The sequence below is a fragment of the Cajanus cajan genome, chromosome 11 (genome assembly GCF_000230855.2).
Source record: "Cajanus cajan strain Asha chromosome 11, NIPB_CcT2T_4, whole genome shotgun sequence".
Classification (NCBI taxonomy): domain Eukaryota; kingdom Viridiplantae; phylum Streptophyta; class Magnoliopsida; order Fabales; family Fabaceae; genus Cajanus; species Cajanus cajan.
Window position 1 is genome coordinate 1218618 of NC_138527.1, and position 128191 is coordinate 1346808.

Consider the following 128191-nt stretch of genomic DNA (forward strand, 5'->3'; position numbering starts at 1 on the left):
TTATGTTGGTAGTTTAGATTACATTTATATAATTTAAAATTGAGTTGGTCATCTTTGTAGTCTTATTAGTTAGTTTAAAATTTGAATTGTTTAAAATTTTAGGAATGTATCTTTATAGTGATGTTTGGTATATGAAATATTTTAACTTTTTTAACAATCTTAAATAATAAATTTTTGTTTCTCATATTTGATACTTATTATGTTTTTATAAAATAAAATTAGGAATATAGTTTCTCTAAAATTATTTTTATTTTTTATTTTTTATTTTTTCATAAAAATATTTTTATGGGTAGGAATCTAACTTTTTTGAATTCAGAGAAAAGTTTTTTATATATAAAAAATTACAATATCCATTTTTTAAAACAAAAAATATCTTTTTTTTTTTCTCTTTCTCCCTCTCTTTTTTTTCTTTCCTCTCTTCTCTTTCTCCTTCTCCTCCTATTTCTCCCCTTTTACTTCTCCTATTCCTCCCGTCTCTCTCACTCTCACTCCTTCTCTCTTTCTCTCTCCCTAAGAGCATCTCCAATGGGGTTGCTTATAGGCAATCTCTTGTACCACATCACTGTCAAATCAGTTCTGGCCCACTTTATAGGTTGCTTAAATTTTAGCAAAATTGCTTCTACAAGCAACTTTGCTAAAATTTAAGCAATCCATAAAGTGAAGCAGAGTTGATGTGGCAGTGATGTGGCACAAGGGATTGCTTATACGCAACCTCCATTGCAGATGCTCTAATTCTCCCCCCTCCCTCTCATATCTCTATTTCTCTTTCTCTTTCTTTCTCTTTTATATCTCACTATTTATTAACCTTATCAATTTCAATAATATTATTACAATCTATTTTGTTTATACATTTTTATGATATTTGTTAATATTTTTTATTTTTTATTTTTTATTTACATGAAATAAAATAATATATTTTTATTCTTCCTAATTATAATATAATATTTTTTAAATTTTTTGTTGAATTTTATATTTAAATAATTTTAATAAGTTTTCAATTTTTTAAAATAAGTTAATGTCATATTTATAATAAAATTTGAGCAAACAAAAATATTTAATGAGTTTTATTTTAATAAATGATATTTTTATAAGTAAATAGTTCTTCTTCTCATTCTTAGAACATCTGCAATGGGGTTTGCTTATAAGCAACCCTCTGTGGCACATCATGCCACATCAGCTCTTTTCTACTTTATGGGTTGCTTAAATTTTAGCAAAGTTGCTTGTAGAAGCTTGCTAAAATTTAAGCAACCCATAAAATGAAAAATAGCTGATGTAACATGATGTGACACAGGAAGTTGCTTATAAGTAACCCCCATTGAAAATGCTCTTAGCATCTAAATCTTTTGCTATTTCAATTCAATGTTGTTGAATTACTGATTGTGATTTGTTTGACTTAATTTGTGGTTGATTTGTTTCATTGCTAAATTGAAAATTAATTAGGCTATAGTAAATTAATTAGTAACTTAGCTTTTGCATATTAGTATATATATATATATATATATATATATATATATATATATTAGTAATTAATTTTATTATATTTAATTTAGTTAATTAGGTACCGTGTATAGAAAAACTAGGCACCTTTGTATTAAAACTTAGCCTTATTGCACATGATGTCATATAAGAAAATTGTAATATTCAGTTATATAGTTTCATAAGTAACATAGAAAATATGAGTGTAGTTATTATATCATGAAACACATATTTTTCATTTATTAATGGCAGACGGCATATACATTGCTATTATTAGAAGTTAATGTGGATTTATTTCTTGTACTTTTCTGAATGATAAAAAAAAAAAAACATGTTTACCATTGTTGAAACTATCATAATTGGTTCATGAGATAACAATATCAATTTTAATTTTACAAAAACATGATGTAATTAATATTATTTATTAATAATTTACACAAATCACCACTAGTTCAATAGGATATTGATTAAATAATATGATTATGGACAAGATTTTTCTTTGAGATTACTCAAAGTTAAATTTTTTAGCTAGTGTACGTAGCTTAGATTACATTTATATAGTTTAAAATTGACTTAAGCATCTTTGTAGTTTAGGATATTATTAGTTAGTTTAGAACTTGAGTCGTTTTAAAATTTTAGAAATGTATCTTTGTTATTTTTAGGAGATGTTTGGTACGCAGGATATTTTTACTTTTTTTGAAATTTTAAATTAAGAATTTGAGTTTTCCATGTTCAGTAGTTATTTTAAAAAAGTTAGGAATATAATTTCTCTAAAATCATTTTTATTTCATATTTCTACAAAAAATTCTCAATGAAAAGTAAGAATTTAACTTTTTTAAGTTAGAAGAAAAGTTTTATATATATAAAAGGATTACAATATCTTTTTTTGTAAATTATTTTTTTTTCTCTCCTTCTATTTCTCTCTCTCCTTTTATTTTTCTTGTTCCCTCTATCTCTCTCACTCTTATACCTCCTCTCCTCTTTTCTCCCTTTCTCTGCCCCTCGTTATTCGCCCTTCTCTCTCTCCCTCCCATATATCTATTTCTCTCTCTCTCTAGCTTTATCTTTTTTACATCTTATTATTTTTTGACATTGACGATCTTATTAATTTTAATAATATTATTACAATCTATTTTGTTTCTACATTTTAATGGTATATGTTAACATTTTTTTATTTGAATGAAATAAAATAATATATTTTTATTCTTCTTAATTATAATGTAGAATTTTTTTTTATTTTTTTGTCGAATTTTATATTTAAATAATTTTTTAGATTTTAAAAATAGTTTAATATCATATTTGTAATAAGATTTGAGTAAATAAATATATCTAATGAGTTTTATTTTAATAAATGGTATTTTTATAAAAAAAAATATTTACATATTCATGAATATACTATTGCAATTAAATATAAAAATCTTCAATTTCAAAAAATCTTGTATAAATATTCTTAAAAACTTTTATAAATAATTAAATATATTTTAATTATTTTGAAGAATCATATTTCCTAATTTGTATTTCCTAAAAATCATTCTTACCTACGAAAAATTTCTTTAACGTAAATGATATTATGGAGTTAATATTTTGGTGATTTTGCATCATTGAAATGAAGGGTTATTGTCTATGTTTGCCTGGAATCTAGTGTTAGATTTAGGATAATACAAAAATAAACCAATTTTTTTTATAAATAAAATCAAACATTTTACAATAGTTATGCCATAATTGATGTCTCTACAAAAATTAAATTATATATATACAGAGGGGGTTATAATTACACCGGTGATATGAACTTTTAATCTAACGGTTGAATTTACAAAATTCATATTTAATATAAAGTTATTGAAAGATGTAACACTTAGTAAAAGTTACACCGGTGTAATTATAACCCCCCTCTGTATATATATAATTTAATTTTTGTAGAGACATCAATTATGGCATAACTATTGTAGAATGTTTGATTTTATTTATAAAAAAAATTGGTTTATTTTTGTATTATCCTAAAATTGTTTTGAACAACAACTTGAAGGTAATCAAAGTATTCATATTTTAGTATATATTTTGAAATGTATATATTACGTCAATTTTGTTTTATGAGAATGAAGTATCAAATCATCTTAGATTAATATAAAATTTGATATATATGATCTAAGAGATATGAAATTTCAATCTAACGGTTGAATTTTCAAAATTCACATTTAATATAAAGTTATTGAGCGGTGTAACACTTAGTAAAAGTTACACTAGTGTCGTTGGAATCCTCCTCTCTCTCTCTCTCTTTCTATATATATATATATATATAGGAGGAATCCGTTTACTTTAGGAGTAAGTTTATCTAAACTTATTCCATTAAATAACTCATACTATATATTAAATCTTAACGATCCAACTGTTGAATTTAAAGTTCTTAATGCACATATCAAATCTATATAATTTAAAGTTCTATATTATGTTGGTAGTTTAGATTATATTTATATAATTTAAAATTGAGTCAACCATCTTTGTAGTCTAGGATGTTATTAGTTAGTTTAAAACTTGAATTGTTTAAAATTTTAGGAATGTATCTTTATAATGATGTTTGGTATATGAAATATTTTAACTTTTCTGATAATTTTAAATCAGAAATTTTGGTTTTCCATATTTGATACCTATTCTTTTTAAAAGAAAAATTAGGAATGTAGTTTCTCTAAAATTATTTTTATTTTATTTTTTCATAAAAACATTCTTATGGGGTAGGAATCCAACTTTTTTGAGTTAGTGGGAAAATTTTTTTTATATATAAAATGATTACAATATCCTTTTTATAAAACAAAAAAAAAATATATTTTTCTCTCTCCTTTTATTTCTATTTCTCTTTCTCCCTTTCTCTTTTCCTCTTTCCTCTCCTTCTCCCATATCTCTCCCCTTTTATATCTCTTTCTCCTCCTATCTCTCTCTCTCACTCTCACTCTCACTCCCCCTCTCTTCCTCTCTCCCTTCTTTTCCCCTCTGCTCTCCCTCCCTCCCTCCCATATATATCTATTTCTCTCTCTCTCTCTCTCTCTCTTTCTCTCTCTCTCTCTTATATTTCATTATTTATTGACCTAGTCAATTTCAATAATATTATTACAGTCTATTTTGTTTCTACATTTTTATGATATTTGTTAGCACTTTATTTTTATTTTTATTTGAATGAAATAATATATTTTTATTATTCTTAATTATAATGTTGTATTTTTTTATTTTTTGTTGAATTTTATATTTAAATAATTATAATAAGTTTTCAAGTTTTTAAAATAAATTAATATTATATTTGTAATAAAATTTGAATAAATAAATATATCTAATGAATTTTATCTTAATAAATGATATTTTTATAAGTAAATAGTTCTTCCTCTCATTCTTAGGATCTAAATCTTTTGCCATTTCAATTCAATGTTGTTGAATTGCTTATTGTGAATTGTCAGACTTAATTTGTGGTTGATTTGTTTCATTGCTAAATTAAAAATTAATTAGGTTATAGTAAATTAATTAGTAACTTAGCTTATGCATATTAATATATATATATATATATATATATATCAGTAATTAATTTTATTATGTTTAATTTAGTTAATTAGGTACCTTGTATAGAAAAACTTGGCACCTTTGTATTAAAACTTAGCCTTATTGCGCATGATGTCATATAAGAAAATTGGAATATTTAATTATAATGTTTCATAAGTAACATAGAAAATATGAGTGTAGTTATTATATCTTGAAACACATATTTTTTATTTATTAATGGCAGACGGCATTCAAATTGCTTATTAGAAGTTAGTGTGGATTTATTTCTTGTTGTACTTTTCTGAATGATAAAAAAAGGAACAAGTTGACGATTGTTGAAACTATCATCATTGATTCATGAGATAACAATATCAATTTTAATTTTACAAAAATGATATAATACTATTTGTTAATATTTACGCAATTCACCGCTGGTCCAATAGGGCATTAATTAAATAAGATAATTATGGACAAGATTTTTCTTTGAAATTACTCAAAGTTAAATTTTTTAGTTAATGTACGTAGTTTAGATTACATTTATATAGTTTAAAATTGATTTAAGCATCTTTGTAATTTAGGATGTTATTAGTTAGTTTAAAACTTGAATCGTTTTAAAATTTTAATAATGTATCTTTATAACTTTTAGGAAGTATTTGATATGTAGAATATTTTTACTTTCTTAGAAATTTTAAATTAGGAACTTGAGTTTTTATGTTTAATAGCTATTTAAAGAAAATTCTCTGAAATATAATTTTTCCAAAATTATTTTTATTTTATTTTTTCACAAAACCATTTTTATGAGGAAGTAAAAATCCAACTTTTCTGAGTTAGGAAAAAAGTTGTATGTATATAAAAAAAATCTCTTTCTCCGTTCTTCTATTTCTCTTTCACACTCTCTCTCACTCTCCCTCTCTTTTCCTCTCTCCCTCTCCCTCGCTCTCGCTCCTTTTATTTCTCTTTTCCCATCTATCTCTTTCACTCTCATTCTCCCTTTCTCTCCCTCTCATTCTCCACTCTCTTCTCTCTCTCGCTCCCATATCTCTATTTCTCTCTCTCTTTCTCTTTTTTGTATCTTATTATTTCTTGACCTTGTCGATCTTATCAATTTTAATAATATTATTACAGCTGGAGCATGATAATATAGATTTTTTTTTAATTTTTTGTTAAATTTTATATTTAAATAATTTTAATAAGTTTTCAACTTTTTAAAATAGTTTAATAGCATATTTGCAATAAGATTTGAGTAAATAAATATATCTAATGCTTTTTTTTTAATAAATGGTATTTTTATATAAAAAAATATTTATATATTCATGAATATACTATTGCAATCAAATATAAAAATCTTTAATTCTAAAAAATCTTGTATAAATATTCTCAAAAACTTTTATGAGTAATCAAATATATTTTAATTATTTTTAAGAATCATGTTTCCTAATTTCTTAGGTACGAAAAATTTCTTAACGTAAATTGTAACGACTTGCCATAGGCCGTCACATCAATAACTAATATGACAACTAAAATAAAATAATATATAATTAAGAAAAGAGAGCAAAGGTCAGCTACACTAGAGTGTAAATATACAATAACATATAAATTATTTCCATAATATAAAACATAATTTTATAAAAGGGTCATCATCAGCAAGGTTATACAGTAGAAAATCTTTACACATCTCTTCACTAATGATTCATGAGATAAATTTGATAGAAAAGTTTAGAGATATGAATTTATCAACTACAGTAAGTAAGGACAGAATACAATTGCATGTAGTTCAGATTACTAGTGACTTACATGGACAAATTGGTGAGGCTCAGGTAGTTGATAAATTCATTCAAAAGAAAAAGAGATTGTTGGGTCAAAAGGATGGTGAAAAGTTTGATATAGATCAAAAGGGAGTTTTGAGATTTAGTGATAGGATATGTGTGCCTAATGATTCTGAAATTAAGAAAATAATTTTAGGTGAGACACATAAGAGCAAGTTGAGTATACATCCTGGGGCAACAAAAATGTATCAGGATCTCAAGAGAATGTTTTGGTGGCCTAAAATGAAAAAGGAAATAGCACAATATGCGGCTACATGCTTGATTTGTCAAAAGGCCAAGATAGAACACCAAAAGCCAGGAGGAATGTTACAACCCTTAGATATACCTGAATGGAAATGGGACAGTATATCAATGGATTTTGTAGATGGTTTACCACAAACAATTCATAAGTGTGATTCCATATGGGTTATCGTGGATAGGCTGACAAAATCTGCTCATTTCTTACCCATTAACATTAGGTATTCACTAGAGAAATTGACTGAACTGTACATAAGGGAAATTGTTCGATTGCATGGTGTACCATCTAGTATCATATCTGACAGAGATCCTAAGTTTACTTCTAAATTTTGGGGAAGTTTAAATCAAGCATTAGGAACTAAGCTTCGCCTTAGCTCTGCATATCATCCCCAAACAGATGGACAATCAGAGAAAACCATATAATCCTTAGAAGATTTATTGAGAGCTTGTGTGCTAGAAGATTCGGGTAGTTGGGATCAATATCTGCCTCTGATTGAATTCACATATAACAACAGTTTTCACTCTAGCATAGGTATCACACCCTATGAAGCTCTATATGGGAGAAGGTGTAGAACTCGTTTGTGTTGGTTTGAGACAGGAGAAAATTTAATCTTGGTCCCTGAATTGGTGCAACAAACCATGGAAAAGATCAAAATGATTCAGGAAAAATTGAGACGACTCAAAGCAGGCAGAAAAGTTATGCTGATAAAAGAAGACAACCTCTTGAATTTCAGGAAGGTGATCATGTATTTTTGAAAGTTACACCAACAACTGGTATTGGTAGGGTAATGAAATCAAAGAAACTCACACATCGATTTATTGGTCCTTATCAAATCCTCAGAAAAATAGGTCCTGTTGCTTACCAAATTTCTCTACCTCCTTTTCTTTCTAATCTTCACAATGTTTTTCATGTGTCTCAATTGAGAAAATATATTTCTGATCCATCTCATGTAATAATGCCTGATACAGTACAGTTAAAGGATAACCTTACATTTGAAACAATGCCTGTACAGATCATAGACAGGAGGATCAAGCAGTTGAGAAGCAAACAGATTTCACTGGTAAAGGTCATCTGGAATGATGTTACTAGAGATGCTACATGGGAATTGGAAGAAAGAATCAGGGAAAACTACCCTTATTTATTCTTAGGCAATAAAAATTTCGAGGACGAAATTTCTGTAAGTAGGGGAGAATTGTAATATTCTAAATTTATAATACAATGTTATATTATATATATATATATAAAGATATATATTTAAAAATAATATTTCTTTTAAATTTTAGTTACCTTACTTAAAATAAAAATTGGTTGTATTAATTTTTTTAGATAATTATAATTCACATTTTTAGAATAATATTTTAAACATCATGTATATATAAATGTATATATATATATATAAATCATTTTTAAATACACATATATAAATATATATATATATATATATATATATATATATATATATATATAGATGACATCCAATAATATTATAAATGTTTATAATATTAGGATTATATATTTTTATATAAAAAAAATGCTACGATTGGAAATGTGCATATATATATATATATGCAGGGAATGTGCAACGTGACTACCAAAAATGTGCTGTGCAAAATTCAATACCGTGAGCATTACGTGGCAAAAAGAGAAACGTAATGTGCAACGTGACTACCAATAACGTGATGTGCAAGTTCAATACCGTGAGCATTACGTGGCATAGTACCGTGAACATTTACGTGGCACAAGGACAAGGAATTAAAGAATTTACTCTAAACAGCTCAAAGATAAGAATTACCTTATCTGCACATGCTAGCAATACACCTGGGTCAGTGAATTCTTTCGTGCATCAGAGAATAACAATGTTCATAAATGCTTAAGATTATTTTTAGGGTAAATATTCCCCGTACAGCAGTAGATAAGTAGATAAGAAAAAATTACGCAAGCACTTATGAAACGGAAAAGGAAACCGCGCCTATAAATAGTGCTTTCACCTCAACGGAAAGTTGAAAAAACAAGAAAACATTGTAACAGTGGTGAGAAAAGAGAGAAAGAAGAGAAGAAAGAAAGAGAGCGAAGTAAGAAAATTCCTTTTACACAACTCCTTCTTGATAAGTCTACGTTTCAAGGTCAGGGGGAGGAAAACTTTATCTCTTTAATTTTATATACTCCTCTGTTTATTTATTTATGCTATTTTCTTTGTACATTTATCTAGTGAGGTGTCCCTAACCTCATTTATTTTCTTAATCTATGATTATTTTTATCTATAATAATTGTTAAGGTGCTTATATTTTATGTTGTTTAATTATTCTATAATAATTATCATTGTCATTTAATTAATTGATGCTCTTAATATTTAATTAAAGCTTAAATAATGATAAACTCTCAAATTTATTTAGCGTGATTATTTTTATGATTGATTATAATATAATTTTGTTAAATTGTCTTTGATTCGTTTTAAAAATAAATATTGTTCTATGGCCATAGAAGATAAAATTTGAATTATTTGTAGCTGGAGGTTTGACCTTGGGGATTTAAATGAGTAAGAAATGAAGGTGAAATATTCTATTGTTGATTAAGGTGAAATATCCTTTTATTGGTTGATATGATAATGCTCATTTATCCTGACTAGTCACTACAAGTTTTATTCAAATTTTAATGTTAATCATTATTAATATATATATATATATATATATATACATATATTTTATTATTATTAATTATTGCTACACATGTTATGTGATTATAAATATTTATTTGAAAATCGTTTTCACTCCTTATGTTTCTTGTGTAATAAAATCATAAAAATCATTAAATAAATATAGATGGATGTTCCAGCGATTCTTGCTCCTTTTCCTTCAGTAATTTCTGCAGTCTTCTCTGGCACAACATGGAGTGTTGATGCTCTAGCCAACTCAGTAACTTTCAATGGAGTAGCTGTGTCTTCGTTCACTTTTTCTCCCTATCAAGAAATTCCCACGGTGATAGATGGACCCATCGTTGTTACTTTTTACTTACCCCCAACAAATCATGTGAACCCTATCGTAAATTTGTTCCAACCACCGATGTAATTATTATAGAAGTAGAAAAAGAAAAACTATGATATGTAGATAGGCATGTAACAATCTGTACTATATATATATGTAAGGAAAGCAACTACGCGCGTAGTGGAAAATATTTATGGTATGGTATAATGTATAATATTATTATACATGTGTTTTCTAGCTACAAATATTATATATAAAATATTACTGAGATTAATATTAATACGATTAGGCGTTACATTTTAATGGTATCAGAGCAACGTTCCATGTGTAACTTGGGAAAATGTGCTAACCATGTTTCTAGTATAATAAACTAATCTATAAATTTAAGATGGCAGGAAGGAGAAATACAGAACTGACTGAGGCTGTGCAAGCTATTAGGGACATGGCTTCCGCCTTGTTAAGGAATCAACGACCGGAAAGAATGGGGGAATCACAGGGACTGGTAGAATTTAGAAGCAATAAACCTTCCCAATTTGACGGAGGATATAATCTTGAAAAAGCTGAATTATGGAATAAAGAAATAGAAAAAATATTTCGAGCTATGAACTGTCCTGATAACCAAAAAGTGAACTATGCAGTATTTATGTTAGTAGGAGAAGCAAAATATTGGTGGGATAGTACCAGGAGATTATTAGAAGGAGGGGGAATAATCATTATATGGGAAGTATTTAGAGCCAAATTTTTTGAAAAATATTTTTCTAATGATGTTAGGAGGGCTAAAGAAATAGAATTTATGCAGTTAAAACAAGGGAACATGACAGTGGGAGAATATGCTTCTAAGTCTGAGGAATTGGGAAAATACTCTACTTTCTTTTATCACCCTGATGAGAGAATGAAGTGTATTAAATTTGAAGATGGACTTAGACCAGAATTAAGAAAGGCAGTAGGAATATTAGAAATCTCTGATTTTCCCACATTAATACACAAGTGTCAATTTTTGGAAGGTTTTGATTATAATAAGGATAATAGACCAAAATCTTTTGGCCCTCAATTTAATAAGAAAAGGAATAATGAAGGAAAACCTTATGATCGACCACAATGGAAACCCCAATCTTCTCAATTTGCATGAAATTCCAGTAGACCCATGAATAATCAAGCTTAAGTGTGGACAAGGTCATTATACTAAAGACTGTCATCTCAAAGGACCTGTTTGTTTCAAGTGTGGAAAGCCTGGTCATGTGTTTTCTGAGTGTGGACAACCAAAGGCGCACGCGAATACTTCTGGACCCAAAACGAGACCTCCTACAACTAGGAGAATTTATACCATGACTGGAACTGAAGCTACTCAAAACAACGATCTAATACAAGGTAAATGTTTCATTAAAGGCAAAACTTTAAATGTACTGTATGATTCAGGCACAACTCATTCTTTTATCTCCAATGATTGTGTTCAACACCTCCAATTACCAATTTCTTCTTTAGAGAATAATCTAATTGTTTCAACCCCTACAAACAAATCTGTAATTGCCAATAAAATTTGTTCAGACTGTCCTATTTTTATTGGCGATAAAAAATTTCTTGTAAATTTGATCTGCTTACCTTTATCACAATTAGATGTGATTTTAGGTATGGACTGGTTATCTTCCAACCATGTTCTTCTCAATTGTGCAGAAAAGTCTATAATATTTTCTGATTCTAAGGACCTATTGATTTCATTATCCAAACCAATAAGCAAGTTTTCTTGGGGTAAAGTTCAAGGATATTTAATCTTATCCTCTATGGAAGCTAAAGAGGAAGTCAACTTGAAAAACATAGCTGTTGTTCAAAATTTTCCTAAAGTTTTTCCCAATGATATTCCTGGTTTACCACCTGACAGAGAGATTGAATTTTTTATTGATTTAATACCTGGAACTGGACCAATTTCAATGGCACCTTATAGGATGTCACCTTCTAAATTAGCGGAATTGAAGAAACAATTAGAAGAGTTTCTTGAAAAATAATTTATACGCCCTAGTGTATCACCTTGGGGGGCTCCTGTTTTATTAGTTAAAAAGAAAGATGGAAGTTTTAGGCTGTGTGTAGACTATCGACAATTAAATAAGTTTACCATAAAGAATAAATACCCTCTTCCTAGGATAGATGATTTGATGGATCAATTGAGAGGAGCCACTGTGTTTTCTAAGATAGATTTAAGATCAGGATACCATCAAATCAAAGTGAAAGCTGAAGACATACAGAAAACTGCATTTAGAACAAGGTATGGTCATTATGAATATCAAGTAATGCCTTTTGGAGTAACAAATGCACCTGCAGTGTTTATGGATTATATGAATAGGATTTTTCGTCCATATTTAGACCATTTTGTGGTAGTTTTTATAGACGATATCCTAATATATTCTCGAACTCATGAAGAGCATGAAGAACACCTTCAAACTGTTCTCCAAATTCTAAAAGATAAACAATTGTATGCCAAACTTTCTAAGTGTGAATTTTGGTTAGAGGAGGTTAAATTTTTAGGACATGTAATTTCTAAAGATGGAGTGTCTGTGGATCCGTCTAAAGTAGAAGCAGTTCTACTATGGGAACCTCCAAAGACGGTAACAGAAATCCGTAGTTTTTTGGGTTTTGCAGGATATTACAGGAGATTCATTGAGGGATTTTATAAAATAGCTATGCCTTTAACTCAACTCACCAAGAAAGGAAAACCCTTTGAGTGGACAGAAAAATGTGAGCATAGTTTTCAAGAGCTTAAGAAAAGATTAACCACTGCACCAGTCTTAGCCTTACCCAATCCTAATGGACAATTTGTCATATTTTGCGATGCCTCAAAAGTGGGATTAGGGTGTGTTCTTATGCAAGATAGAAGGGTAGTAGCATATGCTTCTAGACAATTGAGAGCTCATGAAAAGAATTACCCAACCCATGATCTAGAACTAGCTGCCATTGTTTTTGCACTCAAGATATGGAGACATTATGGGTATGGTGGTAAGTTTGATGTTTTTAGCGATCATAAGAGTTTAAAATATTTGTTTGATCAAAAGGAATTGAATATGAGACAAAGAAGGTGGATGAAATTTTTGAAAGATTATGATTTTGAATTACATTACCATCCAGGAAAAGCTAATATTATGGCTGATGCACTGAGTAGAAAATCTTTACACATCTCTTCACTAATGATTCATGAGATAAATTTGATAGAAAAGTTTAGAGATATGAATTTATCAACTACAGTAAGTAAGGAAAGAATACAATTGCATGCAGTTCAGATTACTAGTGACTTACATGGACAAATTGGTGAGGCTCAAGTAGTTGATAAATTCATTCAAAAGAAAAAGAGATTGTTGGGTCAAAAGGATGGTGAAAATTTTGATATTGATCAAAAGGGAGTTTTGAGATTTAGTGATAGGATATGTGTGCCTAATGATTATGAAATTAAGAAAATAATTTTAGGTGAGGCACATAAGAGCAAGTTGAGTATACATCGTGGGGCAACAAAAATGTATCAGGATCTCAAGAGAATGTTTTGGTGGCCTAAAATGAAAAAGGAAATAGCACAATATGTGGCTACATACTTGATTTGTCAAAAGGCCAAGATAGAACACCAAAAGCCAGCAGGAATGTTACAACCCTTAGATATACCTGAATGGAAATGGGACAGTATAGCAATGGATTTTGTAGTTGGTTTACCATGAACAATTCATAAGTGTGATTCCATATGGGTTATCGTGGATAGGCTGACAAAATTTGCTCATTTCTTACCCATTAACATTAGGTATTCACTAGAGAAATTGACTGAACTGTACATAAGGGAAATTGTTCGATTGCATGGTTAGGATTATATATTTTTATATAAAAAAAATGCTACGATTGGAAATGTGCATATATATATATGCAGGGAATGTGCAACGTGACTACCAAAAATGTGCTGTGCAAAATTCAATACCGTGAGCATTACGTGGCAAAAAGAGAAACGTAATGTGCAATGTGACTACCAATAATGTGATGTGCAAGTTCAATACCGTGAGCATTACGTGGCATAGTACCGTGAACATTTACGTGGCACAAGGGCAAGGAATTAAAGAATTTACTCTAAACAGATCAAAGATAAGAATTACCTTATTTGCACATGCTAGCAATACACCTGGGTCAGTGAATTCTTTCGTCCATCAGAGAATAACAATGTTCATAAATGCTTAAGATTATTTTTAGGGTAAATATTCCCCGTACAGCAGTAGATAAGTAGATAAGAAAAAATTACGCAAGCGCTTACGAAACGGAAAAGGAAACCGCGCCTATAAATAGTGCTTTCACCTCAACGGAAAGTTGAAAAAACAAGAAAACATTGTAACAACGGTGAGAAAAGAGAGAAAGAAGAGAAGAGAGAAAGAGAGCGAAGTAAGAAAATTCCTTTTACACAACTCCTTCTTGATAAGTCTACGTTTCAAGGTAAGGGGGAGGAGAACTTTATCTCTTTAATTTTATATACTCCTCTGTTTATTTATTTATGTTGTTTTCTTTGTACATTTATCTAGTGAGATGTCCCTAACCTCATTTATTTGCTTAATCTATGATTATTTTTATCTATAATAATTGTTAAGGTGCTTATATTTTATATTGTTTAATTATTCTATAATAATTATCATTGTCATTTAATTAATTGATGCTCTTAATATTCAATTAAAGCTTAAATAATGATAAACTCTCAAATTTATTTAGCGTGATTATTTTTATGATTGATTATAATATAATTTTGTTAAATTGTCTTTGATTCGTTTTAAAAATAAATATTGTTCTATGACAATAGAAGATAAAATTTGAATTATTTGTAGATGGAGGTTTGACCTTGGGGGATTTAAATGAGTAAGAAATGAAGGTGAAATATTCTATTGTTGATTAAGGTGAAATATCCTTTTATTGGTTGATATGATAATGCTCATTTATCCTGACTAGTCACTACAAGTTTTATTCAAATTTTAATGTTAATCATTATTAATATATATATACATATATTTTTTATTATTAATTATTGCTACACATGTTATGTGATTATAAATATTTATTTGAAAATCGTTCTCACTCCTTATGTTTCTTGTGTAATAAAATCATAAAAATCATTAAATAAATATAGATGGATGTTCCAGCGATTCCCGCTCCTTTTCCTTCAGTAATTTCTGCAGTCTTCTCTGGCACAACATGGAGTGTTGATGCTCTAGCCAACTCAGTAACTTTCAATGGAGTAGCTGTGTCTTCGTTCACTTTTTCTCCCTATCAAGAAATTCCCACGGTGATAGATGGACCCATCGTTGTTACTTTTTACTTACTCCCAGCAAATCATGTGAACCCTATTGTAAATTTGTTCCAATCACCTATGTAATTATTATAGAAGTAGAAAAAGAAAAACTATGATATGTAGATAGGCATGTAATAATCTGTACTATATATATATGTAAGGAAAGCAACTACGCGCGTAGTGGAAAATATTTATGGTATGGTATAATGTATAATATTATTATACATGTGTTTTCTAGCTACAAATATTATATATAAAATATTACTGAGATTAATATTAATACGATTAGGCGTTACAACACCACTGTATAATCCCATGAAGTAGCCAACACATCCAAACCAAATGTTGACCTCAACACATCCAAACCAACTGTTGAATTTGTGAACATGTCACCTGTCCATGTCACACACCTAACCTCTCATGGAAAATATACAGTTGGGTTATGTCGTCACGTAACCTTGGTGATCGTGGCCACTTCATCCATCGGTATGACTTGGCCTTGCCCCCATACCGGTAGCAAATAGAATACTTAGAGGAGTACTTCAGAATCCACCTAACATCTGAAGTGGTTTATTATATAATCTTTGGAAAAGTTCCATATTGGAATCCTCACCATGGGACTCCCAAATTCCATATTTTTCCAAAGATTATATCCAAATCTCACTAATAGATATTCCAATCCATACCATAACCTTACTCCTCTAAGTCCTATTAGCTTTCCAAACCAAACACAAATAAGCACATTCCATAATTACATGCAATCTTTTCCAAAACCATGCCACATTCCATACCAAATATATAACATCAAAGATGATATGATTCAACATTTAAAAGTTTCATAAAAACCCAATTTAAAAAGGTTTTCCTGAAAGAAACCATGCGCCCAACGCAGTGGTATTTGCGCCCAGCGCAACTAAAACTGGGAGCCTATCAGGCTTTGCCCGCTCAGCGCGTCACCACGTGCGGTCAGCCCATGACTATATGCGCTCAACCCATGACTATATGCGCTCAGCGCGTAGACTCGTGCGCCCAGCGCGCTTGAGACAGAGAGCCACTGGAAATAGCCCGCTCAACAGGTAGACCCATGCACTCAGCCCATTTCGAAATGTGCTCAGCCCATGGCTAAATGCGCTCAGTGCGCTCTAGACAGAAAGTTCTGTTCTTTAATGCGCTTAGCGCGTTGTCGCATGCGCTCAGCGCGCATCCTGACATAAAGTTCTGTTCTTTAGTGCGCTCAGCGCGTCGTCGTGTGCGCTCAGCGCGCATGCATCAGACAGCGCGTCGAAAGTTCGAAAACTCTGATTTTCAACCCCAAAATCCATCCCAAATGAATCCCAAACCAAATTTATACAATTCCGAACCATTATAGAGTATAAACACCATCCAAAAACAACATATTAAGTGATAAAAACAAGTATTAACCATTAATCCATGAAAATCGTAGGAAATCATGAAGAAACCTAACCAAACCCTCTCCAGCTCAATCCAGCCTCAATCATGCGTAAAACATGGAATCAATGTGATATTTCAAACCCATACATACTAGATTAAGTCTTATAAGTACTACCCTTACCTTAGAAACTTCAGAAATGCAAGATTTGGACAAAATCCTCAAATCCCAACTTAAACTTTAATCCCCCTTTTCAAGGCTTTAAAGGTTGAATCTCTTGAAACTCTAGTTGTGAAGATTGATCCTGGCTTGATAAGCTTCCCAAATGTGTCCTCAGCTTCCCTCCGGACCAGAGCCCCTCTCTCTACTTTCTCTCTCTAGAACTGTCCCTGTCTGACAAATGAAATCCTCCGGTCCTAAGTCCCTATATATACCCATTTTCCAAAATTTCCAAATTTCACCCGTAGCACCTATTCACCTCAAATATCCTATTCCTTGAAGTATTTCAACTCCCTAAGCTCTAAAACAACCTCAAATTCCCTCAAAAGACCAGATTTATCTTATGTTCCTATCCTTCAATCTCCTACCCATCCTATTCCTTTCCATGAATACTCACAACTCACCACCATATGAAATGCAACATGTATCAACACACAAACAAACATCACTTTCAGATATATATGCTTGGAATAATGAGTTGCATGCCATAATACTTCACTTAACCAAGATGAGAAGGAAGGTGATCAATCTTCTTCCCTCTTAGTACCAATTCAGTATAATGGTGTACAATGCATCATTCACCAAATTCATGCACACACATGCCTATATAAACCTCTCAAAACATCAACCTCTCATCTCATACTATAAAATCACTACCATGCTTAAACAACTAATCAAAACCACATCAACATACAACATGCACAGAGGTAAGTACATTTCAAACCTACATCTCCAAAATCCAATCCAAATCCATATAAACAACATATACATACATGCATACATACATACATATATATAGAGAGAGTATATCTACCAAATAGCTCGGTATTTCTATGGCGTTACATAAACAATATTATAGACTTACTATTTTGGTGATTTTTCATCATTGAAATGAAGGGTTATGTCTATGTTTGCCTGGACTCTATTACTTATGTTACAGATTTGGGATAATACAAAAATAAACCAATTTTTTATATAAATAAAATCAAATATTCTACGTTATGCCATAATTGATGTCTCTACTATACTTGTCTGAGGGCACACTAGTGATCTTTTCGTATCTTGAGGGCTGAACGAGAGCTCTGAGTCATAATACAAGGGGGAGGTACTTGCAAAAGATACTCCGACACTCAACTCAAGACAAGCACGAATATCGATAGTAACAATAAATGAACATTTGGGAAACATCACAATGCATGCTTCATTTGTCCATATCAGTTGCCGATATGGTCGAGACCGCGTGATCAAGGAGTTACAACATTAAGATATGCACTCGTTCTACTGTCTCGACTGTCGGTATGGACGAGACAACATAACCGAGTACTTAACATCGAAATGAGGTGAGTTAGCCTATGACGCATGGCGTGCCATGTGTCGTGACATGTTGTCGTCTTATTCCTTCCGGTGCACAAGCCCCCCAGTCTTGAGGAGCAATGCGATGCAAAGGGTATCAGGTGCGCGGGCTCGGCTGTAACGGTTGTGACGCTTCAATGGTTAGACATTAAAGTTGAGGAATTCGAACGGTTGTATCCTTTGAAACGTTGGTTCAAACAGATCCAACGGTTCTTAGGGGTTGCGTCGTTTGAAATTCACGTCTTTGGGGATAGTATAAATAGGTGGGTGGGGTGGGGACCAATTCGCGCACACTTAAGATATCCAATTGATCCAAGAGCCGAGGTACGTGTATTTCGCTTCCAATGGAAAATGCCAAAGAGATTGTACACACCAAGGTTGTAGAGGTTAGTTCTTCCTGGGAACAAGTGGGTCTTCTTCATCCGAGACCGAGTCGGATTCATCTTCTTGCCCTACGCGATCCAGCAGTTCTACCTTAGTGTCCAATAGTCCAGGGAGTGTTGAAGTTATCCAGTGGGTTGAACAAGCTGAGAGCGACGATGGAGAATCTTTGGTGTTTGTGTTAGAAGGTCATCCTCAGACAACTATAGTTGCCTCATCAATCTGAAGATTTCGTCCCATTAGCATTCTGAGTTACAAATGGGTGCACACGGAGGTTGCTAGCGTATACTCATATTACACGAATAGGAACTCGATAAGCTTGTTGGTGATGGTTGAGAAGTTCATAAAGTTTCGGCCAAATGAGGAGCCCTTCCCTGTCTTCTTGTAGTCGTGTTGAAACGATGGGGGACCGAATCCCGACTTCGTGTTTTTGAGCCAAAGGACTTGTAAATATCAATTTTTCTATGTATATGACTATCTGTTCCAAGACTTAAGTGTTACTCTCCTATTTGGTGAGTTTTTCATGGGTGTGCTTTGGACCTTGAACGTGGTGCCGACGCAACTTCATCCAAACAACTAGGCCGTTATGCAGGCTTTTCGGCTATTGTGCCAATTTCTCAATATGAGGTCGACGCCTCTTCTCTTTCTATTATTTTATTCATCTGGACCGACCGATAAGGCAAAGTGGGTTTCCCTGTTTTGAAAGGTCATTTGTTTATTAGAACTATACACCTCTTTGTACAAGAGGTTCAAAGTAGGATTTTTTAAAGTGATGATCCGGTCGAGCACCGACAATATGTACTTTTTTGACACTAAGGGAAAATCTCTTTTTCTATTATATTGGACTCGGGTGCCATGGAAGTATGATATCGTGCCGCAATCCAGACTTTCCCCTGAGGAGAAAACTAACCTTAGCTTCCTCCAAAGTCTGCCTCAACGTTTGCCATGTTGTTCCTTAGTCAGGCTACCCAAATCGTCTGAGATAACTAGCGACCTGATTGGTATAATGTCTTCCCTTTATTCGTTCTAAGTTATGTGTTATCATTGATTTTGACTCATTGTATGCAGGAATCATGACGAGTTGTGGGAGCAACAACCTAGATATAAGAAATCTTATTGGCAATCGAGTTGCTAAGGCCATCACTGACGGGGTATCGATCGAGGGCAGGCCGAGTGGGGCCCTTGTCCCACCTTCGATCGATGCTAAAATCCCCTAATATGATAAGAGGGATAAGGGAAAGGGAAAACTAGCATCACTTAGGAAGCTACATGTAATATTCATTTTTTTAAAGGGGTATTTTTGTAATTTTTATTAATGGCATTTTCGCAATTTTATTAAAGTTTGAGGGGTAAATGGGTAACTTGGAACGGGCTGTTCCAAAATTGGAACGGGTCGTTCCAAACAATAAAAAGACATTAAATTTTAAGTTGGGAACGGGCCCAGAACGGGCCGTTCCAACTAAGAGAACGGGCCATTCTGATTTTAGAACGGGCCGTTCCGGAAAGAGGACGGGCCGTTCTGGATGAGTCCCGGAACGGGTTATTCTGGTTTTGGAACGAGCCGTTCCAATTCAAAAATTTGCGTAGATTTGAAGGGCCCAGAATGGGCGTTCCACTTTTGGAACGGGCCATTCCGGGAAGATGAGGCAGACTTCTATAAATAGGGGCCTTGGGGTGTTGGAAATGCATGCCTTCAGAGAGAAGAATTCCTAGAGAGAGAAAGGGAGAGGAGGGGAAAGAAAAGAGGAAAGAGAGGAATAGGAATCCAGTAGAGGAGGTTCTGCCAGGAGAGAGAAAAGAGGAGAGAGAGGAGGAGGTTCTGCCCGAGTTTCGGTTCTTGTTTAAGGAAGAGAGAGAAGGAGGTTCTGCCCGAGTTTCAGTTCAGGTTTATCCAAGTAAGGGTAGTACTTATAAGACTTAATCTAGTATGTATGAGTATGATAGGAGTAGTATAACTTTTAATATGCTATTTTGTTTATATGAAGATTGTCATTTGTTTAAATTGATGGTTGTTTTAGGTGTTTAATTATTTATGTTATTATATTGAATGATTTGGCATGGTTATGGAAAAGTTTGTATGAAATTATGGAATATGCTATGTGTGTTTGGTTTGGAAAAGTAAATAGGACTTAGAGGGGTAAGGTTATGGTATGGATTAGATCTGGTGAGATCAGGATATAATCTTTGGGAAAAATATGGAATTTGGGAATCCCATGGTGAAGATTCCAATATGGAACTTTTCCAAAGGTTATATAATAAACCACTTCAGATGTTAGGTGGATTCTGAAGTACTCCTCTAAGTATTCTATTTGCTACCGGTATGGGTCCAGGCCAAGTCATACCGATGGATGAGGTGGCCACGATCACCAGGGTTACGTGACGACATAATCCAACTGTATATTTTCCATGAGAAGTTAGGCGTGAGACATGGGTTGATGACATGTTTCACCGTATCAACACTTGGTTTGGATGTGTTGAGGCCAACATTTGGTTTGGATGTGTTGGTTACATCATGGATTATACAGTGGTGTGACTTTGTTTTGGATGTGGAATATGTATACATATGGTATGGATTGTATACATTGATTATGGATTATTTATTATGATAAAACATGTATGCATTATATTTTGGATTGGTCTATATTTAGCTTGGAAATGACTTGTTAGTCTGGATAAATACTGTGGATAAATATCTGTTTAATGATATTTTATTATGATGTACTATGATTGGTTTTATATGTGCTAACCCTTATATTTCCATGATGGACTGTGATGATCTCACTATGTGGGAGAGCAGATCAGGTGTGAGGCCTTGGGATAGCAAGGAGTCTTTTGGATAGCTGCTTTGAGAAGTGGCTAGGTTTAGAGCTTGACCAGCACCTAGGGTGTTTTATTTTGATGTCTTCATGACGTTGTAATTATACTACCTTTTTGGATTACTGTATAATCTTACTGAGGATAACTTTGCTATAAAATTATGTTATATATTTTAGAAACAATTTTATGTTATTGTATATTTACACTCTAGCGTAGCTGGCCCTTATTCTATTTTCTTTAATATCTATTATTTATCTTTGGTTGGTTCTGGATGTGACGGCCTAAGGTGGGTCGTTACACTACATGGAAGATACGGTTGTCGACTCTGGCTGTTCCCCAAGCTTTAGTGGGCCCGACCTTCTTAGCGGCCAATATCAACGCTCAAGATTACCTTAGTCATGATTTGACTTTGGAGGAGGGGAAGAGGTTCCTCGATCAACTAAACTCTGTTCAAAAATGGAATTTTTTCTATAAGCTGCAAACTCGGGCACTGGCTGATGGAAGCACTTGAAGAAGTGGTTGATGTTCCTCTTCAAGCTCCACCTTCAATGACCTCTTCTTCTCTTGAGGTTCTTCAACTGAACAATGGCAGAAGCAATGACAAGCCTTCAAGGCTTGATGGAAGCAAAAAGGAGGTTCAGTTTTTCCTTGAAGAGAAAGAAACTTGAGGAACCAAGTACAAAGGAGGAATTCCTTTGTAGAAGTTCTTAAGGAGAAAATTATTCTCCACGGTTTTGAGGACTCTTGGAAGAGAGAATTTGAGAAAATTCTAATTTCATTAACTCCAAAAGTGAATACAATGGTTAGAAAAAGACTTATATAGAAGGAGGTAGCTTGTGGAGCAAGCTAAGCTTAACCATGGTTCAAGAGAACCATGGTTGGCTTAGCTTGACCGTCCACCATGGTTTGGGAGGCTTGTGGAGCAAGCTTCTAACTTAGTATCTTGGGAAGCAAGCTAAGTTAGAAGCTTGTAGCACAAGCTTCCCAAAGGTGTTAAGAGGAACAAATGAATTTGACCAGGGTTGGGAGTGGGCGGCCAAAGCTTAATTGCCATACTAAGTCCAATCCAAAAATCTTGGAATTGGTTTAATTATGTTCACCAAATGATGGTGAGGCCTAGCTAAATCAATTTCTTGGAAAATATGGAGTAAAATAAGCCTAATATATAAAATTTGGCCTAGGCCCAACTCTGGCCCATTTACTAGTTGCACCCTTAGACCTTGCTAATTGTCACCCTACTTCTATTATTAAAAAATGTAAAATGAGTGACCCTTAATACAAGGTCAAATGGAGCAAAAGTCTCCAAAGAACCTACCCTAAATACACAATAGAATAGTCTATAAAAAGGAAATAAAGTGCCTCACAAATACAAAGGCAAAAAGAAACCTATACAAGGAAAACTATGTACAAATGAACTAGGCCTTCTCTTCAAGATATGGTGGTCCACATGAAGATTACCTTGGGCTTAGAAAGCCCATTAACATTCAAGCTATCCAATCCCTCCTGTATGCTCCTGGTTATAGCTCTAGTAATTGTGCCCTTGGCCCATGGTCCATCACTAGCGTTGGCTTAAAGCATCGTCATGGAGCCCAACACTAAGGTCGATGAGCTTCGAAGGAAGTTGGTCGAATCAGAGAAGGCCATGCAACAAGCCTTGGTCGCCTTGACGGATGCACAAACTAGTAGCATGAAGTGCGAGATCGAGATGAATCGACTACATTGAGTGAATGATGATCTTATGTTGTCGGTTCAGAAACTCGAGACTGCCACTAGGGGTGATGCTGGGGAAATTGGGCAGTTGAAAGGGGAGCTGGAGGTTGAGAAGAAGGCTTATGGGTCCTACCGAGAAAAGGCCCAAAAGAAAGTATTGTCACAACACGAAGCGAGTTTCACCCAAGCGTCTCGGTAAACCCGCTACTTCGACAACTTTCCTTGTGACTTCCAGTTTGACATGTCAAGGGATTTTTATCGTGGGGCCTTCGTTAACTTGACCCAGATTCCCCCAATGATCAACTAGATGCTGAGGCGCCTACTCCACTCCGAGAGTTGAGTCCAGTAGGTGACGACGAGACGATTTTCGAAGAGGAGGAGCCTGCCGAGGATGGGGACGAGTAAGTCTAAGGGGAAGAGGTAGATGTAGAATCATAGATTGTTTTGAGGCCATTGTGGCCGATTTGCTTTGTAGTTGTGGGCTGGTAGTGCCCTCGTTGTGTTTTTTTTAATCATTAACTTTGTATGTCAGGCTGATAGTGCCTATGAACGAAGTATCTTTTTCCCTTCTAAAATTATCTAGGCTATAACGACTTTGGTGCCTTGAAAATTTTACCAAGTTATTATCCAATTTAACGCAAGTTATGTCCTAGGCCGAGAAGTTACTCTCGGGAGGGAAAACTTGAATTTTCTTGCAAGTTACATCCTTGGTCGAAAGGGTACTCTCAAGGGAAAACTTGAATTTTTTCGCTAGTTACGTCCTTGGCCGAGAGGATACTCTCGGGAGGGAAAACTTGATTTTTTTTTCGCATTTACATCCTTAGCCGAGAAGATACTCTCGAGAGGGAAAATTTAAGTTTTTTTTTCGCATTTACATCCTTGGACGAGAGGGTACTCTCGGGAGGGAAAATTTAAGTTTTTTCGCATTTACATCCTTGGCCGAAAGGGTACTATCACACTACTAGAATTTCTCTTATTACATGCGACTTTTCCTGTGAATTTTTCATAAAAATTCGCAGGACATGTTGTCCCTACAAATTTTTCTGCGAAATTTTATCTGCAAGTAATACCTTCGTGGATAATATATTTTTACAAATTTTAAAATTCGCAAGAAATTTTCCTGCGAAAAAAATTTGCATGAAAGTTTCCTGTAAAAAAAAATTCGTAGAAAAGTTTCTTGGAAAAAACAAAATTCGCAGGAAAGTTTCCTGCAAATTTTTTCGCAAAAAATTCTGCAAGAATATTTTTTATGAAAAAAATTAAAGAAATTACTATAAATTCTATCAATGATTTTTCAACTTTCAAATGCTCACAATGAATTCATCCGAAGCATTTGTTTCTATGCCTCCAACATGTGATACATAATCTTTTAAATTCTAAGATTGTAGATTATAAGTCTAATACTCAATCATACAAATCAACTTATAAGGTAAGTGTTGCCCTAACTTATATACTCTTTAATTGTTTTATTTTCAATTAATGTGGGACTTGAAGTTTTTTTAAAATATTAAACTTATAAATTTAAATATTTTTTTATTTTTCCTGTGGATTAAAATTGGCAGGAAAATCTGTTAGAAAAGTTACCTGCAAATTTTTTCTACTATTTAGTAAACATTACTTGTGAATTTATTTTTGCAAGAAAATTTGCAAGAAGCAAAATAAAATTCTTACAATATTTTCTGCAAATTTTTACCATGAAAAAATTTTCTATGATCATTAAAATTGTAGCAAATTTTGCAAAAATTTCTTGTAGATTATTTTTCATAAAAAAATTTGTAAGAAATATCTGTAAATTATTTTTCGTAAATAAATTCGTAAATTTTTTTGTGAAATTATTATTGCAAGAAAATTCGCAAAAAAATTCTGCAAATATTTTTTTGTAGGAAAATTCGCTGGAAAATGACACTTTTCTAGTAGTGTCAGGAGGGAAATTTTAAGTTTTTTCGCAAGATACTTGAATGGCCCATAATGTATGTGTATTGTATTGATAGGTCCCTTGTTAAAAACCTTGCCGACCAAAAACTCTTTTCACAATTTTATAAGGGAAAAAAGACTGGTCAAGGAAAAGAGTATACCGTTACACAATAGAGAGGGACATACAACTTGTTGACAAGACTAGCTCTAACTATAATACATTTTCAAGTGAGTTGAGTTCTATATTCTCAGGATGACCTTGTCGGATAGTTCTTCAAGTTTGTATGCCCGGTTGCTTAAAGTGTGTTGGACACGAAATGGACCGTCCTAGTTTGCAGATAATTTTCCTTTTTCAGGGTCTCGCTGAGCCTATCCTTTTGCTTTCCAGACCAGGTCACCTTTATGAAAGATTCTCAATTTTAAGTTAGAATTAAAGCGTCGAGTCGTTGGATACTTCTTGGAAGTGTTCGCGCTAGAATGATGGTTCTCCGACTTCTACTGGTATCATGGAATCAATTCCATAAGCTAGGCAAAAGGGTGTTTCCCTAGTGGTTGATTGAGACGTGCATTGTAAGCCTACAAGACCTTCGACAAAGATTCAACCCGGGCTCCTTTTACATTGCCCAGTCGTTTCTTCAGTTCTATTAAGATTACCTTGTTAGCAGCTTCTACCTGTCCATTGGATTAAGGGTGCTCAACAAACGTGAATCGGTGTCAGATTTCGAGGTTGGTAAGGAATGTGTTGAACTGTTGATCAGTAAATTGTAATCCTTGTCCGAGATGACGACATGGGGAATGCCAAATTGGGTGAGAATGTTCTTCCACATGAATTTTTGAACATTGGTCGCCAAAAAGGAGGCAAGCAGTTCGACTTCTATGCATTTGGTAAAGTAACTAACTACCACTAATAGAAACTTGCATTGGCCCTTGGAAAGTGGGAATGGTCCGAGTATATCTAATCCCCACAAGGCGTTAGCCAAGGAGAATTGATACTATGCGATTCTTCTACAAAAGCGTGGATAATATTGTCGTGTTTTTGGCATTGCAAGCACTTCTTTACAAACTGGGCGTAATTAGTTTTCAGAGTCGGCTAGTAGTAGCCGGCCCTTAGCACTTTCATTGCCAAGGTTCTACCCCCGGATTGAGATCCACATATGCCTTCATAAATTTCTCGCATCACATAGTCGACCTGTTGGTGGTCGACACACATCAAAAAAGGAGTAGAGAACCCTCTCCTGTATAAATCTCCAGCTATAATAGAGTATTGCGTCGCTTGCTTTTGAACTTTCTTGGCTTCATTTGGGTGCATTGATTCTTTTTCGTTAATAATGTAGTCCACGATGTCAGTGATCCATGTTTTTGGAGGTTCTGTTATTGGCATGCACTCCCTTGGGACACTCGGGGTGGGTAGGTCTAAATGAATGGTGGTTCGAAGTTGTCTTGGCTTGCGGGTGCTTGCCAATCATGCAAGCGGGTTGGCTCATTTGTTGTTGTCACGTGGTGTATATCGAATCTGCATTTTGTTGAATTGACCACACATTCCTTGAAAGAGGTGGTAATACCTTAGTAAGTGGGAGTCTTTGACTTGGAAGTTATCATTTACCTGTTCGACAACCACTTTGGAATCTGTCCAACATACTAGCTTCTTGACCCCTATCTCAGGTGCCAGTCTCATTCCTACCAATAAAGCTTTGTATTTGGCCTGGTTGTTTGATGTACCAATAAAGCTTTGTATTTGGCCTAGTTGTTTGATGCTTGAAATTTGAAGCGTAAGGATTGTTCTAAGGTTATGCCAGACGGGCTTTTCGAGGATTATGCTGGCACCGCTACCTTATTTGGCTATCTCATGGTGTGGCCCACGTGAAGAACAAATTGGGCCTCCCAGGCCCATCGGGCCCATTGGGCCTTGACTGGCCCAAATCTTCATGTCTAGTCCATTCCTTTTGGTTCCTTCAAAATGTCTCCTCTTGGCCTCCTTGACATGATTCCATCAATTTCTCATAAACATATTTCTTTTGAGCCCCTTCTGATAAAGATTTGGTCATGAATGTTAATGGTTTGCCTTACTATAATAACATTGCCCCTATTCCCTTGCTGGAAGCATCAAATTCTACCACAAATTGCTTGGAGAAATCTAGTACTACTAGTGTTGCTAATGTTGCCATGGCCTTTTAAAATGCATCAAAAGCTTTGGTAGCTTCCTCATTCCATAAAAATGCTTCCTTTTTTAACAATTCAGTCAAGGATCTAGACATTACCCCATATCCTTGCACGTACCCCCTATAGTATCTAGTCAATCCTGAAAAATCCCCTTAGACCTTTGTGATTTGTAGAGTAGAGGAAATTAAGCATGGCTTCCACCTTAGTAAAGTCTACTACTACCCTATTGGCAAAAAAGACATGGCCCAAATATTCCATGTGTGACTTAGCAAATTCACACTTCTTCTTGTTGGCCACTAATGAATTTTCCTACAACAAAGTTATCACCTATCTTACGTGGTGTTAATGATCATCCAAACTCCTATTGTACACCAAAATATCATCAAAAAATCACCAAGACAAACTTCCTCAAACATAGCCTCAATACTTCATTCATTAAGCCTTAGAATGTTAAAAGAGCATTGGTAAGGCCAAATGGCATTACCAAATATTCATAGTGACCCTCATGAGTTCTAAAAGTTATCTTTTGAACATCTTTCTCCTTCATTCAAATCTGGTGGTAACTTGATTTCAAGTACAACTTAGAAAAAATGGTGGTCCCAACTAATTCATCCAAGAGCTCATCGATGACTAGGATTAGGAATTTATCCAAAATAATTACCTTATTCAAAACCCTATAATCCACACAAAACCTCTAGCTCACATCCTTCTTTCAACTAAAATAATAGGACTAGCACAGGAACTAACACTAGGCCTAATTATTCCAACTCTCAACATATCATGCACAAATTTCTCAATCTCATTTTTTTTTATAGTAAGGATACCTGTAAGGCCTCAGATTAGGAATCTCTACTTCCTCATTTAAGATGATAGCATGGTCTTTCCCTCTTGATAGAGGAAACCCCTGGGATTCTTAAAAAGTAGACTCAAACTCTTCCAAAATTTGTCTTATGCAATCTGGAGTTGTTCTTATGTCTTCTTCTGAATCTACTACATCCAAACAACACTCCACCCAATAAATCTCTTATTTCACCCTTAAGTGTTTGAGTGTACCTTTTAATGGGGCTTATAATTCACTCAAAGAAGAATCTCCCTCCCATGATCTGATAAACCTCTCCACTTGATTTGATTTTCGAGGTTAGTTTATCAAAATTAGCCTTGATTTACCCCAATCCTTTTAGCCATTCCATTCCCAATATCATGTCAACCTCATCCAAAGCAAACAAATAAAAATTGTGTCAAGGGAACTTTTTGCACAACCAATTTCAAATTTGCACACATCCCTTAAGCCTTCACACTATGGCCATCACCTACTACTTTACCCAATAATGTTCTATTATTTCTATTGGTAGCCATAGTCTCTTCACAATAGATTCAATGATGAAATTGAGGGAAGCTCCACAATCAATCAAAATTAAAATCAGGTTACCTTGTAACTCTTCCCATAATTTGAAAGAGTGTTCGGAAGTCATACCCATTATACTTTAAAGATCCAAAGTAGTAGTGAAAGGCTTACCATTCCATTGAATTTCCTCTTCTTCCTCATACTCTTCCACTCCTTCCTTAAGCAACATTATTCTAATTTACTTGTTCTTGCACAAATGTCTAGGTGATAATTACTCTTCACATCTGAAACAAATTCCTTTTATCCTCCTTTCTTGGTATTTTGCATCAATCATATTTCTCCAATTTAGCTTCCCTTCTTTTATCTTCCTACTATTCTCCATTTTTATTTAAACATTTTCATCATTCACCCTTTGACCTTCATCTCTCCAACTATTATAGATGTTCCTGGTCCTCCCTCTTTTGTTTGAGACATTTGATGGTCCTCCCGCCTCCTTATTCAAAGTGGAGTTTCTGGATTCAATCAAGAGAGCTAAATCCACAATTTACTCTAAATAACTAAGCTATTGCAACCTTAACTTTAGCTTTAACCTCCTCTTTAAGGTCATTCAAGAAAATTCCTTTAAGATAATTTGCATCTCCAATCTTGGGAGGACTTGAACTCATCTCAAATTTTTCCCTATATTCAGCAACACTTCCTTCCTACTTCAGACCCAACAACACCTCAAAAGGGTTTTGTGCCACAACTAGCTGAAATCTTCTTAATAGGGAATTATTGAAACCCAGCTAATGAAAAACCATTCTTGAAGGCTGTGAGACCTTTGACAAGAGCAATTTCAAGAAGAATGTAAGAGGAGTGGGCTCAAGGTGAAGGTTGTTAGAAAAGAATGACTCAATCCAAGAGGGGGGGTGAATTGGATTTTATGACACTTTAAAAATTTTCAGAGTATTTAGGATCTTTATTTCAATAAAACTTTTCTAAAAATGAATTTTCAATGAAGTTTCTTAAAGACTTGTTATTGAAGAATGAATCTTATATGCTTTCTTGATTAACCAATAGAACAATATGTAATACTCAGTTGAAACCAATGTTACTCATGCAAACATGTTAATCAAGAACAATCTTTTCGATATACAATCAAGATGTTACACAAAATAAAAGATAAGGATAAGAGAAGATTGTACAAGTCTTTTATCCTGGTTCAGCCACTCCACATGTGACCTACATCCAGTCCTCAATCATAACTTGATCAAGATTTGTTCCACTATCTTAATGAAGAAGGTTTACAAGCATACCACACATGCATACACTTCTACATTCAAGATAACCATTTTCTTGACCTCAAGAAAGCACCCCTTGTAGAAACCCACTACAAGAATTCCTTACCACTTGAGAAACCTACTCAAGATTTACAAGTACTCACAAAGAATTAAGGAACGAATTCACCTGGAATTCAGAAGCAAATCTTAATCTCTTTCTTTTCAAGAATGTGATGATGACGATCTTTTCTCAAAGCTTTTCAAAAACATTTTTCCTTCTTGGTTTCACAAAGAAAACTCCCAAGAATGTCACAAAGACTTCACAAACACGTTTTTCTAATTTTGATTCTCAATTCTAACTCTGTTATGAATTTTCAAAATGGTCAAACTATTTATAAGATTTTCAGAACCAGATAATCGATTATTCTAAAGAATAATTGATTATTTTGTTCTTCAGATTTTCTGGAAATCAACCAAGAACAATTTAATCGATTATTTTGCTGGATAATCGATTATTCCAGAGAGTCATTTTTGGGATAATCGATTATTTCACAAATAATCGATTATTGCAGCAAGGCATCCTTTTTTGTCTGTTGCTGGAATAATCGATTATATTTAATGATAATCGATTATTTTGAGTTAGTTTACAAAACTCTTATTTTAATTCTCAAAATAACTTCTTAACCTTTTAAACTCATCATCATACACTCCTAATCAGATTAGACACAGATTAGCTTATGCACAAAGCACACACAAGAGATAAACTCAATCAAAGCAATCTAAAAGCTATTCCTATTACATAACATTTTCCTTTGACTTTGTTTTTGACTTCTAAGTTGTTGATGTCCTTGGTCAGCATGTTCCACACATTTGTTATCATCAAAACTTTTAATCTTCAGAGGTGATCTCATCAATCTCAGGTTCCTCCAATCTCAACAATCTCCCCCTTTTTGATGATGACAAATCAAGCTAAGCTTAAGCCATTTTGTTCATTTTGCTTTTGCCTTTTCTTTCACATTCAAAACCTGCAAAACAACCAAAACAAAACCTTTCTCCCCTTTTGGACATCATCAAAAACAAATCAAGCTATGTATGTCCACAACACACAGTATAAGCTTTATGCATACTCCTTATATGCTTAGAACAATACCAAAAACTGATTTAACACAACATAGGTATTGGTCAACAAAAAAAACTTTGTGAACTTGAACCATAATATTCAAGTCATAATCATCAGATCAGCAACATGAATTGTTCAACCAAAATCACAAGATATAATCCACAATTCAGAATTCAGAATCAAAAACATTATCAAATATGCGAACCAAACATCAAAGAACCATATAGTAATGTTCAAAACAGAACATCACACCATCAATCAATGTTCAACACAGAACATCATACCACCAATCTGCCAAATCACAATATATCAGAATTTAACCTTCAAATTTCACCTGAAATCAAACTGTTCAACAACATAAAGCAATAAAATTGTTCCGAAATTAAAATGATTACAACCCAATCAAAATTGAAATTTTAAAAACCAGAAATTAAACTAAAAAAAATATAATAGAACAGAGCACTAATCAATCTGAGTCTTCAGGCATCCCAAGGTGAGTCTTAAGTCGGCTAATTTCATGATCAAAGGTATCAAATCGATCAAGAATACCCGAATATATTGACTCATGCCTTTTAGACATCTCCATAACAGCATCAAGCTTATTAATCATAATTTGCTCGAAAGGAGAGAATGGCTTAGGCTCCGCCTCTTGCTCTCTGTCAGGTTCAGCTTCGACCTGTGGTGGCTGGTCCTCATCATGAGATGGAACGCCATCCTCATCTATTTCCGGTTCAGGGGTTGGAGGTACATCTCCCTTGAATACCCACTTATCTTCCTGTTTGAGCATCCCCATGTGATGCAAGGAAGATTTCTCAATTTTGTTAGAAGCATGGAGAATAATTTTCTTCTCCCCTGTCAATTCTACCCCTGCATTCTCAAAAATTTTAGACAACAACAAGGCATAAGAAATTGGACCATCCTCTTTCCTTCTCGCCTTCCATATGCAGTCATTCACCACTGACACCCAATCAATCTTGATTTTCTTTTTAATCACATGCATTAGCAAAATGTCATCCCTTGAAATTTGAGCATGGTTGTGCAAACGCGGTTTAATCATCCAGGCAATAATAAAAGAAATCAAACGAGAATTTTTCTTCATACCTCCCGCCAATAACTTGTTGTAGTTGGTGTTCTCAAGATTCCTCTGACAATCTCTGAAGGTCATCAGCTCCTCAAAATCACCAAAGTTGAAAGGTTGGGGTTTGGAACTCCCATTGCCGCTCAGCCCGGCAGCCGCCTTCAAGGTTGGTCCATCAAGCTTTATCAGCTTGCCCTTCACAACAGATTGCATTATCCCTTCATTGCTGGTAGCAAAGCAGAGAAATAGCCTGATCAGCTCAGGGTAGTAGGGTCCTTCAAGTTCCAAGAATTTCCCAAGCTCTTGGTGCTCCAGCAGAGTTGGAAAGCTAAACCCTTCATTTTTGAACCACTCCAACTTCAGGGTTTTGGGAGGGATGATTCTCCGACCCGCATACCACTCGAAGTAATACTCCTGGGTTTTCTCATCCGCAAACCACTTTGAAATTAGTTTCCCTGAGGGCAGAGGACGCTTGCTCCCCTTCACTTCCAGCTTCTTGGGTCTTTTGGAGGAAGAAGCCATGGATGGGTTTTGGTGGAGAAGAAGAGAATAAGAGAAATGAAGAGGTTAGGGTTTGAGAGTTTGAGAGAATGTGAGAATGTGGAGAAATGAGAGGGTTTGGAGGTTCTTATGCTCTAGCATGTTTCTGAGTGGGGAGAGGTTTCTTAACTGAAGAGTAATGGGAAGTTAAGGGTTTGGCGCGCATATAAACCGTTCAAAATGCTTCATAAAAACCAAACGTCGCGCAGATAATCGATTATTTATACAAATAATCAATTATTTGTATCAGTAAAAACCTTCAAAAACCCTGTCTACACTAAATAATCGATTATTTTTAGAATAATCGATTATTCCAGAGGGTTATTTTTCTCAACTTTGCCCAGATAATCGATTATTTCCAAGATAATTGATTATTCCAGAGGCTTTTCATATTCTTCTTCCCAGATAATCGATTATTGCCCCAAATAATCGATTATTACAGAGGCTCTTGGAATTCTTCATCTCCCAGATAATCGATTATTACCCAAATAATCGATTATTATTATGGGCTTACTTGAAATAATCGATTAAATTTTAAGATAATCGATTATTCTAGAGAAGTTTTGTTTCTCAGAAATTTATCTTTTCAAATTACTCCAAGTCTAATTCACTTCTTGAACACTCTCTTTTATGCATCAATGTTTCATACTTATTCCAAACAATCACACAATCACTCTCAAATCACAATCAATTCAAACAAGATTCATTTACTATCCCTAGTTCAATTCTTAATTGATTAAATCTTTCCCTTGGTAGAGGTTTTGTAAATATGTTAGCTAATTGCTTACTAGTCTCAACAAACTCTACAACACAATCATTTCTTTGAACATGATCTCTCAAAAAGTGATGTCTTATCTCTATATGTTTTGTCCTAGAGTGCAAAATTGGGTTTTTGGTCAAATTTATTGCACTTGTATTGTCACATCTCAGAGGTAATTTATTTAACTCAGTTCCATAGTCTCTTAGTTGTTGTTTCATCCAAAAAATTTGAGCACAACAACTCCCAGCTGCTATATACTCAGCCTCAGCTATACTTAAAGCAACACAAGCTTGCTTTTTGTTATGCCATGAGACAAGTGCACTACCTAATAGGTGACAAGTACCACTTGTGCTTTTTCTATCTAGTCTACACCCAGCATAGTCTGAATCTGAGTAGCCTATTAGACTTAGTGAGACTCCCTTTGGATACCACAAACCTACATTAGTTGTACCTTTCAGATATTTAAGAATTCTCTTTACACATTTCATGTGAGATTCTTTTGGATTTGCCTGAAATCTTGCACACAAGCACACAACAAACATTATATCAGACCTACTAGCTGACAAGTATAAGAGTGATCCAATGATACCTCTATACTTTGAGTTATCAACAACTATGCCTTTCTCATCCAAGTCAAGATTGCAAGTGTTTGATATTGGTGTGGCAGCCTCCTTACACCCTTCCATACCAAACTTTTTCAATAGTTCTTTGCAATACTTGCTTTGACTTATGAAAATTCCATTACTCATTTGTTTGATTTGCAACCCCAAAAAGAATGTAAGCTCCCCCATCATTGACATTTCAAATTCTCCTTGCATGGTCTTAGCAAATTCTTTGTATAGAGAGGCATTGGTAGATCCAAATACAATATCATCCACATAGATTTGAACATACATTGTATCATTTTTAAACTTTTTCACAAACAATGTATTATCTACTTTCCCTCTTACATAGTCATTTTCAATAAAAAATTTTCTCAACCTGTCATACCATGATCTTGGAGCTTGGTTCAAGCCATAGAGGGCCTTTTTAAGTTTGTACACATGATTAGGATTTTTAAATCCACAAAACCTGGTGGTTGCTCCATATACACTTCCTCTTGTATCAATCCATTGAGAAAAGCACTTTTCACATCCATTTGATAAAGCTTGAAATTCATTATAGAGGAATAAGCAAGAAGTAATCTAATGGCTTCTATCCTTGCTACAGGGGCAAAGGTTTCATCATAGTCAATTCCCTCTTCTTGATTATATCCCTTAGCCACTAGTCTTGCCTTATTTCTTATAATAATTCCCGATTCATCAAGCTTATTTCTAAAAACCCACTTGGTTCCTATAATTGGATAATCAGTTGGTAATGGCACTAAATCCCATACTTCATTTCTTTCAAACTGATTTAGTTCCTCTTGCATGGCCATTAACGAATGTTCATTTTTTAGTGCTTCATCAATACTCTTAGGTTCAACTTGTGACACAAAAGCCATAGTATTACAAATATTCTTAATGACACTTCTAGTTGAAACTCCCTTACCAATATTTCCAATTATATTATCCATTGATAAGTCCCTAGAAGTTTTCCATTCCTTAGGCAATTGTTCACTTGTATCCTTAGTGGTTTCATGTGATTTACTCTCTTTAGGCTTTTCATTAGGTTCACTCTCCAATAGAGGTTGATCAAGCAAATCAGTCAAGTCCTCTATTTCAATTTGCTTTGTCTCTTGTTTGTTTGTCTCATCAAATACAACATGGACTGATTCTTCAACAACTAGAGTTCTCTTGTTATAGATTCTATAGGCTTTTCTATTTGTAGAATATCCTAAAAAGATTGCCTCATCAGCCTTTGTATCAAATTTTCCAAGTTGCTCTTTCCCATTATTCAGCACAAAACACTTACACCCAAACACTCTAAAGTATGAAATATTGGGTTTCCTTCCGTTGTAAATTTCATAGGGTGTTTTCTTTAATATGGGTCGGATCAGAACTTTGTTTAACACATGACAAGCTGTGTTAATAACATCAGCCCAAAAACATTTTGGCAATTTTTTCTCATTCAACATAGTCCTAGCTAGTTCTTCAAGAGACCTATTTTTCCTCTCAACAACTCTATTTTGTTGAGGTGTCCTAGGTGCTGAGAAATTATGGTTTATACCATACTCCTCACAAAATTTTTGGAACAAAGTATTTTGGAATTCATCTCCATGGTCACTTCTTATAGAGGCAATGTTTGAATTCTTTTCATTTTGAACAAGCTTGGCAAATTTTCTAAAGGCATTAAAAACATCATTTTTATTTGCAAGAAACATAACCCATGTGAATCTTGAGTAGTCATCTACAATAACTAACCCATAGTAGTTCCCACCTAGACTCATGGTTCTTGAAGGACCAAACAAATCCATGTGAATCAATTGCAAAGGTCTAGTTGTTGAAATCTGATTTTTTTCTTTTAAAGCTAGCCTTCACTTGCTTGCCCTTTTGACAAGCATCACATAGTTTGTCCTTACTAAACTTGAGTTTAGGTAATCCTACCACTAATTCCTTCCTACTCAATTTATTTAAATGATCCATGTGAATATGTGCAACTCTCCTATGCCAAATCCAAATATTGTCTTCTTTGGTTATTAAGCACTTAGTATTAGAAATTGCTATTGAGTGTTCTAAGTCAAGCATGTATATGTTGTCAATTCTCTTCCAACGAATTTGATTTCCTTTGTCTTTTTATCACATATCAAGCAACATGTATTATCAAATTCAATTTTGAAACCTTTGTCACTTAGTTGACTTATACTCATCAAATTATGTTCCAGCCCATCAACAAGCAATACATTCCCAATCAATGTTTGAGAGGAGGAGTTACCAATATTACCATGACCAAGAATTCTCCCTTTGTTGTTGTCACCATAGGTAACATACCCTTCATTCTTCAATTTCAGACTTGAGAATTTTGAAGGATCTCCAGTCATATGCCTTGAGCAGCCACTATCAAGATACCATAGTAAGTTCTTGGCCCTCAAGCATTCAATTGTGTCTTGGTCAGCTCCAGCCATCAAACACAAGTTGTTTTCTTCAAATTCAGATTCATCACTTGTTGTGCTTGAGTCATTATCTTCCCAAGCAATGTAGGCTCTCTTCCCTTTGCCATTTTTCTTCATTTTCTTCTCCTCTTGTTGCTTCTTCAAGAGGTTTGGACACTCAGCTTTTATATGTCCCGGTTTTCCACACTCAAAGCAATTATAGGAGGATGTACTTGCTTCCTCTTTCTTATTAGTCTTTTTATTGAACTTGTAGGGGGAATTCCTCTTTTTCCTTAAGAATTTTCTAAACTTCTTCACCAGCAAGTTGAAGTTCTCAGTTTCAGAATCATCGGAGCTTGATTCTTCACACACCTCTTTGCCTTTGGCAGATTTCAAGGCCTTTAGTGATACTCCTTTGCCCTTCTTGTCCTGCTGTTCATTTTCCTCAAATATGTGCAGCTTTTGCTCATGCTCTCTTAGCTTCCCAAAGAGAGTAATAAGGGTCAAAGAGGTCAAGTCTTTTGATTCTTCTATGGCTGTCACCTTTGCTTGCCATGATCTGTCCAAGCATTGCAGTACTTTCAGATTAAACTCTTCTTTTTCAAATTTCCTGCCAAGGTCAACAAGGTGATTTATCAAGTGTGTAAATCTCTTTTGAAAGTCATAAATAGATTCACCATTGTTCATTCTAAACAATTCATATTCTCTTATGAGAGTATGCTTTCTAGATCTCTTTACATCACTTGTTCCTTCATGAGTGACTTGCAAAGTACCCCACATTTCTTTAGCAGATTTGCATTGTGATATTCTAAAGAATTCATCAATAGACAATGCAGATGTAATAATATTTTTGGCTCTATAGTCATATTGGGCTCTCTTTCTTTCATCATCACTCCACTCACTCCATTGTTTTTCTCTCTTCTCATCAACATCTTTTGTCATTGGGATATAGGGTCCATTTTCAATTGCATCCCATACAGCAATATCAATTGCTTCAATGAAAATTCTCATCCTAATTTTCCAGTAGACATAGTTTTCACCATTGAAAACAGGAGGTCTATGAATAGACACACCCTCACCATAGGGTAGGTTGCTATTGTCCATTTTTGAAATCTTGAATAACTCTCAAGAACCTTGCTCTAGATACCAATTGTTAGAAAAGAATGACTCAATCTAAGAAAAGGGGGTGAATTGGATTCTATGACACTTTAAAAATTTTCAGAGTATTTAGGATCTTTATTTCAATTAAACTTTTCTAAAAATGAATTTTCAATGAAGTTTCTTAAAGACTTGTTATTGAAGAATGAATCCTATATGCTTTCTTGATTAACCAATAGAACAATATGTAATACTCAGTTCAAACCAATGTTACTCATGCAAACATGTTAATCAAGAACAATCTTTTCGATATACAATCAAGATGTTACACAAAATAAAAGATAAGGATAAGAGAAGATTGCACAAGTCTTTTATCCTGGTTCAGCCACTCCACATGTGACCTACATCCAGTTCTCAATCATAACCTGATCAAGATTTGTTCCACTATCTTAATGAAGAAGGTTTACAAGCATACCACACATGCATACACTCCTACATTCAAGATAACCACTTTCTTGACCTCAAGAAAGCACCCCTTGTAGAAACCCACTACAAGAATTCCTTACCACTTGAGAAACCTACTCAAGATTTACAAGTATTCACAAAGAATTAAGGAACGAATTCACCTGGAATTCAGAAGCAAATCTTAATCTCTTTCCTTTCAAGAATGTGATGATGATGATCTTTTCTCAAAGCTTTTCAAAAACGTTTTTCCTTCTTGGTTTCACAAAGAAAATCGATTATTTATAAGATTTTTAGAACCAGATAATCGATTATTTTAAAGAATAATCGATTATTTTGTTCTTCAGATTTTCTGGAAATCAACTAAGAACAATTTAATCGATTATTTTGCTGGATAATCGATTATTCCAGAGAGTCATTTCTGGGATAATCGATTATTTCACAAATAATCGATTATTGCAGCAAGGCATCCTTTTTTGCCTGTTGCTGGAATAATCGATTATATTTAATGATAATAAATTATTTTGAGTTAGTTTACAAAACTCTTATTTTAATTCTCAAAATAACTTCTTAACCTTTTAAACTCATCATCATAAACTCCTAATCAGATTAGACACAGATTAGCTTATGCACAAAGCACACACAAGAGATAAACTCAATCAAAGCAATCTAAAAGTTATTCCTATTACATAACATTTTCCTTTGACTTTGTTTTTGACTTCTAAGTTGTTGATGTCCTTGGTCAGCATGTTCCACACATTTGTTATCATCAAAACTTTTAATCTTCAAAGGTGATCTCATCAATCTCAGGCTCCCCCAATCTCAACAAAGGTAGAAGGCTTAAGCTTCTATTGAGCTATAGGCTTGTTTCATAGTTCATTCTTCTTTTTTGTATATTTTTCTTGTAAATATTTTCCTTTATTTTGACCTTGTATTTTGGGTCAAGTAGTGTAAGTAATTTTGTCCTTGTATTATTTTTACTTAAGGATGTAATTAGTAGATTAGGGGAGGTGTAACTAGCTAAGTGTTGTTAGACTTATTTGGGCTTAGATGACCCAAATCTTTTTATGGCCCATAGGTTTGGATGTCATGCAAGTAGTTTGGATGTCCAAACCATGCAAAGCTTGCCATCCAGGCTACAAATTAAGTTACATGACTTTGATAGTAACATCTCAACAACTTGTTAAAAGTACTTATTAGTCTAGTAGTTGTAATAATTAGGTTAGGTAGTTGGTGTTAACTTAAGCTAACCTAGGTTATTCTTAAACTAGGATTAGCTTAGCTTGCTCCATAAGCTTCTAGACAACTAATTAGACTTGTAGGCGCTTAATTAGAGTTAGTTAGCTTAAGTACAAGATAGCTAACCATGGTAAATCTAGCTTGCTTCATAAACCAACTAAACTCTATATATTGTATCTTTGTACCCATTTTATGATAGTTTTGAGTATTATACATGATTTGGACGAAATTTCTCTCCAAATTCACTCTCATAGCTTGTTTCTCTCCCTAAAATTCTTCCTTTTCTCTTATTCTTTCTTGTGTGTGGTGAAAATTTGAAGAGACTTATCACTCTTCAAGTGTGTGGCGTCACCTAAGGGAGATTACCTTTTCCTTGAATGTTAGACATGGCTAGCTTCTAACATCATTGGAAGCCATTGAAGGAGCTTGAAGGTGTTCAAGAAGTTAAAGATTCGTTTAAAAAGTTTGAAGGAGAAACTAAATCAATCAAGTTTCTCCTAAGGTTTCCATCACTAGCCAAGAAGGATTTTCGTTTCTACCTTCCCACCATTGGAACCATGTCAAAGCTTTCCCTTGCAAAGCCAACATTGCAACCTCTACCTTACCCTCTTCAAACACTCCCCTCAATTTGAAATACTTCTTAATTTTTCCTGCCATTCCAACACTTCGTCACCTTGAAATAGAGAAAGTTTCAGGTTTCGCCATTTCCAACCATTTTTCTCAATTCTTGACCTAGAAAACGTTTTGTCTTCCTCCCACACATCTTTCCTTGTTTTCCCTATTGTCGAGCGCAACTCTTTTAACTAGTCCAACATCTTGCACATCGCCTTTTCCATGTTGCAACGCCACTCTGTTTCCTTAGTGGCACGTCTCTGGATGTCTTGCAAGCCCCTTTCCACATGTTCCATTCAAGTCTCCATTTTCTTCTCCATTCTTGATTGCCTCAGATTTGTAACCAACTCTAATACCAATTGATAGATTTGACTAGTGATTGAAGAAGATTTAGAAAGAAAAGAAAGAATGATGTATTATTTCGATATTAAACCTCTATTGGTGAACATAACAAGAAGGAAAAAAATAGTGATACAAGGTAATTCGAGAGTGTTTATCTCTCCCAAGATTATTCCACTTTCTTTTTCTACCCCTAATTCTATAATTTTCTCCTATTTATACAAAGTAACTACTTCTAATAGAACAACTAACCGTTAGCTAATATAATATCTAATTGCCCCCTCTTTCTCTCCTAACATAGACCCTCTTATCTATGGGTCCTCTATCAATATACTTTAAGACCTTCTTTGCTTGTATTAACTCTATCATACATCTACTTTGTAATTTAAAGGATATGAAATTTTTTTTTATCAATAAATAACAATATCACTTGCACATTTATAGTTAATTGACATGAAAAAATTGAAAATTTTGGTAATATCATGGATGTTCAAAATTATTCATCAAATTAACAAATACAACATACAACTATTCATCAAATTAACAAAAATAACATACAATTATATCAATAAATTCGTTAATAAAAAATATATATAGGACAAGATCATTCAAATGCATAAAAATACATTACACATCTTATTTTACAACAACTATCAACTAACACCATCTCACAAATATTCAAAGAGAACATTAATGGGTCTAGTTCAATTGGTTAAACATAGTATATGAGTATCGTAAATTTTTTAATATCAAGTTTGATTATTATAGAGAGAGAAAAATAGTTGAAGGAATATTAACTACCCACCATCTCACTCAAATCACATTCCATTGCCTCCCAATCCTAATTAATTATAAATAAACCATAATTAACATCGATGACTAGATCCGCAATTCAGCATTGGTGGAACAGGGAGAAGGAGAAAAAAGAAATGGTGCAGAAGAATGACTGTGCAGGTGAGAGGAATCTATTGGTGATTAAGAGTGATGTATCATATACCACGTATTAAGTGGTTATAATGAAATGTAGCATTATTCTTATTTATAAAAGTGTTCATGAACTTTTACGCCTCTGTTTTTGGCCTTTTTGGGTGTTTTTACGTTTTCAAGTTTACGATAGCAGGAGATTATTTGTTTGCAGATTGGGCCATTTAACCTGGAAGGCCGCACAGGCTAGATTTTGGGTTTATAAATTTGAGCAAGTAAATTCACCCAACTCAATTGATCCCAGAAAGGAGAAAGGGGAGAAAAACAGAACTTGTCCAACTCAATAAGTAATGTTACACCGAGCATGACAAAGAAGACAATATAATAACTAAATCAACTGGAGAGTGAAAGACATTAGAAAACTATGATGTCAATGTTTGTTGGTAGAGGATGGACCAGTGTGATTTTTCATTAATCATTATTTAGTTTAATTGAACATGAATTTTCGGTATATCACCTTGAGTTGGATTTGGACCTCTAAAATCAATCCCGCAAAATTTCATCATCCTTGTCATGTAAAGAAAAATAAACTCCAAATAAAGTTTACAAATACAACTTTCTAGGACAAAAACAAGGGAATTCTGGATTGGCTAGCTCCATCTTCTCCTGTCCTCTTCTTCATCCACCGGAGTATACCATTCCGGTCTCCGCTTACTGTTGCTCAGCCTGTAGTTCAAGAGGAGTTCCTCATCTTGGAGAGGTCTAGTAGCTACCAAAACAAGAGTTTTCAGCATTGGAACATTTGATCCACTATGTCTTGACCCTCCACCAGACTTGAACCAAAAGCTGCCAAATCTCCTCATATTTACCTCTGCATTTCCAAACAACACATTTGGAATGTAAACTCTCTCGTTGCTTTCAGTCAATAGAAAGTCATAAGGACAAATCATGACATTTGGTTGCACCCCTTTTGGAGGATGATTGGCAAAGTGAGCTAAGGCTAATGGGTTTCTACGCTCAATGACTTCATTGCTATCGCCTTGGTACCCTTCCAAAGGCTTACTCAGCAATTTCCAGAACCTTTCTGAACCTTTCTCAGGCTCAGCTGCTTTTACATCAGGCTTGATTTCTCTGGTTTTTCTACCATTCCACAGTTCTCGGTTGTCACCTCCAGAACCCCAAGGTTGAGCATTGATGACATTCCCATCATATCTTGTAATCAAATAGGGGTTCAGTGCATCAACCTTCGGGTACCCCGGAATGTATCGATAATAAGCTGGAGAGTAGACTACGCCAGGATAGAAGGCCACAACAGCACCAACATCTACCGTGCCATCTAGAAAAAGACCCTGGCCAGCATTCTTGTGAGGTATTTGAGAAGGTTTAACATTAAGTGTGTAGCCAAGTTGATCTTTCAAATTTTGAGAAACTTCAGCTTGGCTTAATGGCCTTGTCCTGGGGGCAGCTGCTCCAAAAGCAAGTGGCTACAGTGAACAGGCAAAAAGGAGAAAATTTCCCAAGAATATGAAATTATAAAGGAATAACTAAAGGTAAAATGTTGCTAATATAGGATATTTTCTGTACCCTTGTGTATCTAAAGGAAGACAACAGCATAAAAAGACTATGTAACACGTAAAAATATGAAGTGTTGAAACTTGAAATAAATTGACATATCAATTCCATGAAATTTTGTAACAAATATAGGCATTCCTTATACAGACCCATAATATTTGCACACATTTATTTATGAAGGGGAAACTAATGTCAGCTGTGAACCATGGCCTTTTTGATCCTAGAGCCTACAAGAAATTTTGTGACCCGAAGCAAAGAGAGTAATCGATTTGGCTCTGTCATGATTCATGGTTATGTATAGTGGTTAAAACACTAATCACATCAAGGATGTGGGGTGTTCTGATTAGGAAAAGACATTGGAATTCAATGATATATTGAGTCTTGAAGTGTCAAATATATCAGTTATAAACATGTGCGTTATACCTGGCTGCTAATTATTGTTCCTCTCAAATTCAAATTCAAATTGAAACTAAATGATGGTCTTTATTGATGACAAAATAAGTTGAATAAAAGATGAAAAGATTGCATAATGCAACAGAAAGAGAGAGGAGGGCGGGATGTTTACCAAGATTATTATGGGTTGGATCACTCCTACCCACAGCAAAACTAAGCCCACTTCGGCGAGGCACAGTGCTTGCTAGTTGATGATCATTTGCCATATTTTCATTTGGAAGTAGAATTTCATCCATGTATTTGCAAAATGTTTTAATTTGTGAATGAACATTTTCTTGTACTTGGATTTGTTGATCAGTAAATGAGGCTTTACTAGCCATTTCAATAATCTCTTCGGCTTGTGCTTCATCAGCGTTCTTCCCTAGATGATTATAGCTGGATATTTAAGTCTTTGCATGAGCAAAATATTTTGGGATGTTAAGAAGGAAAAGCATCACATACACAACAAAATTGAAATCACTGGCATTAAAATAATATGAACCCACAAAAGCATAAGTGCATAACAACAATTTATGTCTTAACATCAAAGATCAAATATCTTAAAGTTCAAATTTACTTAAAATCTTAAAGAATTGTGCACTGACCTTAAATAAAGGAACAAGCGGTTAATGTCAGCTTCAAATTGTAGTTGTCTAGGATCCCTAGCCAAAGCAGGGCGCTTTATCAGGGTTTTTGCAGCCTGAAAACAGATTCAGATTTCAGATCAAGATTTGTTATTCATTATGGTGATAAATTTCACATGATTCACAACAGGTAAGTACTAACTACAGCTTGGCATAGCACACAACTCTGAACAATTCATATAAGACAAATCCCCACAAGAAATAGCATATCACAGTCACACTTCCATCAAGTATAGAGCCCCTCCTTTTTAACATTGATTTTATCAAATCCATATGGAACAGTGGAACATTATGCTAATTTATAACAGTTATACCACCTTAACATAAAAGTTCTGGTAATTTAGTAAATGGTTATCAAACAATACAAATACGGAGGATAATTACAGAAGATGAAAAATAAAATGAATTGAACTTTCCTACTACTACATACTTTCTATGGCTAGGGGCATGAATATATTCATCATAAGCTGGAAAGTCTTCTAGTCAAATGGATTATGCCCTTCTGGCCATCAAACAAAGAATATTACGCTCTATATGGGTTTTGGTCACTTGTTCTAGACTGTGTAGTCCTTCATGAGGTCACTGATACCAAGCTTTCTTGTTTATTTATTTGTCTTTTCTCCATTTTTTTCTTTATTCATAAGAATAAATTAAACACTAATTAATACATATTTTGTGGATAATCTCGATAAAAAGGTAAGAAAACAATTCCTTAGAATAAAAAATAAATCAAATAAATGAAATACCTTTTGAAATTTCTGGAACAAAAGGGCCATCAGTAACTGGATGAAAGAGACGGAATATTCACAACAAAATGTGCTTTCAATGCAACATGAGAGTTTTTTAGGCCAGAAATGAACTGCCAAAGAAAATTGAGGTTGTAACACGAGAAGCAAGTTGAATAAGCCATACAAATCACACAGTTAAAAGGAAAATAACAACCAAAGATTCAAGGAAGAGATTGAGAAAACTTATCCATTCATCACTACAAATTGGATAATAATTCTAGAGAGAGAAAGCAATCATTATCATCAAGACTTTGAAATAGTAAACAAAGCAGCTTACTGTACTTGCAACTTGGTATTTCTATAAGCATCTTCTTAGTCTTAGGCTATGCTTGAATAAACTTCTTCATAAGAACTTACAGGAGAAGAAGAAAAAAAAAAGGTAAAATAAATTAAACTTGTCCCATAAGTTAAAATCAACTTATGCACTTAACTTTGTTAAAAACTTTTCATTTATCATCTCCGGAAACTAGGATGAATAAGTTGATTTTGGCTTTACAAGAGAAGCGTAATTCATTTTAGCTTTTTATTTTCTTCTACTCTACTCCCCCCAAATTTATTCAAACATGGTCTTAGCCTATGAACATTTCATTCATTCATTCATCCCTTTGAAATTTACCAAAACAACCCCAAACCCTTGTCTAGTCACTGTAAGCAGAGTGCAAACTACATCCAACATAAGCAGAAATAAAGAACACATGAGATGCGAGCATATATTATAAACATTTCCACTACGAAAACAAGAAATTTCAATTCAATGGCACCGCTAATCATGTATGAATTACAATATTAGAAATGTTTACAATTATTCTTAGCAACAAACCAATAATCCAGCTTATGATGTGATAACCCAACAACCCCAAAAAAAAAAAAATAATAATAATAATAAGAGAGAGAGAGAGAGAGCATGAAATTGAAATAATAGAATTGGACATAAATAAGAGTGAATTGTGATAAGAAAATGTAGAAATGGAACCTTGGAACGGTAGAGCTCAGAGTCACGCCGCAACTGGAACTTGATGCCAAGGCAGCGAGATCATAGAGGGAGCAATGCTGGGGTCAGTTGGGATTTGATACTTGGGCTTCTGGGTTTGGGCTTCGACCCATCTTCTTCGGAATGATTTAATTAAAATGAGGTTAATGATATATACATTTTTTTTTAATTACACCTCCTTTTAAAAGAAATAATTAAAATTTTAAAATATTTTTAATTTTTTAATTTTACACTCACAATAATTAATTTAGTATTTTTTTTACACATCTTTTTTTTTTTATAAAATTTTTACATGCACTCCCTTACCTTTCATTCATCCCACCTATTTTAGTAGATAGTTTTAATTCTTTTAGTTTTACATTACTTTCTTTTCCCTCCTCATTCAGTTTTCTTACTATTATCTCTTCTCTCCCTGCTTTTAGTTTTCACACACATGCAAAACGTATAACTAGTTTTCAACAATATTATATGTGACTTTCTTAACAATGTTGATTATGTTTTTTTTATATATTGTTCTGGAAAGTACTTTCCGAAAGTATGTAAAAAATATAATAGGAAAATCTTTCTAGCACAGTAATTTCATTATCCCGCATAGTACTCTAGAATAGTAAAAATATTTTTTTTCATAACATTAAACTTAATATTAAGGTTTTTGGATGGTTGAAATGAGAGGAAGTGTTGAAAAAAAAATGTGTCTAGTTCGATAGAAACTGTCGAGGAAGTCGCATATACCTACAACGTTGTCGCATACCAGTTCTACGGTCTAGATACAGATGAAAAAGTGAAAAAAGTGAGGGAAGAAGAGAATAATGTTAAAATCAAATGAGTTAAAACTACTTACTAAAATATGTGAGAAATTGGAAGAAAACGAAATAGTGCATGTAAAAACTGAAAAAGAAAAAAAAAGTGTGTGAAAAAGAAGAAGAAAAAAATAGCAAATTAAAAGTTGGAGGTATAAAATTAGAAAATTTTTTAAAAAAAACTACAAATATTTTATATTTTAAAAAAAAAATAAAGGAGGTGTACTTAAAAAAAAAAAAAAAAAAAAAAAAAAAAAAAAAAAAAGAGATGCATATATCGTGAGCCTTAAAATGATTCGCTTTGAAATGATTTACTTGGACTTCGAAAACACAAACACATATTATTATTATTATATATAATTAAAATTATTTAATTGCATATTTTGTCCCCCATATTTTATAATTTCACAAATTTTGTCAATCAAATTTTAAAATTGTATTTGTATTTAATTTTTAAAATTTGACACATATTTGTCACTCACTTAATTGATTAAAAGCAATATCATGAGCAATTATGTCTAAAGTGAACAATATTATACCAATATGAAAAATGTGTGCGTATGAACCTCTAATGCCCATTAGTGCTTTATAAACCTTTATTAGAATTGTGTGCTTTATAAATCTTTATCTAAGCTAAAACAAATTTACATTAATTGATCCATACACTCGCGGGTAACTAACTTTACCATGTGTTATTAATAATTTATTAACAATTTTTTTCTCAATATGAATTTAAATAGGAAACATGAAGTGGTTTAAAACAAGAAATAAGTTATGTGAATTATATGATTGTGTTTAGTTTCTAGTAGAGAAAAAAATTGCAAGATATGTTTGTTGTTAGAAATTTTATTTCTAATAATTATTGTGGGCTATATATATTATTTGTAGTATTTATATTAGTTATTTACATTTGGTTGGGCTCAATAAAAGTGATCTAATTTTAGTGAGCCTTTAGACTGCCAACAGGAAAAACTGATATGGGCCCAAATAAGTGGAAACCAGATTTGGCCCGTTAGGGGTTAATGGGAACCCTAATAGGTTTAAAATCATAAAGATGGTCATGGTCCCCAATATCCAGTGATTTGGCTGAGGAAGATCATTGCACCAAAAGACTATTCCGCTGCAACCTTTTAATCAACGTTAATGGATACAGGTACGTGTTATTATCATTAACTCTGTAATCTGAGACAACGATTCATATTTTTTTATTAATGGAAAATTTCTATTTGGCTTAAGAAATTTATCCCAACAAGTGGTATTAGAGCCGCCGTTGTTATTAGGTTATGGGGTTCTAAAGCGTATTGTTACAAAAAAAATTTTCTCTTCATTGATAATACGTGTATTTGAATGCGTTGGTCATTTTTTTCTTCTTCAATTTGGTTTAATTGATTATACGGATAAAGAGATCGATTAAAAAATTGAATTTTTATTAAAGATAATTTTTGTGAAATTGTATAATTTTCTGTGAATGTTATAAATTTGTATACGTAACAATTTTGCAATGATCCTGAAGACATTGTCAAATGTAGAATTTTTTTGAATTTTTAATTTTCTCACCAGAAGTGAGTTAATTGTGCAACAATGCAATAAAGAAACATTTTCTCACCAGAAGTGAGTTAATTGTGCAACAATGAAATAAAAGAATATTTTTCTCACCGGAAGTGGAAAAATAATATTGTGTTTGATCCTTTGAGTACCACCAGAAGTGGGAATTTTTTGTTTTTTTTGTCAAAATCATTGTTGTTATATTAAATGATATTTGGGAAAATTATATAATTAATATATATTGAATTCCACATTATCGTTTTTTTTAATGGCATTCGCGTAAGAATTATTTTCTTGAAATTTAAATTGATATTTTATATATATCAAATTTGAGTGCGAATGTTGGCAGATTATAGACCCTTTTTATTAATTAATTTTTCTGGTAATTTTTAATTAAATAAATTGATGTAATATATTTCCAAAGCAATCCCTATTATAGAAATTAATTTGATTAAAAATTACAATAGATGTTAGTATGAGATTATTTATGCGATTTGTGCTCATCCCAAAGGAAGACACAATTTGGCCAAATAATAACATGCTTGTGATGATAAATATGTGACAATTATAAAGTTACAATCATGTGAATAATAGTCGGTCCAAAGAAAGGCTATTATTTGACAGAATTAATTGTCAATATTTGATCGTTGCATTGAGAGTACCACTAACAAGTTAATTTGTATTTCCAAAGACAAAGAATTAATGTTGTGCTCGGTATCTTGTAATAGGTCTATTATGTAAATAATCTGCATGTTTTATTTATTTTATTTTACTTTATGAGCATGTAATTAAATTAATTTTTTTTCTATGTTCTATTACAGTTGCTGTTGCTAGGCTGTTAACTTATCTGCTCAAATTAATTGTATACCTATGCTTAATGGGACAAACTTTAAGGCCTGGAAGGAAGCAGTTGAGATAATTCTTGGTTGCATGGATCTTGATCTTGCACTTCGGGCTGAGAAACCCACTCCAAATCCGGAAAACCCGGATGAGGATAAGGTTGAAAAGTGGGAACGCTCAAACCGAATGTGTTTGATGATCATGAAGCGATCTGTTCCAGAAGTTTTTCGGGGCCCTATTTCTGAAAGCCAAAATGCTAAAGGTTTCCTTGATGCTGTTGAGCAGTATTTCACCAGTAATGAGAAAGCTGATGCAAGCAATTTGCTTGCTAAACTTATCTCTATGAGATACAAAGGTAAAGGAAACATAAGGGAGTACATTATGGAAATGTCTAATCTCGTGTCAAAACTAAAAGCATTAAAGTTAGAGCTGTCTGATGACTTGCTTGTGCATCTAGTTTTGATTTCCCTTCCTACACACTTTGGACAATTTCAAGGTGAGTTATAATACTCAGAAAGATAAATGGACCTTGCATGAATTGATTTCTCACTGTGTGCAAGAGGAGGAAAGGCAGCAAAGAGAAAAGACTGAAAGTGCTCATTTAGCGTCAAGCTCTCAGAGTAGGAAGAGAAAGAATAATAAGGATGTTGTAGAAAGGACTTCTCAACTAAAGAAAGTCAAAAAGGATGAGAACACACCTACTTGCTTCTTCTGCAAGAAGCCTGGGCACATGAAGAAAGAGTGTCCCAAGTACGCCTCTTGGCATGTAAAGAAAGGTAATTTTCTCTCTTTTGTTTGTTCTGAAGTTAATTTAGCTTTTGTACCACGTGATACTTGGTGGGTAGATTCTGGTGCTACTACTCACATTAGTGTATCCATGCAGGGTTGCCTTTGGAGCCGACCGCCAAGTGATAATGAAAGATTTATATATGTGGGTGATGGCAACAAGGTCACAGTGGAGGCTATTGGAACATTTAGATTACAGTTAAAAACTGGATTTCATTTGGATTTATTTGAGACTTTTGTTGTACCGTCTTTTAGGCGGAATTTAATTTCTGTTTCTAGTTTGGACAAATTTGGTTTTTCTTGTTCATTTGGAAATAATAAATTTAGCCTCTATCAAAATTCAAATGTTGTTGGTTCTGGTTCTTTAATTGATAATTTATACTTACTAGATGTAGTTAGTTCCAATAAAGAAAATTTTAACATTGATTCTCGTGGTACGAAGCGTAAAATAAATGAGAACTCAACCACCTTATGGCATAAGCGTTTAGGCCATATCTCTAAATAGAGAATTCAAAGGCTTGTGTCGTATGAGATTCTTGAACCCTTTAACTTGTCAGACTTTGAGGTTTGTGTTGAATGTATTAAGGGTAAACAAACAAATTCTAGAAAATTAGGTGCCGAAAGGGCTAAGGACGTTTTGGAATTAATTCACACAGATATTTGTGGACCATTCCCTACGGCATCTTGGAATGGGCAACAATATTTCATTACGTTCATAGATGATTATTCAAGGTACGACTACCTATTTTTAATTCATGAGAAGTCTCAATCCCTAGATGTTTTCAAATCTTTTAAAGCTGAAGTTGAGCTTCAACTTGGAAAGAAAATTAAGGCCGTCAAATCTGATCATGGTGGTGAATATTACGGTAAATATGACGGATCAGGTGAACAACGTCCAGGGCCTTTTGCGCTTTTCCTAAGGGAATGTGGCATCGTTCCTCAGTATACTATGCCTGGGAAACCAAACATGAACGGTGTTGCAGAACGTAGAAACATGACTCTTAAGGATATGGTGAGAAGTATGATTAGTCATTCTTCCTTACCAGAGTCATTGTGGGGAGAAGCGCTTAAGACTGCAGTCTACATCCTAAATAGGGTACCAAGTAAAGTAGTTAACAAAACTCCTTATGAGCTATGGACGGGTAAAAGGCCAAGTCTAAAACATTTACACATTTGGGGTTGTCCAGCTGAAGCGCGTCCTTATAGGCCGCATGAAAGTAAGCTGGAGTCAAGGACTGTTAGCTGTTATTTTGTTGGTTATCCTGAACGCTCTCGGGGCTATAAATTTTACAATCCCACTACTAGATCATTCTTTGAGACGGGGAATGCAAGTTTCCTCGAGGATATTGAGTTTGGGAAGGAAGAGAACATAAGAAATGTTGTCTTTGACGAAAAACCTGTCATTGACAGTGATCAAGTCCTCGTGCCTATTACTATTCCAGTACCTACCCTAGTAATAGGTGACAATCATGGAGTTATTCCTAACATTGTCCCTACACAAGACAATATTGAGGTTCTCCCTCAAATACCTATAGAGCAAGCTCAACAATCTCAAGAAGTGTCATTAAGGAGATCCACTAGAGAAAGGAAAAATGCAATTCCAGATGATTACATTGTGTTTCTTCAAGAACATGAGGATCGCATTGGTTTAACAGAGGATGATCCAATCAACTTCTATCAAGCTATGCAAAGTTCTAGCTCTCAAAAGTGGATTGATGCCATGAAGGATGAGATGAAATCTATGCAAGACAACGATGTTTGGGATCTCGTTGAATTACCTGAAGGTGTGAAACCTATTGGTTGTAAATGGATATTTAAAACTAAGAGGGATTCAAAAGGTAATATTGAGAGATATAAGGCTCGTTTAGTTGCTAAAGGTTTCAGTCAAAAGGAAGACATTGATTACAAAGAAACCTTTTCTCCGGTTTCTTCAAAGGATTCTTTTAGAATAATAATGGCACTCGTAGCTCATTATGATTTAGAGCTCCATCAGATGGATGTTAAAACTGCGTTTCTAAATGGTGACATTGAAGAAACGATTTATATGATGCAACCAGAAAATTTTGTGTCTGGTGACTCAAAGTCCATGGTATGCAAACTAAAGAAATCCATCTATGGTCTCAAACAAGCTTCCCGTCAATTGTATCACAAGTTCCATCAAGTTATTACCTCATATGGTTTTGAGGCAAATATAGTTGATGATTGTGTTTATCATAAGTTTAGTGGGAGTAAATATATATTCTTGGTGTTATATGTCGATGATATACTGCTTGCCAGCAGCGATATAGGTTTATTGCACGAAACCAAGAGATTTTTAACAAAGAATTTTGAAATGAAAGATCTTGGTGAAGCCTCTTTTGTATTAGGTATTAAGATACTAAGAGATCGTTCTCATGGTATCATAAGGTTATCACAAGAGAACTATATCGATAAAGTTTTAGATAGATTCGGCATGAAAGATAGTAAACCAGGAGATACCCCTATAGCCAAGGGAGACAAATTTAGCCTCAAACAATGCCCTAGTAATGACCTTGAAAGAAATGAGATGCAAAAGACTCCTTATGCTTCAGCTGTGGGAAGTCTAATGTATGCTCAAGTTTGTACTCGTCCTGATATTGCATTTATAGTGGGAGTTTTGGGCAGATACTTAAGTAATCCTGGGATGCAGCATTGGAAAGCAGTAAAGCGTGTAATGCGCTATTTGAAGAGAACAAAAGGATATATGCTCACTTATCAGAAGTCTGACAGTTTAGAGATCATTGGATACTCAGACTCTGATTTTGCCGGATGTCAAGACAGTAAACGCTCCACATCTGGATACATCTTTATGTTGGATGGAGGAGCTATCTCTTGGAATTCTGTTAAACAGACTATTATAGCTTCATCAACCATGGCTGCGGAGTTCATTGCTTGTTTTGAGGCATCCAACCATGGGATATGGCTGCGAAATTTTATCACTAATTTACGTGTGGTTAATGGCATTGAAAGGCCATTGAAAATCTATTGTGATAATAACTCTGCAGTTCTTTATTCCAATAACAATAGGAGTACAACCAAGTCAAAATTCATTGATATAAAGTTTCTGGTTGTTAAGGAAAGAGTTCAGAATAAGCAAATTTCTATAGAACATATATGGACTAATTTTATGCTAGCTGATCCACTTACTAAGGGTTTGGTGCCTAAAGTCTTTCATGAGCACACTGCTCATATGGGTGTAATTCCTTATAGTACCTTAGTTTAGTGGGAGTCTCATTTATGTTTTGTGTCTTCTTTATTTTTATTTTTTCCAGATATTTGTATTATTTGGATTTTCTACAGAAATAAAGTTGATGTTCATAATTCTATTCTGAGCTTATTTTGTGCAATATATATATGTTGCGTTTTGAATGGATCTCTATAAAGAATAAAGTTTGGACCAGTTGGAAATAGACATGATTAAGATCACGTTGCATGTAATTTCCATGCCACTTATCCATATTTGATCTATGTCATTGAGTGCATACAATTGTGGTGATCATTATGGTTTAGTCACATTAGATAGTGATGAAAGCTGTAGTGATTCCCTGTTGTTGTATGAGATGGATCAGATTGTTTAAGGGGAGTCTAAAAGTAAATAGCATACGGTTGCGCGCCTAAAGAATTTTGTGATATAAATACTTAAATAAATATGAAGCCCAAGTGGGAGATTGTTAGAAATTTTATTTCTAATAATTATTGTGGGCTATATATATTATTTGTAGTATTTATATTAGTTATTTACATTTGGTTGGGCTCAACAAAAGTGATCTAATTTTAGTGAGCCTTTAGACTGCCAACAGGAAAAACTGATATGAGCCCAAATAAGTGGAAACCAGATTTGGCCCGTTAGGGGTTAATGGGAACCCTAATAGGTTTAAAATCATAAAGATGGTCATGGTCCCCAATATGCCAAATCAGAAACACACGTCTCTCTATCTCCGCATCAGAAGAGTAACATCAAGTCCCATCAAGGAATCCAGTGATTTGACTGAGGAAGATCATTGTACCAAAAGACTATTCCGTTGCAACCTTTTGATCAACGTTAATGGATACAGGTACGTGTTATTATCATTAACTCTGTAATCTGAGACAACGGTTCATATTTTTTTATTAATGAAAAATTTCTATTTGGCTTAAGAAATTTATCCCAACATTTGTAAGATAGAGAAATTTGTTGAAAAAAACAATGATCGTGAGAAACATGATAGTCAAACGTGTTTTTGGCAATTATGCTTAGCATGTTTTATTGGCATAATTTTTTTTTAATGTGAATAAAAGTAGGAAATTTGAAGTATAAAACAAGAATAAGTATTGTGAGCTATAAGATTCTTTCTTTTTGGCTAAGAAAGGGAAAGAATTACAAGACGTGTTTGAGATAAATATTCTTCAAGGAAACAGATGAGCATGCGATAATGCTAAATCAATTACCAACAATGATGGTTATTGCCTTTTTATAGTAATTATAGTTATTATTATACAATCCTAAATAACACACCTCCATGTTGATGTCTCAATTGTTCAAAAAAGATCATTACAAATAAACGTGTTACTATCACAAACACATGTTTTTAGCAATATATATTGTTTAGTGTTTTTTTAGCGGTAGTTACAATTATTGTTGTATAAGCTCGTGAACCACCTTCATGCCAACATCACAATTGGTGCTAAACTTTTCATGCAAGAGTTTCTCAAAATAATCACTATAAATAAATTAATTATTATGAATATTGATGTTCATGTAGCATGAAATACATTAAAGTGAAGTAAGAGAATGGTAAAAAAAATTACTTAGTAGTTTAATAATATGTTACTATACACAATGTGTTGGTATTTTGACTTAGATCCACAATGCATATGCTTCGGCTGACCCATGTTATAAAAGGCCACGAAGCCTTTCTTTCATTTGTACTGCTGGATTGTATACTTCATTAAGAAATATAATTCTGTTTCTGCTCCTCCCGTGGACGTAGCCCAATTCCCTGGGTGAACCACGTAAACCATTGTATTCTTCCCTCTTCCTTTCGCATTTTATTTCTCTGTCACGGTGTATATTACTTTCTGTGTTTGTTTGTCCTCTTTCAAATTTACAACAAACTGGTATCAAGAGCTCAAGTTGCGATCAAGGGAATTCAAGATTCTCGTCTGAATATAAAGATCAAACTCTGTTAGTCTTGTTTTTCTGGTAGCTTGTACTACGAACTTGGGATCAAGAACTCTCAAAAATGACAAACACAATCAGGATCGAGAAATTCAATGGAAAGAACAGTTTCAATCTGTGGCGCATCAAGATGCGTGCTTTGCTGAAGGAACAACGCGTATGGGCTCCGCTAGCAACAACATCTGTGAAGCAAGAAGTGCTTTCTGAACCCAAAGAAAAGGCCTCTGCTTCAAAGATTGAAGAACTTGCTGAACAGGAAGAAAAGGCTCACTCACTAATCCTTCTTTCTTTGTCTGATGAAGTCCTCTATGAGGTTGCTGATGAAGAAACTACAAGTGGCTTGTGGTGCAAATTGGAGAAACTATACATGACCAAATCCATCTGCAACAAACTTCTCCTGAAAAGGCGCCTATTTGGTCTCCACATGAAAGAAGGTACACCTTTAAAGGACCATCTTGATGAATTAAATTCTGTTTTGATGGAATTAAGAGATATCGATGTTAAGATAGAGGATGAAGATGCTGCCATGATTCTGTTAGCTTCTCTACCACCATCATATGAAAGTTTTGTGAACTCTCTCAGTGTTGGTAAGGAATGTATCACCATGGAGGAGGTTAAATCCAGTCTACATTCAAGGGAATTTCGGTTGAGGGCATCTGGAAATTCTGAAGAATCAAATGGCTCTAGCCTAGTGGTCACAAATTCTGGCAAGAACATGAAGAAAAAGAAGGACAAAAGTAAAAGGAAGACAAATGTCAATCCAAAAGACATTTGTAACTATTGTAAGGAACTAGGTCATTGGAAGAAAGATTGTCCCAAGAAAAAGGGTAAACCCTCTGCTGCTGTCGCTAAGGAAGAATCCACATCAGAAAATGAGCTAGTACTCTCAATTGCTGATCAACCCCAACATTCTGAAGATCAGTGGATACTAGACTCCGGCTGTTCTTTTCATATGTGTCCCAACAGAACCTGGTTTGACACCTATGAGAAGAAATCTGGTGGAAATGTTTTTATGGGAAATGATGCCCCATGCAAAACAATTGGAATTGGCACTATAAAGATCAAGATGCATGATGGAATTACTAGAACACTCACTGAGGTTAGACATGTTCTAGAACTGAAGAAAAATCTAATCTCAGTAGGTGTAATGGATGGTAAGGGTTTCAAGTGCAACGCTGAAAATGGAGTTATGGAATTTCAGAAAGGCTCCACAGTAGTGATGAAGGGTATAAAGAGGGGAAATCTTTATGTACTTCAAGGGACAACATGTGTGAATGATGTGTCAGTGGCTGTAGCATCAAAATCTGATAAGGACATACCTGACTCAACTCAATTATGGCACATGAGGCTTGGTCATATGAGTGAAAGAGGAATGTTGACACTTCAGAAACAACAACTTCTGGGAAATCAGAAACTGAATGAACTTAAGTTCTGCGAGCATTGTGTATTTGGCAAGCAACATAGGATTAAATTCCCTAAAGCTGTTCACACCACCAAGGGAACCCTTGATTACATTCATGCAGATTGCTGGGGGCCCTCAAGAGTACCCTCACTAGGTGGTGGACGATATTTCCTCTCCATCATTGATGACTACTTAAGAATGACATGGATCTATATAATGAGTCATAAGAATCAAGCTTTCAGGTATTTCAAAGAATGGAAGGCATTGATGGAAAATCAAATAGGTAAGAAGATTAAAAGGTTCAGAACTGATAATGACCTAGAGTTTTGTTTAGCAGAATTCAACAATTTCTGCAAGGATGAAGGGATTGTTAGACAACTTACTGTCAGGAACACTCCTCAGCAAAATGGAGTTGCTGAAAGAATGAACAGAACTGATGGCATCCTTACTTGCATGAACTTGAGATGATGAGCAAGGAGGAGGACGCCTTCTCCAAGGATCAAGTTCTTCAAAGGTGGACCAAGGTTTTAGGGTGGATGATGATGGAATGGACGAAAATGAAGGTTGGGTAGAAGGTGTTTGAGGAAATGCTTGAGAATGGTACTCTAGGGTTGGCTCACTTCATGATGATGAAGGCCACTTCTAGGGTTGTTTCTCTCAAGGTGGAGATGGTAGGGTTTGGCCGAAAATAGCCAAGGGTGACTAAGGAAAGATATAAAGGCACTAAAGGCTCTCTTTATATTCAATATCCAAAGTATTTACAAGGTGTGGGGTGTTGGGTATTTATAGGAGGGGAGACATCTAGGGTTGCATTTGGACTAGGCAAATGCATTCCAAATGAAATGCAAATGAACCCTAGATGCAACTTGGTGGCCAAGGATGGAATCTTTGGGTTTAGATTGGCTATATCTAGGTGCATGATAAGACCATGCAACCTTTGCCCTCCACTTGGGCCTAAGCCTTTCTAACACCAAAAATAGATCCAATGAACACCAAAAAAATGTGTCACCCTTCTAGTTAACACCCTAGCCCAAAATTAAAAACCCTAATCATCTAGAGCACCCCATAATACAAGGGTAAAAAGGGAAATACAAGGGAAAATAAATTCTAAGTCCTAAACACCCCAAAATACAAGGGTAAAATTGGAAATATAAGTAAAATAAATTCTATGATTAAAAAGAACTTAGGAGCTAAGGTCCAAAAGTGGCCTCACTAACCCATTCCTCTTGCCTCCTTTAATATATCACCTCTTGGTCTTCTCGGCCTTAGTGTTATTCCATCAAAATGGAGTTGCTGAAAGAATGAACAGAACTTTATTAGAGAGAACAAGGTGTCTTTTATCAAACGTTGGTCTGAACAGAAGCTTTTAGGGAGAAGCTGTCAACACAGCCTGTTTCTTGATCAATAGAACACCCTCTACAGCTATAGATCTGAAGACTCCTATTGAGATCTGGACTGTGAAGCTAGCAAATTACTCTAACCTTAGAGTATTTGGTTGTAATGCCTATTACCATGTGAATGAAGGAAAACTGCTACCTAGATCAAGGAAAGGCCTGTTCATGGGGTACGGTGATGGAGTGAAGGGCTACAGGATCTGGTCACCATCTGAAAAGAAAGTCATACTCAGCAGAGATGTGATATTTGACGAATCACATTTGTTTCATCCTAAATTGGAGGTTCCAATCACTACAACACATAACAGTCATTCACCCCAGGTGGGGAAGATTGAATTTACATCAGAAAAGACAGAAGAGAAGGATTTGTTGGATAAATTTTCTGAAGCATCTCAAGAAGAAGAGCAATCAGAAAATTCTAGTGCAAATGAGTCTCACCAAAATGCTGAACCTGATTCTATTCAACTCAATCCTGGAATCAGTCAGAAACCTAAGAGGGTTATCAAGCCTCCTGAGAGATATGGTTTTGAAGACATGGCTACCTATGCTTTACATGCAGCTGAAGAAATAGATTCAGATGAACCTGCCACTTACAAAGAAGCCATCAGTCATCCTGAAGCTAAAAAATGGATCTTAGCCATGAGGGAGGAAATGGAGTCTTTATATAAGAATCAAACCTGGAAACTTGTTGAACTACCTAAAGGAAGGCATGTGGTAGGTTGCAAATGGATCTACAAGAAGAAATCTATTTTTTCAGAAAAGGAAGAAATCAGATATAAAGCTAGGTTAGTTGCAAAAGGATTCAGCCAACAAGAAGGAGTGGATTTCAATGAAATCTTCTCACCAGTTGTGAGACATACATCTATCAGGGTTCTGTTGGCTATTGTGGCAATTCAAGACATGGAACTTGAACAACTCGATGTCAAGACTGCTTTTCTCCATGGAAGATTGGAAGAAAACATTCTGATGAAACAACCTGAAGGTTTTGAAGTTCAAGGCAAAGAAGGGTATGTATGCCAACTACAAAGGTCCTTGTATGGATTAAAACAATCTCCAAGGCAATGGTATAAGAGATTTGACAGCTTCATCACCAGCCAAGGGTTCAAGAGAAGTATCTATGATTGCTGCGTATATCACAACAAGATGGAAGATGGAACTATGATTTATCTTCTACTTTATGTAGATGACATGCTTATTGCATCAAAAAGGATGTGTGACATCCAAAATCTCAAGGTTCTCTTGAGTGGCGAGTTTGATATGAAGGACCTAGGGGCTGCCAAGAAGATCTTAGGGATGGAAATCTTCAGAGACAGAACTCAGAAAAGGTTATTCTTGTCTCAGAAGGATTACATACAGAAGATTCTCGTAAGGTTTGGAATGGCTGATTCAAAACCTATCAGTACTCCTCTTTCAGCAAAAGAGAAGCTTTCAGCAACAAAAACCATTCAAACTCAAGCTGATATGGACTATATGTCAAAAGTTTCGTATTCAAGTGTTGTTGGCAGTCTCATGTATGCCATGGTATGCACCAGACCTGACCTTGCTTATGCTGTCAGCATGGTTAGCAGGTTCCTAAATCAACCACATAAGGAACATTGGAAGGCTACCAAAAGGATTTTCAGATATCTTAAAGGGACTGCAGATGTAGGCTTGATCTATGAATCTTCCTCAGATTGTCCTCTCGCAGGCTATTCAGATGCTGATTATGCTGCTGATTTGGACAAGAGAAGGTCATTAACAGGATATGCTTACACTCTTGGTAGCTGTTTGGTGAGCTGGAAGGCAACACTTCAACCTTCAGTTGCACTATCAACTACAGAAGCTGAATATATGGCACTCACTGAAGCTGCTAAAGAAGGGATCTGGTTAAGAGGACTTATAAGTGATCTTGGAATCAATCAAAAGCATGTTGACATTTACTGTGATAGCCTCAGTGCTATATGCTTAACCAAGGATCAAGTTCATCATGATAGAACCAAGCATATAGATGTTAGATATCACTTCATTCGATCTGAAAGAAGAATTAAGGTTCACAAGATCAGCACCTTACACAATCCTGCTGATATGTTCACAAAGCCAGTCCCAAAGCGAAAGTTTGACCATTGCTTGGATTTGCTGAATGTTGATTGTTGGAGATAGTTCCATATGTTTGGAGGATGCAGATTTTGTTTTTGTCTGTATGTGGATTCTAATTCAAGGTGGTGAATTGTTGGTATTTTGACTTAGATCCACAATGCATATGCTTCGGCTGACCCATGTTATAAAAGGCCACGAAGCCTTTCTTTCATTTGTACTGCTGGATTGTATACTTCATTAAGAAATATAATTCTGTTTCTGCTCCTCCCGTGGACGTAGCCCAATTCCCTGGGTGAACCACGTAAACCATTGTATTCTTCCCTCTTCCTTTCGCATTTTATTTCTCTGTCACGGTGTATATTACTTTCTGAGTTTGTTTGTCCTCTTTCAAATTTACAACACAATGGATCTAATAATTTACAAATCACATTAAAAAAATCAATAAAATGTCATTTTTACATAAGTTGTTTATAAACTTTATGTGGATTATGTGATTATGTTCAATTTTTAGTATAGAAAGAATTGCAAGACACGTTTACAAGATAGAGAAACTTGTTGAAAAAACAAATGATCGTGAAACATGATAGCTGTTGAAATTTTCGTTGAAACTACTTTTGTTATCATTGTAAATCATTTTAATTCTATCAACGGACTCAAACATGACAAGTATACCGGTCGTTCAAGTAGTAAATTATATCATATCCACAGGGACTAGTAGGTAAAATAAGCATTTATTGACTATTCGCGACTAAAGAATAATTCCATTTTCATAGTTTGTCATGCAAATTTGAATTAAAGGTTATGACTATTGGAATGTTAAACTATAAAACTATTTGTTTTGTGTGTGGAAAGGGTAGAAATGGTATTATGGTTTTGTAAGATTGTGGGGTCAGATATCACCGAATTCTACACACTGATTTATCTTTAATCTCTCGTTACATTCATTGCCTAGTCAACCCATAAGTTTACTCAAACCTAATCCCTTAGAGCAAGAGCCTAGGTGCGGATAGTGAATATCAATTCCTTGAGTATCCAATACCTACACCCACATTACGGGTTAGGGTTTAAGACTACTAATGGCCAAGCTCCATTCCTAGATAAATTTCCCACTAGGTATTTGTTTCAGAGCTAGTTCAAAAGGATATTTTTCAATACTCAATGGATTATATATCAAGCAAAGGAGGATCAATCCAAAGCAAGTATTAAGAATAGAAACATAACACAATAATGAATGAAACAATATATATATATATATATATATATATATATATATATATATATCATTAAAAATGTAAAGATTACATAAGAGTTTCGTTGGTTACATATAACCCCACAAAATAATGGGTAAAACCGCTCAAAACAATGAGGGTGAAACAAAAATAGAGATGGAAGAGAGATGGAAGAACCAAAGGAAAGACCCACACACGAATGGTCCCAAACATCGTGAATCCCTTCCTCAGCTCCTAGAAGTCGCCCAATGTGTGAATGAGGGAGAAATCCTCGAAGTCTTGCTCAAATACGAGATGGATGAGGCAGGATAGGGTTTACGCGCCCGATGCGTTATACTTCGCGTCCGACGCAGGGTCTTTCAGAGAGGTAATTACTCTTTGTTTCGAATCACGCCCGACGAGGATACCATTACGCCCGACGCAATGTCTTCCAGAGAGTTTTGAGTGCTCTCTATTTTGAATTGTGCCCGGTGCGGATGCTCTTGCGCCCGACGCAATGCTGAAATGCAGAGGTGATACTCTGTGCCTCTTAAGCCTGGCACGGGTAGTCTGTGCCAGGCGCAAGTACTCTTTCCTGCTCCTTAGCTCCTTAAATTTCCAATCCTATGGGTCTTCTATCCTCAATTCTCTAGCTCAATACCTGCACAAAAATGAGGTGTATTAGGATATTGTTAGCTAAATTCTAGGTTAGCTATATCTGCACAAAAAAAGAATCAAAAAGAGAACAATTATGTTGCAAGAGTGCATGGGGTGGGTGGAATTGTTCAATAATTCCTATCTAAACATATGTATAAATGAGACTTAACAATAGCTAAACATGTTTTTTCCAACTATGTTTAGTATGTTTTATTGACATATGTGTGAGATAGAGAGATTCCATGAAAAATATAATCATGAAAGACATTTTACTATTGAAAAAAAATGCATATTTAATGTTTTTACAGTAGTTAAAATTGCCACTATATAAGTTTGAACACCACTTTCATATTGATGTATCAATTGATTCTAAACTTCTCATAAAGTCTTGTTTTAGATAATAATTGCAAATATTTTATTTTTGAACCTCTTAAAAGTAAAGGGCAAAAATGATTAAAAGTAATCTTTACATAGTAATTTCATGTGTTATTGCTCCAATGATTAATGATTTAGGATTATAGAAAAACGTCAATAACAAGTAATAATTCTTAGATAAGTTGTTTCATAATCGATTATCACAAAAATGATTTAATAAATTTTAGGACTAAAAACTGTCAATAACAAGTGATAATTCTTATATAAGTTGTTTGTGTTAAAGAAAACTAAGAAAGAGAGTTATTTCGGAAGTGCATTTTCTTTATTGATATGTAGCCTATTTATAAGCAATTCGGTAACAGTCAAATAGATAAGCACTACACCATAACAGTAATCGAATACATAAAAAATAAGAATGGACTCAAGACATGGACTTCTCAAATATACTAGAACAACTAATCACTCCTTAAAACTAGGAATAATAAAAAAAAATAGCAATAAGACTTGGTCAAATAGAACCACGTCACAAATTATTTGACAAACTCTCCTTTAAACTGATAAATCATATCAGTTTAACAAAAGAAAGGAAGAACACTCCCTCAAACTAGATTCTCCATCCTGCAAACACCAAGCAATTTCCTTAGCTTCTGAAAAACAGGCCATTTGAGTGACTTGGTAAGAATATCTGCAATATGATGTTCACTTCTACAATAATTGAGATCAAGTTTCCCATCTCTAGTAAGATCCCTTAAGAAATGGAATTTTACATCAATGTGCTTGCTTCTTCCATGTAAAATAGGATTCTTGGAGAGTTTGATTGTTGAATTATTATCACAAAAATTGTAATTGGCCCTTGTCTTTCAAAATGAAGCTCTTCAAGCAGATTTTTTAGCCATATTGCTTGACAAGCACATGTAGTTGCAGCAACAAATTCAGCTTCAGTTGTAGATAAGGTGACAATTGGCTACTTCTTTGAAGACCATGAAACAACCCCAGAGCTCAACATAAAAACATATCCTGAGGTACTCTTTCGATTGTCTTGATCACCAGCAAAATCACTGTCTGTAAAGCCAACCAAATCTGTCCTCGATCCCATCTTGTAAAACAATCCAAAATCTGCAGTACCTTGTAAGTATTGAAAGATTCTTTTAGCAGCTAGAAGATGCATTTCTGTCCGAGAGTCCATGTATCTGCTAATAAGACTCATAGCGTACATGATATCTGGCTTTGTTGTTGTCAAGTACATCAAGCTTCCCACACAATTTGCTTATAGAGTGTGCTGTCAACCTTTTTTCTTTCATGATCTTTGGTTAATTTCAAGCTGAACTCTGTTGGGGTACTAATAGAATTGCAATTTTTCATTTGAAACCTATCTAGAATTTCTTGGACATATTTCTTTTGAGAAATAAAAATGCCTGCAGTAGTTTGTTTAACTTCTATTCCAAGAAAGTAATGTAGCGTTCCAAGATTAGACATATCAAACTCATGCATCATGGATTGCTTGAATTTTTCAAACATATCACCATCATTTCCAGTATAGATCAAATCATCTACATATAAACATATAATAATCATCTTTGCATCATCTCTAATTTTTATAAAAAGTGTTGCTCATAAGGGCATTTTTGAAAGCCTTCCTTAAAAAATGTCTCTATGCAACTATACCAAGCTCTTGGAGCTTGTTTTAGTCCATATAATGCCTTTTTTAACTTATAAACTTTATGCTCATTACCAAGCTTCACATAACCAGGAGGTTGATCAATGAATACCTAGTCTACCAAGTCTTCATGTAAGAAAGCAGACTTCACATCCAATTGAAAAATAGGCTAAGAGTGTTGTGCCGCAATTGCAATCACCAATCTAATTGTATCATGTCGTGCCATAAGAGCAAACACTTCTTTGTAGTCGATGCAAAACTCTTGTTTGTAGCCCTTAGCTACCAATCGTGCCTTGAATTTGTCAATTGTTCCATTCTCTTTTAGCTTAGTCTTGTAGACCCACTTCACACCAATTGTCTTTTGTCCTATTGGAAGGTCCATCAACTCCAAGTGTTGTTCTTTTTAATGATTGCAATTTCATCATCCATTGCCTTTCGCCATTTGGATTCCTTAACAGCATCTTCAAATGCTACTGGATCACAATCTAAAAAAAGACCAAAATGGATAAGTGGGTCTTCAAATTGACATCCAGTTACCTTATAGTCTGACATCCATGCAGGTCTTTGTCTGACTCGTTGAGGTCTGCCATCCTCTATTTCAGAAGTTGCAATATGTTTGAGTGTTTGTTCCTTCTTGTTCATTTGTCATTGATTGTGTATTATCTGGAGGTTGCTGCCCATCTTCTTTATTTTCTCCATCAAAATCAGCTTGTATGTGTTGATGAACATTGTCTTTATCCCAAATCCAGAATTGATCTTCGTCAAAAAACACATCACGACTAATGACAATTTTCTTGGTAATAGGATTATATAATTTATAGGCCTTTGATTGATCACTAGCACCAAGAAAAATGCATTTTTCACCCTTGCACTACTACAAAAACACTGTTTAACATCGCCATATTTACATCGGTTCTGGTAGAACCGATGTAAATTATAAACGCGGTGGCAAACTTGTAAATAAATAGAAAATACAAACATATTTACATCGGTTGAGAAGAGAAACGATGTAAATATGAGAAATTCTACATCGGGTCTATGATTGACCGATGTAAAAATGAAATTTGAGAATTGTTCTACATCGGTTTTTCTTAGGACCGATGTAGAAATGAAACCCTAATATCACCCTCAAAGGCACAATACCCTTTCAACGCTATCAGCCTCCTACCACACCCAAAACCGTTCTCCTCGCGGAAGGCCTCCTCCTCCTCAACCACCACCTCCACGTCCTCCACTCCGAGCCTTCGCCATTGAAAAGGCCTGCATAGCGCTTCAGGCGCTCAACTTAACAAGGACAACCTTATTAGGTTAATATACGAGTAGGAAATTTTGCCAGTGGCGGCGACGGTGAACTGCGCTAACAATACCGACGCGAAGAACCTCTACATCATATCGGTGAAGGGGATCAAGGGAAGGTTGAACCGGTTGCCGTCGACGTGCGTCGTAGACATGGTTATGGCCACCGTCAAGAAGGGAAAACCCGATCTCCGTAAGAAGGTTTTGCCTGTCGTTATCATCCGTCAGCGCAAGCCTTGGCGCCGAAAGGACGTAGTCTACATGTACTTCGAAGGTATATCACTCTTTCTTTCCCTTCCTCTGTAAAATTATTTGTGTTTTGGAACTGTTTCTGAGATTGTGGTTTTCGTTTGTGTAGATAATGCTAGTGTGATTGTGAATCCCAAAGGTGAAATGAAAGGTACGTGATATCTCTTGTCAATGCCTGGTTTCAATTATTGATTGAGTTTGCTTGTTTAGGGTTTTGTTTGGTTGGTTTTCTTAGTGTGAAATTGGATTGTAATGTTACTTGTTTCGTGTGTTGTGTTTGTCTTGTAATTGTAGGTTCTGCTATTACTGGTCCAATTGGGAAGGAGTGTGTTGATCTGTGGCCCAGGATTGCTAGTGTTGCCAATGCTATTGTTTAAGTTGGTTTTAGCTACTTTAATGTTTCTGCATTTTGAACTTGTTTTTGATTGTGTTTTAGGTTGAATTGTAGACATATAGTCTGTCTTGCTTGATTTTGAGATGATAATGTTTTTGATGGGATTAATTGATAATTATAAGAGTTGTTTCGGTTCGTTCTTATGTTCTGAATGTTAATTTGATTTTACCTTCTTTTTAGGGTGATAATAAATCCTCCCTTGTTTGCAAAAAGAAGATGGGAACATCTCCTGAGATGCTATGCTGTTTCTGCCCTGCTCCTTTTAGACAGTTCCTTGAGATTGTAGTGAACATGAAATTTGATGAAGAACCTAACTATTCCAAGCTTATATCTTTATTTGATGGTATGCTTAGGCCCAATCCTGCATTGAGGCCTATTAATACTGAAGGTGCTCAAAAGGTAATATTATCATGTGATTTTGGATTATAACTTTTTCTGAATGATATATATAGAAATTGTACAGAAACAGTCAGGAATTTTTTCCCATTTACAAATAGGATTTCCTCTTACTCCCTTAGCTGCATGCTCTATTTTAGGAAACTTAATCTTGTACTATTAGATTTGATTTGATATGATGTGTTAAAATGTGATACAAAATATAAATTTTCACTAATGCTGGGCCATAATCTTAATAAAATTGAGGAAAATGACTCTTGAAATATTATTTAATATGAAAATCAATCATGGTAATATAATAGAACATGGGAACTAATACTAAGATCATCTAAGATACTCTAAATATACTGATATACTATTTTGGATGTTTTCATGTATTGTGCACCCACCCTCATGCTAAGTCTTATTATTAAGCTTTAAATTTTTTGCACATATATATATATATAATAAATAATGGGGCATATATCAGAACTGCTTTAAAACTGATAGTAGGGCATATGGCAACCTTGACTATTTTTATTATTATGTTTTTGGTCTTTGTGTTCATGTTGGTACCTTGTTCCCACAAACAAAATTTACCAGGTTGGTCAGAAGAGGGGTAGATTGAATATTGAGGAAGAGGATGATTCACAGCCCAAAAAGAAGGTTCGTTTGGGGGTTCCTACTACACAATGGATTTCAGTTTACAATGCAAGGATGCCAATGAAGCAAAGGTATTACTCTTTGAGCAATTGGATATGAGGTTTTTTATGCACTTTACATTGTATTAATATTAGAACCTTTTTCAAATCAAAGAAAGGTTTGCTTTAGTCTTACATTGGTCTAACCTTTAATTTGAATTCACTTGTTTAATATCACAGTGTATCATATATGTATCATCTAAATGATTCAGACCTTGTTCATTAAAAGTGTATTTTGGAGCCATTTGTGAACCGGAAGTATTTTTTTGTTAAACCAAACTTGAGTCCTTTGAGTGGTTGAATTGAGCTTGTCCTTGCATAACTTGAACTATATTGTTTTAATGATAATTATGTTGTAGAAAAAGTTTAATTAATAGGTGCTGAAATATTTATAACTATATTATAAACTTACAGTATATGTTAAAAATTAAGTAAATTTAACGCTTTAATTAAGCAATAATAGTGGACCAAATGCCAACTTTACAAATAATGCAGTTCTTGATTTACATAAATAAATTCAGTCCAGCTTTTTTTAGTTTTAAGTGTTATTTTGCTTTTAAGTTATTATAGTTGGTAATGCATCATATAATCTAGCTATAAAGTTGATTCCTTAATATAGGGGGCTTAGTTTTCTTTTCAGTTTGCAGCTTGAATTTTTGTTCATTCTTGATGAATTCTTCATTTTCATTATTTCTTTTGTTCTGATTACTTTTCAGTTATCATTTGCTATGTGTCATTCTTGAATATGTATGTATATCCTAATTGCTTGCATGATTGTTATGCAGCGTAACTACCGGTTCTTCTTCATGTTTGTCTTCTCAACTACACTACTTTGTATATATGTTTCTGCGTTTTGTTGGGTCTATATTAGAAAAATTATGGCATCAGAGGAGACAACAATTTGAGCTGCTGGGTTGTGTTGGTCCCCTTCAGCAAATAAGCATGATTTTTTTTTTTTTTAAAAAGTAATCTACATTGGTTCTCTTGAGAACCGATGTAGATTTAAGCATAAATCTACATCGGTTCTTCAGAGAACCGATGTAGATTTATGCTTAAATGTACATCGGGTTTTCAGAACCGATGTAAAATTGTATACATTTTCTACATCGCTCTATTCTACATCGGTTTTAGAACCGATGTAGATGACTTTAGAGAACCGATGTAGAATATGCATCTTGTAGTAGTGTTGTCATCTAGCTTTTTCTTCTTTTGGTCTAGAACATGGGCATAGGAAATGCACCCAAATATTCTGAAATGGTCTACTCTTGGTCTTTCTCTGCTCCATGCTTCTTCCGATGTCATATTTTGAACAGCAAGTGTGGGGCTTCTATTTAAAATATGAATGCTCCATTTGCCAGCTTTGGGCCAAAATTTTTGGGAACACTTGATGGAAAACTTGTTGGAGACCCGGATTGATGTTGAGTTTCCTTCAAGTTCCTCCCTAGATCTTCGGCTCCTTGATCCTTCCTAAGCTTGGCTAAGGTCTCCTATGGAGGAGGAGGCCTTAGAACCACCAAGGTTTGGTGGAGAACTCTCCCAAGAGGCGCCACTCCTTGATGAAGAGATAAGCCTCTTCAATTCTCGCCACACTCTTCTAGTGAAGGGATAAGAGAATTGGATGAATATCAAAGAGGTTTAGGGACTTTTAGAAGAGAGAAATCTGAACAATATTTCAGAAATGAAATCTCAATACATCCAAAAGTGTTTTACAATGAAGGAAAAACAAAAATATAGGAGTAGGAAGCTTGGAGAGTAAGCTAGTCTTAACCATGGTTCACTAGGAACCATGGTAAGGTCTAGCTAACCACTCATGGTCTAGAGGCTTGGAGTGCAAGCTACTCACTTAGCTTGCTTGGTAAGCAAGCTAAGGAGAAGCTTGTGCTTCAAGCTTCCAAGCTTGAGAAGAACCAAGCAATTTGGCCAAGTGTGAAAACAAGTGTGAACACATCTAGGTGGGCGGCCTTTTGGACTTATTTTACTCCAATCACGTTTTAAAATTGTTAATTTGGTTTAGTTAGGTTCATCCAATGTGAATGGAACCTAGCTAAATCAAATCTATGAAAAATTAGGAGTAAAATGAGTCCAATATGTAAATTTTAGCCTAGGACCACATTTTGGCTAAATTGCTAGTAACACTCTCTAGCTTACTAATGGCACTCTCTAGCTTGCTAATGCCAGTCCCAATCCTACTACTAGAAAACTAAGAAAAGAGTGTATTTCTAGGTTAGGTTAAATGGAGTCAAAGTGCCCAAGTAACCTACCCTAGAAACAATATACAATAGCTACTAAAAAGGAAATAAAGTGCCTCACAAATACAAAGGCAAAAATACACCTATACAAGTATCTACTATATACAAAGTACAAGAAATCAACTATACAAGTATGTACAATGGAAACTTAAGAGACTAGTAAGAGGAATCATAATCAATGCTCATGAAGAGCAAAGGTCTAAGAAGCATCTCCTCTGTAGAAGCCTCTTCTAGCTTCCTAACCATGGACCTAGTTAAAGGCCCAATGGTATTCAAGTGTGAGCATCCTTGGATCACCCTTCACCCTTCTTGGTCTTATCTCTTCCAAAGGGATCCTTGGGGATTAGATTTCCATCAACACTGCTACTAGCTAGAGTTGTTCACACCATGTTCATGATTGTGCGATTCTTCCTCTCTGAAATACCATTTTGTTGTGGTGTGTATGCTGCTTTAAGTTGCTTTTGAATACCATGTTCCTCATAATAATTAATAAATTCTTGTGAGTTGTATTCTCCACCACGGTCACTGCGAAGTTTCTTAATAGGCATGCCCACTTCCTTTTCAACAAATGTTTTGAAACTTTTAAAAGCTAAAAAGTTTCAGATTTATCCTGCAAAACATACACCAAAGTTTTTCGACTATAGTCATCAATGAACGTTATAAAATAATGTTCACCACCATTTGATGTTGGAGAGATAGGTCCGCATAAATCTGAGTAAATTGCTGATGTTCTTGGTTGTTACCACGATCATTGCTTCCTCGACTTTTACCTTTGTGTTTACTTCCTTTTGATGTTGAACGAATTTCAGTTGAGGATTTTAATGCTTGTTCCTCCTTTTCTTGTTGAGTAATTTTTTGCTCATGTATTAGTAAGGAACTTTGCAACTCATCAATGGAAAGTTCCTCAATGTCATGAGCTTCCTCGATAGAGAAAACAACAAAATTGAATTTTGGAGTCATGGATCGGAGAATCTTCTCAACTACAATGATGTCTTGTGTCTTGTCACCGTGGTTCCGCATTTTATTGACGATTGCCATCATGCATGAAAAATAATGTCATTGATTCACCTGATTTCATTCGTAGTGTTTTAAATTTCGAGTGAAGTGTTTGAAGCTGCTGCCTCTTTGCCCTTGCTGAGCCTTGATACTTCTTTTTCATGGAATCCCAAATATCTTTTGATGTGTCTTTGTTGAGAATGGTTTCCAAGATGGAGTGGTCAATTGCTTGGAAAAGATAATTCTTTGCTTTAAGATCTTTCAAATGTAGTCCTTCTATTTCAGTTTTTCTGGCTTCGCTCATTGTCGAGCCAACTTCTGATTCTGGGATTCCATCTGATACAACTTGCCAATACTCCTTAGACCTCAAGAAGTTTTCCATGAGCATGCTCCAATGGTCATAATGACCATCAAATCGAGGAATAGCGGGTTGCACGAAATTGTCTGTGGCCATCGTGTATTGCTGTTGCAAAACAAGAAATAGAAAACAAACTTTTCCTCACTTCCCGGTGTTTACCCACCTTTTTATATTTTCTCTCTTTCACTCCCCTTTCTACACTCAAATAACCTGGCTCTGGTTACCACTGTTAAACAAAACTAAGAAAGAGAGCTATTTCGGAAGTGCATTTGCTTTATTTATAGGCAATTCAGTAACAGTCAAATAGATAAGCACTAAACCATAACAGTAACTGAATACATAAAAAATAGGAATGGATTCAAGACATGGACTTCTCAAATATATTGGAACAACTAATCACTCCTTAAAACTAGGAATAATAAAAAAATAGCAATAAGACTTGGTAAACCAAACCACGTCACAAATTATTTGACATTTTGTCAACAAATACAAAATATATATATATAAAAAAGGATTGTAGAAACAATTCAATAATAAGTATATCAATGATAGTTATACTATACACTCTTAAGTCTTAAGACATAACTTTATTATCCATTACTATTAAAAATCACAGTTTAGCGACCAAAGCTTAGAATTCAACTTTTAAACTCCTTAGTGACCAAGATAAAGACAAAAGGAAGTAGGTAAAAAAAATAAAAAAACTAATCACAAAGTCAATTAGCAACTAATATGAAGATAACAACCCATATATTTGTTCACCAACAAAATAGCGTGAGTTACTAATATATTGGTCGCATTGGAATTAGCAATTGATATTTTGGTCACAAAAACAGTGTTAAAAATTTGAAAATACAAATCTTTTCAACTATGTTTAAACTTTTTTTTCCACTATTTCAATCGCTAAATTTGTAAATCAGTTATTTAATAAACTTTTTAATAAAAAAAATAAAATATGAAAATTAGAGAATAAACTTATAAATATAAAATATTATAAATACTAATTTGTAAATCAATTATTAAGTCACACAATGTAAATATACATAACACAATACATACTTATTCAACAAGGTATGAAAATGTTTAGAAAATTTTTGAGAATTCTTCTATTAAAGGAGGGGAGCAAAGGAAAAGGGAGGGAGAATGGAGGAGTAGAAATTTGTTTGGTTGAAATGAGTGGGGGGAAGGAAAGATAGTTGTTTTCTTATTTGATTCAAAAGAAAAGGAGAAAAATTTTAAAAATTAATTTATTTTTATATCTTTTTAATTTTAAGTTAATAACAGAAATAAAGATATTTTAAATATTATATTAAAAACATTTTTAAAATCTCTCCCTTCCCCACTAACATAGTGTTTGGTTGGAAGGGAATGAAAAGGAGGGGTGGGGAGAGGAAAGAATTTTAAAACACTTATTATTTTGTTCAATTTTTAGGAAGAGATTGGATGGGATGGGAAGGGAACAAAATTCCTCCTAACTAAATTTTAGCTCTTTAAGATTTGAAGGGAAAGGAATTTTAAAATATTTTTTTAATATAATATCTAAAATATTATTATTTGTGTATTAAACTTAAAATTCGGGAGAAAAGTAATCAACCATCCTAACTTTATTTCTTTTACAAATATGTACCATAAACTTTTATTTTATCCTAACCAATCTTTAAACTTTATTTGATTTGTAAATAGATATTATGAACTTTAATTTTGTTTCAATTAATCCTTAAACTTTACTTCTTTTACAAATAAATACCCACAACTTTAATTTCATTCTAATTGATTTTGACATTTGATAATTTATTATTTTTACAAAGTTTTTATGTTATATATTAATTTAGAGTTAAATTATTTATCTTAAATATCAATCATTCACTAATCTTTTTCTTTTTATGTTACAACTATTTTTTTTTTCAAAATATAATAAAAATACGAATTTAGAAGAAAAGAAATGACAAAAACAATAAAAAGAAGTCTTTATTTAATTTTTTGTTCTTCTAAATTATATGGTATTTTAATATATATGAAAATAAAACTAATATATATGTAGCAAAAAATTAATAAATAAGTGTGATTTAAAATAAATAAATGATTTATATTTTTTTATCTTAGTAATTTAATCTTAATTTGATATAAGAGACTTTTAAAAAATAATTAAGATAAAATTGCAATTAAAGTGTTTATTTGTAAAAATGATAAAATTTAAAGATAAATTATAATAAAATTAAAGTTTATGATATTTATTTGCTAACAAGAAAAATTTAATAATCAATTGAAATAAATTTAAAGTTTATAGTGTCTATTTACAAAAGGAGTGAAATTTACGTGGATTAAATATTTTTTTCCCTTAAAATTATAAAGATATAAAAATAAAATAATTTTTAAAATCTCTCACTGATCCCCTTGTAAATTAAACAAGAAAAGAGTTACCATCTTCTCTCAACCAAATAAAAATTTTATCTTTTCCCTCTGCCTTCATTAAAATTTCTCACCTCTCCTTCCCTTTTTTGAATTAAAAGGATTCCAAATCTTTTCAATATTGGAGAACTATGAGAAATTTTGCTTGCTCGAACCTTCTCACCTTTTACAAATTGAATTAAATAAGAAAACTTTTTAAAATTATATATTTTTTCTCTCCTCTAATTAAACACTGTGTTAAAATGAATAAAGTTATTAAAATAAAATATAAAATTTTGTTACCTAGAGTATGCGTTTGCCAAGTGTTATCGCATAAACCAAGAGCAGAAAAAGTTATACGTTTTTGTTAATTTTATTATGAGCCTACCAATGATAATTAAAGGTAACAATATACGTGATTTGGGCATTAGTATTTAATTCAACAGAATTTATTAAAAAGGCCCACCACCTAGTTATTATGGTCATTTTCATATTAATGATATGGAATCACCTAGTTATTATGGTGATTTTCATATTAATGATATGGAATCGTAGAACATTAAAAATGTATATATTTGTTCTTAGTTAGGTAGCTAACCACCCATCATCACCCTTAATCCTACCACAGAACTGTCATTACTGAGCCCAGTTAATCAGTTACAAGTCTACTTGACACTTAAACCAATAACGTGCCACAATTTTATTTATACATACTAGATTTTTTTTTCTTTCTCAACATATTTGTAAATAAAAGAGGTAACTTCCTATCTCCTAAGTTTTAAAAATTATTAAAAAAAATAATATAAATTGAATGACTAGTTATAGATAATTATTTAGAAAATATGGATGGTTATTTTATTTATTTTTTTAACAAATAAAAAATATAATGATCTATTAAGAATAGAAATAAAAAACAATTATTTATAGTGTATCTCTTTAATTTCAATTAATTGTTATCATTAGTATAGACTTCTTTCTTAATAACGTATTTTTATATATATAGTAATACAAAAGACTCGTTATTGATTATCACGCATTGTTTAAATACATTAAAAATTAACTGTTATCTTTAGTATTAATCGTCTAGTATTATTTAGCATGTGCATATTTTTAATTATCATGTTATTATTAATTATTAAATTTAAAACACCGATAAAAAAGTTGATTTAAAATATTAATATGTGTAATTATGTATAACATAGCTAGTGATTAGTTTTAGTTCGTTAAAGTTTAAAAAAAATTACAAATAACAAAGAATTTACAATTTTGGTCCATAATTTTTTTTGAGATTTTTATAATTAGGTTCCCAAATAATAAAAAAAACATTTGTAATTGGATCTTAATATTTACATTTTTGTAATTTAATTTAAAAAGTTAAACATTCATTTATAATCTGCAACATTTGATAGAATATTTTTTTTTTATAATTTTCATATATAGTTAGATAATCACATCAAATTATTATTTTATGTCATTATTTATGTATATCAGGTTAATTTTAATCTCTACTTGTTAAAAATCTTGTACAAATTTCCCTAATCGCTTTTCTCTCAAACTCTTACTCTCCAATCACTAGAATTTGCTTAGTTTCTCTACACATAATGTGAAAAAATAGTTTAATGTGATTGTTTAAGCATAAAAATATAAAGAATATTTTATATTTGTACATCTAACCCGAGGACATCACTCTTAAAAATTGTGTATATTAATTAAGAATTAGCCACAATGTAAATATAGAAGATGAGTGTATCCACATTCCCAAAGTGAAGGCTTCAAACCAAAGACTAACGTAAGATAAGCAAGCAATTGAGTGAATGGCAAAGTAAAACCAATTGGACACACAATGCAACATACAATTCACCTTGCCAAATCCAGCACGCCAAGCAGCACATCCCCCAACAGAACAAACGTGATGAAGCCCCCATAAATCCCACCAATCTCCTCACGAGTCTCCACACATGATCTCTTTCTCTACTCTCACCAACATGATGGCCAGCTTCTACTTCTTCTTCTTATTTTCTCTCTTGCAACATCTTCACTTCTTGGAACTCACCATTGCTGCCACCGTTTTCTTAGCCCTTCAACTTTTCATCTCAAAGAGGCACCATGGCCTACCCATTTGGCCAATCCTCCGAATGCTACCTTCCCTTCTCTCAGGCCTCAGAACCAACCTCTATGAATGGCTCACCCAAGTCCTCATCCGCCAAAATGGAACCTTCACATTCCATGGCCCTTGCTTCACTAGCCTCAACTGCGTCATCACCTCAGACCCTCGCAACATCGAGCACCTCCTCAAAACCAACTTCTCCTCCTTCCCTAAGGGAAGATTCTTCAGGTAATTAATTAATTAACCACAAAAATACAAAATATAGAAAATAAGGAATATTCAAAACTGAAAAGTTTTTGTATTGGAAACTTTCACTGAAAATCATGTTACACAGCTAGTTCCCAATAAAAAAAACTATAGAAAACAACAAGAAATTTCTTTATTATATATTCGTTAAGGAATTAATTAATATGGAGAAGATTTTTATTAGAAACATTACATTGAAAATCAAGGATACCATAGTGTTTGTTTCATAAAAAAAAAACTTTCCACTTTTGATTCCTCAACTACCCTCTTGTCGTGTCTTATTTAGCATTTTTCGTGGAAAACAAGGAGAACACTATCTTTAATTCAAAGACACGATGATGTGATGAATCATGTTTACAAGGTACACGCTTCGTGACCTGCTAGGAGATGGCATATTCAACTCAGACAACGAAGCATGGCAGCGACAAAGGAAAACGGCGAGCCTCGAGTTCCACTCAGCCAAGTTCAGAAACCTAACCGCAGAGTCCCTATTGGAGCTTGTCCACAATAGACTCTTACCTCTACTGGAATCATGCGTCACCGAATCACGCGTCATCGACCTTCAAGAAGTGTTGCTGAGGCTAACATTCGATAACGTGTGCATGATAGCTTTCGGTGTAGACCCCGGTTGCTCGCAGCCCCACATGCCGGAGATTCCGTTCGCGACGGCGTTCGAGGACGCGACGGAGACCTCGATGAGGAGGTTCGTGACCCCGGTGTGGCTGTGGAAGTTGATGAGGCGCCTCAACGTGGGGGTGGAGAAGAGGCTGAAGGAGTCCATAAAGAGGGTTGATGAGTTTGCTGAGAGTGTTATCAGGGCGAGGAAGGAGGAGCAGCGTGAAGATGATGAAGAGAAGTGTGACTTGTTGACGGTGTTCATGAGGCTCAAGGATGAGAATGGAGAAGCTTACTCTCATAAATTTCTGAGGGACATTTGTGTGAACTTCATATTGGCGGGGAGGGACACTTCTTCTGTGGCTTTGAGCTGGTTTTTCTGGCTTCTGCATCAGAATCATCAAGTGGAGGAGAAGATTGTGGGTGAGATTTGTAGGGTGGTGAGCGAGAGAGAGGGGTTCAAGAAGGAAGAGATTCATGGTTTGGCTTTCAGGAGTGAGGAGATAAAGAAGATGGATTATCTGCATGCTGCACTTTCGGAAGCTCTAAGGTTATATCCTTCTGTGCCTGTGGATCACAAGGAGGTAATTCTTGTTTTCAATTTTTTGTTTTTAATTCTAACCCTACAAATACTGAAATTAGATTAATTACTATATGTGTGATTGAAATGGGTTTTTATAAATAAATTTACAGGAAGATGAATTTGAGAAATTTTATTTTTATTTAAATATAAAAATTCTCATGTAATAAATCAGCTTTAAAGAGGAAAAGTTATTAAAAGATAATTATAAGTTTTAAAATTTCAATTTTATGAAAAAAAAAAACTTATTTCTAAAAAAAAAAGTTTCAAATTTAAATTGTTCTAATTAATGCGATTTTTATTTTGCAGATATTTTTTATAATGAGAAAAAACTAAAATGTGAGATTATAATGTTTTCTCAAATATGTTGATAACTAAAAGTTAAAAATCATTTAAAAAGAAAAGAAATAAGAGAATTCTTTTATATATATATATATATATATATATATATCTCTATATATATATATATATATATATATATATATATATATATATATTTATTATGTTGAGATGCCATATCCAGTGCAATTTTAGCCAAATTTATAGAATTGAACAAGATTAAATTATAAATATAATAAATATTTTCTCCTAATAATAAAAGCTTTTTAATTTTTGGGTTGACATTTTATATTCTACATCTAGTTTTTCTTTCTACCTCATTTTCTTTATATTTTTCTTTTCGTTTTTTCTCACATTATTGGTGACATCTTTTAATTTTTTTTTCTTCCTTTCTTTCATTTTTTTTTAAATTTCTTTCTTCCTTCCCTCCTACCCTAAAATTGGATTTAATTTTAACATTTCCCTTCTTATTGATATGCTTCATTATGATCCTATTTGGTAATTGACTTTCAAAGGATTGATCACATAGAGCAGAAAATGTATCCTTTTTGCTTTCGTCTTCTTTCTTCGTTGATTAAATTCTTCTCTGCACTGCATGTTACTTATAATTGACCATTTTGTTGTTTTGTCTTCCCTGCAACCAACTGTATGGACCGATTTATAAATTTCTTCAGACCGTCTTTTATGCATTTTAGAGCAAAGTATTAATTTTGGCAACTAATTGTTTACCTAACAAAACCCAAATCTTTGTCAGGCCTATATTTTTTTTTAAGGTAGGCATACAGGTGAGGGAACAAATAACGATAAATTCATAAATAACTGTAGCTAGTTGCTAGCATAAAGTCAAAACGAATCTGGTTTCAAAATGTAACACAAATTTGACTTGAAAATTTGCATCTGGCAAACCTTCCCAGCACTACTTGGATAATTTGTTTAGAAGATCACACAATTCAAGGAAGCATTATTAAATGCAACTTAGGATATGGGAACCCAGATTGAATGCAATTAAGTGTGAACTGTTTGTTTGATAGAAGTTCAACTCAAATGAAAACCAGTGTAATAATATATTCAACCAAAATTCATTACGTAAGTTAGTTTCACTTTTACAATAATAATTTTAAAAATTATGAGTTTAATACTTATAAATCAACATATCAATTAATCAAAAATCATAATTAATATGATTTTTAAGATTGTTATCATAAAAGTCAACAAATTTATTCAATAATTTATATTAGTATAAAACCCTTTTAAACTGATAGTAGATGGCAATTAAACTCATCATGAATTCAGGTGATGGAGGATGTGACTCTGCCAAATGGAACAGTGCTAAAGAAAGGGACAAAGGTGATATATGCAATTTATGCAATGGGGAGAATGGAAAGCATATGGGGGAAGGATTGCAAGGAGTTCAAGCCAGAAAGGTGGCTGAGAAATGGAAGGTTCGTGAGTGAGTCTGCATACAAATTCAGTGCCTTCAATGGAGGACCTCGCTTGTGCTTAGGCAAGGATTTTGCATACTATCAGATGAAATATGCTGCAGCCAGCATCATATTCCGCTACCATGTTAAGGTGGTCGAGAATCACCATGTGGTGCCAAAGCTTGCTTTGACCCTCTACATGAAGCATGGATTGAAAGTCAACCTTCACAGGCGTGGTGTGGCAGAAATTGAGAAGCACTTCAATGTTTGATTATATATATAGAGAGAGAGAGAGAGAAATGAATTAGTAATATTGTTATGATTTGTTTCTTGTATGGGTGTGATACTTGTGAGAATGATTTTTATGTTTTTCAATGATATGCAAGGATGGATGTGAGAATTGTGTTATGCTAAAAAAATTGGAGGTAGTTTCCTAAAATATCAATATACCATTTTCGTAATAATCCGAGTAGTATTCATATTTAGAAATTAAATAAGGTGTTAAGTTTAAAAAAAATATAAAAAAGGATATATGTATTTCCAAAAATATAAATATTTTATAAACACTTAGTATTTGATCTAGTTTTTTTTTACTTAATTAAAAGGAGAATGTGTCAAAAAAATTTTGAGAAAATTACTTAAAAAATTGAAAAAAATAATTTTTATTAAAAAAACAAAGGGAAAAAGTAAGTTAATTGATCGGTAGATTTTAAAAATAAGTTAAATATCTTAATTTCTCTTCTCTCATTCATAACTAATCGATATGAAACATTGAAATAAAAAAAAAAAGTAGTTTTTTTAATTTTTAAACTAAAATTTTAAAATAATTTTACTTTATTTTTACCTTCTATATAAAAAAAATTAACCTAAAATGATAGCTTTGGATTAATTTCGAAAATTACTAATTTGAAAATTAGTTTCTTTCTTTTAATTTTTGTAATGTATTTTTTATTAATTTAATAAAGGGGAAAAAGCCACCTGTTTTATGTCGATCTGACATATTTTTTGAATTCTATATCTCGCACAAACCCTATAATTCATCCCCATTCTAAAGCCAAAAAGAATCACATAGTTCGCATAAGTTAGTTGTTGCTTTAATTACACTTCTTTAGTATTTTATTCATAATAAAAGAAAAAGTTTAAGTCAATAAGATGTCAATCACAAATCATCATATATCTTCACTTTTACAAAAATTACGTTAAAAGTTATATCAACAATAACATTTTATTAAATTACAGTGTAAAAGCTTTTACATTAATGACAATGTCAAAATCATTAAATCTTAAAATGTAATGAAAACTAAAAAATTAAGAGATTCTTTAAATAAATTGTGGACTCAATAAATTTTGTAATTTCTAATAAATTTTAATTAATAAAAAGAAATATGTTTAAAAGAGTGTGTATCTATCATTTCTCATTTTAATATTGATATGACTCTCTTTAAATTTTGTTTTTCCAATCTTATAAGTATAATTTTTATATTTATCAACTTATGCAATATTGAATTTTAAATATTGTGATTTTAAGCTCAATTAGATTAAGAGTTTAATGGATATATATTTTCATTATATAAGAAATTACATTATAAATCAATTAAAAATTGTTTGATATAAGTAAGGCAATTTACTAAAGTCAAAAAATTACATATATAATATAAGTAATTAAAAGACAGTGTAAAAATAACTTAAAAGTTTTGGTGTATATCATATTTTTATACATTATTATTTTAGTACTACATTATTAAATTATTAAGCACAACCAAAAAAAATTTATCGTTCACATATTAATACTACAAAATCATTGGTGTTCAAAAACATTATACTTGTAACGATTGTAACAACCTTTATATAAAAACTTTAATATCAATTGAAACATCAACATGAATTGTTGGTGTCCAAACATGTATGGTAAAAAATGTAATTACTATAAATACATTAAATATTACTAGTAAAGCTCATTTTTATTAAAGTAACATGTCTCTTACTACATGAATTTATTTTTTCATGTCTCTTCCAAATTTTTTCTCTTTCTAAAGTTAAAAATAATGTGATAACTTTCATGACTTATTACTTATTTTATACCTCTTTCAATTCATATTTTCTTTAAAAAAATCAATAAAACAACAATAACATGTGTAAAAACACCTTAAAATTTTAGTACACGTCCTATTTTCTTGAGATAATTAATATTGTAAAGATAACTTTTTAATTGTCCTTATACTTTAATATTTTAACATATTTAATATTACAAAAACATCAATGCTCAGAAAGATTTTACTTACAATGATTGTTTCTATAGTCCTTTTATAGAAACTCTAACATTAATAAAGACATAAATGTGAAATTATGGTGTAACATCCGAATTTTTTTACTAATATTACGAATAATTATTATTTATTTTTATATTTATGAAGATTGTTTCCTTATAATTATTTTGATTAATTAAATGGGTTTGATTGAAGTTTTAAAGGTTTTTAATAATAAATATTTTGTTATAATTATTATTTGAAGAAAATCATGTTTAAATTGTATTGATATTTTATTTTAATTTGATATATATATATATATATATATGTTATTTATTTATTAATTAGTAATTTTGGATTTTCATAGCCCTGGAACAGACCGTTTCACTTTGGGAACGGGCCGTTCCAACTCGAGCATTCATGGGTAAAATTTCAATCCAGAAAGAGTCGTTCCACTTTGGTAACGGGCCGTTTCGGATTTCGTTTTAAAGAACAAATTATTGACCCAGAACGGGCCGTTCTGGTTTTGGAACGGATCGTTCTGGTTTTGGAACGGGCCGTTCTGGGAGAGGCTTTTCTACATGTTCTATGTGCCCAGAACGGGTCGTTCCGGATTCGGAACGGCCCGTTCTGGCCAAATCCTGAAACCTATAAATGCATTGCGGCACTCTAGAAAAACACATTTATTCACTTTTAACCTTTTTCTTCTACACTTTCTGGAGACCAAGGGGAACCCGGAGGAGGAGTTCCTGCTTTAGTTTCAACCCCTATTTATCCAGGTAAGGGGAGAGTGAGAAACCTCGCTTTGGGTATGGGAATATCTGTTGGGTAGTGAGATTGGCCCTCAATCCTATGTTTGTTGTATTTTTGTATGCTTATGTATGAGGATTTTTCCCAATTGTATCTGTTTTGCCTATTATTTTCTTATATGTAATTAGTTGTATGAATTAAGATCTCTATGGTTTCCTATGGGAAACCCTAAGGGAATGCATTGGTGATTGTAGGAGAAGATGGTTTGAAGAGGTAATTGTATGAGTGAATTGTGTTGTTTTAAATGTTTATTGTATGAATTAGAGTGCTCTGTGGGTTCCTGTGGGAACCCTATGAGAAACAGACAAAATAGAAATGTTTTCTGTTTTGCTATCTAATTTCTCTATTGTATTCCTTGTTGAATGTAATGTGTAAATATGTGATTAATTTTTAGAATAAATATGTTTTGATTATGATTTAGAGTGCTTTATGGTTTCCTACGGGAAACCCTATGAAAAATAGGCAAAATATGAATATTTTCTGTTTTGATTTCTGATTGTTTTGTTATATTCCTTGTTTGATGAGATGTAAAAATATGTATTTAATTTTATAAATAAATGAGTTTTGATATAAATTAAAGTGCTCTGTGGAGGCTTTGTGAATATGATGAGATAATGTGATAATGTGATAATGTGATATGATGATGTAATGTGAAATGTGATTGAGACATGAGATATGAAGATGTGATGATAATAATGTGATATGAGAATGCATAGAGTCTTGATTGACATGCATCATGTGCATAAATGTTTTTAAGGGTACGATATGGAATACATCGTCAGAGAAGGCCCCCTAGTGTAAAAGCTTTGGGGATTAGTCCTTGGGGATAGCTCGGTTTGAAAGTCTCAGTCTCGCCCATTGTGTGCATGGGATGTATCTTGCGCGGCTTAGCTATCCCGACGAGACTCTGGTAGTATATCCTTCTAGTGAGAGTGCGTAGAGGGTGTGACCCGGCATGTACTCCTAGACTACTCTTCGTGTATTGCTAGCGACAATATGCCATGTGATGTTTTACTGGCGCCACATGCATGATAATATGTAGTTCGTGTCCATGCATGTGCATTCTTATTATTAAATGATGATAAATCACTATTTGTATGACTTGGATGATTGGATAAGCTATTGTTGTTGATTGATCTATGATAAATCCGTGTCCATGCACACTACTAAAAGAATTAAAATTTGTGACGAAAATTTGTGACGGATAAAATGTCGTCACTAATAGTGACGACTTTTGTGACGAAAATTTTATTTTTGTGACGGACTACTTATTTTAGAGTTTGTGACGGAAAAATTTCCGTCTCTAACAATTCCGTCACAAACGGGGTCACTAATAAAAAAAAAAAATTTGCGACGGATTTAGTGACGGATTTTATTCCTCTCTAAATATTTCGTCACAAATTCCGTCACAATCTGTGAGGGATTATCTATCCCTCTCAAAATAGAAAATTTTATTATACAATTATTATATTTAAGAATTATGTATAAATAAAAAATATTTTCTAAAAAAATAATTAAAAAATTATGAAACTAAAATATTTTTTTCATCAAAAGATTAAAAATTAAAACATAAAAAATGAATTAATTTAAATAATAAGTTGTCATTTTGAAGTATAAGAAATTAAAATATGAATTAGAAAAAAACTTTTAATTTAAAAATACTTATGAAATTATAAAAAGACAATATTATTTTGCATTTTAACTATAAAAGCTAAAAATAAATATATAAAAGTATATTTATAAGTTATACATAATTATATATAACTATATATATAACTATATATATATATATATATATATATATATATATATAATGGTTGACGCTAGAAAATTCATTGTGCTTGATCATTTAATAAAAAGTATACTTAAGTCTATCAATAAATATATAAAAAAATTATCATCATACTTTATAATACACTTAAATGGAATAATTTAATATATATTATATAATTAATAAAAGGGGAAATATATATATATATATATATATATAATTAATTATAAAGTGTATTATATATATTATGTAATACACTTTATAATTAATACTTGTATATTAGAAAAAAAAAAAGGTAAAAATAATATATATTATATAATTAATAAATCTGGAATAATTTAATTATTTTTTATTTAAAAATTCGTAAAAATAAAAAATTAGGATTTTGTGACGGATTTTGAATCCCTCACAATTTGTGACGGATTCTGTGACGAAAATTTTTTAAAAATTGTATTTCGTCACAAATTTCGTCACAATTGGTGAGGGATTACGTATCCCTCTCAAAATAGAAAATTTTATTGCACAATTATTATATTTAATAATTATGTATAAATAAAAAATATTTTGCTAAAAAAAATAATTAAAAAATTATGAAACTAAAATATTTTTTTTCATCAAAAGATTAAAAATTAAAACATAAGAAATGAATTAATTTAAATAATAAGTTGTCATTTTTGTGACACCCTTACTACCCCAACACATATATCGAAATATAATAAAAAAAAATTAAGGAAAATAAACTTTTTAAGTTGGTAAAAGGGTTCACATAATACTTCATAACTGTTCTGACTGAAAAATAAAACTTGAAAGATAAAATTCAAGAGTTTACACATTTTTCAAAGAAAATAACATTTATTACAATACCAAATATTCTATCCTAGAGATCCTCTTGCCCCGATGTCACACTATCAGAGCATTTCCCAAATTAACGGATGGCATTCTATATACCACTTGCAGTTGGATCCTCTCCACCTAAAATATCAACAATTTATACGGTGAGAAAAGAAAAATTATCTAAATGCAAAATACATTCAATCATATCACAGTATAATTTCATCATAACTCATTATATAGTGTATATATATATATATATATATATATATCAATTACTCATCATATTCACATACAACATTCGTGCCAATCCAACAATTAACACTATGCCAAGACCTCGCCACATCTGACACAAGTGATACAGGTTAATTGCCTCACTCAACCCACACCAGACCAGGGTCACGCCCTCCCTGTAGCATCACTTACCCAGGGGCCGTGCCGTCCCTCGCCATTTTGGTGTGAGGAAACACAATCACATTACAATCAATACAATCTCTTGCAATTAACCCTATGCCAGGGCTGCCATAAGCGACATAAGTGGTGGTGTTAACTGTCCTACTCATCCCACATCATACTAGGGTCACGCCTTCCCTATAGCACCACTTACCCAGGGGTCGTGCCATCCTAGTCATCAATGTGAGACATCACAAGCATAATCATACAATATCTCAACTCATAATTCAAATTCACATCAATATCATCCATCAAATAACGTAACAATAACTAATATAATAATCAATAGAATAATTAGTATAAACTATAAACAGCGTATCAGGGGTTATACTACTCCTACCATGCTCATCCTTATTTCATATGAAAGATAAGAAAATTTCCTATAACTCTCATGAAGACATCAAGTCCTAATTCCATCATCTACTTTGTGAAAAATGATAAAAACCGCAACAGCTATAGATAAAGCTGACAGCTTGACCCCTCTTCACTAAAACATCCATATCTGGAGTTCTAGACCTCCTTTTTGGGTGATTCCAACGCCATTGGAAAGCTAAAATCCAAGGCTACAACTTTCATTAAGACCTCAAAATCAAAATATTCACGCTCAGCGCCCAGACTTGCACTCAGCGCGCCCAGCGCATTCTGCAACCAGCAACCCATGAAAACCTTGAAAATTCCTTCCAATCATGAATCCAATCTAAATTACACGAATTTGAACCATTAAAAAAAACATAAACAATATCAAAAAAACATCATTTTAAGCAATAAAATTAAGTTTTAACCATTAATCCATGGAAATCATGAAGAAATCATGAAAACCCTAACCAAAACCTTTTCCCCTCAATCCAACCTCAATCATACATAGAACATGGAATCAATGTGATAATTCAAACTCATACATACCAGATTAAGTCTTATAAGTACTACCCTTACAATATAGTGAAAAACTAGGAATACATATATATATAGATAATAATAAAGAAAATATAAATTAACTCCAGTAAAGGTGGCAGTGCCTCCTAGTTAGGAATCCATTTATATTTTCCAAATCATAAAAATATAACAAAGATGTAAATTTTAGTCTTTTATCAAGAACATTTAAATTACAAAATAATAGGAGGCTCAGCCTTCCATTCAGATAAATTCCAAATTATAAATTAATAGGAGGCTCGGCCTTCCATTCAGATAAATTAAACGTGATTTTAAGAAATTATTCCTCTACCCAATTCCCTCATGTACTCTACATATAAATAATCCCCTTTTCCCCCGTACCTGGATGAATAGGAACTTGGGCAGAACCTCCTCCTCTTTTTCTTAAATCGGGACCGGAATTAGAGCAGAACCTCCTCTCTTATTCTCTCTTTTTATTTCTCTAGAATTTCTTCTCTTTAAAATTATGAATTTTCAAAAACCTTAAGCTCCTATTTATAGAATTTTTGAAGTTACTATGCATAGGTTACTATTCATTAAAATAATATTATAAGTTACTATGCACTATTCATTAAAATATTCAAATTCATTTATAAATGGAAACTTGCTTCCCTCGTGAGCTCCCTTCAGCAGCCATTTACTATGCAATTGCATAGTAAAATACGTATATATGAATAGTAAAATACGTATATATGAATAGTAAAATACGTATATGTAAATAGTACAATACGTATACGTGAATAGTAAAATTCGTATAAAAAATATGATAAACTTTCTAATAATTCCAATACATAAAAATAAAATTTTTTGGAATGTTACAATTTTGAAGTATAAGAAATTAAAATATGAATTAGGAAAAAAAATTTAATTTAAAAATACTTATGAAATTATAAAAAGACAATATTAATTTTCATTTTGACTAAAAAGCTAAAAATAAATATATAAAAGTATATTTATAAATTATATATAATTATATATAACTATATATATATATATATATATATAATGGTTGATGCTAGAAAATTCATTGTACTTGATCATTTAATAAAAAGTACAATTAAGTCTATCAATAAATATATAAAAATATTATCATCATACTTTATAATACACTTAAATGGAATAATTTAATATATATTATATAATTAATAAAAGGTAAATATATATATATATATATATATATAATTAATTATAAAGTGTATTGTATATATTATATAATACACTTTATAATTTTCACTTGTATATTAGAAAAAAAGGTGAAAATAATATATATTATATAATTAATAAATCTGGAATAATTTAATTATTGTTTATTTAAAAATTCATAAAAATAAAAAATTAGGATTTTGTGACGGATTTTGAATCCCTCACAATTTGTGACGGATTCTGTGACGGAATACTTTTAAAAATTGTATTCCGTCACAAATTCCGTCACAATCTGTGAGGGATTACGTATCCCTCTCAAAATAGAAAATTTTACTGCACAATTATTATATTTAAGAATTATGTATAAATAAATCATATTTAGCTAAAAAAATAATTAAAAAATTATGAAACTAAAATATTTTTTTCATCAAAAGATTAAAAATTAAAACATAAGAAATGAATTATTTTAAATAATAAGTTGTCGTTTTGAAGTATAAAAAATTAAAATATGAATTAGGAAAAAACTTTTAATTTAAAAGTACTTATGAAATTATAAAATACAATATTAATTTCCATTTTAACTAAAAAACTAAAAATAAATATATAAAAGTATATTTATAAATGATATATAATTATATATATATATATATATAATGGTTGACGCTAGAAAATTCATTATGCTTGATCATTTAATAAAAAATATATACAATTAAGTCTATCAATAAATATATAAAAATATTATCATCATACTTTATAATACACCTAAATGGAATAATTTAATATATATTATATAATTAATAAAAGGTGAAAATATATATATATATTAGAAAAAAAATATATATATATAATTAATTATAAAATGTATTATATATTATATATAATGCACTTTATAATTAATACTTGTATATTTGAAAAAAAAAAGGTGAAAATAATATATATTTTATAATTATAAATCTGGAATAATTTAATTATTTTTTATTTAAAAATTCGTAAAAATAAAAAATTAGAATTTTGTCATTTGCATTTATTTAAACTTCTTTTAATTTTTATAATTAGTTTAAAAAATATTTATGATAATTTATAATATATAATTTATAAAATAATATATGAAAGTAAAAACACTCATTAATAAATTAATAAAGATGTGACTCTAATATAGCAGATCAATATCTGTGAATGCAAGTAATGTAAAAATAATATATATATATATATATATATATATATATATATATATATATATATATATATATATATATATGGTTGATACTGGAGAATTTATGGCACTTGATTATTATTTTGGATTTAAGTGTTACATGTATAATTTTAATAAATATTATAAAAAAATCATTATTTATAATATTTTTTATTAATTAAAAAATTAGTTAAAGGATTATAAGTATTAGAATTAAAGTTAAATTTATAAAATCATCTAGTAATCGAATATAAGGTTTTAGTAATTGATTACAAGTTTCACAATCTAAACAACTATTTATTCTTTTCGTTTTTCCTCGTGTAACCATTTCGAATAAATTGTTTTAATTTTCAAATTATATTTATGCATTACAGTTTCGGAGTCTATTGTCCTTTTCTTTTTTGTGGAGTATATCACACTAAACTCAGCCCGTACGTATTCGGTAGTTTGGTCCAATCAACATTATTTTTTTGTCTTAATTTTTGGATGGTTTAATTATCAAAAGGTTTGATCTTTTTTTTATTTTATTTTTTTTGGAAAAATAACGCAAACAAATATAAGTTTAGTTTTTTTTGAAAATTTTTACTTAAGTAGTGTTATGAGAGAAATAAATTTTAAAATATATTTTTCATTTAATTATTTATAAAAATACTTTTATATTCAAATATTTACTAAAAATATACTTTCAATTAAAATATATTTTAAAAATTTTGTTAATTCATTATCATTCATTCACTTGATTAAAAAATGATAAAATATAATTAATTTTCAATTAATTTAATAAAATAAAAATTCTAAAATAAATTATATTATGATTTTAATTATGAATCTATTTTAAATTTATTTGTTTGATGTTTAATGATGTTTGATATTATTGTGATAAAAATTGATATTCTTTCATATTTATATATATATTGTTAAATAAGTACTGAACTGATAAGGTAGCTCAGATGGCTGGAGAAGGAATGTTAATGTTAGAATGAGTAGAAGGTAAGGGGTTCGAATCTTACCACTGCAAATTATCTGAAAATTAATAATTAATACTTGTAGATTAGAAAAAAAAAAGTGAAAATAATATATATTATATAATTAATAAATCTGGAATAATTTAATTATTTTTTATTTAAAAATTCGTAAAAATAAAAAATTAGGATTTTGTGACGGATTTTGAATCCCTCACAATTTGTGACGGATTTTGAACCCAATTTGTGACGAATGCATTCCCTCACAAATTGCGACGGAAAATTTATTAGTTAGTGACGACATATTTCCGTCACTAATTGTGACGGACTGAATTTTCCGTCACTAAATATTTTGTAACACCATTTTTTGTGACGGCCCAAAATCCGTCACAAATTCCGTCACTAATAATTTTGTGACGGATTTTCTTTAATTTTGTGACGGATTTTTTCCGTCTCTAATTTCCATTTTTCTAGTAGTGGCATGTGCTTTATTAGATGTTTCTCACTCCCTTCTTTTGTGTTGTTTCATTTGTTTGATATACAGGAGACCATCAGCAGCATGAGGTTGAGGATGTGGACGATGGAGCTTAGGCTTCTATGTGGGATTTTGCTCGGATAGGACATGTGACATCGGGCGTAGATAGGATTAGATTAAGATGTTTTTATTAAATTATTTTGGAAACTTTAGTTTTATTTCTTTGTAATTTCTACTGATTTTGTTAAGTTATGGATGTGGTACTCTCTATCTGAACACGTTTGATATTTTAATTATGAAATGTTATATTATTCAAATTTTATTATTATGTGTTATGGTATGCGGGGTAGAGGGTGTCACATGTGGTGTCCAAACATATATAGTAACAATTGTAACCATTATTCACATTAAAAATTAAATAGCACAACAACTTTTTATATAATAAAATATCCCTCATTTACAATTTTGTTACATAAATTTCTTTGTTTCACATTTTCTGCAATTTTTCTTTTAAAAGTTGAAAATAATGTGATAATCAACATGCCTTATTGCTTTATATATATATATATAACAATTTTTTTTATCATAAATAATATTTTAAAAAAATCAATAAGACAATAACATGTAGTAGAATTACATTAATTATCTCAATGATCCACAACTTCAACCAATGAAAAGGATAATATTGAATTTTTTTTCAACAATCATAAAAATATTTTTCTTAATTGTTGTTAGTCAACTTATGTAAATATCATTGGTTGTTACTTATTTTTCAATAATGTGTTGCTAAACTTAATATAGGTCAATGTTTTAATAATATATTACAAAATTACTAAGTAAACATAATATTTTCATCACTCCCACACTTTATCTTAACAAATTTCACACAACATCCTTTATATGAAAAGCTTAACATCAATTGAGACATCAACATGAAACAGTGGTATCCAAACAAGTATAATAACAATTGGAACTACTATTCACACAAAAATCACTACTAAAGCCCATTTTTGTTATAATAACATACCTTTAATGTCCATCTTTCTTTATATAAATTTCTCTGTTTAAAATGTCTTACAACTTTTCCCTTTCTAAAGTTGAAAATAATATTACAACTCACATGCCCCTTTGCTTATTTTATACCTCTTCCAAATTTTTTTTATCCTAATTCATATTTTTTTATAAAAATATCAATAAAATAACAATAACATGTAGTATATAGTTACATCATCTCAAGGGTACACAACCTCAACCATTGATATATACAAATATACATACACATAATACTGAATTTTCATTCAATAATCATAAAAAAAAATATTTTTTATAGTTGTTTTATGACAACTTATGTAAATATCATTACTTGTTATTGATTTTTCAATGATATATATATATATATATATATATATATATATATATATATATATCACTATAATAAAAATTGTCATATAGTGACACACACCTTATAATGACATCACTAGTACAAAAAATGCTTTTAAAATTAGATTTTTAAAATCGGTTAAAAGGGAACCGATTTTAAAAATAACGCGGTGACATTTTTGTAAGTAATACCATCACTTTTAAGATCGGTTAAAATTTAACCGATTTAAAAGATATTTTAAAATCGTTTAATTTTTAACTAATTTTAAAAGGTCTATCTAACACTACTTTTAAAATCGGTTATTTAAAAACCGATTTTATATATTACAAATAAAATCGGTTATTAAATAACCGATTTAAAAAACTTATGTCCTAAATGACAAGACCCCTTCCTTTTTCCCTCTTCTCTCTCGCATTTGCACTTTCATCTCCATTCAGGCTCGCGATTCTCATCTTCGCCGTCGTTTACATGCTCATCGGCCTCATGGGAATCTTCCTCATCATCCTCTTCAGCCACAAATCCCACACCTTTGTCAGAATCAATGTTGGCTTGCTCCTCTTCGTTATTTCCCTCATTGTCGTTCCCCTTTATCAACGCCTTTTACATTAAGGGTCGCGTCGGAGTTTACAGCGACTTCTACACCACCATCGCCGCTGTTGGACTTTCCAGCATGGAGAATGCTCTTGTGCAGAGGAGTTACCGGAGAGGTACATGCAAGTTGTCATTGCAGGGACTACCGGTTCTGGTATCGACTATCTTTGCTGCCTCCTACTAATTCGTTACTATTATTGGTTCAATTTTTCATTTCAGCTTTTTTCTATCTTTAGGTTTTGAGTTTTTTTTTAACTAATCGATTATGCATGGCGTCGGCTTAGTTTGGTTTCATGGGTGCATTTTTTCATTCGAGTATTTATTAGGGTTTTTCTTCCATGAATGTCTATTTCCATCATTTTACATAGAATCTATTTCTTTTTATTTGGTTGATATGGCGATGTCCCCTCCCCCTCTCTGTTATTTTATTTTATAGAGGATGCTTAGTTTGAGTTTCTTCATTGTATATTCAATTTATTGAATATTTATGTTCTTGATCAATTCTTAGTTGGAAACAAAAATTGCATTTGAGAATAAAATAAGAGTGTAGCATCGGGCCTTGTTCTTGATACTGTGCTAAATTTGTTGGATGGCGATGAAATCATGCATCAAGCGCCTTCAGAAGGAATATAGAGCCCTTTGTAAAGTATGTACAACTTCCTTTGTTTATCTAAAATTGTGCTTCACTATTTTTTTTTTATCATAGCATATATGCTTACTTATTCTGCTGGTACAACCATATAGTTATACATGTTCTGTTGTCTCACTGGTTCATCTCTTATTCTCTTATTTTTGTGTATTCGTGCATATATCTCAAATTATTAATTAGATGTTTTGTTTGATCAAAAGATTTAGAGCTTCAAAGATGGGGAATGCATGATCCTCTATATTTTTCATTTTACCTCTATACAATAACGTATTTGTGGTTTCTGATTAATTTTGCATGACTAATTTGTCTACAATTTATAATTTACTATGGTGGATTATTTGGGCTTGTGTTAATCGTTGATATTTCCTGTTTTAATTGATAAAAAAATGATGCTATTTAATTTATTAATTGTTGATGCATTTTTTGTACTAATTTATGTTGAGCTCTGATGTTTAGAAAGAAGAAAAATATTATGTTGAACCTTGATGTATCTTGTGTGTTTATCAATGTTGTAGACCTATACCTAACAGATCACAAGGCAATTTTGTAGCATGATGTCAGCAATTCTATTTTAATTTGTTTGTTATGGAGTGGTTGGTACTTGATACTGATCTTATTCTATATTAATGTCTCAGATTATGTGTTGCAAGGAAGTGAAGGAACACCTTTTGCAGGTTTAGTAATTTGTGATTATTGCATATTGACATTTTATTTTTTTCAGTCCCCATGTGCTTTGTTATTTTGAAATGTCTCAATTTAAGTAACCCTATCTCAATTTATATAGTATTTATATTTTTTTGGTTCCTTTCAGGTGGATATTACTATGGAAAAATCAAGTTTCCTCCTGAATATCCATATAAACCCCCTAGAATTAGGTAATCCTTCTTGTTGCAGTATGCTTGTTCATTTTATTTTTATATTTCTGTCCAATTTTGATTTTGACAAAGTTTACACCTTCTCCAGTGTAGCATGACTACATCTAATGGATGGTTCATGACACAGAAAAAAATCTGTTTGTCTATGAGTGACTGTAAGTTCTTTTATCTGTTGAAGCACAAATCAATTAGTTTCACGAGTAAACTTTTAAAAGTTCATAAAAGTTAACTTTTAAGATCAGTTATTTTATAACTGATCATAAAAGTCACGACTTTTACGATCGGTTATAAAAAAACCGATCTTAAAAGTCAAGATTTTTAAGATCGGTTAATAACCGATTTTAAATGTATAACTTTTTAAAATCAGCTCTTTTAAAATCGGTTAAGGAATCGATTTTAAAAGTTAAAAATAACCGATTTTAAAAGTCTTTTTTCCACTAGTGCACTATACATGTCACTAAAAATTACTTTTACCCACACAATAACTACAATATATGTTGGTATATTATTAAAAAGTGTGGATATAGACTATAGTGACATACAAAATATTTGTTAAATCTCATTCAAAATCAATACTAAAATTGTGTGTAACTATATGTCAAATAGACATATACCTACATATATTGTACCTATAGTGACACTTTTTGTATGTCACTATATGTAACATTTCTTGTAGTGTATATATTAATATTCTTAAGAAAACATTATATTTTCACCAATACCACAATTTATTATAACGAACTTCACAAAATGACATCTTTTATATGAAAACTTTAATATCAGACATTAACGTGAAGTATGATGGTGTCCAAACATGTATAGTAAAAATTGTAATTGATATTCATTTTAAACATCACTACTTATAACACCCCAAATTTTATAGTTAATAATGATTTTTTTTTATAATTATTAATTGGATTGATTTTAGGCAAAAATACATTTTTCGTCCCTTATATTATTTATTAGTGTCAATTTAGTCTCGCTTTAATTAATTGAATCAATTTAGTCTCACATCTTAAAAAATATATCTCAATGTTTGACCTTTTGTTTCCTCCGTTTAAATACTTAACAGATTTGACACGTGTCATGTCATCATGCCACGTGTCACGATGTCATGCCACGTGACAATGACACATGGCATGACACGTGTCACATCTGTTAAGTATTTAAACAGAAGAAACGAAAGGTCAAACATTGAGATACATTTTAAAGATATAGGACTAAATTGATTCAATTAATTAAAGTGAGATTAAATTGACACTAATAAATAATACAAGGGATGAAAAATATATTTTTGCCTTGATTTTAATAAGTGTTTTTAATTATTGAAACATATGGTTTTTAATTAATTATATATTTTATTTAATATTTTGAGAGAAGGGAGGTAAATCATAGATAAATTGTTTTTATTGAATGTTAAGTATGGGTTAAAGTTTAAAAATGATGTTATGATAGTTCTTTCATTTTCATGCTTTTAATTTCATTTTTATGCTTGCACTCTAAAGAATTGGGAGAAGAATTAGAGATTGTTGAAGATCATCTTAAAGACTCATGCCCTTCGTCTAACATTCATCGAGATAAAGGGAAGTTAGTAGTCTTATTCTAGACATGGGATAATTGTTGAAAAGTGAGATTGACCTCTAATCTCTTAACTATTGCATGCATTGCATAAGAAAAAAAATCCCAATTTGTATTTTAACTCATTTTTTTTTTTGTCTTCTGTATGATTTGATGCTTTAATTGTTACTATTGATATGAACACACATTAATTGCATGTATCTTTATTAATCTTATGAATTTTGGATTGTTCATGGATTCTTGTGACAACTTTAAGGGAATACATTTTTGGTGATTGTATGAAGACTGAATATGAACATGTAAGCATATGTAAGTTGTACCTTTTAGAAGTGTAACTAACTTAATCTTGGAGTGTTTTTACCGATTGAAATTATGGAATTGATAATTGGTACACATGGTGTGGAATTCACATTTTTCTACAAATGTTGGGTTCCTGATACGATGTCGAATGCTAACTTGGACTCGTCGGACATTGTTATGGTCGAGAGAAAAGTTTTCTATTTGTGTCACTCACATCAAGTGTGGGTTGGTCCTCATCGAACGTGGAAGCTCCAAGGAGCTCCTTATGGTGATTCACATTGGGCACAAGTCATCTAGAGAGTTACGAGTGTAACACCCTCTACCACATTTTTCATAACACATGATATAATATAAAACTAAAATACCTCGTATAAATAAGAGAACTAAAAGATAATACAATTAGAAAGAATCACATTGATAGACTAAACTTAATGGAAATAACAAATTACAAAGGAATTCAAATCAAACTACTCAAATGTAATAACATGAATCAAATCTTAGTTAGTCCTAACTAATCCTTGATGTCACATGCCCTATTAGAGTAGAATCTAACATGGAGGTTTAGGCCCTCATCACCAACATCCTTAACACCACATTGAGGATCATCTACAATAGCCACAAGAAAATAACACAAAAGGGAGTGAGAAACAACTCATTCTAGCTCACAATGTAAGAAAGAAAATCGGTTAACCAAACACAAGAAATGCATATAACAAAATACGACATATAACATGAATCAAATCTTAGTTAGTCCTAACTAATCCTTGATGTCACATGCCCTATTAGAGTAGAATCTAACATGGAGGTTTAGGCCCTCATCACCAACATCCTTAACACCACATTGAGGATCATCTACAATAGCCACAAGAAAATAACACAAAAGGGAGTGAGAAACAACTCATTCTAGCTCACAATGTAAGAAAGAAAATCGGTTAACCAAACACAAGAAATGCATATAACAAAATACGACATATACAATAGACATCATCAACACAATTAACAACATAGTAGGTAATAACAAATACGTTATAATGCATTATGCAATGAACATGGACTACATATTATTATGCATGTAGTGCTAGTAAAAACATCACACTTATGTATTATTGTTAGCAATACATTAGAGTAGTCTAAGAGTATATATCAAGTTACATCCTCTATACACTCTTTCTAGAAGGACATACTACTAGAGTCTAGTTGGGATAATTAAGCTATCCAAGATACATCCTATGCTCACGATGACAGAACTGAGACTTCTAAACTGATCTATAACCAATATTAATTCCCAAGCTTTTACATAAGGGACCTTTCCTCATAGTGTATTCCATATCGGACTCTTAAAAATTTTTTTTATGCATATGATGTATGTCAAACAGACTTTACGCATTACATTCACATGGTTCCATAATCTCACATTTAGCACACTTGTCATATTATATTACTCCTCATTTATATTCATATGTTCACATATCGATATCAATTCATATCACATTAACATCATAAAATACAGAATCACAACATAAAACTCAATGAAAGCATAGTAAGAGACTCTCAGGTTGAACAACACACAACTGCACCCACCCTACACCTGACGCAATACCTTTAAAAGACTACATTGGTCTTTGTATGGATTGAACCTGGCATGATTGAGCTTATGCTCAACGAAAATACCACAAAAAGTCCTTATGACATCCATGCCTGACGAGAATCAACTCGCGCTCAATAGAAGAGTCATAGGGAACCCCTAAAGCTTTCATGCCTAATGAGGGTCATCCCACATTTAGTGTGAAAGATCTTGAGAGAAACAACAAATGTTTATTTAATAAAGTGAAAAAAGAGAAGAAGAAAGAAATATGAAAGAGGAAGGGTATGTTTCATTTGTTATAAAGAGGAAGGGGAGGAGAAGGGGGGGTTTGGGGTTTTAAATTTCAATCCCAACACTCTCCGCTTTTCAAATTTGCACCTGCATATTCAAATTGGCATGCTAGAACACCTACACCCCATATGATATTTGAGCATGCATGGACAGAGCTACAAAAGGGGTGTAGAAAATTCAGATAACACCTGGAGAAGTAGGCATCATCTAAACAACACAAAAATAATCAAATGCGCACCACCCCCAAGTGTCATCTGTGCCATGTGAAAAATGAAGAAAGTGCCCTTCCTCTAAGCACTTTCTTTTGTTTTACTCAATGAACAGAAAATGTCTAGGGACAAGATGTTTTCTGTGTTCCTTTCTCCTATCCCTTATTTGAAAAATAACAAGTAATGCCTAGGGCCCCATGTGTTTGTTGTATTATATTACTCTACCACACATAGCACTTAGGACAAAGGGCTTTTTGTTAGTTACACTGCCAACATGGTAGAAACTATTTATTTGAATTTTTTATTTATATAGACTAAAAAGCCTTTGTTGATGCATGTTTGATTATCCAAGCTTATTCTGTACTGTAAGGTAGAGTGAAATGTTTCTCAATTTTCGCTCCTTGTTTATATGTTATCTTTGGTGTATATGTTGTTATAGGTGAGGCATTCATCATGATGATGAAGATGCTGATGAAGATGCCTAGACCTATTGTGTGAGTGTTTTTTTGATAAAATGTGACATTGATGCATAGTTAAAAAAAATTATTTGTTTTTCATTCATATTTCAAGACATAATGTTAGATTTCTTTTATAATGTTTTTACTAGAGGCTATTATTAAAGTAGCGACATGTTTAGTTGTTTATGTGATATCCTCTCCTAGACTTGATATTGTTTAGTTGGTTATTTTTGCATAAACTTAGTTATCATTAAAGCATTCTATTATTATGCTTATTGTTATATGTGGGGTAGAAGGTATTACACTATTAAAACCCACTTTTGCTATAATAACATACCTCTCACATCAATCTTTTCTACATGAATTTCTTTATTTCACATGACTTATAATTTTTTCTTTCTAAATTTGAAAATGTCAAAATCCACGTGCTTTATTTTTTTATACCTCTTTAAATTTTATATCCTAATTTATATTTATAAAATATCAATAAAACAACTATAATATGTTATAAAGTTACATAATCTCAAGGATACACAACTTCAACCATTAATTAGAAAATATTAATTTTTTTCAACAATTATTAAAATATTTTTCATAATTGTTCTTAGACAATTTATGTAAATCACTTGTTATTAATTTTTCAATAGTGTTGTTAAACTCAATATAGATCAATGGTGCAATAATACATTATAAAATTGCTAAATAAACATTATATCACTTCTACACTTTATCTTAACAAAAATCATATAACATTATTTATATAAAAACTTAAACATCAATTGAGACATAAACATGAAATAGTGGTGCCCAAACATGTATAGTGTAACACCCCAATTTTCATACCTTAGATTAAGGGAATAGGCTTTTATTATCAAAGAAATGAGCTCTCAAAGCATAGGAACAACATGTTATGACATCAGAAGGCTCAATGCCCAATAAGGGTGATTTAGTAGCCTAGAACGGGCCGTTCCCAAACTGGAACGGGCCATTCCAAGCCACTAAAAAGGCCTATAAATCTAGTTGGGAACGGGTCGTTCTGGTTTAAGAACGAGTCGTTCCAAACATGGTCTTTATGAGTTAAACTCAACTCCAGAATAGGCAGTTTTGGTTTGAGAACGAGCCATTCTAGATGTGAATTTAACAGATGATGAAAGGATCCAAAACGGGCCGTTTCGAATTTGAAACGGATCGTTCTGACCACTTCTGACATCTATAAATAGCGGGCTCTAGCACTGCTTCTAGACACACTCTCTGAAGACCAATAAGAACCAAGAGAAGGAGATCAATCAGGTTCCGCTCTAGCTTCGTCTTCTGTTTATCCAGGTAAGGGGAGAGTGAGAAACCTCTCGGGGTGTGAGAATAATTATTGGTTAGTAGGATTGGCCCCCAACCCTTGCTTGATGCATGCTTCTAGGAACAGACAAAATATGAATGTTTTCTATTTTACCTTCTGATTGTTCTGTTGTGTTCCTTGTTGGATGTGATGTATAAATATGTGATTAATTTTAAAAGTAAACAAGTTTTGATAAGAATTAGAGTGCTCTATGGGTTCCTGAGAGATCTTTATGCGAAACAGGCATGAGGAACAATTATGAGTATGACTATGTGAAATATGAACAAATGACATGAGACATGATGTGAATGAGAATGTGCTAATGTGAACACTATGACTATGAGAATGTGAAACGTGATGAAATGAGATAAGTTATGACTATGAGAATGTGATGAAATGAGATAAGCTATGATTATAAGAATGTGAAATGGGATGAAATGAGACAAGACATGAAATTCCATGACAAGTGAAATGTTGAGTCAATGAAATTGTGAATGTGTGACATGCATCATGTGCATAAATGTTTTAAGGGTAAGATATAGAATACACTGCCAGGGAAGGCCCCCTTGTGTAAAATCTTGGAGATTAGTCCTTGGGGATAGCTCGGTTTGTAAGTCCTAGTCTCGCCCATTGTGTGCATGGGATGTATCTTGCACAGCTTAGCTATCCCGACGAGACCCTAGTAATATGACCTTCTAGTGAGAGTGCGTAGAGGGTGTGACCCGGCATGTACTCCAAGACTACTCTACGTGTGTTGCTAGCAGCAGTACATCATGTGATATGTTACTGGCGCCACATGCATGCATTTGTGAGTCGAGTCCATGGCATTATTGCATAACGAGTGACTGTGTATATGCTACTAATGTATGTATGACTTGAGTTGTGCTTAATTAATGTGTGCTTTGTGTCGTGCTTTGTTATGATTTGTGTGTGTGTTATCTAACCTTTATTTCTGCACCTGAACCTGAGTGAGATGTTTCTCGCTCCCTTCTTGTTCTTTGTATGTGTTTAAATTGTGTTGCAGGTGATCATCAACATGAGGATGTTGGTGATGAGGCTTAGGCTTCAGTTGGGCATGCTCTGATAGAATATGTGACATCGGGGCATAACTAGGCTTAGTTTAGGATGCTATTTCCATTAAACTATTTGAAAACTCAGTTTTATTTCTTTGTAATTTCAACTGACATGTTATTTGGATTAAGTCTATGAATGTGAACTCTTTACCCTTATGTGGTTGGAGATTTAGTTTTTAATGATGAAGAATTTTATTTTTATAATTACTATATATATATGTTGGGGTAGAGGGTATCACATATAGTGACAATTTTAACTATTATCCACACTAAATATCACTACCAAATCCCACTTTTGTTATAGTAACAAATCTTTCATGTCCATCTTTTTTACATAAATTTCTTTATTTCATGTCTTGCAATTTTTCCCTTTATAAAGTTGAAAAAAAATGTCATAGTTCATGTGCGTTATTGTTTATTTTATACATCTTCAATTCATATTTTAAAAAAGTCAATAATGCATCAATAAAATACAGTAGAGATACATTGCCTTAAGGGTGCACAATTTCAACCTTATATATATATATATATTTTGCCTTAGTATTTAAAAATTTTTAAAATGTGAAAAATTTACACATTTTTTACTAAATCAATTTAAAGAAAATATTTAAAAATTATAAATTGATTTTCCTTTTTCATAATAATTGAATTGGTGATAGCGAAACATTCAATAACTATTATAAAATAGTTTTACATAGGGTCATACAATGGAATAAATAGATTATAAGGTACATAGTTAAACAACAAAATTATTAAAAGAAAATAAAAATGTATAAGTTTAATGGTAATACACTAATAGTATTAAACAATTTTACCATATCATTCAATCACAATTTACATAAATGATAAGTTTGTTGACTTATATAATAACTATCTTAAAAATTATACAAATTGTGATTTCTGATTGATTGCCTACTTAAAACTCTTTACAATGACAATGCACAATCATTAAAATCAAAATGCATTGTACATCTCAACCATAAAATTAAATATTAATAAATTCAATAGTTTAAAGTGTTTTCTCATTATGGTATACTTTTTACTATTTTTCGAATAAGTCTCTATCTCCAAACAAGGAGAAATGGTCATGTTTTGAGTACGAAAAATAAAGTTTTTACACTTATTTTCCCCTAGATTAAAAACTTAATAAAAATAGTGTATTTTTGCTTCCTGTTCCTTTTTTCCCATTCAAAACATGTATCACAACATAATATACAGATAAGGATTATTTTCTTGGCAAATTATTAGGCGAGGGACTACAAATACCCCTTACCCATATGGAATTATTTCTAATCGTTGGATATATTATTAAAATAATTTGAAGATCATTACAAATAACAAAATAGGTTGGACTTGACTCATTAGCTTACTAACCTGCCAAAAAATGGTAGGTCAAACTATGTGGTCCAACTTGTTAACCTATTGTGGCCTGCCTTCCAACCCAGGAATAGGCCAACCTATTCTTTTTTATATAAAATAAATAAATATCATATTAAGAATTAACTTTAAATTTTTACGATATAATTTTTTAAGATTTTAATGTTCTTAAAATATCAAATATATGTTTGTTATTATTGCTAGTTTATTTTAAATTTAATTTCTCTTATACTAATAAAAAAAAGTTGTTACATGAATCTACAAGTGTTTCTGTAACGACCCGACTAGTCACTACACACAGCACAATACACCAGAAACACCACACAGAAAGGAACAAGTGTATACATATAGTGTCTAGAATATATATATATATACAAGGTCCAAGTCTGGATAGAGTTAAAGTGTACAAAATACATCAATTGCTACTACACCAAGCAGCTAAAACAACAAGACACCCAAGAGGATCAGCTCTATCTGCCAGCTGCAGACTTACCACTAGCCACCCACCTATCCTTGCTCTGCTCACATACAATGTATGATCATCACAGTCCAAACACATGGAAACAACAGAGGGTAAGCTAGTGAAAAGAAATCAACATACATATACAACAATATGAATGGTAAACAACTACAGCTATCAGCACATCAACCAACTTATACTACATCACAGCATTCAGCAATATCAACACCGCAAAGCGGCAATATCAGCACTGCATAGCAGCAATAATAGCACCACTCTAGTGGCCATAACAGCACTGCTGAGCGGCAATAACAGCACCGACTTAGCGACTATAACAGCACCGACTTAGCGACTATAACGACACCACTTAGTGGCAATAACATCATACGACACAGCTTAGCAGCAATAACAGCTCACATCTCAACACAGCCCAGCTAAACAACTTACAGCCCAGCTAACACAGCTCACAGCTCAACACAGCACAACTAAACAACTTTCAGCACAACAATATACATCAACTGCAACTTAACACTCATAACTCAACTCAACAGTCCACATTACAACAATATTTTAATTCAGCATTAATAATCATCAATTAACAGCCCAACTCAGCATAAAACAGCGTTTCTCAGCATTTCACAACATCTAACAGCAATTAGTTAAACATCACCTCCGCGCCTGGTGCACTCCTGGTCGCGCCCGGCGCGGCACAACCAGAGAGCACCAGGGGCCATCGCGCCCGGTGCAAGAGTTCTCGCGCCCGGCGTGACCCAGCCATAGAGCCCAAGGCTCACCCGCGCCTAGCGCAATACCAATTGCACCCAGCGCAACCCCAGGCAGAGACTCTGAAGAGTCGCATGTGCCCGGCGTGCCCTAACCTGCGCTTAGCACGGGGAAGGCAGAGACCTCCCAAGGTCTCGCGTCTAGCGCAATTCGAATTGCGCCCAGCGCCCCCATGGCAGAGACTCCCAAGGAGTCTTCGCGCCCGGCGTGACAAAATCGCGCCCAGCGTAACACCAGAGAACCCCAAAACATGTCACAACTGATATCGCGTCCGGTGCGGTCCAAGTCACGCCCGGCGTGGGCCATCCAGAGGCTCACATTCTCAAGCTCGCCTGGCGCACACACCTTTGCGCCCGGCGGGCTTGCCTAAGTGGAGCCCCCTGGTGGTCACGCGCCCGACGCGAAGAACGGCACTCAGCGCGAAGCTCAGCAGCAACCCAAAACTTTCGAAAAACTTCACCAAATCCTGCAAAATCCACCAGAAAACCAACATGCAATCCATCCAAAAGCCCACATTTTCATCAAACATCAAGAAAAACACCTCATTTTCAACATGAAACCTCAAATCCAAGAAAACCCAAATTTCTTCAAAAACCCCGAAAACCCCAAAACTTCATTTTTCACCATAACAGCTCATCAATCAACATAACTCAGCCACACCATGAGTTTAGGAACTCATTTTCAACCCAAACAGCTAAAGACCTAGCTTCCCTTACCTCGGTGCGAAAGTCCGAGCTCCGGGAAGAAAAAACGGAGGAGAAGATTGAAGGAGGGCTTGAACGAACACTGAAGGAGTGGAAAGAACTCCGAACACCCAGCTAGCAAAAACCCAATTCACTCTGCACCACCACCTTGTGTTAGCCAAGAAGAAAGGTCCAAAGCAAAAGAGTGAGTAAAGAGAAATGAGAGTTAGAGTGTGAGGGTGAAGTGGGAAAAGAAAAAGAGGGGCCTCACAACCTCCCCAGCAACAGGAGTTTTTGTCCCCGAAAACAGACTTACTTGGGAAGAGAAACGGATACCGCTCCCTACACTGCTGCTCCACCTCCCAAGTAGCCTTACCGGTAGCTGCATCCCACAACACCTTCACCAGAGCAATGGACTTGCCCCTCAATTCCTTTAGCTTATGATCAACCACAGCTACCGGCAACTTCTCAAAAGTCAGGTTCTCCTTCATTCGCACATCATCTAGCTCTACCACATGACCAGGGTCATGAACATACTTTCTCAGCTGGGATACATGAAATATATCATGTAGGTTTAAGAGAGACGGTGGCAAAGCCAGCCGATAAGCAACCAGACCCACACGTTGTATGATCTGATAAGGACCGACAAACCTCGGTGTCAACTTCCTTGCCTTCAGCGCTCTACCCACACCAGAATTCGGGGTCACCTTCAGAAACACATGTTCCCCCTCAGCAAACTCCAAAGGCTTGTGCCTTTTATCAGCATAAGATTTCTGCCTACTCTAAGCAGTCTTCATCCTCTCTCGAATCATCTTCACCTTCTTAGTAGTCTGTAGGATCAGCTTCGGTCCCACAACCACTGACTCACCATCTTGATACCAACACAGAGGAGTCCTACATCTCCTGTCATACAAGGCTTCAAACGGTGCCATCCCAATACTAGCATGAAAGCTATTATTGTACGTGAACTCAACCAGCGGTAAGACATCCTCCCAGCTTCCCAAGTGGTCTAACACACAAGCCCTCAACAGATCCTCCAAGGATTGGATTATCCTCTCTGACTGACCATCCGTCTGTGGATGATAAGCAGAACTCAGCTTCAGTTTCGTGCCTAAGGCTTGATGTAGACTCTTCCAAAATCTGGAAGTGAACCTCGGATCTCTGTTTGAAATAATACTGGAAGGCACCCCGTGCAACCGTACTATTTCCCTTACATACAACTGCGTCAGCTTCTCCAAGGACCACTTGATGTTGACAGGCAATAAATGTGCACACTTGGTCAACCGATCAACAATCACCCAGATAGCATCACTATTCTTAGCTGACCTAGGCAACCCGACGATGAAGTCCATAGTGATACTATCCCACTTCCATTCCAGAATCTCCATCTGCTGCATCAACCCACTCGACTTCTGATGCTCAACCTTTGCCTTCTGATAGGTCAGACAGGCTGCCACATATTCAGCTATCTCCCTCTTCATACTAGACCACCAGAAAGTCTTCTTGAGGTCTTGGTACATCTTAGTCATACCTGGATGTATGCTAAGTCTGCTCTTGTGGCCTTCCTCCAACACAGCTCTCCTCAGCTTAGCATCCTGAGGTAGGCAAATTCTGCCTTTGAACCTCAAGATTCCATCTTCACCCAGCTCAAAACCAATAGCCTTCTTGGTACCCAGCAAACCAAGAAGCTTCACTAGCTCCACATCTTGCAACTACTTAAGTCCAACCTGCCTCAAGAACTCACTAGTTATGGTAATCATCCCACAACTAATGTGATCCTGAGCTAACTCCACACAGAGGTTCAGATCTCTGAACTCCTCAACCAACTCCAGCTCTCTCACCATCATATTAGAGATGTGGATGGATTTCCTACTCAGCACATCCGTCACAACATTGGCTTTTCCAGGATGATACATCAACTGGAAGTCATAATCCTTCAGAAACTCCATCCACCGCCTCTGCCTCATGTTCAGCTCCTTCTAATCAAACAGGTACTTCAGACTCTTATGATCACTGAAGACACTGAACCGAGCACCATACAGATAATGTCTCCATATCTTCAACGCAAACACCACAGCTGCTAACTCCAAGTCATGAGTGGGATAATTCCTCTCATGATTCTTCAGTTGCCTTGAAGCATATGCCACTACTTTCCTATTCTGCATCAGCACACACCCCAGACCCTGGTGAGAAGCATCACAATACACATCAAAGGGTTCACCAGAATCCAGCAACACCAGCACAGGAGAAGTAGTCAACCTCCTCTTCAGCTCATCAAAGCTCCGCTCACAGGTATCAGTCCAAATGAACGGCTGCTCCTTCCTTGTCAACTGGGTTAGAGGCGCCACTATCTTGGAAAATCTCTCAATGAACCTCCTATAGTAACCTGCCAAACCCACAAAACTCTGAATATCAGTGACAGTTCTTGAACGCTCCCACTGCAACACCGACTCCACCTTAGACGGATCAACAACAATCCCCTCAGCTGAGATCACGTGTCCCAAGAACTTCACCTCATTCAACCAAAACTCACATTTTGAAAGCTTAGCGTACAACTGCTTCGCCTTCAAAATCTCCAGCACTAACCTCAAGTGCTCCCCATGCTCCTCTAGGGTCTTCGAATAAATCAGGATGTCATCAATGAACACCACAACAAACTTATCCAAGAAAGGCCGGAAGATCCTGTTCATGTAATCCATGAACACTGCAGGGGCGTGGTAACACCAAACGGCATCACAACATATTCGTAGTGACCATACCTAGTCCTGAAAGAAATCTTCGGTATGTCACCCTCCTTCACCCTAATCTGGTGATAGCCCAACCTCAAGTCAATCTTCGAGAAAACGGATGCTCCCCTCAGTTGATCCATTAAGTCATCTATCCGGGGAAGTGGATATTTGTTCTTAATGGTCAACTTGTTCAACTGCCGGTAATCAACACACAATCGACTACCTCCATCCTTCTTCTTTACCAACAACACAGGAGCACCCCACGACGATACACTCGGCCGCACCAACTGCTTCTCCAGCAGGTCCTCCAATTGACCCTTCAGCTCAACTAGTTTAGCAAGAGCCATCCTATAGGGAGCCACCGACACTGGCCTCGCACCTGAAACCAAGTCAATGCTAAACTCCATCTCTCTAACAGGAGGCAATCCCAGCACCTCATCAGGGAACACCTCAGCAAAGTCCCTCACCACATCAATATCAACTATAACTCTCTCAGTCTCCACACTCATGACAATAAGCAGAAGACAACACTCTGCTCCATCTCTTAGTAATGATTCAGCTTGGCCAGCTGAAATCAACAGCTCCTCCTCCATCCGAGGAAAAATCAGCCTCCTATTGGCACAATCTATAAGGATGCGATTGGCAGACAATCAATCCATCCCTAAGATTATGTCAATGTCAACCAAAGGCAAACAGATCAAGTTCACCTTATATCTCCTCTCATTCACAACAATCGGACAACCAGCACACAGCTCAGAAGCAACTACCGAAGTAGAAGCGGGCGTCGACACTAGCAGTCTCAACCCCAAATCACACACAGGTACACCCAGCATAGCAGCACAAGCATAGGATATAAAAGAATGAGAAGCACCAAAGTCGAAAAGAATCATCACATCCTTACCCGCAGCTCTACCCTTCCCCTTCACAAGATCTGAGGAAGTAGGAGCTTCATCCCCAGTCAAAGCGAATACCCTACTAGCTGTAGTGGGTTTGTCACCCCTCTGAGCATCGCCTCTCTAGGCACCACTCCTCTGAGCATCACTCCTCTCCGGTCTGTTTCTAGCAGGACAGTTGGTCGACTCATGACCCATCTGATGGAACTTGAAAGACCGGCTCTCCGTGTGTGGACAATCCTTGAAAAATTGGGGCCCAGCACACCTGTAACATCTAAGAGTGGCACCTCCACCCTGTCTCCCTCCCCTAGCAGCATCAGAAGGTTGCCTAATGATAGGACCCCCCTTGCTGTGGTTGGGGCCTATCATATGACTTCCTCTGATTTCCTCCTCTCTTGGACCCAGCTGGTCCCTCAGCAGTCTTCACTACACGGTTGCCACCTTCCAACCGCTCAACAACCTTTGCCTTCTCCACTAAGGCCAGAAACTCAGTGATGGCCATAGGCACCACCACCCTCTTCAGCTCATGCTTTAGACCTTCAGCAAATTTTCTACATTTCCAGGCCTCAGAAATAGCTTGCAAATAGAAACGAGCCAGGTGCTCGAATCTCATCGCATACTCAGATACTATCATCCCTCCCTGGTGCAACCGCATAACTCAGCCTCCTTGGCGTGCCTCACGCTCTCAGGGAAATAATTCTCCAAGAACATCCTCTTGAAGCACTCCCAATCGACAACCACTCCTCTAGCGGTCAGCATATGGTGAGTACCCCTCCACCAATGCTCAGCCTCCCCAACCAGCATGTACACAACATATGTCAGCCTCCTCTCTTGAGAACATCCCAGCACTGTAAAGATCTTCTCCAGCTCACAAATCCAGTGGTCATCTACCTCTGGATCTGCATCTCCCTTGACTGTGGAGGATGGCATTTCCGGAACTCAGCTAGATCCCGGCTCTCCTGTGACCCCGTGGGCCTTGCTGCACCAGTTGCAGCTCTATCAGCATCTATCCGAGCAAAATAGGCATTTTGTTGTTGCATAGCCATAACCATCATCTCCATGGCACGGGCTATCTGCTCATTGGTTCTAGTCATTGTCTACAAAAGTAACAACATCTTCAGTATACAATAACTAAACCAAACAACAATTAACATCACAACAAACAACAAGAAATCAGCACAGCACAGAGTTCAGCACAACAAAAGCCTAAAGGAACCACCCCTAAAGAGTGTCCACTAGACTCGAACTGCTCTAATACCACTAAAGTGTAATGACCCGACTGGTCACTACACACAGCACAGTACACCAGAAACACCACACAGAAAGGAACAAGTGTATACATATAGTGTCTAGAATATATATATATATATATATATATATATATATATATATATATAGAAGGTCCAAGTCTGGATAGAGTTAAAGTGTACAAAATACATCAATCACTACTACATCAAGCAGCTAAATCAACAAGACACCCAAGAGGATCAACTCTATCTGCCAGCTGCAGACTTACCACCAGCCACCCACCTATCCCTGCTCTGCTCATATACAATGTATGATCATTACAGTCCAAACACATGGAAACAACAAAGGGTAAGCTAGTGAAAAGAAATCAACATACATATATGATAATATGAATGGTAAACATCTACAGCTATCAGCACATCAACCAGCTTATACTACATCACAGCATTCAGTAATATAAGCACTGCAAAGCGGCAATATCAGCACTGCATAGCAACAATAACAGCACCACTCTAGTGGCCATAACAGCACCACTGAGCAGCAATAACAGCACCGACTTAGCAGCTATAACAGCACCGACTTAGCGGCTATAACGGCACCACTTAGTGGCAATAACATCATATGGCACAACTTAGCAGCAATAACAACTCACATCTCAATACAGCCCAGCTAAACAACTTACAGCCCAGCTAACACAGCTCACAGGTCAACACAGCACAGCTAAACAACTTTCAGCACAGCAATATACATCAACTACATCTTAACACTCATAACTCAACTCAACAGTCCACAATACAACAATATTTTAATTCAACATTAATAATCATCAATTGACAACCCAACTCAGCATAAAACAGCGTTTCTCAGCATTTCACAACATCTAACAGCAATTAGTTAAACATCACCTCCGCGCCCGGCGCACTCCTGATCGCGCCCGGTGTGACACAACTAGAGAGTACCAAGGGCCATCGCGCCCGGCGCAAGAGTTCTCGCGCCTGGCGTGACCCAACCTGAGAGCCCAAGGCTCACCCGCGCCTGGCGCAATACCAATTGCGCCCAGCGCAACCCCAGGCAGAGACTCTGAAGAGTCTTATGCGCCTGACGTGCCCTAACCCGCGCCCAGCGCGGGGAAGGCACAGACCTCCCAAGGTCTCGCACCCAGCGCAATTTGAATTGCACCCGGGGCCACCATGGCAAAGACTCCCAAGGAGTCTCTGCACCCGACGTGACAAAATCGCGCCCAGTGCAGCACCAGAGAACCCCAAAACTTGTCACAACTGATATCGCGCCCGGCGCGGTCCAAGTCATGCCCGGCGTGGGCCATCCAGAGGCTCACATTCTCAAGCTCGCCTGTAACGACCCGGCTGGTCACTACACACGGCATAGCACACTAAAACACCAGACAGATAGAACAAGTATATAAATATAGGATCTAGAATATATAAATATACAAGATTCCAGTCTGACTAGAGTTAAAGTGTACCAAGGAAAATTACAACCAAATGCTACTATCCCAAGTAGCTACAAGCAAAATATCCACACAAGCAAATTAGCTCCAAAGTCCGCCGGAGACTCATCCCAAGACGCCCACCTATTTCTACTCTGCTCCCATACATAGTATGATCATCGCAGTTCCAACCACATGGAAAACATGCAAGGGTAAGCTAGTATTCTTTAAAAATCAAAACATACTAGCAAAGGATTAGCAATGTAAATAAATTCATCGTTATAATTATCAACACATCTGCACAGCTTATATTGCTCAACAACATCAGCACCGCAATGCGGCTATATCAACACTGCTTAATAGCAGCAACAGCACCACTCTAGTGGCTATAACGGCACCGACTTAGCGGCAACAACAACACCACTCTAGTGGCTATAACAACACCGACTTAGCGGCAACAACAGCACCACTCTAGTGGCTATAACAACACCGACTTAGCGGCAACAACAGCACCACTCTAGTGGCTATAACAACACCGACTTAGCGGCAACAACAGCACCACTCTAGTGGCTATAACAACACCGACTTAGCGGCAACAACAGCACCACAATAGTGGCTAACAGCACCGACATAGCGGCTATAACAGCACCACAACACCACCTCAAGTGGTTATAATTAGCATACAGCTCAGCATTATATAGTACAGCAAATCAGCATACAACACAGCTAAGTAGTATTCAACACAACTTACTACTCATAACTCAGTTCAACATCCTTATAGTACAATACTGTTATAAATCAACATATAATTCAGCTCGACTCATCAACAAAATTTGACACAGTTCAAAAATATTCATTTATTATTAATCATCAAACAATTAATAATTTCAAAAACTAACTTCCCTTACTTGGATAATCCTGAACCGAAATTTGAGCAGAACCTCCTCCTCTTTCTCCTCTTTTCTTTATTCTGACAGAACCACCTCTACCGGATTCCTCTTCCTCTTTCTCCTCCTTTCCTTTCCTCCCTCTTTCTCTAAGGATTTTCTCTTCCCAAGGTATGAATTTTCGTAACTCCCCAAGCCCCTATTTATAGCAATTCTGGCTCCTCTACCCGGTACGGCCGTTCCAAAAAGCGGAACGCCCGTTCTGGGCTCGAAAAAGCTACGCAAATTTTTGAACTGGAACGGCCCGTTCCAAATACGGAACGGCCCGTTCCCAATTTCCAGCAGAACGGCCCGTACTCCTTTTGAAACGGCCTGTTCTCCCTTTAGAACGGCCCGTTTCACAATCAGAACGGCCCGTTCTCCTTGTCGGAACGGCCGTTCTGAGCCCGTTCTCACTCAAGATTTTTTAGTTAAATTTTAAAGCTTGGAACGGCCCGTTTTGCTTTTGGAACGGCCCGTTCCAAGTTACCAAAACACCCTTCAAACTTTTTGAAAATTGCGAAAATGCCATCAATAATTACAATAATACCCCTATACCTTTATAAAATTCACGAAAATGCCATTTTAATAATAAATAATAATAATAATAAAAAAATAAGGTATTACAATTCTCCCCAACAACAAAAATTTTCGTCCTCGAAAATTCACTTACTTAGAAGAGATATGGGTACTGTTCACTGAACTGACTTTCTACTTCCCAAGTTGCCTCACCCGTAGTTGCATCCCAAAGAATTTTCACCAATTTTATGGACTTGCCACGAAGCTCCTTCAACTTATGATCAATTATAGCTACCGGTTTCTTTTCATAAGTCAGATTCTCCTTCACCTGCACCTCATCCATCTCCACCACATGACTCGGGTCATGAACATACTTCCTCAGCTGGGACACATGAAATACATCGTGTAGGTTTGAAAGAGACGGTGGCAAAGCCAACCGATAAGCAACCGGACCCACACGCTGTATTATCTGATAGGGACCCACGAATCTTGGTGTTAACTTCCGAGTCTTCAGCGCTCTACCCACACCAGAAGTCGAAGTCACCTTCAGAAACACATGTTCCCCCTCAGCAAACTCTAAAGGCTTACGCCTTTTGTCAGCATATGATTTCTGCCTACTCTGGGCAGTCCTCATTTTCTCCTGAATCATCTTCACCTTCTCAGTAGTCTGTAGGATCAACTCCGGTCCCACAACCACTGACTCACCATCCTGATACCAGCACAGAGGAGTCCTACATCTCCTGCCATATAAGGCTTCAAACGGCGCCATCCCAATACTAGCATGGAAACTGTTGTTGTAAGTAAACTCCACAAGCGGTAATACTTCCTCCCAACTACCCAAGTGATCTAACATACAAGCCCTCAGCAGATCCTCCAAGGACTGGATTGTCCTCTCCGACTGACCATCCATCTGTGGATGATAAGCAGAACTCAGCTTCAGCTTTGTGCCTAAAGCTCGGTGTAGACTCTGCCAGAATCTGGAAGTGAACCTCGGATCTCGGTCGGAAATAATACTGGAAGGCACCCCGTGCAACCGAACTATCTCCCTTATATACAACTGCGTCAGCTTCTCTAAGGACCACTTGATGTTGACAGGCAAGAAATGCGCACACTTGGTCAACCGATCAACAATCACCCAGATAGCATCACTATTCCTAGATGACCTAGGCAACCCCACGATGAAATCCATAGTAATGCTATCCCATTTCCACTCGGGAGTTTCAATCTGTTGCATTAACCCACTAGGCTTTTGATGTTCAACCTTTGCCTTCTGACAGGTTAAACAGGCCGCCACATACTCAGCTATCTCTCTCTTCATACCAGACCACCAGAAAGTCTTCTTGAGGTCTTGGTACATCTTAGTGTAGACCCCTAAAATTGTCCGGGTCGGAAATAAAGCTTGAAGACTCTCGAAGACTGAAGGATAATCAGCCAGAAGGACTCCTCGAAGGCCCTAGGAGGGTTCTCTGTAGGTCCAGAGGTCTTAGAATAGCTCAAAATAAAGAAGTGGAGGGAAAAAGCCCAATACGGCCGTACTGAACTCAATACGGCCGTATTGAAGCTTCAATACGGCCATACTGAAGTCAGTACGACCGTATTGACACTTCAATACGACCGCGGCGAACTCAATACGGGCGTATTGAAATTTCTGAACTTCAATACGACCGTATTGAACTTCAATACGACCGTATTGAAGTTCAAAAATTTCAATACGGCCGTATTGCCCCTGTAGGCCGTATTGCGCCTATTCCCTATAAATATGACGTCAATTGGACGTCATTCGACACTTTTTCACTCAGTTTTGACTCCCTCCTTGAGTATTCTGGGGTTTTTGAGCAGTGTTCTGCCCTAGAAATCTCTCTGGGAGTCGATCCGACGAAGTTCTTGAGCCCCGAGCCATTTTGCTTGAGGATCGAACCTAGTCGAGGGGAAATCTTTTTGATTCCCTTAGTTAAAATTTTGTTCTAGGAGAGCGAGGAGCGGGCTTGTAGAGCGAGGGAACGCCAAAACGCTTCCCAGTTCTTTGCAATATAAAAGCACGCTTCAAGAGGTTTCCCTTCAATCCTTCCTTTTACTGCTTTCTGTGTGCATATTTAAACTGTCATCATGTAGATAGTCAATTTATAATTGCTTAGAATAAATAGGGGTAATTTAGTAATTTTATACTGTTCTTTTAAAAATAATCTGTCATAGGGAACCCGAAAGGGGCGCTGTGGGGTGCTAACACCTTCCCCACGCGTAACCGACTCCCTTACCCAACTCTGGTTGTAATGGCCAAAGTTGATTTATAAAAATCAATGGCCTTATCCCTTTTTCCAATGTTTTGAGTAAAACATTGGTGGCGACTCCACGAACCCCTCCTTTTGCGAAAACCACTAATCCATGGAGGGTCCCGCTTGGGATTAATATGGATTTGTGAGCCTTTTAATAAAATTGCTCGTTTGACGAGGTCTCAGTTTGAGAATAAGTCATTCTAGCAAACCACTATTTTTAAACAAATAATAACGAGTCCAACCATCCTTCGCGAATGCCGAAAGCCCGTTTCGGGCCGGTGGCGACAGATGGCGACTCCGCTGGGGAAGCCTCGAGAGTCAGTCCCATTTAGTGACAGATTATTTTTAACAAATAATAGTTAAAAATTACTTTATTACCCCTTGCTTGTATGATAACATGATTTATTATATGGCTTTAAAATAACTGTTGTATGTTTAAATTCCGCAATTGTTTGAAATAAAAACTGCACACAAACCTTTGCACACAACAGTTCCCTCTATACCCGGGGGCATGAGTGATTAACCATAGGGAGTGGATGTTAGTACGGCCGGTTGTCGAATGGGTCTATAGGTGCCCGTAGACCGTTGTCGGAAAACATCACTCAAGGTGATAACCATGAACTTGAGTCCGACGGTGCGTTGGAACTTTCCATCGACCCACGACGAGAGGAATTGGGTCCCTATAATGGGGGCACCTTGGGGGCCTTTGACCAAGTGAGAACAGTTAGATCCTCCTTGAATATACACTTTTCTGCAGGAGACCCCTACCTCGTAATTTGCTCGTGACTGCTCGTGGATGAGTGAATTGTTTGTGCATTGACTATGTGACATTGTATGAGCATACATTTGCATTTGTTAAACAAACAACATCCCTACTCTATTTAAATAAAAAGAATAAATAGAAATAAAGATCTTCTAGTACATGGTGTTAACATCTACCTTCATTTGCATTCATATAGGTAGTTTCCCTTTTCACCCAAAAAATACAAAAATATATAAAATATTCAAAAGAAAAATATATATATTTATCCCAAACCAAGCAATATCATACATCATATTAGGAAAATCCCGAAAACATGATAATGCTTAGTTAAATAAACACTATGCATGCATATTCATCTCCATCATCTCATATCATGCATTTTATTGTAGATCATGGAGGGATCTAGGGGAGTGCAAGGGCAACTGAAGAAAGTGGACTTCTTATTATACCGTGCCGAGAGGTTGGATCACCTCTGTACCTTGATGCCACGAGAGGCTCGTTTGGAGTTTGAAAAATCCTATGGACGAGTTCTCGACTTGATGAAGATTTGTGTAGATCCATCCTTTCTGAGAGCATTGGTCCACTTTTGGAGTCTCAATCTACATTGTTTCGAGTTCCCCCAGTTTGACCTAGTTCCTACTCTCGAGGAGTACGAGCTCATGCTTCGATGGCCCAAATCAACAGGGGTCTATATTTTCCATGGAAATCATGTGGCCGTAGAGAGAGTTGCCACTCAAGTCAAACTACCACCACGATTATCTGCTTTAGTGGGGAACGGCAGTATCAAGGGTTGGAAGCTTGCTATGATTGAAAACCACCTTTCTTCTTTGGCTGATGAGGGAGATTGGTTAGCTTTCAACAAGACTCTAGCGTTAGCCGTGTTTGGGATGATCTTATTCCCCTTTCACGCTAACACAGTGGACCATGCCGCCATGGACGCCTTCTTCGCTTGGGACGTACATATGAAGAGTCCCGTGCCTGCCATTCTTGCCGACACCTTGCTTTCTGTCAACTTATCTCAACAGAAGCAAGGGAAAACTATCCGATGCTGTACCTCCTTGTTGTATGTGTGGGGCATCACACACTTTTATGCCTCTAGTCATATGGGATCTTTACCCGACCCTTTGAGAAGTTTTTCGAAGATCCCCGTACGCCGCCGGTATGCTTCCGAGTGGAAGGAAGAGATGGAACAGTGGAGTATTGAGCACTTCACGTGGGTTTGTCCTTGGTTCCGTCCAAGCGATGTATTAACAAGATGCGGCAATTATCCAAGCGTACCATTAATGGGCCTCAGAGGTTGCATAGCTTATTCACCTAGATTGGCTATGAGGCAACTCATGAGGACTCAAATTGTTCTTACCAAAGAGGAGCTTGGAGGGTTGTGTTTCTCCTTTGATTCCGAACATCAGAGGGACATGCACGCTGTCATTAGAGCGTGGGAGAAACCAATCTATGAGGGAGATCGCGAGCTTGGAAAGCCTCGGGTATCCGCCTCCACCGACTACGAGATATGGAGGAACGAGAGAGGGGTGCCTCAACCATCCACCTCTTGCGCAACCACAACCACAAGGAGGTTAATGCAAGAACAAGTCGACGCCTTGACCAAAAAGCTGGAAAGTATGGAAGCTCAAATGAGGTTTCTTGAAGAAAAAAATGAAGAATCCAGTTTTACTATTGATGGTCTTCAAAGGCAATGCAAGAAGAAAGACCACGAGATAGAGCGGCTCAAGGACGAGTGTGCTAACCTCAACGAGGAGACTACGCGGGCATCCAAAATGCCAAAGGTTGAACCGAGTAGTCAACTCCAAGAAGTCAATGCAAAGATAGCACACCTGGAAGCCGAACATGCAAGGCAGGCTCAGTTGATCAAGAACATGCAAGAAGATCTGCTCTTGACTCGATCCGATGCACAACAATGGCGGGAAGTTGCTCAACAACAAGCCGCAAACCTTTCCGATTTCCGCAAAAAGGAGAGAGAGGGACTAGCACAAATGGCTAGACTCCGAGAGGAGAAGGATCGAGCCGAAGACGAGCTTAATGAGCTACAGGCCATGATCAACTACTATACTCAGAAAGCGAAGGAGGCTCAGAAAATCAGTGACGATATGAGCCAAGCGGTCCATACACAGATTAAAGCAATGGGTCGTCACATCGAGGAAGCCGAAGATGAGTGGCAAAGAAACATGAACCCGCCTGTGGGTTTTTACCGGCTTTTCTCTTATTGTAAAAAATTACTTCAAAGCATTGTATAAAAAGTTGAACACTTTCTTCAATGAACAAAATCGAATTCTTGAGATTTATCGCCTTTGCATCTCATAGTCATTCATTTGCATTTATCTCTCCCGGTAATTTAATAATAAATGTTAATAAAAAGAAAGAAATAATCGATGCGTATGTTCAGAATGGATCGCACGCCATTGGTCATTAAATGCAAACCAACAACTGCGCAAAGCGAACACACGACGACGCCGTTGTTGGTAATCAAAACAGACGAAAGGGAAGGTCCGACACCGTTAAGGATCATCGCTCCGAGGCCTTTCCCCTACAAAACAAATAAGGCTGTGCCGTGGATATACGACATCCACTCTTCTGCCGACAGCAACATCTCCAACATCGCTGGACTTGGGGGCATGACTAGGAGTGGCAGGATCTACACTCCCGAAGATCTGCACGATAAAGCTCCCAAGAATAAAGGAAAAGAAAAGGAGAAAACCGAGGAAGATAGAGAATCCGAGGAGGAGACTGATGAGTTGTTAAAATTCATCAAACAAAGCGAGTACTCCATCGTGGATCAACTTCACAAGACACCAGCAAAGATCACTTTGTTGTCATTGATCCTAAGCTCCGAACCGCATCGGCAAGCTCTGTTGAAGGTCTTGAACGAGGCATACGTATCGCATACCATCTCCCAAGACAAATTTGAGGGAATTGTTAGCCACATCACGGCTAATGATCACCTCACTTTCACCGATGAAGAAATCCCAGCCGAGGGACCTAATCACAACAAACCCTTGCACATCTCTGTAAAGTGCAAGGAGTACCACATCGCAAAAGTCTTGGTGGATAACGGATCTTCCTTGAATGTGATGCCCAAAAGAACTCTCGATCAAGTGGCAATCAAGGGAATCCAAATGCGCCCGAGCAACATGATCGTTCGAGCTTTCGACGGTTCTAAAAGAGAAGTGGTGGGAGAAGTCAATCTTCCAATCCAAATTGGACCTACCATCTTCAACGTCGAATTCCAAGTGATGGATATTACTCCTGCATACAGCTGTCTCCTAGGCCGACCTTGGATTCATGACGCGAAAGCTGTACCCTCTACGCTCCACCAAAAAGTCAAATTCATTGTGGATGACAAACTGGTGACTGTACAAGCTGAAGATGACATACTCATCAGCAAGCCATCCAACATACCTTATGTGGATGCAGCAGAGGAAGCTTTGGAAACCGCCTTCCAAGCATTGGAAATTGCCAACGTTGAAACATTTCCCCGGGAGATGAAGAAGGTAGCCCATATGCTCACAAAGAACGGATACTTGCCAGGACAAGGATTGGGCAAGTACTCCCAAGGAATCCCGGAGCTACCTATTATCAAGGACAATCCGGGGAAACAAGGGTTAGGATACAACCCTGTTAAAGATCAAAGAACGAAGAGGAATCAAGATCCTTCTCAACGTTCTTTAAGCCAGATCTTTAAGAAGGCTGGTTCACAAACATCGAGGCCAGTTGTCGTCATCAAGTGTCCTTTTCCTTCTAATAGGGATGTGTAAATTCAGTGACTATTAGAGATCACTCCTCGGGGACAGCCCGACCCCCGAGCCTCGATAGGGCACATGTTTCCATTATGATTATAATAAAATCATCCTTCATTATTTCTTATTGCTTCTTTTCTTGCTCGCAATAAAATTCTAGACCACATTATTTAAACCTGTTTGAATAGACATAAGTGAAGTTAAAATCGTCTTAATAATCAATAAACCCGCATCATTTTTATGTGGAAGTGTGCATGACAGCTTGGATCACCTTTTCTTGGCATCAATAAGTGCCATCATGGATAAAGAAATACTAAAGATAATAAGCTCGGCAGGAAACCCAAAAAGGGGACTGCGCAAAAATAAGAGCAAAAGACCCGTTAGGAATCCCACAAAAGGGTGACCTAGGCAAAAATTAGGGTTACAAAATAATGAATAACAACAAAAGCCCGCTAAGACATCACAAGTGGGTGTTTTAGGCAAAAGTTAGGGCCGTCAAAAAAGAAAAACAAAATAAATCCATGATGGTACCATCAATCGAATTCAACAAGGGGCTCAAGAAAAGCTATCCAAATTGTCAAAGCACAATCATTAATAACGAAGATGTGCTTAACTTCATAAATGTTTAATCGAACAAACCTAAACACATAAGCCTACCATGGCCAGCCATTCTTACAAAATCCATTTTTCAAAAAATAAAACAATCCCCTCTAAAACACAAACTTTTGAAAAATATACCTTTTCCTTCTTTTCTCTCTTGTCCCCAACGATTTTTGAATAATCTAGTGGAAACATGGAGATATAGTGGTCAATAGGAGGGTTGACACATCTTCTAAAGGAAGGGAGAATCATTTGGTTGATAACACCAAAAAACAAATACGCATCATTCCTCGGTTACAGAAATCGGCGAAGCACAGTCTGTCTGGAGGAATGGCAAGATCCAAACAAAGAACGCATCGATTAATTCTTTTGAAAAACTGAATCAAATAGAATTAGGTGCATCTCATTCGCATACATACATACAGATGATAGGTGTACTAGAAGACCACTTATTCTCTGTTTATCTAAAAAAAAAAAAAAAAAAAAAAAAAAAAAAAAAAAATCATAAAATCAGAAAAAATCCAATACGCCCGTATTGGTATTAATACGGTCGTATTGGAGTTAACGTTAAGCACAACGTTTCAACTCCAATACGGGCGTATTAAAATCCAGTACGATCGTATTGAATCCCAATACGATCGTATTGAATCCAATACGGTCCGTATTGGTTGTAAATTTTGTACATCAACGGAAAGGCCAATACGGCCGTATTGAATCCAATACGGGCCGTATTGGCGGAATTTTGCCTATAAATAAAGGCTTCCCCTCCCTCATTTTGCATACCTTTCTTCATTCTCCACATTCCTTGCTTGTGAGTGCATTCCTAGAGAGATTATCGGAAATGGCAGAATCTTCTCGCAAAAGGCAGAGAGCCCCGGCCAGACGTGTAATGACAGACCGACACCGAGACCGGCTGCAGCTCATAGAGACGTTCACCATCGAGCCGTCAAGAGTGCTCGACTTTGAGCTTCTCCAAGCGGTGGGCTTGGAGAATGATGTCAGGAACTACTTCGACGCCATAGGATGGGGATTTGTCCTTAATCCACCATCCCAGCTATATTTGACGGCCACGAAGGAGTTCTTGGCCACAGTCGGCGTCACGGAGTCGACTAACAGCTATGGGGAGGATGTTTGCGCGGTGGATTTCTGGATGAATGAAGGATACCGCACGCTGACGTTGGACGAGTTCAACGTCCAGGCAGGGTTTTTCAGCCGCACTGATCAGCTGGCCTTCCGAGATGCCATATGCGAGTGGCCTGATCAGTGGACTCCGGTTGAGATGTGGAGTTTGCTCACTGGCCGACGGGATTATCATTCAGGGGTGAAGGGCTCCCGGCTCCCGACTGCTCTTAGGATCTGTCACAAGATCCTCACCAGTACCATTCATGGCAGGTCCAAGAGTCAGGAGTCGATTACACGACCGGATCTGCTGGCCTTATATTGCATGGCCACCGGCCGGAAGGCCAACCCTGGATATTTCTTCCTTGAGCACGTGAAGAAGTTTGGGATACGAGAGGGAGGAGAGTCCAGACAGGGGTACATCTTGGTTGCCCCACTCCTCTCACAGCTCGCGGAGACATGGGGATGTCCCGATGGTGCAGAGCCAGGGGCGTTGGCGCCAAAGTTGATTGGTGCCTCCACCCTGATCAACATGAAGATCATCGCTAGATCGCCAGGAGGGGGGTTTGTGCGAGTAGATGGCCTCGAGACCTTCGACGACCTCCTCAACAATCTCGACTTTGAGGGAGGCGACACCCCGCAGCCAGAGGCTAGCACGTCACGGTCGGACAGGGGATACTTTGACGCCCGCTTCGACACACTGCAGCAGAGCATTGACACGCGATTCGATGCTTTTCAGCAGAGCATCGACACGCGATTCGATGCTTTTCGGCATAGTGTCGGTACATGGCAGCAGAGTACCGATGCTCGACTAGATACCTTGGTGCAGGGGTTCGACAACCTCTCCGTCTGGATGCATCGCCGCTTCCCGGACTCGCCACAGGACCCGCCAGCAGAGGAGTGAAGACTGGCTTCTGTTTTAGTGCTTTTTCATGTACTAATTTGGTTGGGCTTAGCCCCATTTCCCAAATTTTTCTTGTACAAATTCATTTTTAATGAAATTTGCCACTTTTGAATTCAAAATTCTCTAGCAATTTAAATTCTGTACAGCAAAAGCCAAAAACATAAAGAAAAAGGCAAAATACAGAAAAAGCCAAAAAATAAAAAAGGCAAGGATACAGAAAATCCAACAATCAGTTTGCACAGAATAACTGAGCCTGGAGAGGCTTGCCGAAACAATACTCCTCATCCCCCATATCAAAGAATAATTGAGCCTGGAGAGGCTCGCAGAAATAATACTCCCCAGAGAAACCTCAACTCACGCTCTTGGACTCAAAATCCCCAGCAAGAGCTATCTAAGATCGACGACATTCCCAATGGAAGCACGATCACCCAAGCGGAATATCCAAGTCAAAGGACTTAAATTTCCTCAGTGAAGATAGCTTTCCAACTCAAGTGTCGAGTGAGGCTAAGCCTGTAGAGGCTTCCTAAATAATACTCTGGGATACATAAGATCCCCAAATCCCCAGTCGCCTACTCAAGAGGCATCCCTGCAGAAGGAGAAGAAAATAAAAATCAATAATCATTCCCCAAGTGGAATCTGGCTCTCAGCCAATCATTGAACGTCAAACTGATACGCCTAACAGAAGAGGCTAATCAAAATCAACGACAAAATCCCCCAGTGGATAACAGCCTACACAGAGGCAGCAAAATCAAAAAACCAAAAGAGACACTCGAACAAGGATAACCGGGATACTCCACCAACGTCGAAAGGACGTCAGCCAATCATAAGGCACCGCTCACATCTTTGTGTCTGCACCCAAAGGAATCAGAAATTCCCCAGTGGGAACCAACTACGCAATGGAAAGTTGGGACACAAGAACCTATGAGTAACTGCACATCCCCTAGACGGATCCCTGCGTTATCCAGCCCTTAGTGGCACAAAATCAAAAAACAACCGTCGAAGCAGCATCGTGGACTGTGGAGACAAAATCATCACGAATCCCTGGAAAGGAGATATTCACGCTACCCCGTCGTCACAAACACGGAGGTATGCAACTTCCGGCTCGGACAATGAGCGAAGCTATCTCTGGAAAAAGGGGTACTCACCGCTTACCGTTGTCACAAAGGTACTTAGCTTCCGGCTCAAACAAAGAGTGAAGCTAAGCCTGGAGAGACGGTACTTACAGCTTCCAGCTTGGGCAACAAGCAAAGCAAGGCCTGGAGAGGCAAAACTCACACTGCTCACCGTCGTCACAAAGGTGCTTGGTTTCCGGCTCGAACAAAGAGCGAGACTAAGCCTGGAGAGGCGAAACTCACACCGCTCACCGTCGTCACAAAGGTACTTAGCTTCCGGCTCGAACAAAGAGTGAAGCTAAGCCTGGAGAGGCGGTACTCAACCATCAGCGTCATCAGAGGCGCGTTGATGTCCAACTTCCGGCTCGGGCGTCGAGTGAAGTTGGCCTTGGAGAAGGTAAACTCAGCTACCGAGGATGTCAGAAGCGCCGAAGTATGCACCCACCTGGAGAGGCTACTCAACATTTTCCCACCGGAAGACGCTACAAGTCAGAAGGTCGGCACAATACCCGGACAATTGGGTCAACTCCTTTACTTGTCAGCCGGTATACCAAAAGGCCGTCCGACTAAGTAAAGGGGGGGCAGCTGTAGACCCCTAAAATTGTCCGGGTCGGAAATAAAGCTTGAAGACTCTCGAAGACTGAAGGATAATCAGCCAGAAGGACTCCTCGAAGGCCCTAGGAGGGTTCTCTGTAGGTCCAGAGGTCTTAGAATAGCTCAAAATAAAGAAGTGGAGGGAAAAAGCCCAATACGGCCGTACTGAACTCAATACGGCCGTATTGAAGCTTCAATACGGCCATACTGAAGTCAGTACGACCGTATTGACACTTCAATACGACCGCGGCGAACTCAATACGGGCGTATTGAAATTTCTGAACTTCAATACGACCGTATTGAACTTCAATACGACCGTATTGAAGTTCAAAAATTTCAATACGGCCGTATTGCCCCTGTAGGCCGTATTGCGCCTATTCCCTATAAATATGACGTCAATTGGACGTCATTCGACACTTTTTCACTCAGTTTTGACTCCCTCCTTGAGTATTCTGGGGTTTTTGAGCAGTGTTCTGCCCTAGAAATCTCTCTGGGAGTCGATCCGACGAAGTTCTTGAGCCCCGAGCCATTTTGCTTGAGGATCGAACCTAGTCGAGGGGAAATCTTTTTGATTCCCTTAGTTAAAATTTTGTTCTAGGAGAGCGAGGAGCGGGCTTGTAGAGCGAGGGAACGCCAAAACGCTTCCCAGTTCTTTGCAATATAAAAGCACGCTTCAAGAGGTTTCCCTTCAATCCTTCCTTTTACTGCTTTCTGTGTGCATATTTAAACTGTCATCATGTAGATAGTCAATTTATAATTGCTTAGAATAAATAGGGGTAATTTAGTAATTTTATACTGTTCTTTTAAAAATAATCTGTCATAGGGAACCCGAAAGGGGCGCTGTGGGGTGCTAACACCTTCCCCACGCGTAACCGACTCCCTTACCCAACTCTGGTTGTAATGGCCAAAGTTGATTTATAAAAATCAATGGCCTTATCCCTTTTTCCAATGTTTTGAGTAAAACATTGGTGGCGACTCCACGAACCCCTCCTTTTGCGAAAACCACTAATCCATGGAGGGTCCCGCTTGGGATTAATATGGATTTGTGAGCCTTTTAATAAAATTGCTCGTTTGACGAGGTCTCAGTTTGAGAATAAGTCATTCTAGCAAACCACTATTTTTAAACAAATAATAACGAGTCCAACCATCCTTCGCGAATGCCGAAAGCCCGTTTCGGGCCGGTGGCGACACTTAGTCATACCTGGATGTATGCTAAGTTTGCTCTTGTGACCTTCCTCTAGCACAGCTCTCCTTAGCTCAGCATCCTGAGGTAGGCAAATCCTGCCTCTGAACCTTAAGATCCCATCCTCTCCCAGCTCAAAGCCTACAGCTTTATCGGTACCCAACATCCCAAGAAGCTTCACCAGTTCGGTGTCTTGCAACTGCTTAAGTCCAACTTGCCTCAAGAACTCATTAGTTATGGTAACTGCCCCACAACTAATGTGATCCTGAGCTAACTCCACACAGAGATTCAAATCTCTGAACTTCTCAACCAACTCCAGCTCTCTAATCATCATACTTGTCATGTAGATGGATTTCCTACTCAGCGCATCTGCCACCACATTGGCCTTGCCTGGATGATACATCAACTGAAAATCAAAATCCTTCAGAAACTCCATCCACCGCCTCTGTCTCATGTTCAGCTCCCTCTGATCAAACAGATACTTCAGACTTTTGTGATCACTGAAGACACTGAATCGAGCTCCATACAAGTAATGCCTCCAAGTCTTTAAGGCAAACACCACAGCTGCTAACTCCAGATCATGAGTGGGATAGTTCCTCTCATGAGTCTTCAGTTGCCTTGAAGCATACGCCACCACTCTCCCGTTTTGCATCAACACACACCCCAGACCCTGATGAGAAGCATCACAGTACACGTCAAAAGGCTCACCAGAATTCGGTAACACCAACACAGGAAAAGTAGTCAACCTTCTCTTCAACTCCTCAAAGCTCCGTTCACAGGCATCTGTCCAAATAAACGGCTGCTCCTTCCTCATCAACTGGGTCAGAGGCGCTACTATCCTAGAGAACCCTTCAATGAACCTCCGATAGTAACCCGCTAAGCCCACAAAGCTCCGTATATCCGTGACAGTCCTCGGGCGCTCCCACTGCAATACCGACTCCACCTTAGCCGGATCAACAGCAATCCCCTTAGCTGAAATCACGTGGCCCAAGAACTTCACCTCATCCAACCAGAACTCACATTTTGAAAGCTTAGCATACAATTGCTTCGCTTTCAAAATCTCCAACACTGTCCTCAAGTGCTCTCCATGTTCCTCTGGGGTCCTTGAATAGACTAAGATATCATCAATAAACACTACCACGAATTTATCCAAGAACGGCCGGAAGATCCTGTTCATGTAGTCCATGAACACAGCGGGGGCGTTGGTCACATCGAACGGCATCACAACATATTCATAGTGACCATACCTAGTCCTGAAAGCAGTCTTCGGTATGTCACCCTCCTTCACCCTAATCTGGTGATATCCTGACCTCAAGTCAATCTTAGAAAACACCGACGCGTCCCTCAATTGATCCATTAAGTCATCTATCCGGGGAAGTGGATATTTGTTCTTAATGGTCAATTTGTTCAGCTGCCGGTAATCAACACACAGTCGACTACCCCCATCCTTCTTCTATATCAACAACACAGGAGCACCCCACGGCGAAACACTCGGTCGCACCAACTGCTTCTCCAACTGATCTTTCAGCTCAGCCAGCTCAGCAGGAGTCATCCTATAGGGAGCTACTGACACTGGTCCCGCACTTGGAACCAGGTCAATGCTGAACTCCATCTCCCTAACAGGAGGCAACCCAGGTACCTCATCCGGGAAGAGCTCAACAAAAATCCCTCACCACATCAATCTCAGCAATGACCCTCTCGGTCTCCACACTTATGGTAGTAAGAAGAAGACAACACTATGCTTCCTCCCTCAACAATAATTCAGCTAGACCAGCTGAAATCAACAACTCCTCCTCCACCTGAGAAAAGATCAACCGCCTATTGGCACAATCTACAAGGATACGATTGACAGACAACCAATCCATCCCTAAGACTATATCCTCCCTAGGTAAACAGATCAAGTTTACCTTGTACCACTCCACCAATGCTCAACCTCCCCAACCAGCATGTAGACAGCCTATGCCAGCCTACTCTCCTGAGAACATCCCAACACAGTCAAGATCTTCTCCATCTCACAGATCCAGTGGTCAGCTACCTCTGGAACTACATCTCCCTTGAACTAAGGAAGACGACATTTTCCAGAACCCAGCTAGATCCCGACTCTCCTACGACCCCAAGGGCCTTGCTGCACCAGCTACAGCTCTACCAGCGTCCATCCTAGCAAAATAAGCATTTTGCTGCTGCATAGCCATAGCCATCATCTCTATGGCACTGGCTATCAGCTCATTGGTTATAGTCATTGTCTACAGAAGTAACAGTATCTTCAGTACACAATAACTAAACCAAACAACCATCAACAACACAACAAAACACCACAACAATCAACACAACAATCAACACAACAAGACAACACAACACAGAGTTTAGCACAACAAAAGCCTAAAGGAACCACCCCCAAAGAGTGTCCATTAGACTCGAACTGCTCTGATACCATTAAGTGTAACGACCCGGCTGGTCACTACACACGGCATAGCACACTAAAACACCAGACAGATAGAACAAGTATATAAATATAGGATCTAGAATATATAAATATACAAGATTCCAGTCTGACTAGAGTTAAAGTGTACCAAGGAAAATTACAACCAAATGCTACTATCCCAAGTAGCTACAAGCAAAATATCCACACAAGCAAATTAGCTCCAAAGTCCGCCGGAGACTCATCCCAAGACGCCCACCTATTTCTGCTCTGCTCCCATACATAGTATGATCATCGCAGTTCCAACCACATGGAAAACATGCAAGGGTAAGCTAGTATTCTTTAAAAATCAAAACATACTAGCAAAGGATTAGCAATGTAAATAAATTCATCGTTATAATTATCAACACATCTGCACAGCTTATATTGCTCAACAACATCAGCACCGCAATGCGGCTATATCAACACTGCTTAATAGCAGCAACAGCACCACTCTAGTGGCTATAACGGCACCGACTTAGCAGCAACAACAACACCACTCTAGTGGCTATAACAACACCGACTTAGCGGCAACAACAGCACCACTCTAGTGGCTATAACAACACCGACTTAGCGGCAACAACAGCACCACTCTAGTGGCTATAACAACACCGACTTAGCGGCAACAACAGCACCACTCTAGTGGCTATAACAACACCGACTTAGCGGCAACAACAACACCACAATAGTGGCTAACAGCACCGACATAGCGGCTATAACAGCACCACAACACCACCTCAAGTGGTTATAATTAGCATACAGCTCAGCATTATATAGTACAGCAAATCAGCATACAACACAGCTAAGTAGTATTCAACACAACTTACTACTCATAACTCAGTTCAACATCCTTATAGTACAATACTGTTATAAATCAACATATAATTCAGCTCGACTCATCAACAAAATTTGACACAGTTCAAAAATATTCATTTATTATTAATCATCAAACAATTAATAATTTCAAAAACTAACTTCCCTTACTTGGATAATCCTGAACCGAAATTTGAGCAGAACCTCCTCCTCTTTCTCCTCTTTTCTTTATTCTAACAGAACCACCTCTACCGGATTCCTCTTCCTCTTTCTCCTCCTTTCCTTTCCTCCCTCTTTCTCTAAGGATTTTCTCTTCCCAAGGTATGAATTTTCGTAACTCCCCAAGCCCCTATTTATAGCAATTCTGGCTCCTCTACCCGGTACGGCCGTTCCAAAAAGCGGAACGCCCGTTCTGGGCTCGAAAAAGCTACGCAAATTTTTGAACTGGAACGGCCCGTTCCAAATACGGAACGGCCCGTTCCCAATTTCCAGCAGAACGGCCCGTACTCCTTTTGAAACGGCCTGTTCTCCCTTTAGAACGGCCCGTTTCACAATCAGAACGGCCCGTTCTCCTTGTCGGAACGGCCGTTCTGAGCCCGTTCTCACTCAAGATTTTTTAGTTAAATTTTAAAGCTTGGAACGACCCGTTTTGCTTTTGGAACGGCCCGTTCCAAGTTACCAAAACACCCTTCAAACTTTTTGAAAATTGCGAAAATGCCATCAATAATTACAATAATACCCCTATACCTTTATAAAATTCACGAAAATGCCATTTTAATAATAAATAATAATAATAATAAAAAAATAAGGTATTACATCGCCCGGCGCACACACCATTGCGCCCAGCGGGCTTGCCTAAATGGAGCCCCCTGGTGGTCACGCGCCTGACGCGAAGAACGGCGCTCAGCGCGAAGCTCAGCAGCAACCCACAACTTTTGAAAAACTTCACCAAATCTTGCAAAATCCACCAGAAAACCAACATGCAATCCATCCAAAAGCCCACATTTTCATCAAACATCAAGAAAAACACCTCATTTTCAACATGCAACCTCAAATCCAAGAAAACCCAAATTTCTTCAAAATCCCCGAAAACCCCAAAACTTCATTTTTCACCACAACAGCTCATCAATCAACATAACTCAGCCACACCATGAGTTTAGGAACTCATTTTCAACCCAAACAGCTAAAGACCTAGCTTCCCTTACCTCGGCGCGAAAGTCCGAGCTCCGGGAAGAAGAAACGGAGGAGAAGATTGAAGGAGGGCTTGAACAAACACTGAAGGAGAGGAAAGATCTCTGAACACCCGGCTAGCAAAAACCCAATTCACTCTGCACCACCACCTTGTGTCAGCCAAGAAGAAAGGTCCAAAGCAAAAGAGTGAGTAAAGAGAAATGAGAGTTAGAGTGTGAGGGTGAAGTGGGAAAAGAAAAAGAGGGGCCTCACAGTTTCAAGAGGTTAGATGATAACTTCCATTCTCTAACGTTGATAGTGAGGGTACTTGTAAAGAAACTTTGAAGCTCAGGTTAGCGGAAGTCTATGTTATAGAATATGAGATGATGTTAGAATTATACTAGATGCCCCTAATATAGGTGTGTGATTCATTATATAAGTTGTGAGACCCATCAACTTTTATGATTTCTAATAAATTTAAACTAATAAAAAAAAATATGTTCGAAAGAGTGTGTTCCTATCATTTATCATTCTAACATTAGTATAACTCTTATTGAATTTTATTTTTCCATCTTATAAGTATAATTTTCACATTTGTCAACTTAAATTAGTTTTTTAATAATGTGATTTTAAACTCATTAGATTAAGAGTTTAATACATATACATTGTAAATGTAAAAATTTTATATTGTCAACCAGTTAATAAAAAAAAAATTATATGACTTGTAGGGTAATTTATCAAAGGTAAAAAAGTTACACACACAATTATTAGTATATACGTCATGTAAAAAATCTTAAACTCTCGATGCATATCATATTTTTCTAGATAACTTTTTTAGTACTACATTGTTAAATTATTAAGTACATTAATTTATTTGATCATTTTCAATAACCTTTATACAAAAACTTTAACATCAACATAAATTGGTGGTGTTCGAACATGTATAATAACAAATGTAATTACTATAAATACACTAAATATCACTACTAAAAACCACTTTTATTAAAGTAACGTATCTCCCATACTCATCATTTTTACATAAATTTATTTTTCACGTGTCTTCCGATTTTTTTCTTTCTAAAGTCGAAACTAAAGAATGTGATAGCCTACATAACTTATTGCTTATTTTATACCTCTTCTGATTCATATTTTTTTTTTTAAAAATCAATAAAACAATAATAATTTGTAAACAAATACCTTAAACTTTTAAAGCATATCTTTTTTGTTTTAGATAATTAATATTGTACTACTACATCTATAAATTATTAAGTAAAAATTAATTTTTTAATTGTCGTCACAGTTTACTTTAACGTTTAATATCACAAGAACATTAGTCTTCAATAATATTTTACTTATAATGATTGTTTAAATAGCCCTTTTATAAAAACTTTAACATCAATGGAGACATTAATGTGAAATTGTGGTATCCAAACATGTATAATAACAATTATTACCACTATTCACATTAAATATTAAATATCATTACTAAAACACACTTTTTCTATAGTAATATGCCCTTCATGTAAAAC

General features: G+C 35.2%; 4 protein-coding genes and 2 long non-coding RNA genes across 6 annotated transcripts; 3 read left to right on the top strand and 3 right to left on the bottom strand.

The window, feature by feature from the left end:
* Positions 1 to 41606: 41606 nt before the first annotated feature.
* On the bottom strand, positions 41607 to 45610 carry LOC109787846 (uncharacterized). Its single transcript, XM_083066202.1, has 5 exons — positions 45473 to 45610; positions 44458 to 44570; positions 43673 to 43767; positions 43201 to 43463; positions 41607 to 42528 (listed from the first exon to the last, which is right to left on the bottom strand). Exons 2-5 carry the CDS (start codon positions 44485 to 44487, stop codon positions 41714 to 41716), a joined length of 1203 nt encoding a protein of 400 aa, XP_082922328.1. The 5' UTR covers positions 44488 to 44570; positions 45473 to 45610; the 3' UTR covers positions 41607 to 41713.
* Positions 45611 to 64188: 18578 nt separating this feature from the next.
* LOC109811706 (large ribosomal subunit protein uL14x/uL14z/uL14y) lies at positions 64189 to 65480 on the top strand. Its single transcript, XM_083066710.1, has 4 exons — positions 64189 to 64203; positions 64730 to 64976; positions 65061 to 65102; positions 65246 to 65480. The coding sequence occupies exons 1-4, from the start codon at positions 64189 to 64191 to the stop codon at positions 65326 to 65328; spliced, it is 387 nt and encodes a 128-aa protein (XP_082922836.1). The 3' UTR covers positions 65329 to 65480.
* A 46-nt stretch (positions 65481 to 65526) lies between these two features.
* Positions 65527 to 66482, top strand: LOC109811708 (casein kinase 1-like protein HD16). The gene is made up of 2 exons (XM_020375513.3): positions 65527 to 65744; positions 66324 to 66482. Exons 1-2 carry the CDS (start codon positions 65562 to 65564, stop codon positions 66480 to 66482), a joined length of 342 nt encoding a protein of 113 aa, XP_020231102.2. The 5' UTR covers positions 65527 to 65561.
* Positions 66483 to 74086: 7604 nt separating this feature from the next.
* Positions 74087 to 78259, top strand: LOC109787843 (cytochrome P450 86B1). The gene is made up of 3 exons (XM_020346421.3): positions 74087 to 74747; positions 75127 to 75964; positions 77593 to 78259. Exons 1-3 carry the CDS (start codon positions 74371 to 74373, stop codon positions 77989 to 77991), a joined length of 1614 nt encoding a protein of 537 aa, XP_020202010.1. The 5' UTR covers positions 74087 to 74370; the 3' UTR covers positions 77992 to 78259.
* A 4989-nt stretch (positions 78260 to 83248) lies between these two features.
* Positions 83249 to 85516, bottom strand: LOC145953241 (uncharacterized). The gene is made up of 2 exons (XR_014430789.1): positions 85104 to 85516; positions 83249 to 83519 (listed from the first exon to the last, which is right to left on the bottom strand). It is a non-coding gene; the product is annotated as an uncharacterized LOC145953241 (long non-coding RNA).
* A 39197-nt stretch (positions 85517 to 124713) lies between these two features.
* On the bottom strand, positions 124714 to 126280 carry LOC145953164 (uncharacterized). The gene is made up of 2 exons (XR_014430716.1): positions 125664 to 126280; positions 124714 to 124910 (listed from the first exon to the last, which is right to left on the bottom strand). It is a non-coding gene; the product is annotated as an uncharacterized LOC145953164 (long non-coding RNA).
* Positions 126281 to 128191: the final 1911 nt, after the last annotated feature.

Coding starts and splice junctions, on each gene's coding strand:
- LOC109787846 (XM_083066202.1), bottom strand. CDS start 44,487: ATGGCCCTTTTGTTCCAGAAATTTCAAAAG. Junction 43,464..43,672: donor CGCTTGTTCCTTTATTTAAG/GTCAGTGCACAA, acceptor TTAAATATCCAG/CTATAATCATCTAGGGAAGA. Junction 42,529..43,200: donor TCCAACCCATAATAATCTTG/GTAAACATCCCG, acceptor CTTTTGGAGCAG/CTGCCCCCAGGACAAGGCCA.
- LOC109811706 (XM_083066710.1), top strand. Junction 64,977..65,060: donor AGTCTACATGTACTTCGAAG/GTATATCACTCT, acceptor TCGTTTGTGTAG/ATAATGCTAGTGTGATTGTG. Junction 65,103..65,245: donor TCCCAAAGGTGAAATGAAAG/GTACGTGATATC, acceptor TTGTAATTGTAG/GTTCTGCTATTACTGGTCCA.
- LOC109811708 (XM_020375513.3), top strand. CDS start 65,562: ATGGGAACATCTCCTGAGATGCTATGCTGTTTCTGCCCTGCTCCTTTT. Junction 65,745..66,323: donor ATACTGAAGGTGCTCAAAAG/GTAATATTATCA, acceptor AAAATTTACCAG/GTTGGTCAGAAGAGGGGTAG.
- LOC109787843 (XM_020346421.3), top strand. CDS start 74,371: ATGATCTCTTTCTCTACTCTCACCAACATGATGGCCAGCTTCTACTTC. Junction 74,748..75,126: donor CCTAAGGGAAGATTCTTCAG/GTAATTAATTAA, acceptor CATGTTTACAAG/GTACACGCTTCGTGACCTGC. Junction 75,965..77,592: donor TGCCTGTGGATCACAAGGAG/GTAATTCTTGTT, acceptor TCATGAATTCAG/GTGATGGAGGATGTGACTCT.